Raw genomic sequence first — 122176 nt, 5'->3', positions numbered from 1 at the left:
ATTTAAAGTAGGTGACTTTTTCTAATACTTCACTTCTAGCTGTAAAACATAATTTCTGAAATAATCAACTGCGTTCCCCACTATTTTCTGACATTTTATAGAAAAACTATTAAGAAAATAAAAGTTTCTTGCAGCCCTGATTTAACATATACATTTTTGTGTGTAAGTCAACACTTATGCTCAGAAAAGAAGGGAGGGGAGCTGTACAATGAGAGAAATTTTAATATGCTTAATACCTGCACAAGTACAGGCGCTCAATCGCGTGTAGAATGCAGAAAAAAACGCTGAGATCAGCAACTACTCTGGATTGCGACACGTTTCAAGCTTGCTGCTTTTCCTCGAGCAGTTTGCAACATGCTAAATGTGTTTTTTTTTTGTTGTTGTTTTTATTTTTAAATCTGCAGTAACTCACAAGAAAGTATAGTGGTCTCATTTTCATGCAAGTGACCTTGGCAGAACTTCAATTAGTACAAAGACTCACTCTCTCTTATCAAGGAGCCGGAGAGATTAATACATTAATTCATATCTAGCTACATATCTGTGCAGACTGTGGGAAGTTATGGTTATATTGTGGGACGATCATTAACTCCTCAATGAAAGCATTCATCTTTGTGAGAGCATCAGTCCCTAAGGAAATGCACATGAGAAGAACAATTAAGAGCAGGAGCAATTACTTTTCAAATCCTTACCTTTCCAATCAATAATATAGCTTCACTTAATAAATGAAAGGGTACTTTGCTGCAAGAAAAACAAAACAACTTTAATGAAATTATTGCATAAGTACAGTGTAAATTTAAATGGAAATAATGATTGATTGTGAATATCAGTGTCTGAACAGCAGCTGTAGCAGAGTAGTTTCTCCATTCCCATATTACCTCTGTAAACCACCGTTTTATACTCAGATTTAGTTCCATGTAAGGGCATCCTGTCAAAGAGAACTGCAGTCTTTCCTCCTCTGTTTACTATACAGCAGCTTTATAATGTGTAATATAACCTGAATAATATTAACCCGATTTCGTAGCCCAGTTTGACAGCAATGAGCAAATTTTTATTAATATAAATTGTAACTGCTGCATTTCAAATCACTCTAAAAATATCTCCAAAGTTTTGTAAGGCCAAGTTCACAAGGGTCAACGTGCTGCGGCTGCATGATGCTAACTGAGCTGTGTCTGAAGATTGTTGGGGGTAGGAACACCTTTTCCTCGCTCTCTTTAAATACAGTAGCATACATGAATGAGCAAGGCTACACAATGAGCAAGTTGGTAGGTAACCTGAACCCATAACAAGTGCTCAAATTCTCTTTTTCCATTATCATGCACTGAAATCATCAGGATGTCTACAATACTGGATCGACTGGCAAGGAGTTTATTGGACAAACTTTTTGTCTTTTACAGTTGCTTCTGCGATGAATACTGTAAGTAGTGGATGATGTTTGGCAAGCAATTACTTGCTTCCTTAATCCTCCTTCAACTTTTTAATAGTGGCTTTCCTGTACCATTTTATATCAGTGAAAGTAAGCCATATCTTTGTTTCATTCACCCTGTTGTGAATTTAATTTGGTCGGATTTTCTCAAAGTCTGCCTGCTATTGTCTTTTATGGACACCTGCGTGTATATAGATAAAGGAATGGGCTAAATATAGTATCATATCAGTAAGTCTTTGGGTGTTTTATTCTTTATATTGAGATTCTATGGTTCTCCTATACAATAAACTATTAAATCACAGCCACATTTCTCTAATGGCTGCTGCACAATATAATTATAGTATAACTATAATTTAGTAAAGAAAATATCTGTTTTTGTATACTTGATTGCAACATCTATCTGGGCTACTGGTCTCCCCCTGAACATTTGGTGATTTTTGTTTGTATTTCTGGAGGCTGTTTAAAAGATGTGCATATTTCTCATTAGTGGTTGAAGTAAGACAGTCTAATTACATAATAACATGGAAACATCTAATCCGCTGGAGCTCAGTCCTCGCGTGGGTCATCCCCGAGACCAAGAGTTCACCCGTTTGTCAAGGATGCTGACTCCCTGTTTCCATGGCAATGGGTCAACATACTGAAGTTACTGCCATACTAGGAAACAGAAACTCCTGCAAGGCTTGATGATGGTTGAGGGTTAAAACGAAGTGGAACCAAGCGTGAAGAAAAGCGTGGGCATGGGACAAAGTGTCCAAGAGTCTGCACATTTTAGTAACCCTGCAGCTGCATTTATCATAGGACCTTTGTATTGTAGTATAGTAAAAATGGAACAAGATTCACGTAATCTAATGCAATTTGTCTAAGGCAACAACCTTCCAACCATCAATTCAGTAATGTTGATCCACATAACGCCACGCTTCATGCTGCAAATTAAATATGAAATGTGTGCATGAAACTTGTGTGTGCAATGATGGATGGTACTGCCATTCATTGCAGTTTTTGTGTTATTGGTGAATACTTTTTTTCGTTAACACTGATGTTTTATTCTTTTAATGGAGTTGAATAGCAGCATCAAATATCCTACTGTCAGCATTGGATGAAGTAAGTAAAAGACTGTTATTGCAGTGCAGTTGAGTGAAGTTAAGAGTGAAGTAGAAAATTTAAAACGCTACATGAGTAGAAGTATGCAGGTATAATCACGAAAATGTACTTAAAGTATTAAAAGTAAAAGAACGGTGACTGCAATTTATTATCATATCATTAAGTAAAAGCATTTTATTATTATATGACGGCTGAGGTGGAGTTAATTTTGGTAACACTTTCAATGAAGGTCATATAATGACTTATGCATACATTTATAACACGATATAATGCGTCCATAAGACATTATAACAATTTCTATAATCACTTACAAACATGCATTAGGCGCTATAGCAAAGTTCATAACTTATTATGACCTTTTGATTTAATGTTTTATAACTAATAGTAATACCAGTTTATATCAATGTGCGCCAAGTATCCCCGACCATGTTCCATAGTACGTTATAACCACCGACTCTGCAACGTTCAATACACTTTAGTCAAAATTTAGAATTAGTGATATAAAATGGAATAATAGCTTATAGTAATGTTTAATGTTATATAGCATGTCTTTGTTTGTAAAGTTTTAAAATGTCCATCCCTGTATAATATTTTACAGGTGGACATATAATTGTTTGCTTTAAGTAAAGTGACACACATTTTGCACAGGAAAACAACTTTTATTTACGTTTCTTCACTTTATGAACAATCTCTATGAATTTTGAACATTTTGCAGTTTAGCTCAAAAACACGTCATAATTACATCAAGGACACTCATTGTCAGGGTGGTGAAAGATCGCTCAAGAGAAGACCTGTTGCCGACCATATAACATCATGTAAGAAGAGGCTCAGATGTTGTCAGAGATGAATGGCGAGCCTATGGACAGGCCCTAACAGATGCAGTGGACATTGGAGACAACCGCTTCACAAAATGTATTAAAGGACATTTTAAAGTAATTTAATGGGAATACTGTTTGGGCAGTAGGGGTGGGAATCTCTAGGCACCTCACGATTCAATTTGATTACAATTCAGAGGGCGGTGATCCATCTTGATGCATCTTTTTTCCCTGTGATTTCTGGATGATTACTAAGAATTTAATTTGCACATTAAAATCCCAAAGAAACTTCTCAATTGCTTAAAAGGACTAGTTTACATCCCTGGTTTACTTTACCAGCCTCAGCTCCTCCTGCTCACCAGCGTCCTTCCTTTAACAACCAGTTGTCAGACTCCTCTGGAAACTTAAATATAATTTAACTTAACTAACGTTATCAGGATGGAAGTTACAGTATGTGAACAGGACACTAGTTTAGCTTGAACCTGGTGTTCTCATTCCTCGACAAGTTAGGTAGTAATGACACGCAATTAATTAACATTACTCTGTTACTAATTTAGTTAATGTTACATTGCAGCCAAAGACGTGCTTTACAGGGGACATGTTAGCTAACGCCTTCACTTTTTCAGCAGTTGTGGAAACAACAGACTTAAGACAGACTGTGAACTACACTGTACATGTTCTGCCAGACGGACAACTTACTAAGTAACTACCTCACCGTCACGTTCTGCCGCTCACTATCTGTCATTCATAATCAATTCAGAATCTTCCACGTCTGCATCGAAATGCATCTAAGAACGATCTACAGTATACTGACTGATAACGTAATGTTCACGGAACGCAAATAGCGGAACTTTCGGGACTGCGGAAGTGCAGCGCCCGGACAGTCGGAGGTACACATAACAGAGACCCATGGATGGGGTGTTTCTCAAAACCAAGACTGCAAAGAATAGACTTGTGTTCTTGGGGAGAACGTTCTTGCTAGTCGTTCTTGCAAGAATGAAATTGCAACGTCACCAGCACACAAAACGCTGCTGACGGTTTGAGACGATGCGTTCTTGCTGGTATTGCGCAATACCCCCAGCACAGAGGCCGCCTGCATTGCTCTAATTATTATTTAATTATTAACAGCCAGGCTTTATCCCCCAAAACTAAAAGCTCAGAATCGGGTTTATTGTAGGTTTTAACTTACCAAGATATATTTGCACATAAAAATAATAAAAATGTCTAATATAATAATAATAAAGAAAAGACAGTTCCCTTTCATACTATTTCTCATATTTTTTCCCGAAGTTTTACAAGACCAGACTTTTTTGTACTTCACCATTTTTCTGTAACGTTACATCATCAAGATGTCTCTTGATTTAAGTTAAAATCTTACAAAATTATTCAGAATGTAATGACACAATAACAGCGGTACGAACGTTAAACAATCATACAGCTGTGGGTCTTTACTTTGCCGTTGTTTCTGGACTCTGCTGTGTTGGCTGCACTGGTCTGCCTGTCTGAGGGCTCTGTGAGCTGATCTGACCGGCCGGCTCGTTGGCTTCCCCCGCAGACGGTTGCGGAGCGTCACAACTCCGAAAATATTTGAGCACATTTTAGATTCACCATAATTTTTGGTAAAACTACCAATATTCAACATCTACACAGTTGATTTCCCGCCTCAAATCTTCTCAGAAGTGGATTTAGTGATGAAATAACGTACGAAAATAGTAATAAACGTTCTGTTATTGGCCTCTCTCTCAGCTTCTTTCAGCCCCTTCCTTGAATACCGAAATGAATGCTGGTATGTCTCTGCCGTCAAGTTCACACAAGTTACCAACCGACGCATCCTCGGTAAAATGGGCGTGTCAAGAACACTTCAAGAACACTTCAGTGAACACTTCATTTTGCCAAAATGCAAACTTGTATATTGGGACAGTACTTGGGCCACAAAAGATGACGTTTCACAAGAACACAAGTACAGACAAGAACACAGATTGAGAAAGGCCCATGATCTCTGTTACTGGTCTGAGACCAGTGTTGCCCCTGTATTCGAGGCATTTCACCACTGCTGAATGAATGACCACGCTACTACAATTTCACACGCTCATCAATATGACCGCAACACTATTGATTTTCACCGGCACACTGTGCAAAAACTCTCATCGCTGTTTTGACTCCCTGTGTGTCCTGTGTGTGCAAAGCGAGTGTGTGTGCCAGCAAAAGAGAGAGAGCGTCAGAACTGGGAGAACGTGACGGTGAAAGTTAGCCGAAGAAAATATTTAGGTTACTTAATAAGTTGTCTGTCTGGCAGAACATGTGCCGTGTAGTTCACAGTCTGTCCGTTAAGTCTGTTTTTTCCGCAACTGATGAAAAAGTGAAGGCGGTTAGCGTTAGCTAACATGTCCCCTGTAAAGCATGTTTTTGGCTGCAATGTAACATTAGCTAAATTAGTAATAGAGTAATGTTAATTAGTTGCATGTCATTACTATCTAACTTGTCGAGGAATGAGAACACCAGGTTCAGGCTAAACTGGTGTCCTGTTCACATACTGTACATCCCGATAGTTAAGTTATATTTCAGTTACCAGAGGAGTCTGACTACTTTCAAAATTTTAGACCCATTTCAAAACTACCTTTTTATAGCAAAAATTTTAGAAAGAATTGTGTCCAAACAGCTGCTCTCTGTACTGGAAAATAACAAAATATTTGAAAAGTTTCTATCTGGTTTTAGGAAGTACCAGAGCACTGAGATTGCCCTGCTTAAAGTCACCAATGACCTTTTAATGTCTGCTGATGAAGGTATGTGCTCAGTCCTAGTACTCCTGGACCTTAGCGCTGCTTTTGACACCATTGATCACAACATCATGTTAGACAGACTGAGGTACTGGTACTGCCCTAGAATGGTTTTCATCCTACCTGTCAAATAGGAAGTTCTGTGTGTCTGTGAACCACCATGTCTCTTCATTCTGTCCAGTTAAATATGGTGTGCCTCAGGGGTCGGTCTTAGGACCCATTTTATTTTCTTTGTATCTGCTTCCCCTTGGACACATTATTCAGAGACATGGTGTTTCTTTTCATATTTACGCTGATGACACACAGATGTATTTGCCGGTCAGATCCATAGACCCTGGCATGCTGAGTTCTTACCGACTGCCTCTGTGAAGTCAAAACTTGGATGTCAAATAATTTCCTCCATCTCAACTCAGACAAAACTGAGATCCTAGTAATTGGGTCCCAGCAGATGGCAAAACAAATACTGCCATCTGCTAGTTCCCTAGTGAATCATGTTAAGCCTGTTGCAAAGAATCTTGGTGTCTGGTTTGATAGTTATTTAAATTTTGAGCAGCACACCACAAAGCTTGTGCAATCATCTTTTTACCAGCTTAGAAATCTATCTATCTAAAATACGATCTGTGTTAACTTTTAAGGACACCATTTTACACGCCTTCATCTCATCACGCTTGGATTACTGCAACAGCCTTTTCACTCGTTTAACCCAAAAATCTATTGATCGACTCCAGATTGTCCAGAACTCAGCTGCCAGGCTTTTAACCAGAACTAAGAAATATGACCACATTACCCCTGTTTTAGCTTCATTACACTGGCTCCCAGTATGTTTTAGAATTGACTTTAAAATTTTATTGATCACTTTTAAAGCTCTTCATGGCCTCTCACCTTGTTATATTTCTGACCTTTTAGTCCCATACATACCAGCACGTACCTTGAGGTCCTCGGGCAGAGGTCTGCTGTCTGTTCCAGAGTCTCGACTGAAAACTTAAGGGGACAGAGCGTTTGCTGTCAGGGCCCCGAGGCTCTGGAACAGCCTGCCTGAGGAAATCAGGTCGGCTGAGTCGGTGAACTCTTTTAAATCCCTTCTTAAAACATACTTTTATAGGAGAGCCTTTCCCGATTTATTTATAATTTTATTTTATTTATTTATTTTTTAATATATTTTATATTTATTTTAAACGTGTATTCTAGACAAGTGTTTTCTTGTTTTTAGCATGTAATTGTTTTTATGTGTTTTATTGTTTTTACACTTGTGAGAGCACTTTGTAACTGTTTTTTGAAAAGTGCTCTATAAATAAAGATTATTATTATTATTATTATTATTATTATTATTATTATTACTGGTTGTTAAAGGAAGGAAGCTAGTGAGCAGGAGGAGCTGAGGCTAGTAAAGTAAATCAGGGATGTGAACTAGTCCTTTTAAGCAATTGAGGAGACGTTTCTTTTGTATTTTAATGTGCAAATTAAATGCTTAGTAATTAACCAGAAATCACATAGAAAAAAAAGATGCATCAAGATGGATCACCGCCCTCTGAATTGTAATCAAACAGAATCGTGAGGTGCCAAGAGATTCCCACCCCTACTGCCCAAACAGTATTCCCATTCAGTTACTTTAAAATGTCCTTTGATACATTTTGTGAAGCGGTTGTCTCCAATTGTTAGGGCCTGTCCATAGGCTCGCCATTCATCTGTGACAACATCTGAGCCTCTTCTTAAATGTATGCATAAGTCATTATAGCGATGACCTTCATAGAAAGTGTTACCTTCATTTTTTTACTTGCAACTAAAAATTATTTTCATTATGCATTAATTGGCTGATTATTTTCTCAATTAATGAATTGAACGATTGTTTGGTTTTTAAAAAACATGAGAATAGTGAGAAATTCTTTCACAATTACCCAGAGCCCAACTGCACAACGCTTGTTTTCTCCAACCAACAGTACATAATTCCAAATTATTAAAAATAAATAATATGGATGTTATGTAATGACAATTCTTAACTTATAAAGTAACTGAAGCTGTAAAGCTGTAAATAATTGTAGTGGAGTAAAAAATACAGTAAGTAATAAGTTATCCTTAGTGTGAATTAGTCATAAACTCAATCTGTTTGGCATTACAATTTAAATGTTTTCATTTGCAAATTGGCCTCATGAAAACAATAGCGTTCCTCTGTCCACTTATGCTGCAAATTTATATTTTTCATTCCTACATAAGACAGAGCTAGTGTGATCAATCAGTGAAGCTTTCATATGATTAAAAATCATAACGATCAAACTTTTGTACAAATTATGAGGGCCATGCAAGCTATTCAAATGACGTGTTAACTTTCAACATAGGTATGTTTTCCATCAGAGAACTTAGTATTCATCTGAGTGTGTAAACCCACATAAATGGGTAAACAGGACCTATTTGAACTGGACCAAATTTGTAAAACACAGATGTACACAGGTGTGAAATAACGTAAATTAATGCTTCCACAAGTAGTTGTGGACTAAGGATCCAACATTTTGTTCCAGAAAACTGCTGTTCAGATTGTTGTGACATTTACTTGGATATTCATTGATCCACAATAGGTAATGTTTTTGATGATCCCCTAACCTTTATTCTAGTGCTACCATGAAAAATCAACTCATAATCTTAGAGTAGATTGACTGATGATATTTTCTGTCCACATACAGGCTCCCATCGGGAGAAAAATAATAAAAAATAATTTCTGGCACCACCCTCAGAACAAATCTTCAACCTCCTAACCCTGCTATTTTTAAGGATCTAATAATAGCAAAGTCATGTTTGGTTCTGTCCAGGACTTGGTGTTTTGTGACTTTTAAACAAGTAAAGGCTGCTTACACGGCTTCAGACTTTGAGTGCTATAGATTCAATTCTATTCTTTTCTGGTATGAATTTCGGCACATTTTCTCTGAGTGCCTTTAATTAAATGATATTATAAGTAAATACACTGATGGTGTGCATAGCATGTTTGTTCTGTATTTCAATCACCAAATCAGCTCATTGAATCATTTGGTTGGGTGTGTGTTTTTACAAGGATGAAGAAAAAAGTCTGAAGGTGGAGTGAAGGTGGAGTGAACTGTAGAAGGAATCTATTGAAGGAAGGAAGTTAAGTGCTTCACAACAACATGCAGCAAACAGGGTTAATCTAAAATATATATATATATACACTTTGACCCTCAGCAGCTTTTAAGCTGTGATCAAGCAGAGATGAGATGAACTGATGCACTTGTGAATTATAGCCTCTGACCTTTATGCCTTACACTTATAATCTGTTCATTTTTACAGCATGAAATTGAAGAGTATTATGTACTATGAAGTACTAAGATAAATTACAGCTCATGACATCTTTAAAAAAAAACAATATCTGATGAACAATCATTGGTGAATTTATTTAAGTGCACTCATGTTGGTCTACAGAGTTATGACACCACCTCCTGGTGAATGTCAGAAAATGTTGTGTTTGAGAGTAACAGACTTGTGTCTTACTCTGTGTTCAGTTAGATCTGCATGATTTGGATTCCCTGCTGTTTTCCAAACAGTAGAAGAATCCTGTTCTGAACCTGGTCTTGTATTCCCTGGCTTTTAACCCAGCATGAGAGCTGTGTGGTCTTCTGTTGTTTTTATATGTTCTATGTGTTTTATGTTTTATTTCTTGTGCAGCACTTTGTAAAACTTTGTTTTTTGTGCTATATAAATACAATGGATTGGATTGGATTGGTCTATAAATTAACACTGTGTAGGCACTAACATCAACAATTTCAATAGGATGTCGATATTGAATGCTATAGTTTCATGTTAGGTTATGAAAGCACCATTTTTTGTTCATACACTAACCTGAAAAGGTGTAAGCAGCAAAACTGCTTAATATAAGTTCAGTTATGTGCCAAAATAAGTGATTATATAAACACTTATATAATTATATAACACTTTGCATTGGATAATTTAATATGGAGAATAATTTTATATCAGTGACTTTGATACAATTATTGATTACCAAAATCATTCCAGAGAATAATTTGATGACCTTTTTGATAGATAAGCTGTAACTATGATTTAACTACAGTAACAAAACAAACAACTGGCGTTGAGTGAGGTAGAAGGTGGCCTAGTATTTGTACTATGTATAAAACAAATAGTCTCTCAGATTTAGTTCTTAAATGGAAATGCTGACAGCCTTTGCAGTGCTGATATTTGTTGCAATGATAAACGAGAACAGTGGAGGGAAAGAAACCTCACTATGTAAACAGGAGGAAAACAGCCACCCAATTGTTTTGCTTATGCTCTTGGATGTGAATGCTGTTACCCCCTTGATATTACATACCATTCCATTTAGAGCAATGGCGGCCCTGATGCAACTGCCAAAGCAAACCTGCACTTCCTATTGGGGATAGGAATGACTTAGAGAATTACATGGTAATATTGCAAAGTGGACTAATGCTGAAATCTCTGGATCTGAACAATAAACAATTAAGTGATAATTGTTAGAATTTAAATATTTCTATCATTGTCGTGTTGTTTACTTTGGCAAATCATTAAACCTAGTGTAAATAAAGATTGTTTTCAGATTTATTTAATATAAATAACATGTAATATGGAACACTAAAATGTTGTTTCATTTTATAATCCACCCTTAAAGGGAAATGGCTCTTAGACCTTAAGCTCTTTGTCTTTGTCTTGATGAAGGTATTATTGGTGGAACCCAGGACATTGTGAAACAGCAATAGGGATGGAGCCAGAAGCTGAAGACCTAGACACAAATGATAACTTGGTCCCTTGGTCTGGTTCAGATGGTTCCCAGGAACTTTGTGCCTCTGAGTCTTACTATGAAGATGATGCCAGTGATGCAGAGTACCCTTTAGACCCCCAACCTGCTCATATCCAGAAGTCTGACCTTGAGTCCCCAGAATGCCTCCAATCACAAGACTGGGAATCTGCAGGTGAGCAACAGTTCCTGCCTGAACTTAGTGGAAGTGAAGAGGATGTTTCATACCAAGAAGAGGATGACATCTACTATAGTGAATCAAGAGAGTCCATTCCAGAGTCTCCTCACATCCAGACCTCACCAACATCACTGTCTCCACACCCAGAGCATGCTGACTCTGAGCCTCACGCGGGCCAGATATCCCGGCCGCATTCCAGGTCCTCTTCCTCCTCTCTAGGCTGTGCTGCTGATATGACCCTGGCCTTGACCCTGACCACAGAACAGCCCCTGGGAGCCAATAATAGGCAGGACTCAGGGACTGGGAACAGGAGGATTGAATCCTCAGAGGAAGGAGGGAGTAGTGAAGCACCTCCTGCTTCTCTCTTCTTTGGAATTTCAAGCGAGGCTGCTGAGCAGGCAGAGAAGTGGAACTCAGAGTCTGACACAGATCTGTGCAGACCAGACAGCCACGAAGCAAGGTACACACGTAAGTATCTATCTTCTACCCTCACTTGTTATATTTCGGAGGACATATGAAGTGAGTGCAAACTGTACAGCATGCAGGAAATGTCTTTTTTCTAAATTTAAATTATGTATAATTTTTTAATAGATTAGATGCAATTTTGTATTTGCTTCAAATGCAGTCCGAGGCATGAATTAACTTTTGATAATAACCTTATATTAAACGTTCTGCCTGTAATTATTATAGGTGTTGTATGAAGCAAGAGACATAATTTAATCGATAAATAGCTTGTGCAAAGCACTATGGGTGCTGGTTATTTTCATGCTGTAATGTGAAGTCTATTTGAGGTGGACTTACAGGGAGAATTCCCATGGCTTTAACAGTCAGAGCAGGATAAGAATAAAATATGACCATATGATGAGGCAGGCAGAAACACATTTGACAGACACCAGCATGTGTCACCCTGGCCTGTCACCTGATCCCTTTTCCAATCGTAAGACTTGACTGCAATGGAAAGTGAACTCCTCACTTGCCTCACGGTCCCCCCAGAGTTAGATGTAAGTAAATATGATGCTTTTATTAGTGTGCTTGCGTCAGCAGGGGCAACTTCAAATTTTTTCTTACTCGTTATTATTGTGCTTGCTTTAAATAGTTATTGTAATTGTTGGTTTCATCTGCAAACTGATAAAATAACTGATCAAATAATACCAAAGGTATCAGATAAAACCCCCTAAATGTTTAGAAAATGTCTCATAGTAAGCCGACTTTACTGAGCATTGATCAGTTAAATGCCATAGCTTCTTAAATTTCCACTGACTGACAAAATATCAAAATAAAATGTTTGCTTACTGTTTAATTACAGATTTGTATTTTTTCATCTTCCTCACCTCCCTCCCTCCCTTCTCTCTGTCACTGTCCCTCTCTCTATCTGTTCTCTTCTTCGTCTCAGGACTTGTTCGCAACGAGAGCCAATCAGAAAAACAGGTCAAGGAGACCAAGTCTAAATGTAAGAGAATTGCTCGGCTTCTAACCGATGCACCCAACCCTCAAAATAAGGGAGCCTTGCTGTTTAAAAAACGACGCCAGAGGGTCGAGAAGTATACACTTGTAAGTTACGGGACTGGTGAGAATAAGTTTGACAGCGAAGACCAAATAGAAGAGGGATCTGAAGAAGTCCGATCCTCTGGGTACAACTTTGTTGCAACAAGTGAATCTGAGTTTGAGGAGGAGTACTCTGTTTATCACCAGCAGCAGAATTTAAATCTGAATTGGGGAAGTGTTCGAGAAATGGAAGCATTACCAGAAACAAAAGGGAAGGGTGTTATGATGTTTGCCCAACGCCGCAAACGGATGGATGAAATTGTGTCAGAGCATGAAGAAATGAGGAGTAAAGGATTACCTGTGGAGGCATTAACAGAACCTGAGTGTACAGAAAAACAGAATGTTTATGACACTGAGGACATGTACATACATACTGATCAGGCCAACTACATGGATGCAAATCTCAAGCAGCATGTAGAATACCAAGAAAATATTCAACAGATGAACAACCTATCCAATGTGCCAAAACCCTTGGTGCCAAACAGAACTGCAAAGCCTTTCCTAGGATTTCAAGTGAGCACAACTGCTCCTGTCATGCCTGGTGGCGTTGTTCCAGTGACAAAGAAGCATGAACCGAGATTCAGAGTACCTGTGCCTATTAACACTAACCCACAGGTTTGGTCCCCAACTGGAGACATCATAGCCTCAAGAGATGAGCGAATATCTGTGCCAGCAATCAAGACCGGCATCCTACCAGAGTCAAAACGGAAAACCACTAATAAACAGGCATCAGTGCTGGCACGAGGATCAGATCTTCACCCTCAAAACAAAGTGGAAAGGAGGTCTTATGTTGAGTCAGAGGAAGACTGTTTTAGTCTAGGTGCTGAAGCTTGTAACTTCATGCAACCCAGATCAATAAAACTCAAGAATCCCCCTCCAGTTGCCCCAAAACCTACCATCAACCCAACCTGTCCACCTTGGATGAGGAGGAGTCCCTCTGGTGAGCCCTGTATTCCACCAAGAAGTCCGGTATCACATCCTTCTCACAGTTCTGGAGGGCCTTATACTCAGAATTACTTACAGCAGCAAGATTGGGCTCAGCCTCAACAGATGGCCAACCATTGGGCACCAGATCAAAGTCAGGCAACACTTCAAACACCTGCCAGTGCTTGGGCTCCGGTCAACTCCTCTTCTCAGCTTCATCTTCAGCCAACCACAAATAGCTGGAGTCACCAGCTGCCACGATCCCCTGTGAGTATGCATGCCTGCAGTCCTACTTACAGCCCATATCACCCACCTTCACCCTCAAGAAATAAGTCAGACAGTGCTCCGCACTCAGTTGCCTCTTGCCCACCACAAGCAGGGAAATCATTCGTCCATGCATCAAAAGCAGCACAGGCTTCTCCAAAGGGTCGAGTCTCAGACAAAGGTATCAATCGAGCTGGTGATGGTCCAACTATGGCGGGAAAAGGAGCAGAGTTGTTTGCCAAAAGACAGTCCCGTATGGAGAAGTTTGTTGTTGACGCTGAAACAGTGCAAGCTAACAAAACAAGATCCCCCTCTCCAACCTCCTCCCTCCCTAACTACTGGAGGTATTCTTCCAATGTTCGTGCCCCACCCCCTTTATCATACAATCCCATTCTTGCTCCTTTCTACCCTCCATCAGCAGCCAAGCAACTCCCCTCCACAAGCCCCAAAATCAAGCCTAAAGCCAAAGAGAAACCTAAAACGCCCAAAAAGCACCTTAACACCTTAGATATTATGAAACATCAGCCTTATCAGTTGGACTCGTCACTGTTCAAGTATGATGCAGTCCCTGAGGCCAAAAGCCCCAGCCCCAAACCAACTCCAGCATCAAAGTTTGAGGTTATCAAAAGCCTTAAACATAGATCTGCCTCTTCTCATTCTCCTTATAATGCCCCTGAGCTTGCTGTTCAAAGCAAGGCAGAAGTCCCTACTAAGTCTCCTGTATCGGTAAGTTCCCAAAGTTCTTCTGCCGGCCAAAACACAAGATCAGCTGAGCCTCTTGCAAATAATAAGCGCTTGGATGAAAAGCACACTGTCACACCTGCAGCCCATCACATAACCAACAAGCAAGCACCAAGCGCCCGACCTGCAAGCACATCCTCCCAGCAGTCATCTATTGGTGACAGCATAGCTTCAGCTTTTTCTCCTGCATCTCTTATTGCTCGAGGCGCACGTCAAATGGCACCTCGGCCAAAGTTTTCTGCTAAGAAGCCAGTGGTGACAGGCATACACTGGAGGCCTGTTGCTATACTTCATTAGCTCTAATGCGGTATATGCTCATGTTTTGGTGTAGTCAACAACTAGAATACAATTACATCTGCAACTTGGTAGCATCAAAAATGTCCTGTTCAACAAAATGTATAGAATTTTGCACTGTCTCCATGTAGACCACACCCAAAATCATTTACAGTTATAAGGTTATATTTGGCTGAGAATGTAAGGGAAGCATGAGAAAGCAGTTGAATGTATAGCAAAGCTATAGCTTAAAATTGTAAATCAATGGAATATAAACTAGAATTATTTAATTAGCACATTATCTTCCTCAAACATGGGAGGTGCATGTGTGTTTGCAAAAGGAAATGTGAGACTAAATAATGTTGATTGATTCTCAGGAAGTGCTATTATATGTGCAATAATGTGTTCAGAGAACCATGTTCAACTAAGGTCTCTAGTTTGAGTTTTTTTCTTTATTTAGTTGTTTTTATTTTGTAAGAAACAAGATTACATGCATGACATGCATTTTGTTCTTGTAGTAGTCACCCAAAAACTACACATACCAATAACAGGTATTAATACATTTATTTATTCAATTAAAATTTAAGGGAAAATATACTGGGACAAGAGTTACTCACTTTACAAAACATATTTAATTATTTGGTGTGTATGGGGAGAAACTGTCTATGCACTTCTTTTTTTGGATGCATTAAATTTGCAATTCCTTCAGTCTCATTCCAAACTTTAAATGATATCATAATGATAGTTGTGATTATTAACCCTGATGACTTTCAATGATTGTTTCTGACACTGTAGTGTCAGCAATGGCCAGTTATTTAGAAGAGATTTGACTATTCTACTATTGATTCACATTACCAGTAGCGACTCAACGTGAAAATAGGAAGCAATTATCTTGTTTGTTTTCATGTCTCTGTCTTTCAAACATATCACTGTTTATTGCACTTCTTGTACTCAACACACTCATGCAATTAAATGTCTCTTTCCTTCTACTTGTGCACTTTTTTATGTGTGTCATGAGCTTCTATTCTCTTTGCCTGAACTACAGTATTACTATTTTTTCTGAGTCACCCATAATTCGTCCTTCATCTTTGTCACTGCCTCACGCTTTCACACAGAATGTATTCATATTTACTGCACCTTCAGCAATATCAATTTTCTAAGATTCACTACATTATTGGCTATTTTCAACAACTTATTGCTTAAATTAATATAAAGTGGTAAATTGCTGAAGGTTAACACTGTCACAGACCAGTTTGACTATGTGTCAGCGCGACTGGTGTGTTTGTTTTCACAGCATTTCCATCAGTCCACCTTTAGCTCTGTTTGGAACTATGATCTTTGCTCGCAGAAGATTTTCTGCACACATTTGTAGGACTAAGATAGTTTTTTTTTAATCCTAAAACAGAATTTAAATTTTGCTATTCTAATGATCAACACAGTAAAAACGTAACTGTAAAAACGTAACTGTAGGCCTATTTATAGAAGTATTCTATTCTTTTACAATTACATCTAAAGACGGGACAGATTCTGCTCAAGGTTTGAATATATTTAATATCCGCTAGTACCCATTAGTTACTCACTAACCCCACCTCCGTACACACACACACACACACCTCAAGATGTCACACAGCTACACCCACAGCTAGCACAACCGTGGCTGAATGACTAATATATTAGTATGGTAACATTTTGTGTTGAAGTTTCTCTGCTTACGTGAGAATTACCAACCATATTGAACTCAAAATCCTCAACAATCAAAAAAAAAATTAGCGGAGAAAGAAAAGTCAAACACATATTATCTCTGACTGGCTAACATTATGCTACTCATGTTTAGACTATGTGGTTAAAAAGAAACATAACGTTACATTATGGTAAGACCTACTCAGTGGTGAACTGTCCTCCTGTTCCTGTTGAGTTGGGTTTATATTTGTTTTAGCTTTAAAGCAATTTTCAAGCCTCCTGTTGTTTACACAGTCACACATCCTAGGAAGTTGTTCTGATTTAAACCAAAAGAAGCAACTAATACAAACCGGACTGCAACAGTTTCCTGTGGCGATATGGTTGATAAATGTTTGTATCATACCTTAGATGCTAAAGGTAGAAAAGAAAGTTGTCACATATCCCTATCATAATTCCCATGTTGATAATTCAAACAGTGGTGTACAAGATTTTAGAAAGTATTGTTTGCAGTTCAGGTCAGAAACAACTTAAAAGACAACAGCAATGGTAGACATATTTAAGGCCCTATACACACATGGTAAACCCACACATGTGATTTCTCTTTTGGCTGGTTAGTGGTTTTGAGTTGTGTGGGCATGTAAAGACTGTATTCAATTTCATCTGTCAGTGTGGGACGATTGAAACCTATATCATTCATATTGGTACAGGGAGTTCTGTGACACATAATTTTTCTTCTCTGTCTTCAACCTGAGCAGAGACCTTTAATTTGGCACAGATGTAGTTCCAAGCAAAGCTTCATAATCTTTTAAATGTCTATGATGTAGTAACGTTATCAGTGTACTTATTTTAAGTTTCTCCATCCAACAGCAGGTAAGTTCTTAAAACTTTTGTTTTGACCTTCACAAGATCTTCACTCAAGATATCACCCCAGCATTTTTATGGGATTTGTAGGAAAACTCAGTCCTCTAGTTGGTCTACAAATCTGAAGTTATTTTAGACAAAGAATCATGAAAGGGTTTGAGAATCCAAGCTTTTCAAAAGATTGTGTCAGGTGTGTGCAGCCAAAATCAAAAGTCCCATTTCATATTGCATAGCACAATTGAAAAGTTGCATGCACACTGACAAAACAGGTAGAAGAGTTTCTTAAGATGCCAAATAATAAATTTGTCCCATGTGTTTGCACCCCTTTGTTCACTTAAAACTTGTCATTTAATTTCAAATAAAACACTAACAAACTATAGAACATTATTAGTTGTCTAGGCTTCCAAGAAGCCAGAGGGTGGCAGCAAAGACTGCAACACTGCTGTTGCACCAGTCAACTAATTTGTGCTTTTCTTTCAGGGTTTTGGTAGAAGCCGCTCCCTGAGCCTGCCAAGGCAACTGAATTCTGTGCCTTCCCCCGGACTTCTGTCACCTGTGAGCACTCCTGGAATGCAGTCGTCATTTTTACCTGCACAGAGGCAAACATCCTTACAAGAAAAAGTCTACAAGCCACTTTCTCCGTGGGAGGCGGCATCCAGAAGCCCCATTGGTTCAGTGGATCAAGCCTTTGTGTTTCAGAGCCTCCCGTCATCTATTGCTGCTAATGTCAAAGCTGCAGGGCAACGCAGATCTCTGCCAGAGCCTCCAGATGAATGGAAGCGCAGGGTGTCTCTTGATCCTGCAGCTGTCAGTAAGGGTCATTATCATGCGGCCCCAGCTTTTCAGGCACCTTCCATGAGCAGGACATTTTCACCTGAGAAACCAGCCTTCTATGGGCCTCCCTTCAGACCTGCCCAGCCCGTAAGGCCTGCCAGTAGGGCCAGCACTGGATACATGGGACAAGGCTCCAGTCCAACAAGCTACTATCCCTTCTGTGGCGCAGTCCAGAGAAGTTAATACCGCTGAGATGAGGTCAGACATATATCAGAAAATTAGAAATTTACTTCTACGTATGGTGTAGAAGATCATGCAAAGTATATTGAATGTGAAAGTCCAAAAAGTAAATTTGGCCCAAAGACACGAAATATGTTCACTCAGTTGTGATGAAAAATGAGGTTGTTGTTGACATTATTATGTTTGTTTTAAAGTGTTGATGGGTCTCGCACCAGAAGAGTCACTATCTTCATGGTAGGAGCAGTCACTTGGTTTGAAGGGCACAACGATTTACTGTAGCTACTATGCTGTGTTGCTGATGAGATATCACCCTGCTAAGCATTGATGGGAGAGTTTTTTGCAAACTGATTTAGGACAGAAGTGGACAAGAAAATTGTTAAGTGTTAGCAAAGTGTTATGAGAGGTAAACTGAACGTATAGTTAATGAAAGAAATGTTTGGTAGATTGCTTTGTTGTGCAATGTGTTTGATGGAGCGGTGTTTCTCACTGAAAATGCTGGTAATGTTGACACTGTTGGTTATGAATTTTTGGTGAGAAATCTTATGTGTGTCTTTTCAGTCATGTAGATTTGAAACTCACTGTGGCTTTGTGATCACATTTCCAGGTTGATGTTATGCAAATTCTTTCACATCTGAATATTTCAAACAGCAATTACAGATGTCACTCAAATTGTTTTAATCTGTGTCTTTTCTCTCACTACTATTGCAGTGGCGATGGGAAGTATATTAAAAGAGAACATTTCTATTAATCTTTAGCACTTTCTAGTAACTGGCAATTGCATACATATTGTCTCTATGTGCTCTAAGGAAGCTACAGTGCATTTTTAGGAAAGCAGCAAACTTACACCTTAACATTGACCTAAATCAAGAGATTACAAAATGGATATAAGCTATTTTTGCAATTATTACGTATATTTTTAAGTCAAGAGCAATACATGCATGCATACATTCATAAGTATCCCACCTTTGATCGTGCACTGTGTGGTGTTGAAGAGTACACAGAACCACATATTCTGCCATTTAGTGTCAGGATTTCAAAATGATTGATAAAGCCATGTTTTCTTGCCTATAAAGCTAAATTTGTTGGGCTTTTACCCTGTGTTTGATAATTGAAATGTTATTTCTTGCACCTTTTAAACACAAACTGAAAAATTAAAAGACATAAAAAAATGTTATTTTTTTGGCTTTCATTCTTGAAACATTTTAGTGCAGAACATTGGTTTCGGTTCATTCTGTGCATTAACCTTTATACCTTATGTGTTTTTATTCAAACACAATGTATATTAATGTTATCTAAAAATAACATGCCGTTAATACTAGCTAACAAACTGGCAGATTATCTAGTATCAACTGTATATTTTCTTTAGCAGGAGATTAAATGTTTAGAATATCTGAAATATGACAACAGCTTTAACTGCCAGGGTAATGACCTTGATGCTGCTTTGGTCTTTGACTGACCACCGTCTCAGGGATGAGTCCACACTTCCCTTTAACCCCCATAGCTGATCTGTATGTCATTATCCAAAGTCAGTAATCAGTCACACATAATAACAGAAACACAACTCAGTTTGAAGAGGGAAATAACAGCTGTACCCAGTTTTAATGACCTCCCTAACTTGAAGCCTCGGAGGTTACGTCAACCCACAGAGACATGCTGACTTAGAAGACTCAAGACAAAGAAGGGGATACATCTCTGGATGGGACGCCTTGCCTTAAAGAACATCAGTGGGCATGTGTGTGCTGTAGACCCCCCTCTCTGGTAACTATCCTTGCCCCATGGTGTTTGAGAGTGGTTTTGAGTGTTTGGCAGGTTAAATTTAGCCTATTGATGTAAGCTGCATTCCATTCACAACAGACACAGAGACACACTCACAGTTTGGCTTTAGTGTCCGAGAGTGTGAAGATCAGGGAAGATCAAACTACCTACCGTAGGTTGACCCCTGAGCCTCCGTGTCTCCCCGTCAAGGATCCAGGTTGCACACAAGGGATACCATCACAGGTATGGACAAGCCTTATCAGAGTGTGTTTTGTGAATATGTGGTATATTTAAATTATATTGAATTTATGTCAATAAATTTGGCTGCATCTAACTAACATTTAAAATCACTTTCTTATGACCTTATGGAATTGCAACATTTGTCAGATCAGTTAGTCAGATATGTTTTCCATCTTTAGAATTATATTGCTTTGCTTTCTCTTTAAATTGCATGGAAATAATTTTAAAAATTTAACAAACACAATGTCAGCAGATAGGTAAAGTTGAGTTATTGAACATTTAAGATGTATATTTAGAGTCTTACCACCATTGCATCATGTTCTGCATTTGACAACAAAGCAAAACTAAAAATAAGACCACTGCAAATGCACCGCTGGACATTTATTGTGTATAGCTGAATGCACATATTTAGGACCCAATATCCACCCTTGACCTTTACACAGGCAATTTAACATTAAAGGGAGATGCCACTAACCTATTACCTCACATACTCAAAAATTGATCCAGTAACAAGGCCAGATTTAAGAACTACACGTGTGTTAACTATGCAATTACAATGGGGCTTTGGGATTATGCAATACATGTAATCTGTTAAATGTAACTCTCTCTATCTCTACAGAGATTATTTTATGAAAAACACTGACATGGCAGATTTATTTGATAGGACACCTTACATATCATCTTGAAATTCCAATAGGTGCTCACAACAATTGTGAGAAAGACTTTATAGACTGAAAAAACAATGTATGTTGTACTAGTATATTATGTAACAGAAAAGAACAGGGCAATTAGTCTGTCATTATAACAATATTCTCTCTCTCATTCTGTCCTTCTGTCTGTTTCATATTGACAATAATACAACAGATTCAGCGTTCTTTGACACTTATGTGGGCACAAATGGGCAAGCACTGATGTTCTATGGGGTCAAAGTATTAGAAATAAAACTCCTCCTTTATGACTTGGGCAGAACAACTACATCCTGTGTCCTGTATGTGTTTCCAGTACTTCTGCGTTCTGCCAACCTTGCCAAAGCCACAATGTCACAATTCTGTACAATGCCAGCTGGAGAGAGGAAGAAGCGTGCAGCAGCTATTTGCCAAGAGGTCCATGGTACCAATGGTATGATGTTAGAGTTGAGGCTCAGCGGACAAACACACTGTTGCAAGAGAATAACTATTCTGATCTGGGTTCAAAATGTCAGGGCTACAATCCAGCACTTGCCATAAATAAGCTAATGGGATGATTTAATACCTATGGTGGCTAATCCTTTGCCGTTGTCCTTTTCGAACATCTATTTCTGGAGAGGGGAGGGAAGTTGTAAGGGCCAACTGTGTAGCTGTTTGGATAACGTGAAGGTCTGTGACAGCTGGGGTACATTCTGTCTGCAGTGGTGGATGAGGAAGCATCATGCACATCCAAAACTAATTCTCAAGTACAATGATAACTCATTTTCCATGACAGGGCTTGTAATATGTAATTTTTTGACACCTTTGATGTCGTTTGTGGAACCTCCCTTAAACCTAATCACTTGACAAAATTATATCAGGGGACATTTATGTGCGTATATTTATATTCGGTATCCAGAACTTTCCAGTTCTGTAACCAGGGCTGGATTAATCCACTGCGGGGGTGGGGGACGCTGGAAAAAACAAACTGTCTGCCACTTTGCCCAAGTTAATTTGTGATTATTTGATTATATGCAATTTATTTCAGAATATGACGATGTAAACATAATATCAACTGATGCATTAAATGTATTCAAATGAGATTTTGTGACACAGATTAATTAAATTACCATGACTTTGTGACCCCCAAGGCAGGTTGGCAACTCAATAACATTTAGTATTTTGCTTGGTTATCCTTTTTAGAAAATGTGCCTCAACTGAATGATAAATGTTAACATAAGTACTGGTTTCAGAACGTTGAAATATATTTAGCTCACCATTATGTAATTTGCTGAAATTAATACTAACATGTGTCTACTAAAGCCGCATCGTATACTCTATATCTTTATTTTTCTCCACTTTGTTGCCTGACAGGTGACGTAATGGATCTCGGAAAGAAGCTCAGCACTCCTAAAGACATTATGTTGGAGGAGTTATCGTTGCTTTCCAACAGAGGGTCCCGGCTTTTCAAAATGCGCCAGAGGAGATCTGAAAAATATACATTTGAAAGTATCCAAAATGAGGCAAACGCACAGCTAAATGTAAGTCAACTTGTATGTATCAATCAATTACTTCATATGTTTGCATATAGTTGAGTTATAGTGTTTCAATGTCATCCTCTTCCACAATATTGAATTGTACTATCTAGAGTTATGGCATTAACGCTGTGTACATGAAATTTTGTTAAACGGTTTGCCTATTATTCATCAAGCTAATTTATCAGGAAATGTGCTCTTGAAAAAAAGTGGTACAACACATGGATGATAACAGAGACATGTGCCTCATGCCTTTTGCATCCTCCAGCCAAATCTTCTGAGTGGCTTCTCAGGCACTTTGCTGAGGAGCTGCTCCCTTCTTTATCAGTGCCTGTTGATGTGTTTCTGTGTGTGTGTGTGCCTGAGTGCAAGACAAGGCCAGCTATTGATGTGCCATCTTTACTTTTTGTCGCTCAGTTGATAACCAAAACAATACCAATACATGTACTGGACTTTATTCTGTTTTGCAGAATGATATTTTAACTGGGAACACACACACTGTGGAAATTAAAGTAGATGCACCAACCAATGGAAATACTGCTAATCCAGGAAGCACTGTTTCAGGTAATTATGCTGTTCAATTAGTGAATTTAAATCCTAATGAAGCATTAGGGTTTGCAACGTTACTCAGCATTAAAAGATCAATCATAATCATAAGTCACTGTAAATGTGCTAACATTAGCACTGTGAAGATTTGGTCATTGAAAAGCATGTCTACATCTACCATTTCTTCCACTGTTAAACTGTAAAAGCCGTTGTGCTTCACAGTCTAATAACAGCAGCTGATTATGTAATGCTGTCATAATAATGACAACTGGTCTCATAACAGCTGTTCTTGTTCTTATGGCAACTAATTTGAGTTGCTTGGCATCATGTATGTAACTAAGAGTAATTATACAACCTGAGCAGCTTTAAATGCTTTATTTTATTTTATTTTATCTTATTTCAATAGACAGCAGAGCCCTGTGCTCATTCTAAAGTGCTCCAGTAGGGTGTCATCCCATGTTGACATGTTATATGATGAGTGCATACTTCAACTATGTGCTATTTTAAGGCCTCAGATCACAGTGATGGACAACTCAGTCTGCCTGTGTAAGTGATAAGCGCAGTCTCTAGTCATAATCCTATCCACTCAAGAAAAATTTAGCCTCCATTAAAAAAAAGTCCTAAAAAGCATTCAGCGTTAACCTGTAAATGCAAACCAAACTGTCAGATCATGCTGCTGCAATGTTGGTTCAATTCTCCACAGTATGATCTCATGCAAATGATTTTTCTTCCGGTGTGCCTCTTTGTTTTCTTTTGCTCCTTGACAGACACGACTGCAGAGAAGTTAAATGTCACAGCTATGCACAAGTCCTACCACTCCCCGTGGGAGCAGGCGATCCTCAATGATCCCGACCTTGCTGAAACTCTCAAACTTTCAATGCCAGCGCCAGACCCACGACCAGAGCTGCCTGGGTACAAATGCTTCAACCGGTGAGACCACTATGACAACATTTTGGTAAATTAGTACAGAGTACAACAAAGAGTACCGTTCAAACTTTATGTCAATTACAGGGTTGCCACTCCATTTGGTGGCTTTGACAAATCTCCCAGAGGAATCACATTCAAGCTTCCTGAGGTGGACCTGAACCCGCCCAGTTATTCAGAGCTGCAGGAGCCAGGGATGAAGAGGCCCACCTTCAATAGGACAGCCCAGGGATGGATATCTGAGGGCACCCATCTTATCCTACCCACTGTTACCCTGGAGCCAATCAAAGTCCCAGAGTCTGATGACCTGTAGATGCTCTTACTGTATGTAATCTGGCAACACGGTGTTGACTGTAGTGTTTTGGCCCTGCCTGCGATCACAGCAAAACAGTCACTTATTAGCACAGTCACAATCCCCTACCATTATTTTCGATTTCTCCCACACAAAATGTGTCATGCATTTGTTGACTAGTGTGTTTGGTGTAAACTGTATTCAAAGAAAATGATGTAAATAGCAAAAACAATGTGCTATAAACAACCCAAGAAGAGTTTCCAGTGATACTGAAAAGCAAAACTGTAAATTTTATAAATGTTCAAATGAATTGATGAATATGTAATGTAAATAAAGAATGCAATTTATTTATTGATGGCACACAACTGAAACGAAAGCAAGTTCTACTTGGTTATTATTGGTAAGCAGTATTTCAATTATATCTACTGTAAAGAATTATGTTACAGAAAAATACACAAATAAACTGGTGACATTCATTGCTATTTATTTATTATCACATTTAAAGGTCTGATTTAAATAAAAACATCATAGAGTAAGAAGTGCTGAATATACAAATAAAAAATAATTAAACTATGAATTAATTTAAAATTCAACACTAAAAACAGCTTCAAATGAATTAAAACATTAATACACCTGTAACAAGAAAATGACAGTGAGAGCCCTGTTTTCTGACCAGGTTCTGCATCCTTCATAGAGGATTAATTGTTGACTGTTGAAACAAAGAAACATCTTGGCGTGGATAAGACAAATGCCTTTGGTGTGGTAGAACAAGGTTCAATTCCCACTGTGACACATCCACCAATGTGTCCCTGAGCAAGACACTTAACCCCTAGTTGCTCCAGAGACCTCTGACATACATAGCAAGTGTAATTCTTTTTGGATAAATGTAGGTCACAGCAACCTGGGAGGAACCTGGACTTTGACCTGTGATGACATGGAACTGGCTCTTAATCAAAAACAAAGCACATTCATGGACTCTTTGACTTTATATACAAATATATTTCATAACTGTACAAGCAATAACCCCCACCGCCCCACATGAGCCAAACAAAATGGAAATAATCATGCCTGCCTTGCAATTACACTGAAGAGAAAATGTAAATGTTTGTCCTGGATTGTTTCACAGAGGGACTAAAAACCTACAACCTTACAGTATCACAATCTGCAGTAGTAATACTGTGTGAGTGCAAAATACACTGACTGTCTGTAACCGATATTTTGTATTTTTTTGTATAGTTTATTCCCTTCTTATACACACATACAATATACATACTGTATATTGCATGTTTAATAACTAACGTGATGCACATTGTGTTTATGCTTTGGGATGTAACTGCTCTGGATGAGGGAACAATTTACAAACTCTTGCCTTTCAGACAGCTGGAGAACAGAGAGGGGAAGATAAAGGCTTTGAGTTAGGGAGGTCTGGCATGATTGAACTCAATGCCAGTGGGAACTCATGAGAAAACTTAATAAATGACAATCATTTCTCCAAAACCTCAGTAATCCAAAGAGTATGCATGCTGTTCACAGAGAATGATGTTTCAATTTCATGGCGGAGTATCTGTATAAAGGACAGGATCTGACACTGACTTCAACATGTAAATCCTGTTTTATACAGAGTGTGTACAGTAAGACGGGGCTAGTCTTTCTGTGACAAGCCTAAAAATGTGACAATAATAGAACTAACTGAACTAAAACTTTTGTATAAACTCTAACTGCCCTTATAGCCACTGATGTTGGCGGTAACGCCTGGATATTTATAGTTGCTGGGAGTCTATCAAAGTCCCTTTCTCAGAAAGACACTGGGGGGAAAAAAGAAAGAACAAAACAGATACAAAAAAATGACTAAAAATAACCTAAAGAGCGGTTGAGTTTGACAGCTCATCTGAACAGAGCTCAACTACGCAACATTCAGAAGGAGAAATGTGAAGCCTTATGTTTTTCAGGCTTTTTTAAAAATAAATAATACCAAAAATTTTTCATGTGTCTCAAGGGAGGTTTTTGTGCTATTGCTGGAGCCGAGATGGCATCAGAGAAATGCAATACTGTATTTATACACACATGTCCATCCCACAGAATGCACATGGTCCATAGGGTCCATTCCATATTAGCTAAGTGCGCTGAATATAGAATGTGTATGAAAATAATGGTATGGCCTTATTTGAATTTCCTGCAGTTAACAGTGAATCAGCAAAATGTTTTGCTCTATAAGAAGAGTTGTCTGTTTAATATTCACAAACAGATTTCATTCTTGGTTCTCAACATCAGTGAAGACTTCTCAGTTTATGAGGAGTGAATTTTGTACTATTTTACACAGGCTGCCAGCATGCTGTAGACACCGACCCATAGACCCATACACAAACTCACAGTCTTGTTTCCATCACTTCAGACATACTATATTCATGTCCTGGACCTTAACCCTAACCCTAACCATTACTCGCCGCAGGCTAACCTTAAACCAAGTCTAAAATGTCATAGCATGTGCCTAAAAGGAAGGAAAATTCCCACAATGTGACTGTGTTTAAGAGAATTTTGTCCCCACAGCATAAACATGCCCACACATATTGTGTACTGTAAATACTCTAATAGGATCCACTGGACACACTGTATTTGTTAGGTTCCTTGCGTAGTCAAATCCCTAATTCTTATCATGTATTTGTAAAATAAATCAGAAATTCTAACTCAGATTTATTGTTATGTTGCTGTTTCATGACGCTATGAACCTAAACCTCACAACAACACTTTGTTCTATTTTGGACAGATCCACTAAAAACTTATGTGGGAGAAAAAAAATACTGCAAGAGAGACACACCATTCGCTGAGTGTCATTTTTGCTGACTCTGGCTTGTGCGCCCCATCAGCCTCTTTTAGTCGTCCTGTCTCCACTTAAAACCTGCTCAGCTCTGCAGGCTTTTCCCCTTCCAGGCCCTCCATCTGCCACCATTTTTTGTGATTCCTTGTCCTGCTTATTGCAGCACAAGCGTCACAGAGATAGAAATAATAGAGTTACAATACTGTTAGTGCTATTTGATTAAACATGAATGCTTAATACTTTGTGTTGTTTTCACCAGCTTAACAAATGATAAGAAAGAGGATGAAAGCATGGCGACTTTTCTTGTCAAGTGTGGTTTGTTGTGGCTATTGTGGCATATTTACCAGATCCGTACTATTTCACTTGGACTCAGAATTTTAAACTGTGTTCTGTTCTTTGTTTGACATTTAAGTGAGAACTTATATACACACACACACACACAGAAAACAGGCAGGGTTTAGTCCCCACAGTGCTGCATGATTATGAAACCAGTGCAGTCATGTGATGTCTTCTCGCATCAGCATCATGACAAGTTGGAAGTCTGACCTTCCTCCAGCACACAGTTTGCCATGCAGGGATTGAAGATTGCAGTACAGCAGCAGTGCACTTGAGGCTACACTAGGGGCGGAGTTTGACCTCTCAAGTCTCAAAACATCACTAATCCGCGTCGGACATTCTGGCACAGGCCATCGCTGGCCCCGTTTGTGCAGAAAAGGAACACATTTTCACCGAAATAACACTGTCCCGAGCGGGTCTGTGCGGCAACAAACCGAGGCTCGGGCTGCCGTCTTTGTGCGTGTCGGAGGTATTGGGAATGCTGCACTATGGCAGATAGTGCGTTACATGCGTCTGGACATATCTGCAGACATTTCTAGGCAGTTGTTATTTGCGGGATTCTGGCGAGAAGTCTTGGGATTTGCGCGTGGACAGCTGGACCGCCCTGCGCCTTTATTGGATGCGAGCAGTCAAGTATCCGCTTCCCTTTAAGGTGAGTCGGTAGAGCACTTGTTTTGTCAGTGCCTGAATACAAGTTGCGATATATTTACATGCTACAGTTGCTGACCGGTCGCTCTTTCCATGTCCAGTTTACCGTGAGGCTGGTGCAACACCGGCAGCATGTCTTCTGTTGTGGAAGCGGCTACTCAAAGCTTATCGGGGGGGTTAAACGCAAGGAAAGCGCAGGATAGTCATTAAATTCTGCTCACTGAAGGATTTATGTCCTCTTCATGAACCTCTACTGCAAAGATGGGGGCTCATGTCAGATTGTATAGGCCTATAGGCTACAGGCATCACATGGTGTCAAAGAGGTTGGTGCAAAAACACATGCGGGCACTGACAACAAATGTAGGCTTCTGTGTTTAAATTTGTTGGTTTAGAGGTGAGCCTCTTGTTCACATTTGTATTAAACATTGTAGCTTACAGTTTAATATCATTGAGTTTTGTGAATAAGACAAGCTCCTGTTTACTTTGATTATGAGCCCCTTAATGCAGCTATCTATGATGATGAAGAAAATTATGTTTTCCAGAGTAAAACCAAACTACACGCTATCCTTGCACCATCTGAGGTTTTATTAGAAAATAGTAATGATATAAAAGAGTATGATGTCTTAGAATCTATTGTAATTTTGCCCATTTTTATTATTATTCTGTTATTCTTCCTCTGTATTTTTAATTACTTTTCCTGCTAACTGTACATCAGTGATGAGGCGATGGTAGGGTCCAGTACAAATAAAAATAAAGGTATCTGAACATGAGTTTAATTATTATTTTCAGACCAGTTGTCTTTTCTCTATAAGCAGGTGTAAAGTGTGTTAAAGTATTCAAAACAGTTAAAATGTTGTTGTGTTCTTGCATCAGCTGGTGTGCAGATCATAGAGGTGGCACACATCCCAAAGTTGAGTATTAACAGTATTTAAGATAATGAACTTAAGTGAATTTTAATTTCTACTTTAGTGTTTGTCTGCTATAATAAGGAGTTCATTTCAGAAGCTCTTAATTTAAAGCGGGCACCCTTTGAACTGGACTTGTGTTTGTATGCCTTTCTGTTTATGGTAAAGTAGGAAATGGTTACTGCACTACTTTTTAAGCATTAGTTGACTATTCTGCCTTCTTCTTGTATCAGTACATTTATGGCTTACTCATTCCTTTCCATCTGTCCTCAGATATTGTCCAGTTGCCATTCAATGTCCAGTAGCACATGGCTGAGGCTGCTCTGTGGCTGATCCTGACAATGCTTTCAACTAACCGCTCCGGAGGTGCGTGGGGATGAAATGGATGGAGCCCATGGCCAGACCAACGCACCAGCTCCCACCTCACAGCATGTCCAGCCGCAGCAAGTCTCCCCCCAACTCTGGAGAAGGTAGATGACGTGATTCATCTGGCGTCCAAACAAATCAGTCATTTGGATTAGTGATGTAATGATAACAGTGTCCAAGATGAACAGAATTTTCATCCAGCATTGCATATTATGCCGCCATAATGCCATGCAATAATAATCACATTTTCAATCATTAGTATACAACTGTAGACTTTAAATGAAAATGAACTGAAACTTACACGATTTAATACCTTTGAATATTCAGCATATTTTGAGTAATAAAATTTATTTGAAGATACATTTTTTGATACTTTTTAGATCACTGGAGATTTTAATTAAACATAGTTTACTTGGGACTATAAAACAACCAGAACCTATAATATAACATAACATACAGTAATATAATGTTTTAACTTTGAAAGACGTAAAGACACAGACAAGGACCATCTTAGTGAAACACCACAAAGAATGTGTCAAAGGCAGATTTTTTTTTTATCAGTTGCAGGCTCTAACTCCATGTCATGGGTGAAGATGTTCAAAAAACCCAGAGGAGGCCTGAAGAAATCCTACCAGCCTGGGAGCATGCTGTCTCTCGCGCTCACCAAAGGCCTGCTGAATGAACCCGGGCAAAATAGCTGCTTCCTAAACAGCGCCGTTCAGGTGAGAAACATTTCCTACCAGTTAAAATAACTGGGGCATAAAAATTATTAAGTTACTTCACTCCATTGTAACAATTACAAAACTCTCTCAGTGCTTAATCAACCAAACAGAAATCCATTCTCCTTGTGGCATTTCCACACTCTTGTCATGTGAACTTATGTTTAAAACACTACACTGTAACACTGCGTAAAGCAAATTTTGACCGCTACAGAGCAGAAGTAGACCCCAGCAAGCTGTAATGTCTACTGCAACCTATTTCGTTCTTTTGGCGAATATTTTAGGAAACATTATCCTAACATTACTTAGAGTCAGTAGAAACAGTCATGTGAGTAGAATCCGTTTTTGCCACCTGCCAACATTTGCATTTTTAAAATAATTTTGTCTGTAAACACCTGAATAAAAAATCTGTCTCTAGCTGGTCAGCTCAAAAACAAAAATTTGTTGACACAGTTTCAATGATGTGTGTGAACAGTACAGTTTTTTTTATGTGTGGGTTAGTGAGAGATGCTGGGACACAGCCACATGGACCAGCAAACCTAAATAATGAGCTGAAAATGACTAAAAGCTGTGAAGAGATGCAGAGTTGAGTGTTAATTTTTAGTGTGTATGGTAGTACTAGCAATAAAGGCATTTGAATGAATGGCTATATCAAAACTATTGTTTATAAGATATTTCTCTCCAGTTTGAGTTTCTGAAGTCCTTGAATTTAAAATTGGATTCAGTTTGGTTCAATATTTTGATAAGTGTGCTGTTCTTAAACCTTCGCAGGTGCTTTGGCAGCTGGACATTTTCAGGAGAAGTTTAAGGCAGCTCCCAGGTCACTTCTGTCTCGGTGATGCCTGCATTTTCTGTGCTTTAAAGGTTTGTATGTTTCTGCTCTTTGAGCTAAACCTGCCATTATTTGTAGTATTGCTGAATATTTATAATTTCACAAGTCATTTCTCTATGATGCTGCTGATAATAAAAAATCACATACATTTTGGTGCTACAGTAGCTGTCTACTGAAAGTAGAAATTGGTCATGAATTGTAATTTGGTGAAGGAACATCACCGCTATTTTCAGGATAGTAACTAATCATTGTCTTTCTTTCTCAGAGTATATTCAGCCAGTTTCAGCAGAGTAGGGAGCGTGTGCTCCCCTCCGACAGCCTGCGTAACGCCCTGGCTGAAACCTTTAAGGATGAGCAACGCTTCCAACTTGGCTTGATGGATGATGCTGCTGAGTGCTTTGTACGTTGACACAGTTTGCCTTTGATCAAAGTAATATTCAGAGGAAGACCTTTCCACAGTAACTGTGTATTAAATAATGTTATGGTGCTTCCTCCTCGGAGACACTGAAGGTAAAAAGATGCAGAGGCCTCTGACAAAATGCCTTGGCTCTGTGTAATCACCAGTTTTGGATGTAGTTGATTAGGTCGGCTTTCTGGCTGAGTTTTGTGCACTTATCTGTGTAGTCTAAAATTCCCTTATTTGGATAGTTATTAATGCTGTGTATATTTAACTCATGGGGAAAAAAGATGGAGACCTCAGTTAAGTCTGACTTCACATCACAAGCTCAGAAATCTTTAAAAAGGGATACCATTTTATATTCTACAACCTTTTACAACCAAAGTCCAAAACTAATATTGTTAGATGTTTGAATGCAAGTGTTGTTCAGTGACAGCATTACTGTTATAGAATTACACAAAGATGTAGATATTTTAAGTGTTTCACATACATGTTTGAGTGGGTATGACAGATTAATCCACTGTTTTTAATGTTTAGACTGATAGAATCTTTAAAAAGTTGTGGTTCCAGCTGTGCAGCATGTGTGTTTGCATGTATTCAATGTTGCCACTCTGACAGTCTTCTATTTATGTCATATATATTAGGAGAACATCCTGGAGCGAATTCATTTACACATAGTTTCAGACACTGCGACTGATGCTTGTTCATCCAAATCCTGCATCACGCATCAGAAGTTTGCAATGATGCTTTATGAGCAGGTAACTACGTTCTTTTCAATACAGCTGAAAATCAGTGCAGTACTGTACTATCATGTGTGTTAATGAGAGGTTCATGGGGACACTAATAAGATGTAATTTTTTCATATTAGAAAGAATAATTACTGTTGCAATAAGCCTCCTAACTAAATTCTAGAGTTGTTAGCTGGTCACAGGAATACACACGTCATTTACTAATAAAATGTAATCTGTAAAATAATGTGCAACTTTTCTTTTGCAGTTTGTTTGTCGCTGCTGTGGTGCATCTTCAGACCCACACCCATTCACAGAATTTGTACATTATGTCTCAACCACTGCTTTATGGTGAGTACTTGATTTACTTTGATTTTAATAGAAAATGATTCCCCTGACAGCCACAGCTTGAGTCTCTTAATTAATGTTGGAGTGTTTTTCAATGTTATTGTTGTGCTACACACAATATGAACATTATCCTAAACTTGGCTTTGACAAGGGTAACATATCTTTTTCTCTGATCAATAGAGTAGCACTTTTTACATTTTATTGTATTACTTTGAGCTGCACGTAACACCAAAACACCCAGCTTTGATTACCATCATTATATACCCTTTAAATTCCCCAAAGGCTGCTAATGCCAAATTGTAGTTTTATCACATTTTTTTCATAAATGCATGTTCAAATATGAAGCTAGTTTTCTCTTTTCTGTCAATGCCTGCATGCTCGCTGTAAAAGCAAGTAGTAAAGAAATGAGAAAAATCTGCACATTGGAAAAAGTAATTGTGTGTTTGGATTCGCTGGTATTAAAGGTCATTGTGAGGAGTGTTGACAGAAACGAACACCTTTATTAATGTTTAATGTATTCTTCCTTTTATACAGCTGTCAAACTAATTCAGTTGAATCTTAAAGATATCGTAAAATATAAAATTTACTCTATTCCTAATGTGAAAAAAAGATTACTAAATAGGTTTTCTAACCGCTAACTATGACATCAATAATCAATAAATATATAAACTAAACTATTATATATAAACTAAAATATTTGATTGCATTCAACTGTATATGTGTACCTAATAAAGTGGTCAGGTGGTGTATATCCCAATTTAGACTAGAACACAGTTTCTGTCTGTTACGGCGTGTTGTACTTTAAATACACAAAGGTTGTGGTGATGGAATTTGTCCAATGAGAGAAAAATCTAATATTGGGTACTTCAAAAATCCAAGCATCTACTATCAACTATCTGTTTTGATGCACAGCCAACAGGTTGATCGCATGTTGGGGAAGAACGAGCGGCTCAGGTCAGACATGTTTGGAGAATTGCTGCAGGCAGCAAACAACACAGGTGACCTCCGAAGCTGCCCGGTATGTGATTGATTTATTGTCAGTGTTCATCTGAATATGATGTTTTTCATTACAAGTTAGATATCTTTACAAAGCCCCCCCCGCTGTTCTGTCAAAACATCTGTCTGAATTCAACCATTAGTAAATTCTGATTCTTCACAGGCAGCTATTAATGACTCATTTAGCCATCCAGCTGAACAGTTACCATGTTACTGTAAAATGGACACAAAAATTATTCGTGCAGCAATGCAGAGTACACTCTGTGCTTTGTGCTGTGACACTGAAGCGGCCGGAAGGAGACGGTGCCAGACTAGTGTTAGGATATAAATAGCAGTAAGGGCATATCCACTGTTTTTCTCTCATCTGTATTTGCTACCACTGTCTTGCTCTTCAGTGTGCATCAGTGTGGTGAAGCTGAGTGCTCTGTTCCCTTAACTCATTATTCTCTTAGAAACTGCGAGCTCCAGTTTTGACTTAATGAGACTGATGTGCAGATAATAGGGGCTGTCTGGCACTGTTCCATCTTTGCAGTCGTCCTTATTATGACATTTTGAAGTGATTAGACACAAGAGTTTTATTTCCGTTTTGTCTAGGTGTGTGTGCAAAAGAGAGAGAGACAGAGTGAGACAGCGAGGCAGAGATAAAGCCACAACTTACTACTCTGACATTTGGGGAAATTTTCTCATTTATTTTTTACAGAGACTTAAAAGAAAAGATTGTATCTCAGTGTGTTCAGCAGTGAGACTGGTGTTTAGCCTACATTAGCACAAGTACTGGAGGCAGGGGAACAGTTAGCCACTTCCAACAGTGAATAACAAAATACACCTTCCAGCAACACCATAACCATGTTATTTACAAACTAGCATCTTATTATGTTTTATAAGCTGCACATTTTAGATCTTTATCTTATGCCTGGTTCACTGGTTTCAGTCTTGATTTTATTCCTGTATTCCTTTGTTTTTATTGCTTGAGTTACAAAAGTTGCCAGGTTTAACTGAATGAATTTCTATAACAGAAATAGGACTAGACATGCTGAAGTTAGCAGCTAATTCAAATGTCTCATTTTCGATTATTCCACATCTTAAATACAGATATACAATCTGGGCAGGGTGGAGGGAACAGAGGCTGAAGTCAGGGGCCAGTTTGGGATGGTTCCAGTCAGAATGCTTTCTATTGCTTCTTTGTAAACTTCACAAGAGAGTTCTCTCCATGTCGGGGGTTACAGTCATGGGTGAACAGCGTGAACATGGAGCACACAGCCCTGGGGGGCACTAGAGTGGAGGAAGTGTGACCACCAATCCGAACTGTCTAGGGTCTGTTTGTTTCCAAAAATGTATAGACAGCCCCTTTAACAGAAACTGCTTGGAGAAAGTTCTTGTAATATCAAATTGGACATTTTATAGTACTTAATGTTTTTCTTGTACGGTGATAATATTATGAACCTTTTGTTTTTCTTCATATTTTACAGAGCGACTGTGGTCAAAGCATCAAGATCCGCCGTGTGCTCATGAACTGTCCAGAGATTGTCACTATTGGATTTGTATGGGATGCTGAGCAGTCTGATCTTACGGATGATGTCATTCGGTCACTTGGTCCACGTTTGAACCTGTGTGGGGTAACAGCTGAAGCAAACCTCACCATGTATTATCTGCATATTGCCAGTTGGGATGTTAGATTTGATTTAAAATGATATCAATCTATCTGGTGATTGAATGATTCATGGACAAAATTTCACTGATCACAGTTGTCAGCTATGTTATGACTTGTTACCACATACTAGTAATGATAAAGGTCATTGTGTTGTAATCCTTCAAAAAAGACTTAGACGGGGTATCAAAAACACTCATCGATTTTATTCTCATAGGATTTGGCATCTGGCAAAGAGCAATACGTGGAGATCAAACTTAATACTTAAAATACTCAATTTGCTCTCTTTCAGCTTTTCAACCGTGTCACTGATGAAAATGCCAAACGGAGTGAGCTACATCTGGTGGGGATGATCTGTTTTTCGAGTAAACATTACTCAGCCTTTGCCTATCACACCAAATCTTCAAAGTGGATATTTTTCGATGATGCTACTGTAAAGGAGGTTAGGAACTCTGTTAGTAATCTGCCCAGTTCAAACAGCTAGTACCTGTTGCTGTGTTTCACATGTTCTTATATCACACTTTCCTTTTACTCAGATTGGATCCAAATGGAAAGATGTTGCCTCTAAATGTGTCAGGGGACATTTTCAGCCACTTCTTTTATTTTACACGAATCCGGAGGGATCTCCAGTGTCTAATGAAGATGCACCAAGACAAACCACGATGTGTCCTCGATACAAAGCCCAAGTAAATGGTGACGTGACAGGTAAGACAAACCCCAAGTTATCAGCAGACTTCTCACAGAGATTCAAGATGTGTGGATTTTTTTATTTTTGAAAAATGAATACAGTATGCACATCATTATTTAGACATGCTTCACAAACCCTTTACTACAAACAATGTTACAAATAAATGCACATGTTCTCTTTTACTACTAGCTTTAAATATATATATATATATATATATATATTAGTGCTGGGCAACAATTAAAATTTTATAAATCACTCTCTGCCATTTGTTGAAAGCTTTGGACTGCATGCATGACATGACAACACTGAGTTTTTCTGGGAATTAATTCATTTAGTATATGACTGAATCAAGATAGGCATAATCTGTGCAGTCATGAAAAAAAATCTCTGCGAGGTTTGTTATTTTCCATAAACACGTGTACAAGTGGATTAACATGTTCATCCCATGGCTATTTGGCCGCAATTAAAATTGTATGTTTATTTATTTTATAGGCAGAGCCCTTTTTGATTAAAACTTTCTCTCAGATGCACAGTTATCTAACACTTTTGAATAAATATTACTTCTCTATCCCAACAAGAAGTAAACCTGCAGTCTCGAAACAACTGAAACCAGTAGCCTTCCAGCTGTGCATTATCATTAAGAACAATGATGAGGCCTTTACAACAGCACCAGTAACATTTATATAAACATTTTTTCACGTGAACTTTGCCACCAACCAGAAACATCTACCATAACAAAATTATAATAATGGCCAGGTCTAGATTACCCCAAGATGATCACCTAAATAATTAAAATACAGCTTCTATTTGATGTGCACCAGAAAATGAAGTTTGAGAGTCTCACTATAAAACAAATGATGGTGTCAAAAGAGTGAGGTAACATATGCAGCTAATATCCTTCTCAAAGATGCACATGCAGTTTATACTATACCTTATATTCATGTAAAAATGGAAGTACTATGTTCTTTTATCACTGTAAACATATAGCTTATATGGGTTTGCTAGCTGAATTTTCCACTAATATGTATACAGTGAGTTTTTTTCTATTAACAGAGGTTAGTTGCTAGCAAGCAGCAACCACAGAAACTAAGATTATCCTTCGTGATGTGTCAGGGAACTTGAATTAACAACTGACCATGACAGGTCATGATAGGGATGAAAATGTTGAACAATTTCAATTTGTCTAATAATTTCCATAAATCCCAATCCATTATAGCATCTGAACATTTTTTATGAAAGTATCACTAAGTCAAATTAAACATCAAACAATGTCAGTACCTGTGACTAACCATTTCCCTCCGCAAATTACAATTATGGTTTGCTTTGGGATTGCCAGAGTGCCCTTAAACCACAGGCAGAAAGATTGTCCTTCCCTGTGGGCTGGTTTGAACTTGACATGAGGATGATGCCTCTGTTGCACGCAGATTACCACCCACGCCTCCCTCCCTAATCCCTGCTCCTGTGGCCAAGCGCACTCGTGCTCCTGCTCCTGCTCCATGGCGCTCACTCCTCCCCCTAGACATTTCTGATGTTTGCCTCCATTAATTTATTTGCTTGTTTGTTTGTTTTTATGCCATGGTGGCTTGGCCGTTTTAGATTGTTTTGCTTTAGTGTGGTGCCCAGACACTGGCATGGGACCGGATTCTTGTTTTTATGAAAATAAGCGTAAGTGATTGTTTTTTGTTTTATTTTTTTAGCGTGAGATACGGCTCAGTTTTTAGAACTATTATATGTATTGTATGAATTATCTACTGTTATTTTGTCAAAGTAGTTTACATTTGGGGTTACTGAAGTACTGTGAATTTGCTCTGCAGTACACAGTATTATGTAATATCCACTCTTATAGCTACAGCTAACAAAGACAAATGACCTGCAGTGTTATACTGTACTGTACTTAGCCTGGAGCCTCAGTATAACTTCAGGCAACATGAAAATCCATAATACTACAGCTTACTCACTGCTGTTGAAACATCCAGTTGCCACACATGTTCACACAACATTATGCATTCTTTTTACCTCATGTTTCAGAGAGGCTATTTATTATACTCTTACATTATGTTTTACTCTACATCTTAACAGGGAGTAGAGTATCTTCCTGAAGTACAGTACTAATTGAATAAAACACTAATATAAAGAAGGAAACAATGCTGCAAACATGCAGATATTGGGAATTGGGCGAGCAGACGTTGGGTGAGTGCGTTGATTTAGAAGCAGCATCTTTGTTTTCTCACAGCGATCTCCTTGCAACAGAGGCACATCATAGGGTTGGCAAATGTGGCAGCAGTAGTGTAGTTTAACATTGCTAATGATTCACTGGCATCTGTTCTTTGGTAAGATTTTTTTCTTTAGCTGTACTGAAACTTGTATTGAATGACAGAGGACAAATAAAAAATTACATGACAGGCTAGCATTCATGGTCAGAGAGATGACACTGTTTCCTCAAGCTAAACACCTCCAGTGCATAACACAATGTGAATTTGTTTGAGCCCAGCACAAGACGCAGGGCTATCATGTAAGGGACTAACACCTCTGGTAAACCTCATATGTGGAAGAATAGCATGCTTTACCTGTACAATTTACTCACATAAACAGTCACACACCAACTGGTTGTTTGTGCCCCATGATGCTTTCTGCAGGTAAAGGGAATTTAGGGCCAAAGAACAATTATTTACTATTTGCTTCATTGATGTCAGCAGTCAGAAAAGGTTATAATGTTACTTGAGAGACAAAAACAAATCACAAGTTAAGAAGAAATCAAGTGCAATTTTCCACATTGTAGAGCAACCAGTCATCTGCCATTTCAATATATTTTTTCTTCAGTGAAACACCCCCTTGGCAGTCCTAGCAAATTCCAGGAGCCATTCATGGAGAATTTACAGAGGCCAAGTGAATCATCAAAAAAGGAGAGAGGGCATCGGAAAATGGATCAATCACAACACAAAGGTAGAGCATTGTGTCTGCATCATAGGCATAAGGAAACCACTGAGAATAATTAGGCAAAGCCATTGTAGGTAACTACTGTACTTCAGAGCATGTGTGAAATTATCGTTCTACAAATGATCCATGTCGACTCTCCCTAGAAATGGCACATGCGAGATCTTCGTCTCCTCCAGAGAATGGACAGGGGCCTCCTGTGGACCAAAAGTTAAAAACCTATCCACGCACTGAGAAGTCATCAAACCATTGGAGCAGAGGATCTCAGGAGCCACGCGGACAGTCTTTCGGTACACAGGGTGGTGGGCATAGCCGGAGGAACAACACCTCCCCAAGTCACTGTGATCAGGAGAGCTGCCAGGAGCAATGGGAAAGAGGTGGAAGTGATGGAAGCCGCAATAAATCTAGATCCACTTGGAGACCCATTCGGGAGGTGTTAAATGTGGACACTGTGCTGAATGAACTGGAGCAGCGCCGTCAACAGCAACACGACAGCCCGCGGCACAGTAAGCCTTCGTCCCAGGAACGAGTGCACACCGAACAAGGCCGAGACCGTGAGCGGGAATATGTACGAACCAGAGAGGATCGGAAGCAGAAGTGTTTAATGACGATTTACGAAGATGAGCAGCGGCATGAGACAGAGAGCCACAGCTCTGTAGAGTCAGAGAGCAGGGCCAACCAACAGAGGGGCAACAGACTTAAGGGTGGCCCAAAGACCCTGCTACGCAGTGATACCTGGACCATTCAAAGGACAGAGTCCGGCTATGAGAGCAGTGATAGACTTAGCAGTGGCTCTACAAATCCTGACTCACCTGGAGTTGATGGCTTCATTATTAAAGACCAGAGATCAACACCAGAGGCACACTTACAGAGGTAAGAAACAATTGTGTATGGTTACATTTTTTACAAGGACAAATGGAGGTTTCACATTCAAGAAGTGGGCATAATGCAAGTTGTTCCACAATAGAGACATTTATTTTTGGTGGCTGTAGTGGAGGAGCTGCTGTTTTAGTTGTTTTTTTTTTACTGTCAATAAAGATAACAAACATCTGTAGGAGAGAATTTTATTAAACATGGCATGTTCACAAAATTGTGTACTTAGATCGTCTTTTTAAAGTAGGTTAGACAGGGTAACATGTTATTACAAATTTATTCCTGAGTCTGTGAGGGCATATATAAAAGTATCTATGGTATAAGTTTCCTTTAAATTCACATAAAAGGAAATATCCAAGGATATAGTAATCATCAATTGATGATTAATGTCAGAGGTGTTATTGGTAATTAAGTTGCGATTCATAAGTAGTTACTTAATTAGCAGCTGTAAACCCTCGGTAATGTTCTTCACTAATCTGCATTCATCTGGTGAAAATGCACTTAAGGGTACCAGGTAACCAGGTTATTTTAGGGTTCCCATCTTATTATAAACATTCTTGTCGTATCCTCTTAAAGTGCACATGGGGCACAATTAAAGTCTAAATTAAAGTTCATGGAAACATGATTGATTGATTGAATATGATGGAATAATTCTAGTATTTTTATTTTTAGTCAGCTGCACCAAAAAGGAGGCGATGCCAAGTCAAGTATAACATCCTCCCCTTCACACAATGGTAGGTTCAAAGATTTTCTTCCTTAGGTTTTCCTGGAACAGTATATATTTTCGCTTGTAATAAATATGTGGAATAACCACAACCTGTTGGGTGGCTAGTTGTAACCTGCTATAATAAGTTTAGTAAATGTAGGGTTTAAATTATAGCTACTGTGACACAGTGTATGTAATAATCAAGTCCACTTTAAAAACATATAGCCAGTGTCTTGAAACAATAGATGAGATAGAAAGAGACACCGCCCACCAAATTAACATGATGTGAAAATGAAAGCATGATGGAAAAAAAATAAGACTTACAGTGGATCAGATTTGTAAATACAAGATATATACACTGTGGTGTTGTACCAGTTCAGTCCAAAATGTGTTGAGTATTTATGCACACGGTACATAATAGTAAGAAAGATTATTGCTTCTTAGATTTATGTAAGTAGGTACCAGCTACAAGAGAGCAGATATTTCCAAAGGAGGAGTTTTCTTTCTTTTTCTTTATTTCTGTTAGTATAACAGATTAGTTAAAAGTGTGAGCGGTCTCTGATACTGATAATGTGAGAGTAATTGAAGATTGATTAATGTCTGGGTTGATTTCTGAGCATGGACTAGCTTCTTTAACCTCCTCACCCTGTCGGCCCTGCACAGGCATTAATCTGACGATAATCCCACTAAGCTCATTCAGATAGCACAGCTGGACATGGCTGCTGGCATTGTCATAAATATATTCTGTTTCATGCTGTACTTTGAGTGTTCCACACTCTATGCTTTATCGAGGCAATGTGCACCCACAGCCAGTGTTTCTAACCAACAGCCAAAGCTTTTATCCTTGCGTGGACCTCTCCAGGGCAACAGCAAAAGAAAAAAATGACACATCTATTTTTAAAGGAAAGGAATTCAGCACCATGCTGCCTCTCGCTGAGTGTGCTTCATCCAGCTGTGAGAAAGTCTAGTGAGATTAACACTCTGCTGCTGCTGCCACCTTGTGTCCTGAAAGGATATCAGTTTCATAGGCAGACGTGTAGATGATTTTGTCTCTGCTTGGTCTCTACTTTTAATTTATTAATTTTACTCATACTTTTCCCTTCATTGTGATAATCTGCGTTTGTGTTAGGGGTAAATTAAAACAGTGTTTGAGCCCTGATATTAATCTCTGAATTCGGAGAAAAATACATCTGAATTATGAGATTAAAGTTTCAAATCTGGGATTTAGCAGAATTCTGACTTTATTCTCAGCATTTTGAATTAAATCTCAAAATTCGGAGAAAACATTAATCTCAGCACTCATATTTTTTTTCAAGGCTCTGATCATCTGCCCCGTAGTGGGTTTTTTAATGCTGAATGTCAATTGTATTCTTGAGAATTTTATTTCTGACATAGTTTAGAACATTTCTATGTTCTAATTATGTTGTGATACATTTTCCTGTCCACTCTATAGAGCAGAAAGGTCAGAAAAAAAAACTTTTGCACTAAATACAGTATGTAAATAGTTACTTGCCACAATAGAGCCACCCTTTCAAAAGAAAGACTAGCTAAACAGCTATATTTATATTATATAAATTTTTTATTGTCTATTGTCCCATTTTCATCACTATGTTTTGATCACCTTTGTTTTATATTTTATAGGTAAAAACCAACCCAAACCTCAGGGAAAGAACCATGACCAAGTTTCACATTCACATCTAAAGTGCAGTCCAAGTTCGAGGTAGTGCCCATGATTATAAATTATATACTGTATAACGTATTTAACTAATATGTACATGTAAGGTCTCATAAATTAAATTTCCATTATATTTAAATATCATTATGATTTCCATTATTCTCCAACACTTATCTCTTGTAGACGGAAATCAAAGTACACTTCTAGTACCTCCAGAAAAGCAGTGTCTTCAGAGAGGGACTCCACTGGTTCAGATAACAGGCAGACTGAGCAGCAGGAGCTGACAAACTGTAGAGGGCACACTGGAGAAAGTACAGTCCTGAGGCACATTACAAAAACCAGCAGCTCCGAATGGAACAGCTCCGATGATCTCGCTCTCTCTGAGACCGAGGACAGAGGAAGTGCTTACCGCTCCAGCAACAGCGAGGCTGTCACCTCTGAATCCCAGTGTCCTCACATAACCCTGCAATACCACCCTCTCAGCAGTGTGTCTGCAGAACCTCTCCAGCTGAACAATCAGCGTCAGCTCGGCACGACAGGGTCACCTCACCTTCGACCGACCCAGCGGATCTCTCTTCACCAGGGTGAAACAAGCCACGCAGTGTTTCGTCCGAGGATGCTTCAAGAACCCTTTCCATCAAGTCCTCGTCTATCATCCACATCCTACGTCAGTCCTCACAGGAAACCTGACATATCAGGCCTCAGAACCTTCTCAGATGCAAGCTCCAAGTCGGGCTCTGACCCAGAGAGGAGTACACCATCATCATGTGAAAGTGAGGAAAGACTAACTGGATGTAGAGTGGAACAGGCAGTGCCAGCTCAAGAGGTTTCTCTGACAACATACTTCTCTGTGGATAACTGTATGACGGAAACATACCGTCTCAAGTACCACAACCAGAGGCCTCTTGTCCTCTCTGCCACAGTGCCACGGACAGTGGTTGTGACTGAGCGCAGAGATACCAGCCACACACTCCCCACTGACACATACTCACAAGATGTGCCAAAAGCCAGACCTGAAACAAGTAAGCCGATCTGAAAGCGCTTGCAAACCTGAATGCAGGGCTACCCATTATGACAATATACTCTGTATTGTGCAACAATATAATGAAGTACCTTGATTTGTCAGGTATTGAATGTTCTGCTAAAAATCTAAAAAGACATCTCATTGTTTTTAATTCCCTTAACAGTTTCTCAATTTACTATTTCACCATATAAATAATATATAAATATCACAATATAAAATTACATATTGGACAAGACAAAATGATAGGATTCAGTTGGTTTTTTTTTTTGTTGTGTAAATGTTCACACAGGGTGACTCATAAAACATAGTTTAAACAAGATTTTTGTTTTGTTTCTTTACAGGCCATAATAGCAATAAACCCACTGCAAAATGGAACCCAGTGACAGCCAAAGGACTGGATGAACGTGGTTTTTTATGAGTGTTACTCGGTAAGGTTTGTTTACATGGACAGTGGTCAGTAAGAGTACTTACTGGATTCCAAAGAGTTTATAGAATGGAAATGTGTTTTCGAAGCCCAACATCTTATGCAAGCTTGTCACATAGGTAAAACCTATTTCTAAATGCTGTTGCATACCGTTTGATGGATCATCAACAATCGCGTATACTGTAACGTCTTCCATTGTCCCGCAGAATTGCTGCAAGATTTTGTTTTAACCTAAATCAGGACTTGCACAAAGGATTTTTGAGTCTTTATTATTATTATTTGTATCACCTTTTTAATTTGTGAAGTGAAGAAATGAAGGTACAGCAATATATTGCAAGTAAGGCATGAGAGATTAATATGAGCCACTGTTTGATTGATTATACTGTGGTCTGTACAGTAATTATACAAAGATGAAAGAAGAAAGTGTGGTGAGAAATCGCAGTATGCTGACATGAAGATATGTTAAAGATGCTTTATCAGAATATGATTCTTAATTCATTCTGTAAAATGGAATGGAAACCTAAAGGCCGAAGGTTTGCATCAGCAGCAGCAGTTTTAAAGATATTTTTGAGGGCTTTTTTTTAGCCTTTATTCGTGACAGGACAGGAAATATGGGAGAGAGAGACAGAGAAGGGACGACATGCAGGAAAGGACCGTGGGTCAGACTCGAACCCAGGTCTCTGTGGCAAGGTCTAAGGCTTTGTACATGGGATGCGTGCACTAGTGATGAGCTAGCCGGAGCCCCAGCAGCAGCAGTTTTAAAGTAGTTCATTTATTTACACCTTTCAAAGGAGTAATATCTGGGCAACTTACTTTATGCAGATTGAGGTCCCCAGAGAACAGACATTGCACCATTTATTGATATTCAGTTACTGATTTGTGTCGTTATCATTTATCAGTTATTTCACAACATTTATGTGTTAATGAATGACTGAGGGCTGCTCCGTACCAGTCAGCCTGCTTGGCTGTGAAAATCTGCTGACAAACATTCTTGTTAATTCATTATTTCAAATGATTTGTTAATTTTACTGGAAAATTTAAAGCAGATTCTGTGCCATCATTTGTATGTATGTCAGCAAGTCCTAGAATTTGTTGAATATGACATATAGTTGGGGCAGCCCTCAGGTTACTCAGTAGGTTACTAGAAACTGTATGACCATGTCACCTTGTGTACTCTACCTTCAATTGTGCTGGATTCTTGTAATCTTTTTTTGTAATTCACAGTGATGTCAAAATGTATTTTTTCAGTCTTCCTTTTAAAGTAGACAGATTTAAATAAGTCTGTATTTGCAGGTATTTTCATAATGTTGCCAATTTAATTAATATGCCTAATCTAATACAACACAACAATTATTCTTGTTCAAGACTCAAGACTAATGTTCTGAAACCTGCATGTGGCCTTTACAAAGTCTTACTAGCTGTGTGTACAGCATAAGCCTGAGCATGATAATACTGGACTTTAAGTCCAACAAATATACATTTTATTGGATTTTACTTAAGTGTAATAAAATTAATTAATTAAATAGCAATTTATAACTACAGTTGATTTGGAAACTTTTAACACTTGAATGATCTCTTGCTTACGCAGGGACACTTTTGGTTATGCATCCATTGTAAATATAAACATGTGATGCAAACATACGCTAGAAAACAACTGACTGTCCAAGACATACTATGCATTCACTAACAATTACTTTAATATTATTTTAAAAGCAAATTTTGGTATTTTTAAGGCTTTGTATTCTGTACATCTAACATTCCTGAAAACATAAAAATCTTAGTGTTGTTCAAATTTCAAATATTGATATAAATTTTCTTTTGTGCTCACCAGATTGCCAAGTCTTTTCCTAAACATCCTGCCACTTATACATTTTCATGTACTTCGCACTTTTGTCTATCCACAATAACCTTTGTCCAGGTATTTCTCAACTATACTAACCACACACATTTAGTCACTAAATTTGCTGTATTTGTGTGTGTTGTGTTTGTGCTGTCTAACACCAAAGGACAATGTTTAGAGATTTATGTGTGTGTGCGCGTGTATGTGTGTGTAATCACACATAAACTTTATTGACACTGTTAAAATTTAAGAAAAAAAAAGACATCCAATGTAACTGAGTTATTAAGAATTTCTTTAACCTAACAATCTAATGTTTCAAATAACAAAAGGATGCCTTTACTCAATTTATTTATTAACTAGATTATCTTAATGTTGTCTCACCTGCAAAGTGTTTTTGTGGTTTCTTATGTCTAATGGTTATTTCATTTATTTACAGTATTTATCCGGTTATTTGTTTTCTTCATCTGTAAGGGTAAGGGTTAAATAAGGAACTCTATTGTTTTTAACTCTATTTATTTTAAGTTCTATTTTAAGATTCTGAACTTTGTGTCTTCAGTTGTATCAAGAGTGCCTTGACATTTTCAGTGGGACATTTTTTTGTGAGTGAAACCACAGTTAGGGAATGAAGGCGGTGAATGAAAAGGATGGAGGATGCCAGGCAAAACTTTCGAATATGCAATGCTAATAGAGACATATCTGATGACACGCCTCCGTGTGCCCCATTGATACTGCATGTGTGTGTGTGTGTGTGGGAGTGGCAGAGGGAGGCATTTGTGTAAGGTAAAGCTCTTTCAGACTAAGAAGCTGCAACCACAGCGACAAGCTTGTAAGTGGCAAGTGCATCACACCTCTTGGGAGAGCCTTGATGTATAATAACTGAAAGATTTCTTTTCAGTGCAAAACTTAAACATTATAATAGTAATTAAATGTGCACGCACGCCTGTGTGTCTGCTGGTGAGCAAGCTTGGTAAAAAGAAAACTGATAATTGGTTTTCCTCTTGCACCCATGATCTGCAGTCTTCAGTCACAGTAAGGCTTTGGACCTATTTGACAAAAGGTCATTTTGTCCTGTGTCACATAATGTCACAGTTGGCATTGCATCAATCCATATGTTTAATCTTGTGCTAATATACGGGGACAGAACCTAACTAGACTGTATTGCATCAACACTGAAGAACAACGGAGAAACATAATGTCACTGATTTGATCTGATTAGTTTCTGGCTGATGTGGCCTGATGTGTTGGAACTGTATGCCTCTCTAAATCCTATAGTCATACCTCGGTGTGTAGTTAGGATTTGGCCTGACATTACTATTGAACTGAGTTGTTGGTGCTTCAGTGAATGCTTCATGACTTGTACAGATCAATTTAAGGAAACATATATAATCTGTCTACACTTTCTATTTTTGTAGATAATATATATTTATTTTTATTCATTGTTGAATAAAGTTTAAATTATTGTATCACTCTTGAAATTAGTAACATCACTGTGTATGTTTTTTAAACTTCACACCAACTACCACAGATTCTCACAGAAACTTTTGATAGATTACAGAAAAAAACAAAACAGAAAACAGGCAGTCACAGTATGGCTTTATTAGTGCAAGTATCAAAATCCCGTGCAATTTAAAACTGATTCATACACTGTACAGGCAAGTTGCGCACTTTTCAAAGGCTGTATTGGTATAATTAGTTGGTAATTCAACACACTACTGTAAGTAATCCTGAAGTCAAACATGTCACATTAAAGTTCTGGTGATCAGTTGGATCTAACCCCTCTTGAAAATCCTCTTTGCGTCCACACCTTCATAGTTGTAGCTCTGTTGGTAAAAAATGATGTCCAACATTATATATTATTTTTATTATTATATAACTTCAAAGTTTCTGCATCTGGCTGAATTATCAAGAGGGTTTACTCCAGTTAATAATGAAATTCTGCGGGGTCCTTATCCATAAAGGCCCTTTCAGACACAACGCGCAGCTTTCCGCTGCGTCAAACAAAGCGTTTGACCCAGGGTGCCGCTCAACATCCTGTTTGACCTTTATCTCTGTTTACAAAAGGTGTTGGTCGTAGCTTGACCATACTAACATTTACCAGTGCAGAACTGCAGGCAGCCTAGTTCAACTTTGGACTTCTGGGTGCAGAGTGTACTGAACACAGCGGCAAGCGCAGCTAAAATCGCGTTGTGTCTGAAAGGGCATCTACGTATGTATTCACATACGTAGATGGATATCAGAGTTCGACCGGTGTAGGTGTACTTAAATCATAATACAGTATCTCATAGCTCAGACGTTACAAGGACAGCTGGAATGTTAAATCAACAATACAGAATTATCTGTATCCCAGCTAAACCGATTCTCTGCACCCTTTATAAGGTTTCTCAAATGTTTGATATTAAAATGGAATTTTTTGTTGGCCTAATTTGCATAAATATAAATCCACCCTACCTGTATAAGTTCATCTCCTTGGACAGTTCTGGTTGTTGTCAGTACTTTTCCATTGTCCTTTCTGTTGAAAACCCCCTTCAACATGTCTCCCTCCATGTCCCAGGAGCCCTGCGGGGTGAAACAGGAAAATGACTGATTACATGAACACTAGATGGAAAAGGTTTTGCAGGCTGTGCAGGTTGACAGTTTTATGGCTATGACTGTTGGGGTTGGTGAGTTGAAATTAACTGAACCCAAGAGTTACCACAATAAAAGTCAAGCCTTGATGTATGGATTGTATCTTTAGCTAACATATGAACTTTTCTTGCAGCTCAAAGGTTCAAAGTCTACAGTGATGGGAATGCCCAGCTCATCTCAAAGTATTTAGAACTAATTAATTATTAATAGCTAATTAAACAAAATGACAGACATTTTGATAACTGGGGACAAGCTTAAAAACTTGTAATGGCCAGTTTCTGAGTAATTATAAAGTGTAGTGCTGGACAATGGTGTCACTTTAACTTACTTTTAGTTCTGTTCCATCTGCAAGGCTGTACTCAAAGATGACCCCCAGGGTGAAATCTATTTCCAGGTTGCGGAAATTACTGCTCTCCTTGACGTGAAACTTGTCTCCAGTCTGTTCGATGGTTATCTTGAGGTTGTCGTGAGCAGCCAGCTTCCTCTTCACCATGTTAATTCCTATCAACAGACACATGGAATATGTGCAATAGGTGACGAACAATCAAAGGAAGTTTGTCAGGGTTTAATCACTTCATGTACAGGTAGTTCCTTTGTTTGTGTACATGTAGAGGTTAAGTAGGTACACAAGCCAAATCACAAGCATGTGCAGTAGGTCATTGTGTCAAGTGTTTTCAAGTGGGACTTTAGCTCCAGTATTTGGTTCAGTCTTCTATGTAAGTATGGAAGGACATAAGCTATTAACTTATAACTTATATTATGATTGCACGCATTTAAAAAATTAAAATCTCATAGATTTGATCAAATAAACATTTGCATGATTATCAGTTTGCAGCATAAGTGAGATTTTGATTTTAAAACAATTTGTGTCATTAAATGTGCCATATTACTGCCTAGCTGCATTTTATTAGTGCTTTATCAACTGCCTTATCAGTTCTTCATTATAGTACGGTCATCTCGATACACAGAGATTCTACACACCATAATGACACACACACACACACTGATTTTTCTACCAATGCATCAACTCATCAAAGAAGTGTGCTACACAGTCTTCAGTATTTTATCAGCAGTTTGACATAACTCACCCATTTGTTCCATGAATTTCTCATAGTTATCATTGCGATCAATTTTCCAGGTGCCGTTGAAGGTCATGGTGGGAGTGAGGGTAAACTGGACGACTCTGCAGCAGAGGAGTGTCTAACTCAAAGTCTGCCGTTCCTTTTAAACCGCCCTCTTATCTCGTCATCTATTTCAATGCTGATGTGGCCGTTTAAAGCTCATATCTCCTCAAGGTAATATCCACAGCTACAGCTGATTGGGCAATGCCATGGTTCTGAACAGAAGTGTGCCAGCCATAAACCATAACATATGAAACCGTATACTTTTGAATGGCTGAACCCTGTATCTCAGTTTACAAAGGGTGTTGGCCATAGCTTAACAGTTATCAGTGCTTAGAACTGCAGTAATTGAACATGCATACAAAAATAAATAAAAGTAAGATATATTTAAACAAAACCATGTTTTTAGTGTCTATTTTAGGTGCCTTTACCTCAAGCTAATAACACCTTGCTACACCTCTTGTCACTCAGCCAAGATTTTACCGCACTAGATGTAATTGCTTTGTACAAATACAGTGATACTTCTGACCTTAATCTGGCCATTGTTGATAAATGAGACCTTTGATATTTGAAGTTAATATTAAACAAACATTAGTGTATACTGTCATTATTTGGCAGTTGTTGTGTGTCATTAAGATAACTCAACTGATTATGTGATTATGCTTATACAGTATCTTTTATAGTCTCTCTGGGTAAATGTTTATGCAGATGAGAAAATGTTTTTGGTAAGAAAAAGCTGCAGGAAATCTACAGGAAAATGTATTTCTTAAATGTTCCATGCCAATGACAAAGGGATGAACATGTCAATTATCTTTCTTATCTCTCATCTTACTGGGTTGCACAAGATATCTTTGCCTGACCTTCACTTCCTCTACTATGACTGCAGTGATGCAATTGACAGGTGAGCTTCAGACATATTTGATCAAGCCCCACTGAAGCTAATCTTTAACACAATTATACCCTACAATGTTATCCACTAGTTGTAGTATCTGTTGTAACAGTGCATGCAAAATAATGACATAGTGTATAAAAGGAGCGGTATAGCCTATCACTGCAGTGACCCAAACTGTTTTACCATGGATGTATTACTCACCAACCTGTGCATACCCTGAGGTCCTCAGACCAAACGCTGCAAAGTTTGAACTGTCTGAGTGTGAAAAGCACCTTCCTGAAAAGTAGAGCATATTACATTAAACAAGCAATTTTACAAGCTTTTGCGGCATTGTTTTCTGGGCACAAGGGGGGAGAAAACATCATAACAGGCTGACAAATACATACTTTAGCTACCACTAGGGCTGCAACTAACGATTATTTTCCTTGTCATTATTCTGTCCATATTTTCTCCAAAAAATGTCAGAAATTGGTTCCCAAAGCCTAATATGACATCCCCAAATGTCTTCTTTTTTGTGCACAACCCAAATATATTCAGTTTACTGTCATAGAGGAGTAAAGAAACTAGAAAATATTCACATTTATCATGGCTTAATCATCCAGCAGGGAAAATTTATGGTAAGAAGACCCTTTGGGAATTCTGAAAATGGTTTGTTTAAACCACGGCCTTCTGGGCTTTTCAAACATCACAGATTAGCTTAATTATCTTTCATAGAAACTGGTGGTTACCTCTGTGGCCGGGAATCTAAGCTCATAAATGAGAGATACAGCTAGCAGCTAGATAGTTCACAGTTGGCTTATCAGACCTTTTCTCCTTTAAACTGCAGTCGATGGAGCAGCTGAGAAGGTAATAGTGTGAGAGAAGCTAAAACATTAGCTCATTCTACTAGAGTTTAGCACCCTTCTTTTATAAAGTCTATGTTAGCACCACAAGTGAACCATGTAATAGGATATTTCAATCTTTGGGCACTCATTCACTTTTTACAAGAGCCTTCATTGGTTTTATGGCTGATTTATAAGACAAGAATAGAATCTGTTTTAATTGCAGGTCTTCATTAGGTTCAAAGCAGGAAAAAAAAAACCTCAGCTTGATTTTTTTATAGAGTAATGAAACAGCCAGATGACCACAGACAAGTGAATAGGTAACTTAGGCCTACTTCCACGTCAATTAAAGGACTTATAGAAAGCAAGAAACAAAACAAAACAAAAACAAAATACTGAAAATCATCCATTTACTCATAAAAAGTTTTTTTTCTAGAAAGTGTCTAGTTTCATGTTTACTTTTAACATATGAGACAATGTGGTAGGCTATATTTTGTGGTAGGCTATATTTTGGAATGAACTAATAGTAGGACTCACTTAAGTTTGCACTTTGCGGTAACCCCACTATAAATTATAACAGTCTATGCTATGATTAAGTGAAAATTCTGTTTTAGTGACAATAACAGCAGCAGGTGTGCAGTTGTGAAAAGTAAAGTACAAATAATTAGTTACTGTACTTAAGTAGTTTCTGTATCTGTACTTTACTTGAGTATTTTTAGTTGTTGCAACTTTTAACTTTCACTTCACTACATTTCAAAGCCAAATATCGACTTTTAACCTCGTTATATTCTGTATGAGACCTCGTTACATTGGTATTAGTAGCACGCAGCGCACCTGAGTTGAGCAGCACTGAAAAACAAATGTAAAACTGATAAAGCCGACTCGGCGCTGAATCAACTTCAGCCAGCTGATGCGACACCGGCAAACGCAGCGATAGTCCAGCGCAGAGCTGTCAAAGGAGAACGCGAATGTATCGGCTACAATTTTGATGAGAGGATAAGGACGGACTTCTTCTAGGCACGAAAAGAGAAAAAAAAACTCAATGAGAGGGAAGTGCGGGAACAGCAGTCAGGTAAACATGTGTTCTCTCCTCTCCAAGTCTGATGTCAGCAGATCATAGGCTAGCCTATATAGTCTAATGTGCAGCTGCCGTGCATCTCTTGTCTGTCCCAGTCTTGGTTGCTTGCCAGACTGTGACTGAACAATGTCGAGTGAAAAACAACTATTTTTTACACTTGATAAACGCAAACGGGCCGCGGCGTTTTTCAACTGTAGCACGGAAAGATGGCCTCATTGCGCGTGAATATATGCGCGTGCACAAAATTAAACTGGCGCATTCCAGCAAGAAACATCTGTGGGACCAGTCCAGACAGGACGTCAGGGCACTCCTCATAGCCTACATCATTTAAAAACAAGATCAAGAACAAGAACAAGTGAAGTTTAATTACAACTCTTGACTAATGCAAGATGGGAAGCAGTGGATTCACAATGACTATTGATATGCTGATTAGCTGCACAGACTGGGCATTATGGATGCACATCTCACTAAATAGGCTAATAAGCATCACATATTCAGCCAAGTCATTTTACAAATAGTATTTTATATTATGAAAATGTATTGAAGGAAATCCTGGAGGAGCCAGTTAGAATGTGCCTGATGCAGCTGATAGCATTAATATATAGAAAATATCTATAATTTGCAGGGGCTATGCTGACGTTTGTCAGTACAGTAGATGCTGGATCATCAGCCAGGACAAGAACAGACTCCTGCCAGTCAGCCAGTACAAGCACAGCTGATCCACATCCAGCCGCAGCCTGTAAGAGCAACAAACCCAGTTGCTGCTCCACCAAATGACCCAGCAGATTGGCCCCCAGCCCCATCAGACTTCAAGAGGAGTGAGTTAGTGTGCAGAGGTCCATTAAAACCAGCACCGGGTTTTTCTAGAGGAGGTTTCTATTCAGACTTCTTAAAGAGGGAGGATTGTAGTGAGAGCATTGTGGTGTCAGGTGTGACCCACCCCCACACACACAAATAGGAAATATCCACTTGTTCTCCTAGGACGTTGCGTTTTCCTTATTGTGATTCATTATAATTTATAGATGTTTTGTTTCCAGGATTGTAATCTTCTGACTGGCCACTAGAGAGAGCGCTTTACAAAATAATCGACTATATGAAATCAGCCTTACACTAATGTCTGTGATGGATTAAAACCGATTAAAACAGTGCCTTCAGTGAACAAAAAGACCATCCATCACTTTTTCTGTTCACCTGTAAAGTTGAGTCTTTATAAAAGCCACAGTGAGAAGGTTGATGACAACACCGGTGCTGTAGAAAGGAAATATCATACAGCCAAAACTTCTCAAGACTATTTTTATTAGTCCCCTCACGACAGAAACATTGGTAAAATAAAACAATCATGTCTTACAAGCACAGAAATGCACTCCTACAGTACAAGAGGCACCTGTTTGTTTCTTACACAGAAAGCTGCATTGTTGGGGAGGATTCCTTGCAAGGACATTATGTGAGGTTTAATAATAATGACATTGGAAAAATAGGGTGAATAAAACGTGGTACGTTTACTCATGTGAAATTAATCCAACATATATAGCACATAGTGATGTCATCATCTATAACAAAGTTTACATATTTTTTTCCCTTGCTTTTGTCAGTGTATAATCTGTTTTTTAAAGGTCATAATTACACTTTCTAATGAAAAAATAATATAATGTTTACAACAAATATGTAATGTAACATTTAGTAAAACTGAAAATAGTACTCAATATAATTTCACAGAAGCAGACAAAAAGTGAAAGTGTAATAAGTAAGAGAGGTGCAATAAATATATTAAATAAAGTAGTGTGTAGTGCTCATTTTAAATATTTTAATAATTCAGTCACAGATAAATAATACAGTTTACCGGTGGCTCAACGTGTATGATTTTTGACTTGAAACTAAATTCTATTTCAACTAAACATGAAATACATCTTATTGTAATAAATGAGTGGCTTTTGTGTCAAAGAACTGGTGAACATGGTGATATAAATCTATATAAATACCACAGCTATAATATCTAAATTTGAATTTTTGTTCTTTCTGCCAGTGTAACATATTCAGTGTAAAACTTCATAACTCATATCCAATGAGAAAAAAATGGGTCCCTCAAATAGTGACACGAATTTAATGACCCAAACATGACATCAAGCTAATATACTCTCACAAGTCATTTCTGTCACTTTAATTGAAGTTGTTGTCATTGTCACCCTTAAAAGTGAAAATGACAATGGTTAAAACATATTTTATTAATTTAAGTATAATTAGTATTTTAGACTGATGGTGTAACGACTTTAAATTCTCGGTATCTTTGGCAGACTTGAGAACAAATACAGTATTTAACCAAATTAGCACCTAAAACATTTAAGATAGATGGAAAAATGTTTTGCATATCAAAACCTTTAGTGATGTTATGTACAATAACAATGTGAGAATATTCTGTGTGTGAAACACTTTACTATTATGTCTACGCTAAAAAAAACAGTGATGTCAGGGCAGATCATGGTCAAGCAGAAACAAGCAGGGAGAGCAATGGTACAACTTCACTTTGAAACAGCTGTGATTCATCATATAAAAAATATCTGCATGTCTGTAGATAGATAGACCATTTTTTATTTCACCTGATCTACTCGTGGGGGTTTTGGTGTTGATTTGTTAAACTTTATCTGTGGTGCACTCTGGGTCAGTGGGATTCCTGGACAGAAACCACACCTTCATCGGTTCCTTCTTTCCTTTCATGGTGATGGGGCCCCGATACTCCAAATGAAACTGAGGGTCGGCATTCTCAGTAGACTGCAAACACCTGCGATACAATGTCAACGCAATCACAAATCTTCACTCACGCTGCACAGCCACAGGGGATTTTGTGACTTATTGTATTTTCACTATAACTCTTATAACATTTTTGTATCAACATCAACACCTCATGGTTTATGTTTAAAATGGATTCCAACCATGATGTTTAACCAAGCTGCACAGCTCCTTCAAAGCCACCTACTTTCTCAAACAAACAAAAAAACAGGTGACAATGTGCTACTGATATGAAATAAGGAGGTACTTCTACCTACCGGCAAGTATATTCAGAGACATTTATTTTCCCCTTTTCACCAGTAGTTTCTGTACGACTTGTGAGGTTGACTGTATTTCCAAAAAGGCAATATCTGGGCATCCTCTGGCCAATCACCCCAGTCACCACTTCACCTGTATGGATCCCAATAGTAATCTGCAAAAAAAAGGGGAATGAAAAAGGAGACTCTTCCTCCATATGTCAGTTTTAAAATTAAAGTTCAATAAATATGCCAAAGATATCACTATTTCTTTTAAAATACTGGTAAAACCCAGCTTAAATATTTATTATCTGCTGATATAGTGCTGATCAATTAGTCTGTGGTAAACTCATTGCTTAAAGGAGGACCCCATTTATCTTCTTCAAAATGCAATGCTTATGTGTGAGAAAAATTATCATAGCACTCGGATAAACCTGTGTAAATGCTACATCAAGGACTAATGACTTGTGCTCCAGAGAGAGAGAGAGAGACGGGGGGAAATATTGCAAGCAGCTACCCAGCTGAATGCTTCTCTTGGTACATATTCTTAAAGCTATCGACTGAAAAGGTGCAACATTTGGTGGGTGGATAAAAGGTTAAGTTTGCCAGATATCACTCCATGTACAAAATTAGATTATTTTTTTTTAGGTTTGCAATAAAGCTATTCCAAAGCAAGCCCTAGGCAATCTGCAGACTAATATTTACACTTGAACTTGTAGGCACTTCAGTGCTTGTTGTCTTCAGGGCATGAACACGTTGTGAGTGTCTGGGACAAATGAAAATTTATTCTTAGACACAGGATCGTGAGATGATTTGAGTTTGTTTCTGCTGCTAAAACGGACTCCTCTTCAGCCAGTGCCATGTCTCAAAATAAACAGCCTTTTGTTAACCAGACATCATTTTCCGAAGTTAAGTCTCAACAGTCATTGATATAATAACAATCTCCAGCAGTCAGTTAAACAAAAGTCTGCTGTTTTTTATCCAACTTTTCACAACATATTACTTCAGCATAGAAATATGTCCAGATGCACAGAAACATTATTCTAAAATTAATCAGCAAAACATGTCATATTAGGCTAAATGCCAATTAGCAATATTTGTCAGCTGCAAACGAGTTCTGGCACTCAGTAATTTAACATATGAAGCAATATAAGAAAGCTGACAGAGCTCCAATGTGCATAAATTATCTGTCCCAAAATAACAGACGCATCGCTAAAAGAAAAGAAAAAAAATGTCAAGGAAAACTGAAAATCATGACAACATATGGGGGGTCAGAAATATCAAGAAATACTGCTAATTGGCACACAAACCTGCCACTATAAAAATGTCATAGTGAGATTTTTCATCAGTCTATGATGTCATTTGGACAGTTACTCAAATAAAATGTTTTTATGCTTAAACATGTTATGATCATAAAAGTGTGTTTTATCAGTATGAGTCCAGCACGGAGCACTGCCGAAGGTGCCCTTGAGCAAGGCCCTGAACCCAGCTACACAAAGGCTGCCCACTGCTCCTTAATTAGGATTGGTTAAATTCAGAGAACATATTCCGCATGTGTTGTTCTGTGTATAAATTGTATGTTTTTTCATATTTCTCCCAATTTGCCAAAGTACCTATGGACGCCAGTCTTTTTCACTGCAGAGTCTACAGTTACACTGGGGACGGCTGCAGACACCCGCCATGTGTTACATCTATAATAAGGTTCACCTGGAGGAGGGAGTGCTCAGGCCTTTCTACCCAATCAAACAATAAGTGCTGCGGCACCGTCAGTGCCTTCTTTGAAACCGAAGCATAAACAAACTTTGATTCACTAAAATTAATTTCAAAAGGGATCAAAAGTACAGTTTTGGTACATGATACCTGCACTCATTTGTAAATGAGTGTGAAGCATAAGACGGGTCGTCCTTACATTTAGTAGATATTGCCAAAAAATGAAAGAATATAATATGCTATATATTACCTTCTTTTGGTGTGTGCTCAGTGTAGCTTAGCATGTGTACAATACATACAAATAACAGTATTTAGTATTAGACAGTTTTGACTTTCATCACTCAGAATTTTAACATATAGCTAGAAAGCACCACAGAAAGCATTTCTGAAGACGAAGAAACTAATCAAACCTGTACTGGTTCATCATCCACTTTGACTTGTCCGGCAATCTCCAGCATATCAAGAGCGAGGTGGCAGATTGACTTGGCGTGGTGTGTGCACGGCTCTGGTAGGCCGCTCACTGTCATATACTTATCACCCACTGTTTCCACCTGTGTGTGTGCACATCAAAAAAACAAATTTTGTCATTCTTCACATGAATTACAACCTATTTTGCTTTTGGAAAATGGAAAATGGTCTGTTCCTGCTGTGCTACAAAGGCTTTTTTTTGAATGCACCATGAAGCTAGAAATAAACTGAAACACCCCGAAATAAACACTTAAACACTTACATCAGCTTTAAGACATGCAGGGCCTCTTTGAGCCCCGCTAAAACCTAGGACCACCTAGCCATTCAGCTTGTAGAGTAAATATTACTTCTTTTGGTGACCCAGTGCCTGAGGCATATCCCCTGGAAGTGTCTGGGTCTGTTTGACTTCTTAAAGTGCATTCTTGTCTGAAAGCCTGGAGTGTAAATCTGCTGCACGAGGCCTATAAAGTGGTGCAGTCCCTCTGTAAAACTACACTGTGTTAGTACAACTCTTTTAAAAACTCCAGTTAATTGATATAAATACTCTCTTACTGACTTGTATGTGCATATTGCACAACATTATTCACCAAGAGAGTTGGTGTGCTTCACTGGTGCATTCAAGCTGAAGAACCAGCAAAGAACATACTGAAGATTTTAGATTGCAGACTTTGCTGCATAGATCTTTCTGTTTTTATTCCTTTACTGAGAGAAATGTACACAAATGCGTGATATACTGTCATCGTAAAATTCTTGCTTCCGACCTTGTATACATAAGGGTTATTCCGAGAGTCTGTCAAGATGTCAAAACGTGTGTAAACATCGTTGAGCAAGTTGACTATCTTGATGGCTCCCTCGGCCGAGGCGTGCTTGCTGCAGAAGGCATTGAATCCTACGATGCCACTGAAGAGGATGGTCACGTTGTCATAGCGTTTCGCCGGGACAGGCCGTTTGTGCCGCAGCTCGTTGGCAACAGATGGCGGCAGAACGGAATAGAGCAATCTAAAAGGAAGAAGAGAAATGAAACGAACATTTTGAGCAAAAGAGTAGTTATGGTGTACTTAAGCGGCAGAGTAATGGGCTGGTGCTGCCAGACTGGAGTCCATCCTTTGGATCAGAATTTTATTTGCTCACCCACCACCTTTTGGTCATTTCGCTATGCAAGCTGCTCTCAGATGGGAGTGTGTTGTTTCTATGGTAACTGGTTAGATCATGGCTGCCCGTTAAAAGCAAAATACCTTCCATGCTGCATCATAATTTGAGGACACATGATACATACAGAACAGATAACAGTCACCACACAAAAATCTATACACGCAAATAGAGTATATTTACCTAGGGGATGAGACTACGCATGTTTATCTGTAACATCTTTAACGGTCCACATATGAGGTGTAGTGTTTTTCTCTTAGTAAGGCACACGCCTGAACAGCAGCAAAAAAAGCATAAATGTGTGTTTTCATTATCAGAAAACAGTGTTGTAAAGCTCTTAGACGGCAACGAGAGTGCAGCAGCAGTTCTCTTAAATATTTAGAGAGGAAGCATGATGTCTAATCAATGTTCGGAGCCCAAGGCAGTCTGAGACTGGAGAATAGCGAGAATGGTAATATAGTGATCCACCAGCAGAGTGAAAGTCTTTTCCTATGAGAAGATTGGGCTGCAACAGCAGTCTTAATAAAGACCACGCTCCACCTCCATGCTCCTCTGCAGCTGTCACCCACTGCTGTGCCAAATTACTATGACAAGCCCTTTTCTAAAAGCCAGAGTTAAAACCAACTGAGTGTCTTCACCATAACAGGGACTGAAGAGTAGCTTGGGCAAATACCAGCTTGGATACAACAACAGATTCTGACCCTAGGTGGTCCTACTCTCTTGTATCCTCAACATAACTGTATGGGTCTAAGACCTGTTGTGTCCTGCTGTATCTGAGTTTCTTGTATCAAGTCCGTCCTTAAAAGGGAATACTTGAACAGACTACTCTTTTTATCTCCCGAAAAAGCAGACTGATGAACAATCTTTGCCAATCATTTTTACAACAAAGGAGATTAAACAAAAATAACAGCAATGGTATGATACATTAATTGTAGTGATTTTGAGGTTGACTCACAACTTGCAGATATTAACATAATACAGCTGTGGTATATAATTATATACAATTAAGTCATTAATAATAATTAACTGTAATACACAATCTTTTAATCAATCAATCACTAGAGGGAGACGTTTGTAAACACTGCAAAATTTGTGTGAAAGAAAAAACAAGTTATTGCTTAAAGCAGTGGTTCGCAACCTGGGGGTTGGGACCCCTCCAAGGGGTCACAAGATACTGTACAATGCAAATTTATATTTCTGGTACGTAACACTATGACATTTATCTGATCTTTGCTTTTTACTAGGTACCTCAAAATTATTCAGATTAAACTGTTTTAGAAGGTAAAAAAAAATCCTTGCTTGAACTGCTCACAGATCATACTATAGAAATTTTGCAAGCTGACATTGCTTTGTTTTAAAGGGTCACAAGCTTAAAGGTTTGGGAACCACTGGTACAGGGTAGTTAAAGTATATCCTTAAGTGTATTTGCAATTTTTACATTGCTGAGGTTGGATCAAATAAGTATCTAGCAGGTCTGAGGATCATTTCTTAAGCTACATTTAAACTACATTTTCATGATACATTAATGTGTGTTATAATTCCTCTACTGTTTCTGCGAGATGTTTAGTGTTAGGAACTCATTAACTGAAAGATGAAGCTATGGTTTACACCGGATATTTAGGCCAACTGATTAAACTAATCTAGAAAAACAGTCAAACCTGTCTGTCTTTTTCTTCTCATCCTCCAGGGCCCGGAGTGTGTGCTGCAGACGATCTGTCAAGATTTCCAGCTCTTGGGTCAGCTTGTACTCCTCACGAAACTGCTCGCCCAGTAGCACCAGGTCACGCGTGGCATCATGTAGCGGGATGTCACTCAGGTATAGCCCCCTTCGTGTGAGATCATCCAGGTTCATAACACTAGAAAAACAGTGACACAGCGAAAATAGCTGATTTGTGCCTAAGGAAAACTGCATCCTTGTTTTTTCTTGGTCAGAAATCATCGTAAATTAAACAGAACATAAAGGATGAACAACCAACAATGAGATCATCATTGTCCTTTCCGGGCTGAGTCTACTGTGTCCAGATACATGTGCCTCTTGCACTGTGAGGTCAGACGCTCACACACAAGCTTTGCTTTTCTGATTCAGCCCGTTATTTCCTGTCAGACAGCGACCTTTGAGTCTTCGATCTGTGAGAACAAGATCTTTTGAACCCTGCTCGCCTGGGTCTGATGTTTCAATGGAAATGTCTGAATGGTTATATAAGGGCCACGTAGGCTAATGGAGGTCACAACAGAAGAACCAGTGTAATTACCAGCCCTGAGGTTTTTCTCTGACCATGTACCTCTACATTTTTTGTTTATGTTAATATAAAAGCTAAATATATTTGAGCTTACTAGTTAATGGTTGATTATTTGACTGTGTAACTGCATGGAAAACATTTATTACCCTTGAATTTATTGCTAAAAATATATGCTGTTAAAGGATAAGTATATATTCTACATTGTTCTTAATGTCAACAAATCCCTTTTAAAATATGAAAACCAGCAATGAATTTATCCTATATATATTATTTGTGAAGCCAAAGCCTGATACATCATATTTCTCTGTGCCTTAGTGTCCACTGCTGTCAGAAAAACTTTTAAAGGGGTAGTCCACCAATTTTAGAGATAAAGATCATGGCCCGTATTCATAAAAAATCTTAATGCAAAGAGTAGCTAGAAAATTCTTAGAAATGTGGGCGTTTACTCTTACAATTGAAGAAAAAATCCTAGTAAAGAAAAAAGTAATTCAGAAAGCATCTTAACCCTTAAAAGAGGTCTTAAGGTCAAAATTGTTAGGAGCAAAGACGCGCTAACAACTCCGACACAGCACAGGAATGCCATAGCGCCAGAAATGAAAGTAATCACTACATTACGATATTTGGCAACTGGGAAAATGCAACAATGCAGCAGTGATGATTTGGGTCTGTCACAACCTTCTGTAAGCAGGGTGATCACACAAACAATTACAGCACTTTCAGAACCTCTTATTGTGTCGCAGTTCATTTCGTTTCCACTGGACATTCCCACCTTGCAAAAAACTGCATTTATGAATATAGCAGGCTTCCCTGGTGCGCACAAGCAGGGGGAATGAACCGGTAATAGTTTGTGTTATATGCTCCCACGTCTGCTTCTTGCCCCGTGCTGTGACAGCCGGCCGAATTTTCCTTTTAGAATAGCCTTGTGTTCATCCGCTAACTGGGCTAACAGCAAACACTGTTCCTCTGTCCAGTTGGGCTGTCTCGCCCTTCTTGGCTTTGATTCCATGTTTGATACATTCAAACATTCAAACCACCACTTAAATAGACATGCCAGCAATCAGTGTAATTGGAAAGAGTGGAACAATTTTTATCATTCTAAGCCAATCAAATACCTTATAGGAAATTAACAGCATGGTAAATAAAAAACAGGATCTATATACACATATATAATGTGTGTGTGTGAGAACGGTCAAATAGGAAATATTACGCATGTAATTTCCAAAGTGAAGGCTTAGAATAGAACCTATACTTAAAACCACTCTTTTTGTTCCTTCTTGGACAACCAACCAATCACAATCTTCAAAAGATTGTGTCATACATAGCAATGGGGTCAACCCCGCCTCCTCACTAGCTAAGACTCCTATGTAAAGGTTTTAAAGCTAAATTAAGAGTTTCCTAAGAGAATTCTTAGAATCTTTATGAATACGGGCCCAGTTTACATGTGACTCTGGAGGAGCTTTCTAACATCTTAGATATAAATTACCCTGATGACATAATCATGGCTATATTGGATTATAGTTGAAACATAAAATGTATAACAGAAGGGTTTTACAAATTGGGGATGTGGAGTTTGATAGGAATGGACATTTGATGGACAGGGAAGGTCTATTATGAAGTTGAATTATGGAAACTTTGGGATTAGTACCAGTGTTTTTGAAACCATACTAACCTGTTTCTCAAAGTCCCCCACCTTTATGAAAGTGCCTAAATTTGCTACAATGCCCTTTTTAAAGCCTCATAAATGAGGCACACCATTACGCTGGGTGACACATTCCTTTTATTATGGTGAACATGGGCACTGTTTACACTGTTTATTTTGAGTCCAATCCCAAATAAACTGCCCTGCTGCCATAAATACTTGGTGTCACATCCGCATCTAGAAATAGTCCCCAACAAATTTACTATTCGCTCCTGCTTGTGTACCATTTTATATAATCTACTGTACCCACATGTTTTAATTACTAAATCCATAAAAAAAAATGAAAGAACACATTTGTGACACATTTTTTAAGAGTTAGGTCTTCATTAAGAACAAATCGCTTTTGGGCTGACATCACAGAGTAAGGAATGAAAAGCACTGAGAGAAGGACACATACATAGTTAACCATCCTGCTTGTAACCTCCCTGCATATTATCAATATAGTGGTACAGACAAAACACTAAACAAACACAAACACTGTTGAGACGTTATGAGCAACTGTAGGAAATTGAAGCAACTTAACAATTTTAGTTAAACTTGTGGTTTATGTATGTAGTATGTTTTTATTTCTATATAGATAGAAGAGCAGTGGTATTCGCCAAAATAGGCTAAACCTTGGAAGTTCGAATTTAATTCACCATTCAGTGCAGGGCTAAAAGAGAATCTATGTGTATTGGTGTGTATATTCAGTCTGTACTTCTGTCAGGGCAGACTGCACTGTGGGTTTACCTGGGTGAGCAAAGAAAAAGGATGTTCTCCGCCTCTGGCAAGTAAATCATCTGTCCTTTCAATCTCAGACAGCTGATCTCAACCCCCGTCAGCTCGTCCTCGTTCTCTACGGTCTCCACATTCAGCAGGCCCTCCTGTCAGGATTGCACGACACTTATGAATATTTCATTATATGGTTTTCTTTAAATCTGCTTAAGCTCAATTCACTCTTTAGTTTTAAATCTGTATGTTATCTTCTTTTTTGCCTTAAGTGTCACATGCCCATCCACCATTAGAGAGAATTAGTTCATATTTTAAGTGTGTAAAGTACAACGATCAATTTTTTTTTTCTTGCATCGTGTATTGTTAGTCTCTCCACAATAAGTACAATCTACTTTTTCAATCTGGATTTTTTCAAGGCCCTGCAGCTATTATTTTAACACCGAAGCATTTTTTGTCTCATGAGTACACGCAGGTGTGCGCATGTAACTGATTTCTATTCTTATTGTACTTTTCCCTCCTGAGTTTTCATTTGATTTTACACTGACATCTTTGTTTCTCAATACTTTTTACTTCTCAATACCTTCATCTTTCTACTCTGTCCTTTGTACGTTTCTCAGTTCTCCCAGAACTATCTATCTTGCATGTCAAGTATAAAGTTGAGTTCTTTATTCAGGACATTTGCACTCTTGTATCCACGTATACAATGAAATATAAAATGCTACATATGAGTTTGTTTAATTGATTCATTGTTTACATGCTCAGTAATCTCTGCATGTAAACAAGTTCATCCTCATTAACAGTGTTGATGAGTCAAAATACACTATCACGCAGCTGCTAAAAATTTCAGTGGGACATCAATATTAATATATAAGACTATAAACACTCGTCTTCTTCACATTGTTTTATGTACAATCAAACCATGTTTTGATAATTTAGACCAGGGTGTGATCTGCCTCCTGGGGAAAAAATGTTCATTTAAGAAAAGTCATCCGTGTACTGTGACAAAAATTAAATAATATATCATATTTACCTTGCTTCGCAGAACGAAGACGGTGTTGATGTGGGAGAGGATCCCATGAAAACTGAAGTCAATGTGAGGACGGACCAAAGAAAAAACTGAAGGGAGGATACAGGTACCAGGTTGGAGCTGGGAATAAAATAAGATATGTATATTTCAGTTTCATGAGATTAGAAAAAATTGCCTGGTTGTCTACGCATATAATAAATTTCTGCTGCATTCTGGGCATCCAGACCAAGTTTGAGACAAATGCAAGTCCTACTAAAATATAATAAAGTGCTCACTTGATGAAACTGTGTTTGTGGCATGTAAAACGGACTTTTGCACAATTAAATGTGAATCCACACCTGAGGCAGGACTCGATAAATGGCATTCCCGCACTGTGTGAGCATCAGGTCTTTGTCAAACATGAGGTGGAACGGGAAGGCCTTGCAAAACGTGTATGGGCTGATCCGAGTCTCCTGTGTGCCGTTCTCTTCGAAGCCATCCAGGTCCTCGTAGAACGCCTCTTCCTCCGAGTCCTTCTCCTCAATCAGAAACTTGATGTGGTCGCACTCCTCACTTTTTGGTTGGATCATCTGCATCAGATGAAGTTACATAATCGATCGAATATTGATGTTATTGTGGCAAAACTGACATAATTAAGCTGAAATTAAGTTAAACGGGCCTATTGTGTGTCACAGTTACAGATATAAAATGTTTTTATTAAATATTTCATCATTACAATATACGTGTCATTAATATTATCCCATTAATTATATTAACGACCTAAAGTCTATTATTATAGAATTAAGACAGTGTAAAATGACATTCAGTGGGTTTATGGGCATAAGGCATGCTGACGTCAAGCTGCTGTCTCTGCACCCTGTTGCCACAGCAACAGAGGCTAATATTTCCAGAAATTGGGTGTCACATTTGGAGCGTCTGCCATTTTCTGTTCTTTCATTACACACACAATTGCTGAAAAATATTACCCTGTCTGTACAATATGATTAAGTTCCTGAGAACGCCTATGAAACGAAGAGGAAACTCTGGCCAAAGTGCAGGAGATGTCTTCGGAGAATAACATGCCACAGTTATTGGTGCAGATTACAGGGTGTGGTTTGTGGGCTGCACATTAACATACAGATACAAATATGCTGATAGTTTATGACTTATTCATACTAGTTTAGACAAAACCTGATTAGTGTGGTCGCGTAAATGTGCAAAGGTAAAAAAAATTGTGAATTATCTAATAAATGTGCAGCCAATGACCAATTTAAATTCATCTACAGTTTGACAAAGTTCAAATAAAACCATGGAAGGAAAAAACTCCCTGAAAGACTCCCAAGCTAGAGACACTATAACTTAGATCTAAAAATATCCTCTGACTCACAAAATTCACTGCTGAACTGCTGTTGTCAAAGCGCAGCACTGTTCCTGTTTGGGTATTTTCGAACTTTGTGTTTAATCTTCTCATAATCTTCACAACCTCTTCAATGTATATTTTGAGACGCACAATCTGACACAAAACATTACAGGGACTAAAAGGCTCAATTAAATGGTGAATTTAACAAATTAGAGAGGAACAGGGGAAAATGTAAAGCCATCTTCATTCATTATCAGTAGCAGAGTGTGAGCCATCAGAGATGTGGGTTCACGGTGCACAAGACAAAAGAACAAAAACAGCAAAGCAGACCTTCATCTCTATCTCTGTTCCATGGATTTGTTGAGCGACAGTTTTAATGATGCCAATCACAATGTCTTGCAGGCCTTCTCTCTCCGAGTAGTAGTGAAGAATCAGATTGTTCCCCTTCTCTGCATCGGTGCAGCGAAACGAGGGAGCCCTCATCCCGGGATAAATGGTACCTAGGTGGTCATGTAGAGCATCCAAATTCTGAAAAGTAAGATTAAAGATGAAATATGCAAAATTCAATTACAGCACAGTTAATTAAAGGCTGGCTGAGGTATAATACTTTGGATGATGATGCTGTACATTATACATGAAACCTGCTCCAGCTATTTAGTATTGCACATCCCTAAAGATAGGGGACTTGTGAGAGGCAGAAAATCAGTGTTCAAAATTGAAGCAGCAGTGGCTGAGATACGTTGACTTTTAGCAGGCACAGCGCTGTTACACTAAATTACATGTATTTTCTTAACTTATCTTTAAAATTAATAAAATGAATATTTAAATACACAAAAAATGTTGGCAATGTGAGCAAGATGGATGTAGAGCTAAAAATTTCTGCCTAACTGGATTGTCTCTATATTGCCTTGAAAGCATAGAGCATTTCTGTTGAAAAGTGAACCGAGCTCACTCATCAGTCGATCTCTCTTTCCCTGCAATCAACTTAAATAAATAATAATCCAGCCAGATCAACCAAACAAGATGGTATTTCTTTAAACAGAATTAAAATGGCAGTGTTCAAAATTAATGGATGTATTGGTCTAAACCAGTGGTTATTAAACAGGGGGGTCGTAGAGCCACTTCAGGGGAGGTGCTCGGATGCTAGCAAGGCTATTTTGCTAACCTCAATCTTGTCCCATTTTCCTGGGGTGGGAGGGGATGTACTTTTTTTTGCCGCTTGTACAAACTCTTGTGGGTAAATAATAAGCTACCTCTGGATTGAAAAATGTTTTAGAATCAGATTTTGAAAGTATCATAATCAAGCAGACGTGCTAGTCGCCTTCCCCAGCATAATATCAGTCCTGTTTTATCAGGACTAGCATTTGGAAACCGTCAACGAAAGGGAAACAGTACAAACTTCTGTTATTAAAAAGGCTCAGCCAAAATTTAATTGGCACCATGTCTTGTCCCAAGTATGGGTCAAGTTCCAAAAATGCTGGATCCTACAGTTCCCATATGCTAATAATAGTTAATATAAAATGCTCACATCTTTCAAACTCCCCCAGTTATTAATACAGGCTTTCTGTGAATAATTCAAAGTCTGAACCACAAACTGAGATGACCCTGATGGCATCATCAGGGGTTATTTTCTTAGACTTGACAGAAGACATTATACAACTGTTTTCACTGGCTGAGCAGTACTCCAGTACCCCTTTAAATGTTACATTTTAACAAACTATTTTAGTTAGTATTACCGTTTAGCTGTCCATGCATATAGGAGAGAGCCTACCTGCAGGAATTCACGAACATTTGATCCTAACACTCGCAAGATAGTGTCATATCCCGACTCTTGGCAAAATTCAAAGAACATCTTCCCAAACATCTGCAAGATGTCTCCCGCATCGATCTCTGAAATACAGAAAGGATTCTCATCTGTACCTCAGTTTGTGATACCAATTGTTATTATGCTATAAAGCTCTATTCGTATCATGCACCACAAAATGTGGCAATTTTTTTTCCAGTAATTGTTTTTTAAAAAGCATGCTGTCACTTACTGAGAACTTTACTTGCAGCAGCGACAAGATCGTATGTCTTGCCATCTTCATATATGATTCTAACCAGGAACTGACCCTCAATATCAAGCTGCGCCTCTCTCCTGAAAACAAAGTGAAGTCATCACTCATGAAATGTCACAGCAGAGGTAAACAGTCAATATAGGCAACTTGTTCAAGCAACCAGTGGCTTTTCTATTGTTGCTTAAATCACAGACAGACTTCTGTTTACAGGAATGATTCGATAACAACGGCCTTATTTGTGGCCAGTCAGAATGAGCCGTCTTGATTTACATTACAGTGGCTTAAAAAAGGTTAAAATATTGTTTTGAAGCGGTCATGTGGTTTAATAACTACACTGAACAACATACTTAAACAAGTGCAGGTTTAGATCTACAGCAGGTCCTTTGGTAAAAAGCACAGCTCCAAGCTCAGAGTGCCCTTTGCTATTTATACATTTGACAATCGAATAAAATTGTCAGAAAACTTAATGAGGTTCTGATTACTTCTGTTTCACTGAGAAAACAGAAATGATTTACAGGCCTGACCAGAAGCTGCCATTTTATCTAAACCTATAACAGCTGAAAAAACATACCAAGCCTTGAAAACTTTTGTAAAGAAAACAAGAATTCATATTGAAATTGTTCACCTCATCAAAATCTGAAAACAGACCAAAAATGATAAATTGTGCAATAAATAACAATGAATTACATTTGCAGAGATAACAAAAGATGCCGCAGAGAGCTCCAGTTTGAGAACATTCACACAAGACAGCTGCTGCTGGTTTTTTTATTTTTTCTAATTCTTTTTTTGGCAGGTTCAAGTCTAGGGCAGTTAAGACATTTCAACATGCTGATAAAATGTTAACATTATAGTGGAATTACATGCATCGTGTGTGTGTGTGTGTGTGTGTGTGTGTGTGTTGGAATGGGGTGTACCACATTCTCCCTCTATTAAGATACAGTCTGACAATGGTGGCATGTAATTAAATTAGTAAAATGACTTATGTACTTTACTTAAGTTTAAGTTAAGCAGGGTGTAGCTACCATTGTGCACATCGAGGTCATGTCCTCTGTATTTTTAGGGGGGGAATTAGCATTTACATTCTGCTTTGATGGACATAGTATACATACTTTAAGTTAAAAAAATAAAGAATAATCATTATTTCCCAACCAGAATTGTAGCCTACTCTTAGCAATCCAGTGAAAATCACACCTAATTTGGTGAGTTTCAATTGTTTCAGATAAAGTTAAAAATTAAGTGTTACTTAATGGGTTGATAAAATCCTCCGACTTCTTATGCTAAATAAACAAATTTAAAAACCACAATTTAAATTGGATTATCTATAAATGCAGTGCCACAAAGCTGAAAACAGAACAGTTACTAAGCTACTGAAAAGTTGATATTTTAGACTCATGACATACTACTACTCATGAAGTACTATTCAAGTGCTATAATTTTTTATTTAATTTTTCACTTTCTACTGCACATTTCAAAGGGAACAGTTGTACTAACAGTTGCACTACATTAATTTTACAGCTAGTAGTAGTTACTTTTTTACATAAAAAATACATACAAATACACAAATTATTACCATATTATAAAATATGTGTACATTGTTGATTACTACCCTAAAAATGTATAAAGCTGTAGAGATTACTTCCACCTCAACCTGCTGCTACATAAAAAATATTACATATACATTAATGCATCACTAATAACAATCAAATAATGTAATATACCAGTAACACATAAGGAGTTCTTTGACTTTGTAATTTGCTGATCATACCTGCACATTTTTACATTGTTGTAATACTACTTTAATACAAGGGATCTGAATAGTTATTTCACAAATGCATCCTAATTATGAGCATTAAACAAATGTTTTCTCAGCTGTATTTCACCCTACAATTATTGGAGCTACTAACTAAAAAAAAGTGAAGTTGCTGTGGGACAGACCTCAAATTGTGATATCTTTTTTTTCACCATCTGAATCTGAGTTTCAGAGGATTAGGGTTAATCATTAGAGTAAAAGCAAATGTCTATCCCTGCTGGCACAGAGCTTGGCTATCCAGTAGCCCTGTCTCGTATCCCTGTTGTGGTCTGGTTGACCACAGAGGAACCTATAATACCAAATGGGCCGAATAGTAAACATATGATACAGAAACTCACTTGATATCTTCCCACACTTCCGGGCCGTAGTTCCTTAAAACGAGGAGCTCCAAGGCGTGATTCACAAAACCATACTGTAAATTTGAGGAAAAACACGAGCAACGTTAATTTTATTTCATGGAAATGTTCCTCAAACATACCTGGTGCCTTGCCATATGTGTGTTTTTATACGAGATATGATATGCTCAAAACATAGGCCTATTATAAGCCTAAAAATACATGCGCATACACATTCTGTTCACCTGTTAATATGCACAGTTCACTAAAAACAGGGAAATTATTGTATAACAGCTACACATCGGGCTCCTAACAGGAAATGTCAAACGCAAATACGCAATGTCGCACGACAAACAGCCTATTTTACCAGCATTACAACAAAATACAAAATCCTCATATACATACCATGATGTCAGCCGCTATTCTTTTTCGTTATTTTTAAGGAAAAACCGTTGAATCTGACACAACCTTCATCCTTTGCTACAGATGCTGTATCTCTGCGTCCATTCCCCCTTTTTCCCCTCAGCTAATCACTGACAGCGAGTCTGTCCAATAGCAGATCAGAGATGTTCTTACGTAAGCCATCCCAGACCAATGAGAACGCAGCTGCGTCGTCCAACTGATACTGGTGAACCTGAAATCACCGCAGGCAGCTACATAGTTTCTGATATTCATCACAATGTTTTACGCTTGCAACTAATATATTCACAGCGACATAGAACGAAGATATGCTCAAAAACTTCTCCAATGCAAAAAGTAGTTTGTATGGCAAAAATACAGTTATAATGTGACAAACAAACTTGAACTTGAACATTCTTTCAAAAATATATGATTCATCATATTTTATCTTCATTATGAAGAACTCTGGTCCTTTAGTAAAAGCAATGATACCACAATGTAAAACTACTTTTAAATCCTGCATTAAAATTTTTATTTAGTAAAAGTACTTAGATATTATCAGAAAAATAAACTTTTAACTAGTAAAAGAAAAAGTTCACATTATGCATAATGACTCCTTTCAGAATGGGATATTAATATACATAGGCCTATTTTATTATTGCATCACTATTATTGATGCTTTAACATCTAAATAGCATTTTAATTTTGTAGACCTGCTTCAACATTAAAATGCTATTTGTTAATGTCTAATGGAGCATATCTTTATCTCCAAAGCAAATAATTGTAGTCAGTAGCTTATTTTACTTTTAGAGCATTTTGCTCTGAGATGTAGTGAAGTATTAGATTATAGTACCTCAAAAGTACATAACTTGAGTAAATATACTTAGTTACTTTCTACCATTGCATATCATAAATTTTAATAGTTTGTGTCAAGACCCTAATTTAACATTGCAAATCTTTTATATGACAGAATACAAAATTCTATACACTGCAGTCACTTAAATCTATTAATGTCAATATTTATTGCGCTGTGATTACATTACAGTAATGATTAAAGCACATCGTTAAGAGTGACAGTAGAACATTCATTGTGTTGTTGTTGTGTCATATTCCTGCTTTATAGGAAAGGAGTGCAATGAAACCAATGTAATAAATATAGTATAAACATGTGTACAGTTTTTTAAAAAACACACGTAAATGACTTATATATTAGGAAAATGCCTAAGTCTAAGGTACATGTATATTACAAATATAGTATATTGAGTTGGAACAACAAACCTCTTGAAGACATGTAAATTCTTATTGACCTATATAAAGCTGGTAAAAATAAATGCAAATAATGTGTTTAAAACTTTAACATCTTGTCCTGCCTGTATAGTTCCCATAAGGCACCTGAATCTGCTCTGCATCACTTCATTCAATTAGAAGAGTGAATCTCAGCTGAAGAATGTGGGATGTTTTGGGGTGGTGATGGAGCAGTGGATAAAACATGCCTTTGGTGTGAGAGACCCTGGTTCAAATCCACTGTGAGACACCAATGTGTCCCTGAGCAAGACACTTAACCCCTTGTTGCTCCAGAAGCATGCAACCTCTGACATATATAGCAATTGTAGGTCGCTTTGGATAAAAGCGTCAGCTAAATGAATAATTGTAATGTTTTCTAAATATTTGAATAACTTTATCATTTGCTTCAGCTTTTTAATAATTGTTTGCCATGAAACACAGAAAGCCAATTCAGTTTTAATCTTGAGCTCTTCTGCCGTACCAACAGGCCAAGGTGCTTCAGCAGGTACCTCATCTGGATAGATGTGAACCGACCAGTCAGATATTTACAGAAAACAATAAAAAAAGACAAAAGAAATAAAGGAACCACTCTGTTTAGCAACATCACAAAATGTATCATATGCAAGATGATATAAAGCAGCTACTGACTTGTTTTGAAAAGTTGCCACATTTACTGTAAATTTTCTTAAATGTTAAAATGATAGATATGATGATATATGATGAGAACTTGGGAAGAAAGACACATTTTATTTCATATCAATTGGCAGAGATGACTCATTCTGGAAGAAAACAGTGAAGGAAGCAAGTGTTTTTCTCCGCTACAGCTGTACAAATGGATAATTGTACAGAGACAAGACTCATGTGTGACAGCAAACTGACATCTCTGTAATTAAGCAGCTGCAGCAGTTTGACTGACATATTGACATATCATCATACTATCAATATCTAAACAACCCAAACCAAAATACACAAGGTGTTCACACTGCGTTCACTGGATACATTTATGTGTCGTCATAGCTAACGTTCTTTGGGCTCTGCAACTTGACTTCATTTCAGAGGCAGTGTTGAAGTTTTGAAGGACGCCTCCAAAAAGTAACAAACACCAGGGATGTCCTCGGGGAAGTTGGCCGGAAGCTCCTGTCTGCTCCTGGGAACAAAGACAAACTCTGGCCGATCCTTTAGCAATCTGGGTCAAAGAGCACAAGAGCACACAAATAAACCATGAATCTAAAAACAATGTGGCAATTTATTTGACACAAGAGGAAACACAGTGCTCTTCTAAAAGTTGGGTTTCCTGTCAAGAGCACTTTGGGTTTTTTTCTACAACCATACAGAATTGTTTCAATAATATCTGGAAACTGTATATTTAAGAAGGTTGACATTTACTTGTTTTTGTGTCTTTCAAATAAACCATTTGAGAGTTTTGAAGTATTGTACTTTTAATGGAAAATGCAAGAATTATTTGCAACCTGGATCGGCTGTGTTACTTCACCTGTGTGTCGTAGGGCTGATGTTGATTTTTCTTGGTTGGCTGCAGGATTCAAACTTGTTGGCCAATGTGACATTATTTCCGAAAAGGCAGTAGCGTGGCATCTTCACCCCAACTACACCAGCCAGTACTGAACCAGTGTGGAGGCCTATACGCATCTGGAGAAAAATACAGCATTCAACATTACTCGGGCTCTTGCTTGTCTTTAATTCATCAATAGTACTCTTTGTAGAAAAAATACAGCTATTGTATTTACTCAGGCATCTGCAAATCATTTATGTTTCATATCGTAACACAAAATAAAACAAATACTTTTAAAAGATAACTTACTGTCAATAAATCCCATAACTTGATTCTTCAAACAATACCACATAATCACCATCCTGCTGCTGTAAGTACTCATTAGCAAACAAATTATGCGGCTAAAAAATAGTCCCTACATGATTTACTCCTGTTTAAAGGCACACTGGGGAGCTTTTTGACCACTAGTAGTGCTATGGAGTAATGTTTTTATGATTTGTTCGTATGCAAGCATATGACGTCGCACATAAAGATGCACAAGTTGGCGGTACATATTCCTGGATTCGTTTTTTACACTATTATGCTTTTCAATAGTAGGTGGGGTTAATGTGCAAACAAACGTAGCAATGCACCAACAAAGGCAGTGAAGAAGACCATTAGCAAGTAATCATGGATGTACAGAAAGCAATGCACAATGTAAAATAATACAAATCAATTTTACATTAACAGTTTTTATGCACAGACAAATCACATATATAACCATGATCTAGCATGCAGAAATTATTACATATCGTGAAATTTAGTCAAATATCTCAATCCAAGACACTGCTACTACTTTTCATGACTGCACATTTGCTGCAAATGGAAAATTCATGATCTCAATTGCATACCTAAAATGTCCTTGTAATTTGCAACATTTTCATGGTTGTTTAGTTTGGATAAAATAGCTTTGTTGCCGCTCTAGGTTTGCTGTGGGGCAAAAAAATCTCTGATTTCTAAATATTAAACATATCTTAATACTTAGCATAATGTAGAGATTTATTCTCTGGTTAACGATTTGCTAAGTCCTCTAAAGTCATGACTTGAAATTATTCAATCAATATTTTAAAATGAAGAATTATACTCAATAACTGATTTTAGGCAAAGACCTTTGGATGTTATGATGATGATATAAACTTATAATGCACTTCACTTTTGTGACAGCAACTATTCTGTTAGAGTAGCATTTCTATTCAAATGAAAAATCTTTGTATGAAAACTCTTTTGCGTTGTTGGAAGTCACATCACCAAGATGAGAAAGACTTCACCCTCACCTGTATAGGTTCTCCAGTTGGCGTCATAACATCGTCTGAAAGCTCCATCATCTTCAAGGCCATGAGTGCAATTCGGACGGCGTGAGTTTCGCTCTCTCTGTGTAAGCCACCAGCTACACAATACGCATCACCAATGGTCTCCACCTGAATACAGTGGATGATCATTAAAATGATTTCTAACTTTGCAACTGAGACAGAAGAAAGTCAAGGGCTTCCTTATCAGGGAATCTACACAGTGCTCTACTCATTTAACCTGAAAGTGTAAACTTAATAAAAATGTCAAGACAATAAACCTTGAGCAAAATGACAAATATGAAGTGGATATTTATCAAAATCTCTTCACAATCTGACTTGATCTCCATCTTGCAGTAGAAGACAAAGGGCAAATGGGTAATAAAACTTCAGCTGTAATAGTACTTGATCCCTGGTCATATTAAAAAGTCCACAAGGGTTTTTTTCCTTCTTCTTCTTTGTGTAAATCTGGACCGGAGAGCACTCAGCAGCTATGTGGCAGAGACAAAGTGAAACTATTTTTAGGCTCATACATGTGGAGTGGAAACAGGGTCCTAAAGGAACCTGACTTCCTATCGTTTTACGAGATATTTGTCAAACATACTGCTCTCTCTGTTATACTTCCATGACACTTTGATTATATTATCCAATCTCCCTGTAGATTAGCAGTGTTTGGCAGACACTAGGGTAGTTGGTTGAGCTATTGTCTCCATCTGTCTTTTGAGGAAGAGTGTATTATTAAAAAATGTAAATATGTAAAGGCATATGATGCAAATGATATGACTTCATACACCCTGTGCTTATAGCTGGTGTGCTAAACTATTTGTTAGAAGACAGAAAAGTGCATCTGTATTTGAATCTGTGAGCTACTGTAGTTACATATTTTTAATTCTTTATGTTTTGATATAGTTTTAGTTTTTTATGTGTTTTCAGCAGCTATAGTTACCAATTGAAAAATGATGATTGAAAAAAAAAAGGTAGTTGTTTTTAGTGAGCTAAAGACATGGCCATAGCTACTGTACCACTGAGGACACTCAGGGTCATGTCCTTTATCGTGCTTCTGGGAATCTGAGGAGTTTTGAGGCTGATTCTGATATTTTTTAGGCAAAATATCATACTATTTGACCGTTTTTAGGCAAAATGAAATGAATAAAAGAGATTTATTTTGTGTTCATTACATACTTGGCAGTTTTGGGACATTCTTTTGGGAGATCAAATTTACAGGAAATATAAATGAATCATTAAATGTATGAATAAAATTTGAAATGTTGTGATGTCTTTAAATACTTTGGCTACATATTTGTTCAAACAAAAAAATATAATAATAAAATTTCATTTTAGTTTAGTTATTTAATTTACTAGTATATTAAATGTACATGTACTTCACACTTTTGCCATAAGAAACGTAATAGTTTAACATAATGCCAAGATTGTTCACCTACTGACGTGCTAATTTCTTGACGCTTGATACTGAAACATAATGTTTTGTTCACATTTTAACATTTTGTGACAATACTGTGTGAAGTGTCTAATGTCAGCTACTTCTGAAATGTTCTCAAATCAGCAGTTTCTTCCGGTTAAAAAGAGATTAATTTAGTGGCTAAACAATGGAAACAATGATCAGCAGTATGCCTACCTTATATATATCAAGCTCTCCACAGTGATGATCAAACCTGGTGTACAACTCATTGAGCATGGTGATCACTTGCATTGGGGTACAGCGTGAGCAAACAGCTGTGAAGCCCACAATATCAGAGAAGAGCATTGTAACGCGTTCAAACTTCTTGGCCCGGACTGTCTGGCCCTGCCACAGCTGCTGTGCCACAGTGCCAGGGAAGATGGAGAAGAGGAGGTCCACTGTCTTCTTTTTCTCTTCCTCCAGTGCTTGGTGAGCATGCTCCAGTGCTGCCTTGGCCTTCCCCAGCCGCTTCTTCAAACCATCCTGGGCTTTGGCCTGTTCACCAACCAGCACTACGTCACGCAATGCGTTATGAATAGGGATGTCTGACAGGTAGAGGCCGCGGCCCGTTAGCTCCTCCAGCTTGTCCACACATGGTGAGCCCAAGAACAAGATGGCGTTGGACTCTGAAACGTATATCATCTGACCTTTAAGGTCCATGAGCTGAAAGAAAAAATCAGATGAGTTCAAAAGTTATTTTTTGTAGAATTTGGTAAACCTTGATGGAATCATGTAGCTGAATGGCCTAAATGTCCTTGGCTACAGGCTACATCCTGGAGAAAAGTACAAAATTCGCACAGCCAAACAAGGGAAAAAAAATCATCTCAGTGGTATCTGTGCATATGTAAATATACACTTTCTGCATACATAAACTCCCTCAGGACATGTATAGACATTTAAGCACTTGACATAAGGAAAAGCAAACTTGTCATTTGCATGGTATTTATGAAAGGGCAGATGTGTGCAGCTGTGTGCAGCTGCAACAGTAAACAAAGCCAAAAGGCTTATTTAAGTTCCAATGGAACAAAAATTCCAAAAAACGAAAGAAATCCCATCTAACACAAAGACATTTTTTACTAGCTACGAGTGAAATATCTCAACAGCTTCTGAAAGGATTGCTGTGAAATGTACAAACATTCATGGTTTCCAAGTCATGAATCCTACAGTCTTTGGGGATCCTCTGACTATTTATCTAGCGCCACCATGAGATCAAAATATTAATTTGTCCCGTACTTTGATCTGTGACATTCCAATTAGCCTTAACTGTACTTTGTGTTGACAGCCAATTTGGAAATGTTAGCATGCTAATACCTGTTATATATATACCTCAACATGATAAAACATTATACCTTCTCAACATCATCATTAGTGTTTTTACAAATGACTACACACTAACTACATACTACATACACATACACTAACCTAAAATACTGACTTTAATAATAAATAATACATAACCAAAAGTATATCTATTTGCAGAAGTTTCTTATTACAGCCTACCAGAAGCTACAAGCATGGCTGTAAACAATTAGTCTTCTAAACTGTTATAACAACAATAGCCATAGGTCACAAATACTGCTACAGGAGTATTTTTTTAATTTGTGACATGATTAATGTTGAACGTGCCACTACTGTTGACATTTCAGTCATGTTTGTGCATAGTGGACTGTCAGCTAAATAATAGATCATAAACACAAGGACAAAGACTGAGACACTTGCTTCATGCTCATCTGGTTGCTGATTTTTACCTATTTTAATTGGACTCCACTAACAGTAAAACTACCCCTGGAAGACTAGTGTTATAGTAAGTGGGAGCATTTTTTGTCATTGGTGACCTATTGCTGTGCACCCTCACATAAATAGCACAAGCATGGCTGCCCCTTTGATGGATAAAATGGTTTGACATTTGCTTCTGATCTCCGGTGGGGATATAATGTTGATCTCTACCTCAGGCCAAGTGCGCCCAAGTCCACCACTAATAAGCTCAACGGCTTATAAACAACCAGCATTTTTCTCTCTCTCTCTCTTAGTCATAACCAGAAGAACTTTTCTGCCTCATTAGTCAGTGATATCACTTTTCATGTTACATCTCCCAGATATGTCGACATACCTTCCCTGTATTATCTGTGGTGGAGACTCCGTGCTTGATCCGAATGATAAACTGTGTGTTTAGCATGGTCAGAATACCTTGAAAGGTACATTTGATCTGGGGAGAGACAATAGAGAAGTGTTCTTGGAAGGTTGCAGACCGCCTCAGTCCATCCTTCCTGGTCAGTCTCTTTCTGAGCCCGTGTCCTATTTGTACCAGAACCAAGTCCTGGTCCAGGATCAGATGGAAAGGGAAGATGGTGGAGAACAGAGACGTAGGAAGGGTCCCAGCTGAGGTAGCCCGGAGCGGACTGGGGCTCAGAGTTTTAGCATCCTTAACTACCACTGTGTACAGGAGACTGGGCTGCGGGCTGGACTGCAAGATGCTGTCTCTAGCACCAGGGGGGTCCATCAACACATCCACAGTGGTTTGATACAGAAGGCGGGCAGCAGCTTTGACGACGCCAGGGAAGAAGAGCTCAGTGGTCGGGCGGGGGTTGAAGAAATAGACAGTAAGCAGACCCAGATCCTTGTCTAAGCACAGCACAGAAGGTTCGTTTACACAATCCCCTCTGTCCGGGTTGGGCAACGTGCTGCTCTGTTTTAGCAAGACATTGAAGCTGTTGAGGAAGTCGTGGAGAGCTCCCCCCACCACCCTCAAAATGTGTCCGTCCTCCTCGTAACACATGTTGAAGAGCTCCTCGCCAAGAGCAACTCTCAAAGCTTCCATCTGGATTCCTGTCGGATACATGAAAGGAAAAAGGGTGAAGATGTGAAGCTCACAGTGCCCAGAAATAGCTAGAAATGACATATTTTATAATTTGAGCTTTAGAAATTACCTGTTTTGGTTGAGTAAATGTTCATCATTTCCACTAAATGCCCTGGATCCTCATTACAACTCTGATAGTCTGTACAGCAAATTACTGGACTGGAAAGACAACAAATATCAAAATCAGACACATAGAGCAGTGCTCAGTGGACCATATTTTTTGCTTGGTCACTGAAATACTTCAAAGTAGATAACTATTATTTTCATTCTCAGTTAATCCGACAAATATTTTCTAAATTAATTGATTTGTTTTGCCTAGAAAAAAAGGAAGACGTGCCTGTTATAATTTCCCAAAGAACAAGTTTTCCAATTTTTTTTTTTGTCTGACCAACAGTCCAAAACCCAACCCCCTGCCAATTACTTTGATCTCTAAATCAGACTGAATACTGAGAAAATAATAGAGGATGTTTCACTGTCTGCTTGACATTTTCTACAGAATAGTGTTTTCCAGTGATTTCTCTCTATCTCCGGGTATCCATAGCAGCCTGAGTCTGCATCACACCTTGCTGTTGTTATCCTCATTAGTATCAGTCCAGCAAGAGGAATTTGCAAGGGATATTGTATCTAAACAGTGTCAGATGAAGCCGAAACATCTTAGCATCATTATTGTTATAAGGAATACATGCTGTGGTAGTACAGGCCTCCAATTTACAGCAGCAGTAGTAGTAAGTGTAGCAGTCTGGGAGGTGGAGTGTTGTTACTGATGTCTTAGTGGCAGCTGTTTTGTTTTTTGTTTTTTTTTTAAACTCACGTGTTACCTTTCAGAGTCCCTGGTGTGATCTGATAGTCTCATCATTCGTTGGAGGGCAGTATGCAGCCTTTGAAACTGCATGACAAAGTGTTCAGCTAGTTAAAGGTCATCGTCTGGCAAGACTTGAAACAGCAGCTTTAATTGCAGAAGCGCCCAGAGATAAAAATAAATAAATAAATAAAATAACAAAGCAGAGAAAGATTACCATATCTTGATCTCAAGTGGATAAATGGGCATGGTGTCTGTGCCTTAAGGCAGACATGCGACAAAACCCAATTGCACTCAAGATGTATTTTCTTGCCATAAATCTATGTAAAACATACTGCACTAGTTGCATGAGGTGAAAACCAATAGGCCAACATGTATTTTTTAACTCACCTCGGGACATGCCAATTTTCGGATGCTCTCCCCAAGTGTATGCAGGTTAACTTTGGCTCTGCTTGTCTTCTGTTGAGGTACATCCTCACCTGTTTTTCCATGCACGTCCTTAGAAATAGGCAATAAATCCGCGGCGTCAGTTGAGCGCTCCTCAAAGTATTCGAGCTCATTATTTTTGGCGCTGCTGGAGAATGGACACTCTCCTGATATATTAAGCTCTTTCAGCTTTGCGCAGAACATCTTCCCCCCCGCTTTAATATCCCGGCTTTCCTCTCTTATCTAATTTCTGGGGGAGACAGTGCTGGTCGAGCCGCTGCGGTCTCTGGGAGAAATTCCATCATCTGGTGTGCTCATCCAGGACACCTTCCTCCTCGCGACGCGCTGATTCAAATGCTCAGTACCAAAGCCAGAGGCAACATACAATATTCATTGAAAGCTGCACGCGCAAATGATGGCAGGGAACTATCGTTACCAAAAACCAATGAGAAACTAGAGAAAAAAAGAGAAGCAGGCCAATCCACGCGCAAGTGGGGCTGGTGTAGCCGAACAACCTATCAGCAAGGAGAAATTTTTTCCAGGCGACTCCTCGCATGCACAGCCCCCCTAAACGAACAATCATATTTCTATTACATTCACAGAGTACTTCAAGTGTAGGCCTACGTGCCTGTGGACCATCTCCTGAAGGCATTGTCACTTCTCTGTTCAAGAGCTTCACAAACGTGGTCTGGCTTCTGAAAAGTCAGACATCTAAACACTAAATCTATTTGCTATTTATCATAATTAGTAATATTGGTATTTTGTAGGGCTGCAACTAGCATGGTTTTCATAGTCACTTAATTTGCAGAATACTGTCAATGAATCGATTAATTAGTTGGTACATAGAATGTCAGAGAATTGAATCACAAGCAGAGTCCAATTAGTGATGTCGTCATATTTCTTGTTTGGTCTCAAAGATTTCAAGTTTACTATTGAAAGCATTTTTTTTTTTTTTGCTTTTGAAAATTACTTAAAGGGAAACTCAACTGATTTTACAACTCAACTTTTGCACACTGGCTGCAAACTTGTCCCAGTTTGTGCCAGCAGTTGTCGGGTGGCCTCCTTTGAGTGCTTGGTTATGGACAGGTACATTTACTAATACACTACCACTAAACAATGTGGTTTTATTCTTACAGTGCTGTCTCATAACTCTGCGCCATTGCTTATGTGTTTTTAATCTATGATGCTATTATTTTAGTCACTTTCAAACTACTTCTGTTAGAATTGTATTCTGATTAATATTAAGATTGTTAAAATTGTACCATAGTCTGCACATGCAAAATGTGGTAATTAACATAATCCTTGCTTCATATTGCCTAAGTGGACTTTATTTTATTTATTTTACATTACATCAATTTTTGCTTTGGCATCTTTCTCTATGATTGTATTTCTTAACCCACTATGGATTTAGAACATCCTGCAAAAACATAAGTTATAAAATAGCTGGTCTATAACTGGCATGTTTACAGAGACCTTAATTAATGTGCTTTATCTTAATCATAAATACATGAAATAACTATGTCAATCACTATAATGTTTGAATATTTTCCACACTAACATGTCTGTTGAGTTCATATAGGTCACAGAAAACACTGCACTGTATGAGTTTAAGCGCAACATGAAGTGAATCAGATATGTTTTATTTAAGACTGTTCAGGAAATGGTTCAGTTATGATTACACATGTTGGGCAATCATTTATAAAACTCATGTCAAAAATAGATTTTATTGGCCATGATGAGGCCAAAGCACTGCTTGTTGGCCTTGTTTGGTCTGAAGAGAGCATTTTCACTGTCTAACACAATAAATCCATTTCGGAGCTTGAATAATGAACAACTTTGTCATTTGGGAATTTTCTAATTTCTTGCAGGATAACTGGACGTAAGCACACTGCTTACATTGGCTTTCTTTCAAGACCAGGGCCCAGGGTGTTGCTACCACATCACAACAAAAAGTTTATAGGTTAGATATTATCTTAGCTCCAGAGAGACAACCCTCAAAGGCAATTCATTAAACTGTTTACTTTGTAAGATGAAAACCTTGAAAATGTTTACGGTGTGTTATGTTAAATGATCAGTGTATGGTCATTAAAGTCTGAATAAGAAAGGTTTAGGTCAGTGGGAAATAGCCGAAATCTGCAACAAATATATTTGGCCCCACAACATTTTTTTGAACATAATATTTCACACATATGTTCATTATTATTATTAATCCCACTGTTTGTTGTGTGCTGATAACCTTTCAATTACATCTCTGTTGTCGTAGTGCAACACAAAACATACATTCACATATATGAGTCATTTTTTGCCGGGCACACAATCACACAATCCTAAAAAATGTTATCCAAATCAATTTACTCTTAAATGAATTACAAAACATATTGAAACCAACAATACAGACCTGTGTCATGTATGTACTGTCCTGAGCCAAAGCTCTGGAACTCTTATTGGATATGAGGGAAGTTCATTGTGACTGAGCTGTTGCTTTAAGATCTTATGGTACTTCAACCTGTTTTGATCTCGTCGTCAGTAGATGAGAGGACTAACTTTAAACCTGCTGTATCCAAATGTAAGGGTCTTGTCAAACAATCATATATTTAAAGGCCAACTCGCCACGCAGACAAGGGTTGATAAACATCTCACATGCTTAATTAAACAGGATATATCCTTTTTACAAGTACATTTGCTTTAAAGTTTTGTTTTTAAGGTGGGGGCTGAGTTAAAACACCAACAAATTCAACTTAATGTGGAAATTAAACAAAAAAGAACTTCTAACGCATACTGAAGTAGCCGCTATTAGGACAGAAGTAAAATGTCCTCTTTCTGTACTTTTCCAATCAAGAGGCAAGTGAAAATGAACCCTGTGTAATGTCTTGAAGCAGATCTTGCAAGCTATCCCCGGGTCTTTGTGACCAATCTGGCACCACAGAGGTGACAGCTGTCGATGCTGGCTTTCACCAGCACCCAGAGGAGATAGCACCACCTGCACTGGCATGAACAAGCCTCGTTGTCATGATTATATACAACATGGACCTTTTGATCTCTGCCAAGGTGGGACACTAAATTAAATTTCAATACAGAAAGGTCCTTTTGGCTTTGTGTTGCTTTGTGTCTTAATGTTGAATTGAAGACCTGCACCAACAGAAAGAAGAGGTAGAGGTGAAGACAACATCTTTATCAGCTTACTGATCGCGGAACTGAGACTGAAATTGATCACTGGACTCGTCATTCAGTCAGCTGTTGCTGGTAGAGTTTGCTTTCAGTGTGGGGAAGGAGGAGGCAGCTCTCATCCAGGATAACAAGGAAACATAGAAAAGGTCCTGGATTAGGAAGTGTGTATATGAAGAAGGAAAAGAAGCGAGAAAGTCTGACAGCTTCTCTGTTCGTGGAAGAAGCAGTATAAGAAGTATAGATCCTTTAGTTAAGTAAAAGCATAAATACTACAATCTAACAAGGCTCTGCTACTTAATCTTAAGTCAAAGTAAACAAGTATGATCAACAATGTGCAGGAATATTAAAAATAAAAGCTTAATAATGTATCATTCTTGTGGGTGGCGTGGTGGTTCAGTGGTTAGCACTGTTGTCTCACACCAAGAAGGTCATGGGTTCAAACCCTGGTTGCCCCGGCCTTTCTGTGTGGAGATTAGTGTGTGGAGAGACAGGCTAGGTGAATTGGTGTCTCCAAAACTGTCCTTAGGTGTGAATGTGAGTGGTCTGTCTATGTGTGGCCCTGCGATGGACTGGCCCCATGTAAGCTGGGACTGGCTCCAGCCCCCTGCGACCCTGTATGCAGGATAAGCAGTTGACGATGGATGGTATCATTCTTGTATTATTGCTACTGTGTGGCTGGTGGAGGCCAGTGAAGCAACTTAACATTATAAACTGTTGGAAGGTTCAATCTGTAAGAGTGTATATTTTATGAAGTGATTACAATGGATCTAAATTCTGACTTAGTTTAGTTTAGTTTAGTTTAGTTTATTTGTTTAGCACGTTTGGTACAAGTCCAGAACAATGCAAGGAGGGAACGAAGCCAGACTAGGCTTGTACAGAGTTCCACTCCTTTTCCCATATTAAGTCACGAGATATGCAGACTAAGCATCAAAGTAGAAGAAAAAAAGAACAACAACAAAAAACAGAACACACAAGAAAAAAAGAAAAAAATGAAAATAAAATAAACAACACTTTTCGTCACAACTAAACCTGTCCAATATTGCCCTCTGAAATGTAGTGGAGTGAAATTACTTTATAAAGTAAGTAGTAAGTACAGTTCTTCCCAACAGTTCGATTGGGCATAATGATTTTTTTCTCTTATTCTTTCATCTATTTGTTTCTTAGACAACAACAGAAAGTAGCATTGTTACTATTGTTAATGCCCATGTTTTTTGTTAATTTGTTGCTCTGTCTCTTCCCCTTACACACAACTCACATGCATATACAACAAGAAAATCTAAATGTATCTTTACAGTTTTTTTGATGGCAACTTTCAGGAGCTTTGAAAAAAGCTGACAGTAGGCCTATGTATTTTTGCTTTGAAAAGTTTCTCAGGTAACATAACTTTATCTCACGGAGGAACCTGCAATCCTTCCACTGCTACAAAAACATAAAGAACAACAACACTGGGTAGACATGTTGCCCATAGCGTATATACAGTATATTTTCGTATATTGTCTAATATAGACAAATAATTAGATTTTCATGAACTAGATTTGTCTTTAAGATGTAAAGCGGTACACATACTCATGGGGACTAGCAGAAGCTTGTTCTCAAGCGTATCCTATGAGCACAACATGATCCCAAATGTTTCACTGCTCTAAAGAAACAACAACCACCACTGTTGAGGTCATGAATGAGAATAAAAACAGTATAACAATTTTGTCTTTCCTTATTACATTTCCTGAAAAACTGTGTGGTAGCTTCACAATTTTTCAGATCTGTCCTAAAATAATAGTCAGGTGCACATATAAACACTGACATAGGATTTTCTTGCTGTTCTTCCTGCTCATACTGGCCATCACTTACAAGTGATGGCGGACAAAATCCACAAAAATGTATTTCAAAATTTATCTATAGCCAATGTGGGTCATTTTATCATGAACCAAATGAATTCTAATCTCCATACAAAACTTTTCTTATGTCCGTATGATGAATGTGCATTCGTAATGTGAGTTCCCACAGTGCCTTCCATATATTCAGTCTCTGCACAAAAGATCCTGATACTCTATTTATGATACGCAGAGCGATAGCTAGTCTCATCACAAATCAAGTCCTGGAACCTAACAGCCATGACATCAGACAGTTACAATGTATATACTCGAGCTGCACTTAGTTTAAGTGGAAGAAACTTGCTTTCAGGCAGATCCCAACATTCAGGCACATAAAGCCCTTTAATAGATACTGACAGTAAATCTTTGGTAATGTTGCATTTGTGCGCTCTAGTGGATTTAGCAGTGGATCTTTTGAGCACCGTGGGACAAAACAGATCCATGAAACTAATGAGCACTTCAGGCAAACCCATGTTTTCTTTTCTACATTTTCAAAAATAACAGTTATTGCCAAATATCTTATTCAAGTGACAATACAATCCCAGCATTTTCGTTCATAAGTGCACTACAAGCACTGGGCCTGATAGGTGTGTTTATAGGTGTGTTTTTTATTTTAACTGACAATCTACTCAGATAATTGAATTTGAATGTATGACAGGAACCGTTTCAGCTCCTTTCCCCTGTAATCCTAACAAACCCTTGCTGATTTTATCCAGAAGCAATGTTACTACAAAATATGCCTGACCTAAAACTGACCTCCTTTTCAACACTGCTTTGGGGCATGTGCTTTATTTGTCTTTGCAATAATGAAGAGAAATAGTTAATAAGTTTGAAGCAAGTATTGAAAGTGTAACAGGGCTGGAATGTAAATTCAATTCAGAAGGTCCTTTCATTTACAAATAGTCATATAGTTTAGCCATAAAATCCTTTGCTTGGCTAAAAGCAGTTAAGTATGAACTGGTATCTAAATTTGCCTCCAAATACAGGTTTTGATGATAATTTCTTTCTATTGTGAAGGTCAAATAGTTGTGATGTTTGCTACAAACAACGACTGTTAGAAAGCTCCCAATTCTACATGCATAGCAACAACATATAGTATCTCTAACCCTGCATCCACTCACCCTGCTTGGCCTAATACGCATGGCTGCCATGTGATAGCCTGAGGTAAACAAGCATTAATGCACCGTGATACAGGTTTCACTGTTATTCTCTATATTAATTGTGGCTCTTTGCACTCTCCTCGCAGTCTTTGTCCTTGTAAAAAAACGAATAAAAAACTCAACAAAGAGGTAAAAATATAACAAAGTTGACACATGATGCTGAAATAATTAGATATAATATGCATCACTCAATAGTAAAGAACCAACATTCGAGATGCACTCAATTCTGTACAAACTGCACCACTGCAGGAAAATTTATAGTACGTCCATGTCTCTCTGTTGTTTGCTCATGTAATGTGTGATGCTTCACACACACAGTTTTTTCACTCTTTTTATAATTCTCTAAGAACATATATGTAGATCTTTCCCAACTGTCACCAGTGTAATTGTGTTGTAAATCTATAGACAGAAAGTTTGAAGATGAACCAACGAATTTTTATTAGTATAATATAAGCTGAATAGGAAACAACAATGCAACTCTACTAAGACAGGTGGGACAAAAGTGAGGCTGTAGCTGCAGCCCAGAGAGAGAAATGAAGAAAAATATTTGCACAAAATAATGTTTATTTTGTCAAAATCATTTTTGCCTTTTCTTGTAAAATATTAGATTATTCAATCTCCTCAGGGCTTTTACAAATCCTTTTTTTCTGAAATATCCTAATCTAATTTGAAACAAACCAGGGGTGGAATAAGTATTCAGATCCTTTACTTAATTAAAAGTTCTCATATCATGCTGAAAATCAAAATACTCCACTACAAGTGCTGCATTTAAAATCTTAAGTAAAAACATTATCATCTAAATTTACTTAAAGTATCATAGTAGAAATACTCATTATGCAGTGAAATGGTCCCTGTAAATGTTGTACTATTGTACATGATATTTTTGGATTAAAATCACTAGTGTATTTATGTGTATGTGACACGTCCACCAAGGCATCCCTTAGCAAGACACTTAACCCCTCCTTGCTCCAGAGGCAATTGTAAGTCTCTTTGGATAAAAGCGTCAGCTAAATGTAATGTAAAAGGTATTTTCTATTAGATTATCAAATGTTTGGAATGTCTCTGTCCTGTGAGAACCAGCTAGGCCTCCTGTATCTAAAGTCAACCTTTCATGAGCTCAGAAAAACAGCAATGTATTTTCCAGCTAATACAAGTTTTTTTCTCTCAAGAAGTAGGAAAATCTTTCACCCGATGTCAGCTGGGATTGGCTCCAGCCCCCCGCGACCCTGTACGCAGGATAAGCGGTTGATGATGGATGGATGGACGGAACACAAAATCCTTCAAATCAAACCCCCCAGATTTGGAGATTCATAAGTATTCACCTGGCAGGAAGTGTTTGAAAAAGTGTAATCTGAAAAGTAACTAGTAACTAAAGCTGTCAAGTATAAATCTAAAGTTGCATAAAATTCAAATACTTCCAAGTACCTCCAATGTGTAGGTCTACTTAAGTATGGGCTACTTGAGTAAAACCACTAAAACGAGCAAAAATAGGTCTGGAACCACTGCTGTTGTCACCGTGTTATCCATTAAAATCTTCCATTTACGAGTCAACTTGAATGCAACATTCATGGGCGGAGCCAGCGTGATCCAATAGAATGCAGCAGCCAGAGACACGTTGGAAATTTCCTACAACAGACATGTCAGCCTCCGGTACATAGAGAACAGCAGAGAGCAAGGTTTTTTACTGGAAGGAACTCCACGATGGTAAGTTTACTGATAAAATAGCTAAACGAAACGTCCATGTGCCCTTCTGTTCAGCTTGATGTTAAACCCAGCTTGCTGTTGCGAGTAGATTACTGGCAATTCGGCTCCTATACATAGACTATGTAGCCAGACACACTAACAGTGAGACTACAAACATGCTCTACTTTAACGTTATAAACTGGTTTTCTTTCAGGCTACTTATTACTTACTTCTCTTGCGTTATCTCAGGTTGTTGCTGACTCACAGTCCCCCGACACAGGGACCATCCTGCGTGTCAGAGGGTCACTGGAGTTCAAATGTCAGCTGGACAGCACAGATGGTATGTAGACGATATATTTTTATGTAGTGGTTGGATACCATAAGGTTTAACATTAACGGTGCCCCAGCAACCGTTTAATTGTAGGGGAGAGCAGGTAACTTAAGTTGTCACACTGTTCGTAACACTAGAGGCCCTATCTCAAAAGTCTAATAGCCACTTTGTGTGACTTGTTCTATGGTCAACTTCCTGTTCACATGTGTTATCCAATCAGCTGGGACAAGTTTGTAAACACAGTGGTGTTAAAAGGGCAGATGTGTACACAAGCCCTGATGTGTTTCTTCAGCCACAGGGAATAGTACACCACCCTATTTTATTTTTCACCGTGTCAACTTCCGCAATCATTTCCACAAATGAGGGGCAAATCCCTCTAAATGGATGAAAGATACGCACTTTGTTAACTTCCTGAAACATTTCAATGAACATGCCAAGTGCTCAAAAGAGATGCCCTGTTTCCTCCTTTTGGACAACCACAAGTCTCGTCTGTCCATTGATGGACTCAATTATGCCAAAGAAAATGGAATAAATATGCTGTCATTCCCACCCCGCTAATCACATCTGCTCCAACCATTAGACAGCAGTAGTAATTGTGCCGGTGTGACAGCTTCCCTGATGCAGTGTGCCAATGGGGCAAATTGTCACAAGTGTACACACCCTATTCAACAGTCTACAACTCCTTAATGAGAAAAGATATGAACATGTAATGCATACAAAATATGTGCTCAAGACTTGCTTCTTTGATTTCCTTCTTTGATTTGATTGATGGTAGCCAGCAAATGCTAGACAGTGTTAAAAGTGTGACAACATACCCTACTTTCCCTGCTAGTATGATTTCGGTGCCTATTTTGATCAGAGTTCGCTTTCCTTGCTGCTGTGTCCTTCTCAGATGCAGTAACATTTACCCGATTACTATCAGAGGAAAACCTCCTTAACCCAAAATCTCCAGTGCAAACCCATCCATACAAAGCAATTTTTTATTGGTCACCAAAAGTTTGTTTAAAAAAAATTATAATAATTCCCACACTTTCTATATAAATAAATACTTTTGGCAAACATTATTTCCCTAAACTGCCTTAAAGCTTTCCCAAAAATGCCAGGAATATGATTTTTGTGGAAAAGTAGGAAATCTCATTATTTTAATTTATATGTTTGGCCTTAAACAGTAAACTTTAAGAATTTTAACTCTTAAATAATACCAGAATCCGGCTTATAAACCTTACTATGTGAAATGTATGTGTAATTGTATAATGTAAACGCCTCATGTAAAAGCAAACTGGTGTGTTAAAATTGGCTGATAAATAAAATGCATGAAAAATACCAATAAAATAATACCAGCAGGGTATAAACTATAATGTCATAATGGTGTGTAGCAATGGTAAAGGACTCATATTGTCTGTGTGTGTGTGTGTGTGTGTGTGTGTGCGTGTGTGTGTGTGTGTCTTCTTTCAGCACTGCTAATGTGCAAAGTAATCTCAAGAACATTTGAGACGCTTCGCTCTCGGGTGAAATCAGAATCCTGTGTTCTAACTGTCTGCGACAGTCCTGTTATTATCTGGCCAAACAAAAGTGTTTATGTAACGCCTGAAGAAATAACTCCAAACACACTGTGTGAAGATTTACATCAGTGGATACAGTAAGTTCCATTTTTACGATATTTTCTTTACTTTATTTAATCCTGAGCTGTTTTAATTGTAATTAAGGTGTTTTTTTTTATTTATTTCAGGACAGAAGAACAAGAGAGCGCTGGCAAGAGAGCTGCAAAAAAGAAAAGCAAAAAAAGTCCAGGAGCGGTGTGTACATGTTTTGATTATGGCAATGGTGCTTCTGGCCACATTGTGTACTGATAGATACATCATAACAGGCAAATTCTTGGTTATGAGCCCAGATGTTGATGGACTACACCACTCTGCTGTACACCCCAGTTGGGACTTGAACCCACAATCCCTGGCTTAAGAGGCCAGTGGCTTATCCATTAAGCCACTGGGGCTACTACAGGTGTCTACACTGTGTACAGTGGTAGTAACACTGACATAATAATATTATTATTATTATTATTATTATTATTATTATTATTATTATTAAAGTCCATTTTGTATGGACAGGGATGGCGGCATTTGTGTGAAGTAAAATCAGGGGATCATGAAAGTGTTCATTACCTCCCCAATGTTCGTTGTAGTCTACACTACACATTCATTGTTTAGTCTATACAGTGTCAGACAAATGTGTACAGTATTACAGTTTCTCAAAACTTCACGGTGGCATCTTCAAATGTCTTGTTTTGTCAAAAACCAAAAGATTTTCACTTTACTATCACAGATGTTTAAGAAAAACAGCATATTTCAGAAGCTAGAACCAGTACACGTTTTGCATTTTGGTTAAAAAAAAATAAAATACCAACAACTAATTACTTATGAAAATAGATGCCAATGAATTTTCTATCAACTAAATGTTTCAGCTCTAAACCTTAAAAGATATTTGCATGGTGTCTGTGTGTGCTTGTGCTTGAATATAAATTCCCACTTGTCTTTTAGAGTGTCATTAACCTTCGCCTGATGACAGAGGTGACAAAGACCGGCCCTCTTTCAGCCCCAATCCTCAGCAGAACAGTCCAGAAATCTCACTTCCTGTCTACAACTCTTCCCATGGACTGTGTCGTTCGTATCACCTGCAATGACACAATTAAAGAGTATGTCTCACCTTAAAAACATTTGATTTTATATTACTGACCAAACTCTAGAACTTCACCATATCAGCGAAGAGCTCTGCTTGCTGTGAAAGATTTCTACATTGTCTTTGCAGTGCCTTTGAACGCCTATTGAAGGCGCTAACTCATCAGGTGTGTGAGATGGAGAAAGTGATCCTGCAACACATGAAGGGGACCACGCTTCTGGTACCTGAACCTCTCCACTTCCTCCTTCCAGAGCCGAAAGGACTAGTGACCGTGGTTTACCCAGCAGGAGTGCCTGACAGCCAACTAGAGACACAACGTAAGGTAAAAACCACAGACTGAGAGTCTTTAAAATCCCAAACAAACACACAGGCAACGTGTTGTTCCCCTGACATTAAAGCTATTACTTTGTTATAATCTTAATCGCTCAAATAAAACTAATAAACTCTCAGGTACAGGAAATCCAACTGTTTATCCAACAGGCAGTGGATCCAGATCATTGTACTGGCGTGAAATACTTCCTTAGTTAAAAGCATAGCATTGTCTTTGCTTGATGCCCAATGTATGTTCTTATTTTAACAAAAAAAATCAATTTTATTGAGCACAATCTCTGTCTATGTAGGAATTGCATCAACAGTATGAGTTACCAGATGACTGGCCCTATTTTAGAAGAGCCAATGCTTATCACTTTCTCAATGAGCCCTACAAAGATGGTTACCTCCGAAACCCTCATCTGGTCCTCACACATCCCAGCCTGGACAATGGAAAGGTATGGCTATTCACCAAATTTAAGTCTGTTACCCTCAATCTCCTCTTTTGAAGATGGATACTGAGATATACTCTGTAAGGATTAGTAACCTTGATTTGTCTTTGTGTGTGTGTGTGTGTGTGTGTGTGTGTGTGTGTGTGTGTGTTTTCTCAAGGTGTACCTTGTCCAGGGGATCTACAGTTATCACCACTACATGCAGGACCACGTGGACGACAATGGCTGGGGCTGTGCTTATCGCTCCCTGCAGACCATCTGCTCCTGGTTCCAGCAGCAGGGCTACGTTGAGCGGCCTGTGCCCACTCACAAGGAGATTCAGCAGGTACAGTAGTGGCCCTGTAGATATGACACACTGCATAACTATCACAATACAAAATCTTTTTCCAAATGGATGCTTTTAATGGGCTCTCTACTTTCCAGGCTTTAGTGGATGTCGGAGACAAACAGTCGTCCTTTGTCGGATCACGGCAATGGATCGGATCCATTGAGGTTCAGGCTGTCCTGAACCAGCTGCTTGAGGTCACTTCCAAGATCATGTTTGTGAGGTGTGTTGTGTGACCGTATGTGATGATGTGCACATTAATTTGGGTTTATCTGATTTATAAATGTTGTATACTCTTTAGTCAAGGTTCTGAGTTGGCATCCAAAGGCAGAGAACTGGCCAACCACTTCCTTACTGAAGGGACTCCGATCATGATTGGTAAGGGGCTGGATGTCTGTTTGAGTACTATTCCTAATCAAGTATTTGGGCCTTTAATTAAACTTAAACAGCATACACAAACTTTAAAAACTAACATTTCTTTATATATTTCTATGTAACACAACAATCTTCACCTAAAAAAAATAATAACACCTACTATATTGCAACATGTAAAACACAGTCAGTGAAATGTACTGTAAATGGGTCACATCACAATGAGAATTCAAAGCAGAAGACTTGATTGACAGGGAACTTCACAACATCTTAATGTAATTAAAGGTATTAAAGGGGGACTTCAACTATTTAAAAGCCCATTTTAGTGATGGTTAGCAAAGACATGCAAATTTACCCCTATTCTTATCATACATACAGGCATGGTAACTTTTCCCCTGTGTTGCAGGAGGGGGAGTTTTAGCTCACACTATTCTAGGTGTGGCATGGAGTGAGACCACCGGGCAGATCCGCTATCTCATCCTAGATCCACATTACACAGGGGCGGAGGACCTACAGGTCATCACAGACAAGGTAACTGTTCCAAGCGTGTACACTGGCTGCATCTCATTTATCTCTGTAAAGTATACATTTTTATGTACTGCACAGTGTTGACTGTGGTATGCACATTATGTTTCTCAGGGCTGGTGTGGCTGGAAGGGACCAGATTTTTGGGATCAAACTGCGTATTATAATCTGTGTCTGCCTCAGAGGCCAAAGATCATCTGAGCTGTCCCACCCTTTCACGTGGAGATCATTTGGCATCGGCAAAACATCTGCAAAGCTTTGTGACGCTGTAACCTGTTTGTTTTATAGAAATGTGTTTCTACAAACATGGCAAATTTGAGTAAATTCTGTAATGATGGTATATTTGTGTAATTTACTCTTATGTTTTTGGTTCAACATGAATGCCTGCTGTAGTAGACCTTTTCTACTGGACCATGTGGCTGATTTAGGAAATAACTGAACTATACAGTATATTTTACCGTGCCCTCTTTTTCCTTCGTTCTTTTTTCAAATGTCTTACAGTCACCGATTAGAGCTGAAATAATTAGTTCATTAATAGACAAGTCGATCGACAGAAAACTAATCTGCATCTATTTTGATAATCTAGTAATTGTTTTCAACAATGACAAAAATTCTCAGATTCCAGATTCTCAAATTATGATTATGATAATTATTTTCTTTGTTAAATATAGTAAATTGAATGAATGTATTTTGGTTTCAGACTGTCAGATAAATCATGAAATGTCAAGACATCGCCCTGGGCTTTTGGAAATTACAATGGGCCCTTTTCACAATTTTCTGACATTTTATGGACAATAAAATAACATTAATTGCAGGCCTCTTTCAGACAACTAAATAACACAGGCCCCAAACATCCACTGGACAAATGTCTGGTTTTTCATGGACACCTACATTGAAGGATTATTGTTTTGTATTCATGTGTAAACCTGAATAAGAGAAGTGGGGAGAAATCGGTACTCATTCTGTAATATATACATTTGCTAGTGAATAAATTACAGTGAAGTTACACTAATCCTTATTTTGCTGTGCACCCCCTGGAGACAGTTATTGGACCCCCAGGTGTCCCTTGGCCCCACTCTGAGAACTACTTGTATAGAGAAGAAGTTGCTCCTGAATGCAACCTGTTCTTTACTCATTATTGGAAAAACAGTCACTCCCTGTAGTTGAGTTTTCACAACCAGTCCGCTATCAGGGTCAAATAGGTGTTTTTCTCCTTTCACCAGTAGGCATGATAATAGGTGTACATGAATTTTCCTAAAAATCTCTCGAGCTTATAGACTGATGGGTAATTTTGTAGAAACTTGTTGTCACTCTTTGTGTTTTCTTATCCATAGGCTGATTGTGTGAGTATGGAACCGCCGCAGAAACACCCATTCAATCCATAGTCTCTACCCATCCCGCATTGGAATGTAAATTCTATGACAGTGACCAGACACAGGTTTATAGATAGATAGATTCACCCAAGTCCTTTTGTCCTAGGACATTGGAATTCCATTAGTGTGTGTCACTTCTAGGTCTAACAATGTTATTACAAGAAAACCCATGACAAATTGCAATGTCAGGGGACGCGCCTTCAGATAATCCCCTTTCTTGTTAATGGGTGTGCACTAAGGGGAGCAGTTACTTTGGCACAAAAGATGCCCAAAGAAAAACTACATGACCTCCCGTCTATTCCTCTACCAATTCTGATTCTTGGTATGTTTAAATAGTTTAGCTGTGCTAAGACAAATCACTGCAGCGTAATTCATTTATTTGGTTTCTCTGTAAACTCAAGACAGAAGGTAAGCTAATATGTTGGTGACAAGCTGCCCAGTAGCCAGATTTTGTTAATCTGTTGATACTTGTCACCCAAGAATATAAAAATAAATAAATTAAATTCACTTTTAAAAAATGAATTCAACAGAGAAGCCATTTTGAAAATTGGATGTGAAATTAACTTCTAACATTATACCGGCTTTATCAAGAGTGATATGTACATTAAATATGTAACATTCAAATACCTTTAACCCTATTACAGAAGACTGTCCTTTTCATTTAAATCCCTTCTTTTCAAAACCTATAACATCTAGGGCAAATTATCACAGAAGTGCAAAACTGATTCAGGCTCTCTTTTAAATCCAATGGGGCACGTTTATTTAAAGATTTAAATATTTAAAAAGCATTTTGATTATCTTTTTTTAAACAGGCTACAATATTTAAGCATGAAAGGTTTTTTTGCGCAGCTTTCTGCATTTCTTTTGCAGATGAATGCTAGTGAGTGGATCCTGAGGTAAAAGATTTGTTATTTATTTGCCAATACATAGCTTTATGCGTTTTGTCTATTACTGTCATCCATTTGTAAATTTAAAAAGATGGAAAAGAAAAATAATTTAGGAGACATCACTGAAGCTCTTTATTTGTTTATGACCGCAGTTTGGGTGTAGATTTTCAGTGTGGGTTCTGGTAATGTGACCAAATTGCCAAATATTGTAATCACACCGGGCACTCCTTTACAGTTTTATTGAAGTGTTTATAATTATTTAATTCACTTTTTTTTTTAAAAATCCAATTATTATGAAAGGCATGTGTTTCATAGAGTTTCAGGTTTGCCTTCAGGGCCGTTTGAGAGAAAAGTATTTTTCCTAACTCTAACCAAGCAGTTTTGGTGCCTAAACCTTACCAAGAAGTAAGGCTCTCCGAAGGCAAACCTCTCCCAGGTGCTTATAAACGGAGACTTTGTTATTCGCATTACGAACTAATCTGCAGAGACCTGCAGCAGAGCAGCCGCTGCCAGGAAGTGACGTTAACGGCGCTGGTTACTAGGCACCATGTGACGCTAACTGAGTCAGCTGGAGCTAACGAAGATTTTGTTTTTAACGCAGGTTTGCGTTTCATTCATTCGTCTTCTCAAAGGAATACATCCTCTCTAAGGAAGTAAATGCAACCGTAACGAGAAACACTGTTTACCGTGCGACCTTTCGCCAGGTAAGGTGTCGTTGTCATACAGCTAAAGCTAGCTAACGTCAAAGAATAGTTGGGAATAACGCTAACGTTAAGTTAGTTAGCTAACGTAATGAGTTCTAGGATCAAAACATGCCTTCATTGTGTGTAAAAATGTGTATTACATGGTGGAAAGTGTCTTAATTGACAGTAGCGTTACCATGGCTGGTCAGTCCAATTCAAATCTCATGCTAAATTTGATTGTAACGGTAAGCTAACTGTTACAAGTTACCATGAAATAAAACCTAACTTAGTTATAATTTTGTTATTTGAAACATTTTTATTGAAACACACATTGAATGAATACGCTAATGTCTTTGCAAGCTCATTAACAAAACATATGTTTGCTAAACATTTTCAAATACATCTTGTGAGGAGTTGTGGTATAGTGAGTTTTATGTTCCAACTTCAAAATGTGTTTTATGGTTTGTTAATCAAAGCCTAAATTCTTTGAAATCAGCTTGAGCTGTTTAATCCATCAGAGATATACACGCATATCTGTGGTCTGAAGTGATGTTTGCTAATGTTACATTATTTTGTGTGGAAATGCAGTTTGTAAGTGCAGCTTTAAAAGTCTAATCTGAAAGGCCCAATGTTACCTCACAAAGTCACCAAACGTAATTCTGACTTTTACTGATTTTCATTCAGGATGCACTAAAGTTGCACAACTTAAGCAAATTTCGAGAGTTTGCGAACTTTTTAAACAAAAAGTTGTATGGAACTGAATGAAACCCAATAGATTCAGGTAGAAATAAATGCATTTTCAAGTGGACATCATTTCTAGTAAATGGATTAAAACATTAAAAAAACATGGGCATAGTTATTTAAATTATAAACAAATGTCTCAATCTTAAACCTGCTTACAGGTTTAGCGTGTTGGGAAAGACTGCCATGTTCAACCCCAGTGAACTAGAGGGTGAGGTGGATCATTCATTTTTTGACAGTGACTGTGACGATAGTAACATCAGCAGAGATGGAGGGGAAAAGGTGGAGAAAAGCTTGAAGACTGAAAAGGAGAGCCCGCATAAGGGGCTACATGCAAAACAGACTGAAAATATAAAAGGCGGTCGGTCCCCAAGAACTGATGGGGCAATAAAACACCTGAAGCCCATCGAGAACAACCGCAGCAGCAGAGCAGAAAGGAAAGAGAACGGCTGTCAATCAAAACAAGAAAACAGGATCAGGGCATCCAGTGTATCATCCATTGCCTGTACATCAGATAAGGACATCAATAATAGTAGTGAAAGTGAGGAAGATTCTAATTTGCACTCTAAAAGGCACAATGGGACATTTATGGCTTTGCTGACTGAGTCCAGAGAGGAAGATTATAAGGATGTGTATGACCAGAGTCAAAATGAGACTGAAGAAGAAGCATTACCGTCCAATGCCAAACACAGAAATAAACAATCTCCTAAAAAACGAATGCGGAATCGGCGCATCAGAAGTCCATCCCCCACTTCAACTGAGGCTAGCGTAGACGCAGATTCAGAGAGCTCCTGTAGCAGTAGCAATGGGAGAAGCAGTTTAGAGTCCCCTACCCTTCCCAGGTCCAAAAAGTATTCTTTATCCCCTGGTGTGACAAACATCCAAGTGGGCTCAGCAGGATCTCGGGATGTGCTTTACAGCCGTACAGAGGAGTCGGAGGATACATTGACAGATGTGAGCCCCCTCTGCTCTCCTGGCTCCAGCCCTCTCCAGTTGGACCTGAACCAGAGAGAGGCTAGAGAGGGAAGCCCTACAGAGCAGCAGCAGCAGGTGCAGCAGCAGCAGCAGCAGGAGAGTGTGCCCTCCAGTGGCCTCAGCAACATACATCAAGATGAGGTCTCTTATCAGGATGCAGATGAGTGTGAGTACACTTGAGCCATTCTTGTCTTGTCAGTTTGCTATGTTCTTTGCTTTGTACCACTGGTTCCCAACTGTTTTGGCTTATGAAACCTTAAAATTAAGCAGTATCTCTTTTGTGACCTCATCACAAGTTAGGGCCTTAGTGTGGACATGTGTTTTGAGCACTTTACAGAAAGAGTGAATGTTCTTCCTCAAATTGGTTGGTTTGAATGATTTTTAGCGACTGAGGTAAAGTATTTAGTATTTTACACACAAAATACCCCTAGGTTGAGTGCTCTTCACTGTAACTGCTTGTTTAGATTTGAGTGTAGTTATTGTAGTTTTATGTTATTTATTGTGTTGAGCACATACACATGCCCAGTCCACATGGGCTTTTGTTATGGGACATAACTTCTTAACATAAAACATTACATTGTAAACAAAGAGCCCAACAAATAAAAACTGCCACAAAAAGTTTCCCTCACCACAGCTCAGGTTTGTTTAAACATTTTAATAATAAATAACTTCCATTTTACTAAAAAGTGTTTCCCTTAAATCATCATATAATGAGCAATAAAACAAGAAATGGACTTTATCTTCAGTCTCACCTAAGCTGTGTAACAAAAACAGCCTATGGATAATGGTTATGTCCCTGAACACTGTAAGATACAGTAACAAGTGTCCTTTTCACCACCAGGCTCTCTCAGTTCAGAGAGTCAGCTACGAGGCAAACTGCTCTTCCACTGTCGCGGAGGGAGAAACAGGAAGAACTACTCATTCACCAATGATGAGGTCCGACGCATAGATCGCGAGAACCAGCGACTTCTTCGGGAGCTTTCACGGCTTTCTCCGGGGCCCAGACCAGGAAGTACAGCGGGGAAGAAAACCCACATGGCCAGTAACTCGCCTCACGTTCGTCTCTCTCACAGCGCACTCAACAGGCAGCGGGAACAGCAACGCATCGAGAGGGAGAACCTGGTGAGTTTTTGCCTCCTGTGTGGATTCATACTCATTTTAATGTTTTTGAAATAAACATTAAATCTTGCTATAAATATGGGTATTCCTATCACTCTAATTCTTCTGTTTGTTTGTTTTTACATACTTCAGGGCTCTTTAATATAAAGACATATTGGATATGTCATGGTTTATTAGCTGTGGCTCAGTGGTATTGATGTTTATCTCATGCACACAATGTTACAAACTATGCCTTTTAAATCTGCACCTGAATGGATATTCTTGGATTCTCGGGTACTGGCTAAGTAGTACAAGATCTTGAAGTTATACCTTAATTTTTGTATCCATTGGTGTCAATCCTGGGGCCAGTGTGAAGCAAAGAATTTGTGTTTGAGTGTCTAAGTGACACCCATGCAAGCAGTATACTGACATTTCACTGGGGTGTAAATGGTATATAATGGTATTTGTGTTAACTTAAAAAAGTTAAAGCTTTGCTGCCTGTGATAGAAGTCATTGTAGCATGTATGACATTGTCTAGCCTACAATGCTGTGTGGCTAATATGCAGTTAGTCTACTTATACAAGTCTTGTTGGGTTTAAATACCCATAGAGCAATGCATAGGTAGGCAATACGTGCCTTCTTCCATAGGTTCTTGCTGGACGACCCAAAGACACTTGTTGCTGCGGAGGATACTGACACATCAGTGGGCTGAATGGAGATGATGTGCACACAGCTTCATCTTGTTAGCTGGCTCACCTTTTTCTTTGGGACTAAACCCAAACCACTTACTTACACTTACTGTCGCCGACTACTTGCTCCTTTTTGTGTGCGTAGTGCGTGTGTGGTTGAACCAAAAAGAGGGAGCGGCAGGTGAATTCAGTGAAGTTTAGCAGAAAATGTGCAGTGTAGGCTACAGTTTGTTAGTGCATAAAGGCTGCAAGTAAAGCTCCCATGTATGTTGTTTAACAGCTGCTAGAAAAATGAAGGGGGTTATCGCTGCGTTGTAGATGATGTCAGGCAGTGAAATACAGTCAGCTCAATGCAGCATCTCTGTATCAGTTTAATTGAAAGCGTCTATATTTTTGAAGGAATTGAAAGTCATACCAGCGGGTTTTCAAAATACTCTGGTATAGCATAATTCCGCCAAAGCCTACAGTATACCATCTATTGGTGAAGTCAAACCTCCAGCTGAGACTTTCGTCACATGGCATTTATTCCTGTGTCTGTCTCTATATTGATCTATTAACAAAAGCAAAGTGCCAAGTAATTTTGATTTTCTATTTTGAAAAAAATAGAAAATCAAAATAGCTTTTTGATTGATGAAATTAATAAAAACAGTTACAGTAATTAATTTAGCATCAGATCGTAGGTGAGGTGCTGCTGTGTCTCTAGAAAGAGAGTCCGGATATCTCCTTTGTGTAATTACGACACTGAAATACGTAGCTGCTGTTGACTCTTTGAATATTCTCAATCTCTTGGTTAACCTCTGTCACTGTGAATCTACTGTGCAGTGTGCCAAAAATAGTTTTATGTGTTAATTGTTGTTTCATTTCCATAACAACACACATTCAACTCTATTACAGCATCCTTACTTACTTTTATAAAATTGACTCAACATATGCAGCCACCTTCTTCAACTTATCACAGTTGGTTTTTTTTTATCTGATATCAGTTTTCTCTAAAACATGCCTCCATGTCAGAGTGATGTATATTTAATCAGACACCCTTGTAATTCATTTTAATCAACCAGTGTAGAAGCTGGAAACACAACATTTTCTGGGTGTAATTGTCACAATGATACATTGATAAACATATTTTTGTAACTAAATGTTACAAAAATTTTAATATTTTTGTGATTTTCTGCAGTAATTATTATAAATGTATTATTTTAATAAATATTTGCCTCTTGAAGTGTACATTTATTTAGGGATCCTAGTTTGAAAGGTACTAGTTAGGTGGCTTTAGACTAAGAGTGCCACCCCTGAAAGCGGACACGGATGGACTTGGACAGACGGCAGCAGGTGGCAGGTTTGCAGCAGCACCACAGAGTGACATTATAAGACAGTTCGGCCTCTGCAGCTGTAGCCTCTCACCCCATATATTAACAGCTTGACCACTTTGAGACAAGCAGCCGTGTTTAAAAATGATCCAGGAAATTATAATTGGCGGCCATCAGAGTGTTATTGTCTCCTCTGAAAGTGAACACAACAAAACTTCCAACATTCTTTGCTTCACTGAAATTTTCATGTTTCTCATTATTGCTGATCAGAGATCTTACATTAATCCTGATTGTCGTTTTTCTCAGTGAATGTGTTCCAGTTATTTTCAGGACAGACTGTTCTCCCTCTCAAGTCCGTCTCTCTACGTTGTCAGGAGTTCTTTTTGCCTTCTCTATTCTTAGAGTGAAGTAACCGAATCTGCCTGTGTGATCAGTGTGTGCACCCCACACATCACACATTTGTGTTGCACAAGTAGGACTACTTCTGTGTATTTCAAGATTGGTCAATTACACAATAGTTCTTAATTTTCTGCCAAAGAAGTTTTGTTAATATAGAGGGCTGGATTTTTTAATTTTTATTTTTTTGAGGAGAGTTCAAATAATTCATACACTGGAAAAGCAGCAGGTGACCAGTCTGACTGCAGTTACAAGACTGCAGTTACAAGCCTGCAGTGCCTTTCTGTGACCTGCAGAACTTAAGTGGAGCGGTCTCCTGACTGTTGAGCTTTTTACTAGTTGTGTTGCTTCATGTGGCGTTTTAGCTTACTGAGGGATTTCTGCACAGCATGCATGTGGGAGTGTGACTGCATGTATGACATTCAGCCACTTGCCTACATTGTTTTGCCTCATGCTGTTCGGTTGTGTTTGCTGTGAAGTGCCAGATATGTTTCTATTTTCCTAAGTTAAGTGGAATTTGTAGACTGGGGACTGTGTGTGCACCATTTCTGAGTCAAATACTTATGTGTTACATGAATGATATAAGCACTTCTTGGTGTTATATGTGTTGTCGGTTAAAAGCAGGAGCAAAAGAGATCAACCTACAGTAAATGGCTTGATTTATCAAATGTCAAAACCTTAATAATTCACATAACTCCTGCTAGTGAGCCTTGCTGCATGTTTAGGTTTTATGGCTAAATACTGGCATAACACACACTCAGAAGCACTGAAGACTATAAGAGCATATATTATGAAGCACTTTTATATTTACAATGATGGATACCTCCCCCAAGAAAGCTTTTGACAATGACCTCATGTATATGCTCACGTCCGTCTTCACTGATATGCTGTAAATTCACATGTTAAACCTGATTGCTTTAACAATGTGCCAGGACAATTAGTATTTACAGTATGTTTTTAATAATTTCTTACCAGGTAAAACAAAAAAATATCATTGTGTTTATGTCAGGCTTTCTTGAAGAGGCTGGAGTCTGTCAAGCCTACACCTGGAATTAAGCGCTCAGAACAACTGGAAGACTACCAGCGACAAGTTGGATACCTGGGAACGCCTTCATACCCCATATGTATCCCTACCACAAAGAAGGATAAGTCTGCCAGCAAGACACCAAAAGGTAGGGAACTTGTGACTAGATGAAAGTGTTTTTAAATGATTTATTAACCCTAAACAGTATGACGACATGATGATTCACACAAGGTCCTCAGTCAAATATTTAAGAAGACTGTTTTGATGCAACCATTTACATGTTTCACATGTAAATGAAAGCTAAACCACGGGGGCTTAGAAATGTGGTTTTATCTCTTTGTGACATCTTTTGATGACTGATGTAGCTCCACAGCATTAATGCACGTGTGCACCCAACAACCACAGCAGCAGATTGACACCAGCTGAAGTGTGTGTGCGTAGTTATTCTGTAGCAGCCTGGTGTTTGCATGGAATGACTTAATCAAGGTAAACAAAGACGATCAGCATGTGGCAGTGCGCTGCCCTGTTTCTCTCAAACTGAAGGCTGCAGATTTATCACACGTATGACCTGCTGCTGTCAGATGGCTGCAGAGATTTAGTGAACAGAAGGAGAGTAAAAAGCGGCTGTGGATGACTGACACCGGTAAGAATCATCCATTATTAACATCAGTGGTGACTGATTTACTGATGTTCCTTTTGCCAAACAAAACCATTTAATAATTCTATAAACACCATTGTGCTTGTGTGTGTTTATTAATACTGTACTTGTTTGTTATGGCCTACTCTGGTTAAAACATTCAGGTATTAAATGTAAGGTTTTGGACTAAAAATTCACAAGGTATGTTAGGGTTTTTGATTTGATAATGAATTGGTAAGTCAGTAATCAAATAATAAAATAAAATATCTCTCTATTGTCCACACCAGCAGGTCCCCGGCCGGCCAGTTCTGCCCACCACAGCGCCAGAGCAGTTTCCATCACCACTGACTCAGGCAGCACACCCAGGTCAAAAAAACTAAATGCAGCCAAACCAGCCTGGTGCTGAGAACACTGCTGTCTTCAGATATCTAATCTACGAAGAAGAGCATCGCTGGTTTCCTTTTGCGGTGTCCCTTTGTATCCATTCATGACAAAAGGTTACGTTTGGAAGGTACTAAGCTGAAATGATCTTTTTCTACATTTATAGGTTCACCATTCCTTTAGTTGACGTAATCAACTGTTCAGTGATTTGTGTTGCATGTGACTTTTTTTCCCACTCTTTCATGCTGAAACATATCAAATGATGCTCTGAGTTTACAGCTATTGTGGCTATATCTGGCTTCTGAACACTGCAGTAACGCTCCACAACAGTTAGCTAGCTGTAATCTTGTAGGATGTATTGCCTATACTTCAACCTTATGTATGATTTCAGTGTGACGTTTCCATTACATACGCAATTGCATTGTTTGCCCCCTTTTCTCACATTTGTACAATTTATGATGCACTAGAGAATTGTTTTTGAACAATTAATAAAATATTTTAGATATTATTTTGTCGATATCAGTGTTCTCTTCCTTATAAAATAAATCTACTTCTTCCAGCAGTGCTACACTACAGCTTTAATAGTGTAATGATGGACAGCTAATTGTTGTCTAATCTCTTCTCTCCCAAAACATAATTGTACCAATTGAGCACATAACACAGATGGTACATATAATGGCTTTTTTGTTTGGGGAGTGGTTGTATATGAAACTACTTGATATTTCTGTGGGACTTTTGACTTTTTGTATTTTGTTCAAAGGTTCTTTCAAAAAACTAAAAGAAGTCCATCTGGGTCCAGTTCCTGGATGTCATTTTCCAATTTTAAAGATGAATATTTTGAAGAAATCCTTATCATTGCTGTATTTTAACTGCATTGCGTTCTTAGTAGAGCTTCAAGACAGTTTGACATGTCACAGAAAAACAGTTGTAAATAACACACTTAATGATGGCTGCACTACATCCTTCTGCTTCATTTTAAGGGTCCTGGTGTAGTCATGGCTGAGACACAAATATAACAGCCGTCCTAATGGTTGCTCTGAAGAAAACGCCTATTCAACTGCAGAAGACCAGTTGTCATTAAAAACAGAACATGCATCAAAAAGACTGGGCTTTTAGACTAACAAATCTTTATTCTTAATAAAATAATGTGCGAGGTGGGATACATGGGTCAGAGTGGTCACAACATACCAACACATGGGCCTCAGCAACCGCTTTACAAACTGACTCTAACATGAGGGGCATGTGACGTCATTCTTTGCACCATCACATTTATACCTGAACCACCGGCTTGACTTTGTCACACTGAAAGACTGTGCCTTTTTGGGATATATACAGATTTCTTAGGAGGCATGTTAACCCAGGCCAAGTATACCTTCCTGAGCTTGCAGAAGACTACATGCCCACATTGTAATTCATCACAAGCTGGTATCACCCTTATCACAACAATTAAGACTTATATAAAGTGAAGGGTTTCCTTGGGGACTGGGAGATTAGAACGTTTATTTTGTGAACTTCTTGATCTCGTCGTACAGCACCAACACGAAGGCACCACCCATTCCTCTGATCACGTTGGACCAGGCACCCTTGAAGAAGGCTTTTCCTCCCTCGTCCTTCAGGATCTTCCTCCAGCAGTCGATCGTGCCCTTGTACATGATGTCAGCTGTGGAAATGGAGACATGGAAACTGATGCATAATAGCCAAGAATGCGTGCGTAAAATGCGCGATTGCGCCAAACCAATAAAATCCATCACAATAAAGACACGATCTCACACGTGTGAGTGACGCTCACCTCCTTTGCGTCCAGACTGCATCATCATACGACGTCTGACTGTGTCGAAGGGGTATGAGACAATACCAGCTGCAGCGGTGACAGTCTGCGCGATCATCCAGCTCACGACGATGTGCGTGTTCTTGGGATCTGGCAGCATACCTGTGTGAGGGAGGAGTTAAGTCACCCGCTTGTCACGAGAAAATACACAAACTATGTTAAAAACATGCTAAAGGTCAGGTCGACCAGATGTGCGCACCTTTAGCTGTATCGAAGCATCCAAAGTAGGCCGCTCTGTAGATGATAATACCCTGCACTGATACATTGAATCCGAGGTAAAGACCCCTGAGGCCATCGGTTTTATAGATCTTGGTGAGGCAGTTTCCAAGACCGCTGAACTCTCTCTCCGACGCGCCCTTGCCGATGTCGGCAGCGAGTCTTGTTCTGGCGAAGTCAAGAGGGTAGACGAAGCAGAGCGAAGTCGCCCCAGCGGCACCGCCAGATGCTAGATTACCAGCGAAGTAACGCCAGAATTGTGTTTTTTGATCCACACCACCGAGGAAGATCTTCTTGTACTTGTCTTTGAAGGCGAAGTTGAGGGCTTGGGTGGGGAAGTAACGGATCACGTTGGCCAGGTTGCCTCTCCAGAAGGAAATAAAGCCCTGTTCCTTCGGGATCCTTACCACACAGTCAATTATTCCCTTGTACTGGGTCGCCGCAGTGATTTGTTTGCTGGCATGCTGGACCTACAAGCAAAGACAATAAAAGTTCATTAAAAAGATGCTAACTAGTCCAAAATGTGATTAAGTCTCTAGTGAAGGTTTGTGTAAAGAAATTGTGTCACGCCTTCTTTTCTATTAACATCAAAATAAATTGTTTTCTATTTCAATTTTAATAACTAAGTGTAATTAACATATTTAGTGTTTAATATATTCCGGCCAGCCATTACTGTATAGCTGTAGCCGTCTACATGCACACTCCTGTCATCTGAGAATCAGTTGTGTATTAGATTACATTCTTCAAGTTAAATTTAGCAGTTCAATTTCACTAAATATCACTGCGGCAATCCGTTATAATGGAGTAATAATAAACTTAATAGACGTACGAATAGCTCATAAACTAGTATTGTGGCAATTTTGTGAAACATATATTTGGAGGCCTTGTCATCATCGCCATAACAACTGCAACATTGCAACTGCAGTGCGTAAAACCATCTCCACTCCGACGCAGGACCTCTCACGTGCCCCTTGACATTACGCACCAGATCATATGAACTCACACAGTGTACAGCTGGACTTTTCCTCGTTTAAAAACAATTCCAGTTTTACATTTTAGTGTTTGGTTTATCAGTTATCCAACATTTACGCACACATTACGCACAAAACGATGAACATGCGGCCATGCTTTGGGCAACCAATGGTTCAATTTACCTGCAGCAACAACTTGACTCTCTCAATGGGAGCGACAGCTGTTTTGGAGATGGCAGCGGCAACACCACCAGCCAAAAAGTCCTTAAGGAAACTAATCACCGCGTCCGACATGGTTGGTGTGTTTCTTGTGCAGATTTGAGACCCTTAACTGTTCCAAACTTCACCAAGGTCCTCAAGGAAACCCAACGCCCCTCCAAATGGACGAGGCCCCCCATCTGTCCTAATATATCCGCGGCATTTATCGCGAGAATTTTGAGTGATGGATTTGCATTTTGTCAAATAGACATACGAGGCTGAATAAATATCCGAGGTTGAAGTTCAAGACGTGCGCCATGTTCCTGAACTCAAGAGTCGGCCAAGCCGGGGACGTTTAAAGGACACAATATGTGTAATTAGATTATTATTAAAGCATGGATTTATTTGTAATCTAATCTAATCATAATCATGAAAGAGTATTTTATCTTAAATCCTGCTGGTTAACAGCCTTCTTACCCATAATCCAAACATACACTTATGGGTCAATTGGGTTTCCAGAAGCCTTAAAATGAAGAAAGGAGGTCTGTGTAGTGTATCTTAAATGAGATCAACTGTGGGACACTTTTTACAGTCATCCTACCAAGTATAGAGCATTTTAATATGTCAGAGCACATGTGTAGCTTGGCCCTGACACAAACAGAACCTTACCCACAGTGATTTCCTTCATGTCGTTATTTTCACGCATAAACATGCTTTTAGGCTACTACAGACAGACAATGGACAATTAAAGCTTGTCTTCATTAGACCTGTCACTCCAAGTTGAAATACAACTTGTTACTGATAAATTGGTAAAAGGAAATCAGGGAGAGAAAGCTTTCAGTAAAAACACCACCCACAACTTGGTCCTCTCCTATTTTATTTTATTTTCAGCCTGCCTTTTCCCTCTCCCCGCGACCCTGTACGCAGGATAAGCGGTTGACTATGGATGGAGGGATTTGTCCTCTCAGCTGACAGTTTTGCTGCACATTCATTTTTGGCACCTGTTGGAAACCCGCGTCAAGTGGACTCGAGCTAGGGCGGAGAGAAAGAACGGAAGAGACTATTTATCTTTCAAAATAAGTTGCCACCAGTACCTCACAAATCAGCAACATGGTTTTAGCCAATTGTATTGTGAAAAGGCGTACTGGACATTTAATTCTGGCTGACTTGACAGGTGGGACAAGCGCACCCGTGGACACACATCTGACAGGAAAAAGTAATATGATCCAGTTTGATCCAAAGGCAAGTTGGCTTTGTTTTGTTCCACTTGTTCCACAACTAGACGTTGGACACAACGTACTACATCATCCAGTCCAGCAGTGTGGCTGGATTCCAAAACTACTTCAAATACAATGTTTCCATAGAAATTTTTCCTGGTGGCCAGAAGCGCAACACCGATTTTACAATAACAATAAAATAAAGACAAAATATGTCTCAATGACATCATAGCAGTGCCAAATGTACGATTTATATAAATTTTAGAAAAAAGATTAAGCTTAACGATAAGAATAACATGAAAATACAATAAAATGCCCTCTTGGTCTTGGACTTTAACTACAACCTCATGACCACTCGGTGGCGCTACTGGACCGTGTTGATTCAAAGGCAAGCTTACAAATTTCAAGATGTTAAGTCAAAACAGAATAATATCAAAGAAGTAACTGCAATAAAAAAATAAAAATAATACATGATTTTCATATTGTAACAGAAAAACTACTAGGCCGTACAGCCTGGTGTGTTGCAACTATCCCCTCACTTATTCTTGTGAAATAATAATAGCTTTTTTTGTTTTTATAGATTTTCTGAGAGAGATGTAAAGAGTCCCTGTCGCTGGCGGGATTAAAAAGAAAAATATACTATACTTCATTTTAGTGTCTAGTTTGATCTAGTGTTGTTGAGTGATGTAAACTCTGGGGTAATTGTTTTTCCAAGACTTTGCTTGTGGTTCTACTCTCCCATCTCCATGCTACTGTGTTGTGCTGTCTTGAATAGTCAGTAGGTGGCACTAGAGAGGTGGGTTACATGAAGGGGCATCACTAATGTTCCCAGAGTGCAATTGTGGTACCCAGTGAAACAGGTGCTTTTCCCTCATTTACTCCACACTCCACTTACAACAATACAAATAATGCACCACTTTACTGGTTCCCTACAGGGAAAGATTCTTAAGTAGCCCCCACGAGCCAGGTCAGAGGTCAGGCTCAGCTGCAAGGCAGCAACCTTAGAGCTGGTTAGGGATTCATCATCTTGAACACTTCAGTTAGGCAGATGCTAGCAGACGCAGGGGCCTGCACCTGCTTTATGGCAAGCAAAAGTTGTCGTTTTTGCAGTTTCACAGCACGTAGACTTATTCAACACTTGGGCAAGTCAGCAGTTCCCAGCTCCCAGCGCTTTCTCTTCTCAAGCATCTTCAGTCAGGATTGCCTGATTCTATGCCATTGTTAAGTGAATATTGATACCTCTTTCAATGCTTCTGAAATTCTCTGGATTGCCATCACAGTTTACATGATTATAGTTTGTAATAAACAAACATATTGTTTGCATAGTCGATGTAGACTAAGGGAATTTTGTAACAGCAAATTTGCCTTTTCTGTTATTTCAAAAAAGGATTTTTTTAAAATGTAAAACTCACCAGCAGTCATGCATGTCATTTAAAAATACCCAGTAATCAGTCTCATGGTTGGAAGAGACTTGGCAGAGAATGTTGGCCTTCACAGTATCTGGATCAGAAAATTGGCATCTCGTATTATTTCCACAAAAAGCTTTAATTCCTCGTTTAGTGCTGTTGAAACTCTTTTTGTACTATTATTTAAATCTGATCTAGATTTGCAAAAGTCGTTGCTCAGTAACCTTGGATCACGGAGATTGAGGGAGGGGTCGTGGAGGGGGTGAGGGCTTGGATTTGCATTTTGAGTATGAAGAGCTGCAGGTGTCAGACAGTTAGACACCCCATGCACCCCCACCCCGCCACACACATAAACATGCACACATGCATACACAAAGCCGTTACGCACAGCTCAAACACCACTACAGTCACTGATTTTATCTGTTCAGAAGCAACTGTGACGAGCTTTGTTTTATTCCTCTGGTCTCCTACTGCCTTATACCTTAGGCCAGGAGAGACCCTGTCAGACAGGGTTAAAACCACAGATATTAGGGTCAAAACTCACCAGCATGGGACCACTGGTTGCTTCTGACTTTGGTGCTGGTTAGGATTTCTTGTCTAAACAAATTCAAGCAATGAATTAGAAAACCTGCTATTTTGTTATCTCAGAAATTAGAAATGATAAAACACAGATATTAGTTAAGTTTTGTTGGTTTGCATTGATGCAGCACAGGTTTAGTAAAAACAAATCCCTGTATAATGTTTGCTATTATATTCTTTTTTTAAATTTTGCTCCTGAATAGTGAAGATAATGCACATTATAATGTTTATTTAAAATCCTTTTTGTTTGTTTATTTGGATATCTGTTAGTTGCTGTGTCACAAAAGCTGGTTATTCTATATTTTTCTTATTGTCAACAAATTGCATGAAAAGAGGGGGAAAAGGCAGATTAATTTCCTAAAACAGCTGGGCACTGTAGTTTTTAGCAGATGTTACTCAAGACAGGAGTGCATAGTGTATTTGCTGAGGCACTATTTTCTGCTGCATACTGAAACACATTTGATGCTCTAGCGAGTGTTTACGGCAGCAAGATGGTGAATGTGGGACTGACTCAAAATAGACTACCGTGCCCGTGTTCACTGAATGTTCGCAATGAATGTTCGCCAGTGCAAACGTGTGAATCTCTGTATGGCACAGAGACTACACAAACAATACTTGTGAGAAGGATAATTTCATTACTGGTTTGGGTCTCTTCAGTGGATTTCTTGACAAAACAGAAAATGTATTTTGTAATGCCAGCCTAACCCTTTAAAAGACAAAACACTGCAACCTCAACAGTCACACATGTGTAGAAATGTTTTAAGGTTTTAATTGTATAAGTTACAATGTACTATTTGTACTTTATACAAGGAGCATTATGCAGCAGCTTTACACAGAACAACGGGATTATGCGTCAACAAATGTTCAGTTCCCTCAGATCATATTAGCTGTTTATTCCCTCACAAACCTCAATCTCAGGAGTCATGAGTCTCCTGTGTAAAGTCAGAATGTTAATGCAATCCTCTCGCCTCAAATCCAACAGTCTGGGATGCCCACTGAGTTCTCCTGAGCCTTATTTAGAGACTGAGCTCTCCAGGGCTCAGGGGGGAAGGAGATTATTTAAGTGTTTGCCCTCCTCTCTTCGGTGCAACTATTGGCTGTTTGCCTGGATCGTGCAGCTGATGTTTCTCACCCGCAGTCAGGGCAGTGCCCATGGCAGAGCAGTCAAGGTGGACAGACGCACACACATACATAACAACAACACACTGCTGTGGAGTGCCAGGAGAAATCTCCATGACCAATCAGGAAGACCTGGAGACACACAGTCAGTGGGGGACAAAGGGATGGACATGGTTGGAGTGGGGGTGCAGGGTGAGAGACACAGAGGCTGAGGGAGAGAGGGAGGAAGAAAAGAGATCATGAGAAAGAGGGGTGGGGTGAAAATGAAGACTGGGAGAAAAGGAATATGAGAGCAGCTCTGGATGGAGAGAGAAAGACTGGACGAGCGTGAAGTGAGTAGGAAGTCAGAGGCTGCAGTGGGAGGGAGTTGTGATCATGTCTGAGTGACATGACTCGCCAACAGTTGTTCTTATAATGTTTTTATAATTCTTATAAAGCTCAACACAGTGCAGTATGTTGCTCTAAACATACCAGTAGGCACCCAGTGTGGCTGGAATATCTGAAATCATAGGCAGTTTTGCTGTTGACATTACTTCATATTTCTTAAAAACAGAAATGGCCACATTGGTGCCATGGCTTCAGCACACCAAACAAAGACCAGTTTAGTGGCAAGGTATGGCCAGATTTTACAAAAATGGCTACTGTTTTTTTACCTCTTTTTTTATAAAATGATAGCTGTTTGTGATTGTTGTTTTGTTTATTTAGTTAATCTGCTTTCTGTTTGCTACTTACCAAGCTAGCCATTTTACTTGCTATCTAGGGCTGCTAATACAAACTTCTAGTTAATTTACTCTTGGTTTAACTTTTATGTAAAGTATTTCATTCTTTTGGACTGTATGTAAGCCTTTATTATATTAGTTAGAGTTATACTACCTTTAAGCATTTTCATTGTGATGCTTTGTTTCTTCCTGACATGAGGGACAATGTAACAAATTATACAGCTAATCTATATTTTTGAGAATCTTGTTTCCTTGTTACATTACTAATTCAAACTACAATACAGTACCTTTGGTGGAATTATATTTCTGTAAAGTTTAACTGATGGTGTTTTCCAAAAGTGTCACACTGTTTATTCTTTAGCAGTGTGGAACTGAGAAGCAGCAGTGCAGGCAGCCCCATTCACAGATTAAATTCCCTAAATTGGATAAATTAGACAAAGTAAACTTTGCTCACAGTCCATTTTCAGGGTTAGGATGAGAATAATTAGGATTATTCCAAATAGAGGAGCAAGAGAGTTGATGAATGTGACATTGTATCTCCATTAATTATTTCAACATGTTATTTCACCCCTCCTCTTCACAAACTTTTTGTTGAGTTTTTCGCCTTCAGTTTCAGTTTATTTAAAGTGCGCATCTCCCAGAGAGTGCCAGTGCACTTTACAAGTCAGTAGACAACAACAGAAAACAAAACACACCATATCACAAGTAAAAGTACACACATGCACACGCATTCACACACATACACAGGTAATAATGTTAATATGACAACAGGGTTAAGGTTAGTAATTTTGAAAGCAGAGATCATAAAACCATAACAGGGTTGAGGTAGCTACTGCTCAAGGAGGTGGAAAAAAACAGTCAGGGATTTGGTTTGACCTGGTGAAATTAGGAGAGATCAAGATAGGTTTTCAGACTGGATTTAAATGTATCAGCAGAGCTTGCCTCTGAGATGTGGTAGTTTTTTCCAGAGAAGTGGAGCTTGGTGGGTAAAGGCTTGACCTCCAGAAGAGTGACCTCCAGAAGAGTTATTATTAAATAGAGGAATATTAAGGTAACCGGCATCAAGAGAACGTAAAGGATGTGATGGAGTATATGGAGAAATAGGGCTGGAGATAAATGAGGGAGTTAGTCAACAATCATTGTTCCATAATACATCTTTGTTAAGGGCTTTTACTTGTGTTGTTAAGTTACTTTCTCCGTCGCCTCTTCAAAAGCCTCCCACACAAAGATTTGTGTAAATACAGGTATTATCACTGAAACAGATTAATCAGTGTAATATGCATTATCCAGATCAAGTATAGGGGTTTTAGCAAACAGAACAGTATCAGAGTATCATTCACTTCCACCAATTAAAAAATGTAATTCTTGTGTATCCTAGAAGTGTACATGCTGCCATGGGATTTCGTAACAACCCCCACAACACAATTTGAAGACAGAACCAAAGCTCTATTTGCTGTGTCGTCTCAGTCCTCTTTACCTCCCACTACCTTGTTTTCTTTGCACCGAAGTGTATAGAATTTTAAATAGCAGCACTCATCTCTCGCTCATAATAAAAGAATTCCACTCGGACCAGCGGTCACTCAAGACAAACTCATCATTTCAGAGGAGTAATATATTTGCAGCACCCTCACCCTCTCGCTTAAGTGTGTGAACTTCATTCATCCATTCTTCCTTCTACCCAGAAAGACAACAACCTCTTCAAACCTCAAGGCCATTTAAGATGTATTTCAAACCCTCTTAACAGCCCTTAGTCCCAAATTAGTGGGGTCATTTTAGCTGTGAAATAATCTCATCTGGAATTAGAGTGTGTAATGAGGAAGACTTTGTCACACAGTTTGTCAAGAGTTTAACCTGTAGTGTCTCTATTGTGTAACATTGCTGTTACGTATGTAAATTTGATGGTTTTTATCATGAACATTGTGTTGTTGAGAGGTTGTCCTTGTAGGGAGAACATCTTTTGTGTTCATCTTGTATTCAGAGTAAAAACTTTCAAACAAGAAGAGAAAATGGTGACTTCACCCAATTACACACAGAAAGGCTCTAAAACTTCTTCATGTCTGTTAATCTTAAGGTGTAATTGTACTGCATGACTGCAGCATGAAGTGAGACCAGCCCTATACTTAACGATGTTACAAATACAGAAGGAACAAAATAATAAGAGCATATGACAATTACTACAGCCTCAACATTATTGTAATAGTTGGATCAATCCCTCTCTGACAAAAAATAATATTAAAATGATAAATAATATTTATTACAGTACTATTGTTTTGTCTGACAGTGTCTTGAAATGTGTTTGTGTCAATTTAGTAGATGACGGCTTAAACAACAGCTGCTGTCATGTTGCATTTGCTGTATGAAACAGCACCTCTTCTCTTTTTCCCTGAAGGAAAAAAAGTCTATTGATATGATTTTAGTGGAGGTGCTACAGGCAAGGTGGTCTACCTCTGCTAGAAAACACAAGGGGAAACTCCCAACAACTTTTAATTGTTTAAATCATATATCAAGCCAAAATACCAATAACAATCTCCTGTTCCAGATTCTCAAATGTGAGGGTTTGCCGCTTTTGTTTTATATCATTGTAAGATGTCTATGAAGATTCTCAGTCATCCAGGTCATAGTTATCCAACGAAGGTTAAAATGAAGGGCAACTGGACTTGGTTGAAGCTACTGGAAGACGTTTCGTCCCTTATCCAAAGGACTTCTTCAGTTCTGAACTGAAGAAGTCCACATGTAACACATTTGGGTTTTGGGCTGGACATAACAAGCAATGACGAATGTCAAGGGCATTTTATGAATCTATTTATTTAATAATCAAAAGAAAATAAACCGATTAATAAATAATGAAATTAATTGTAGGTTGCAGCCCCACATTACAATTTCCAAATTACAGGAGTGTGATTTTGTTTTTCAGATGTTTTTCTACACTACAGGTGAGTGAAACCCTAAGTAATACATTTTTTTTCTTTTCTCCTATTCTACATTTACACCATCGGCTAATAAATAATTTCAATACAAAAACATCTTCTAAATGTCACACACGTTTAGCCAGATGTAATGTCTTTATGCTCATTTTGTCTCTGTCAAATGATAGTTTCAGATTATCTGAAAACCTTAAAAGTAGATTAGTCTAAACAACCCTAACGCCTTTGATAAATCAATTTGTTTCGATGTGTGTTTCTGTGTCAGTGTGTGTGTGTGGTGTGCTTGCGTGTTAGTGTGCTCGACAAAGCATCGCTGACCCTTTGATTGAGGGATAATTCGCCGCTTGTGCGTCCATCTTGATTTGATGGCCGGTGAGAGGGCTGATTGACCCTGTGACCTTTCTGTGTGGGGCAATACTCCTCAGTGTCCGGAGCTCCTGTCAGCGGGTTAATGAGCGACGGCTGCTCGGGGCACGCTGGGCCCTGGCTAAGTGACCGGGCCGGATGACCACCCTCTGCTCTGACCCTTATGCCTCTCTCCATCAGTTAAACATCCCCTCCACCACCACCACCACCACTACAGCCCAAACATCCGTGTTTCTCCTGCCTCGTCCTCCCCCTCCTAGAGTGAAGCTGGGATTTAAGCTGAGGTTTGTACAGCTGCTGCACATGTTTGGGATGCAGCAATGCTCCTCCCAACACAGGCACATACAAAAATACGTCATTATTAGTGTTATTTATTTATGCATGTATGTTGATACAAACACTGTTAACAAACTCATCATTATCTAGGTATTTGTAGTACAAAAAGAAATATATAAAATTTGGGGTAATTTTCAAACTTTAATTTTAACCCCCTTTACAAGCAGTATATAAAAACATAATTTGTGGTTTATACCAGACTATAATGTAGCTGTAAGCAGTTGTAAGTGTTTATATGGCATCTTTTATAGGGTTACCCCCAAGGGTTTCTAAGTTGTAACTTATATTAATGATTAATAAATCCTCTATTAATGCTTTGTAGGTACAGAGAGAGAGGAGTAGATTAAAAAGATCAACTTCTGGGTTGCCCGGTTGTGAGAAATGTATTTGGCTGGTGCATGGCCACTCTAAGATAACTTACTTTACAGATACAACTCTGCACTTTATGGCTTATTTGAGAAAATGAACAAAATCTGAAAAAAACATTACTTTTAATTAAAGACTTATTAAAATTTAATTGTTTTTATCTTTTACATATAATAACCATAGATGTCTAAACCTTTTTTTCCTTTTTGTGTAAATTGGTCCTCTCCGGTCGGCAGATTTGGCCCTCGAAGCCACAGCCTTGCTTTTTGGAGCACGTGAAGTCTCGGGGCCGCAGCTGAAAGCCGCCCATCCCAGTGTGGACGTTTGTTAAAGTGAACAGGGTAATGAATTTTAAACCGCTATAGTAACAGCTCTCAGACATGTGGTTTTAGTGTGTGAGCATGGGTGAGTGGGTGGGCGTGTGTGTGTGTGCGGTTGGGATTTACGGTTGTGTCTGTGTCTATGTATTTTCTATGAATGTAGGGGATATGTGCATAAATGGGGCTGGGGGCTGGGAGTCAGCCTCTGTGTACGTGTGAGTGTATGTGCTGAGAATAAAGACCTAGCAAACCAGCCTGGCTTAGTTGACAGGTGACAAGGGTTGTTTTGAATGGGGATTTTGTAATACCAACAGTGGAAAAAGCCGGGGTACCAAGGGACTTCTGAAAAGAGAGAAAGAGGACTTTTCTTCTAGCAGTGACGGAAGAGAGAAAGGGCCATGGAGGCTTCGGGGGACTTAGGGATCCCACTAATCAAACTGCTCCACCGTCTAGCGCACTCATTTTTATTCAAAACGTAGAAATGCTAAATCATTCCAATCGGATTGATCCCTGTGTCAGTGCCTGTGTGGTATTTTCATTCTCTCCTTTCTGCCGTGTCCTCAACTTTGACATATCAGTCAAGCAAGGACAGGGCTGTTTAAAAGAGTACTGCTCCAGAGGCAGCCTAATGGTTAAGAAGTGGCATTTTTAATGTTGTTTGTAAATTTGCATAAATTAAAAGACCCTCTTGAAACAAGTCGCTTCAAATCGCTTCGTCTACAGACAATTTTCTTGATAGTTTTTAAATCTTGGACATAATATGATATGTTTGTGTATTGTTTCTCAAACAGTATTGTTACATCGTGTGTGACATTGTTAAAAGGAGTACGTAAGAGTATGAGGGTGTGTAACAACACATAAATTAAAACATTGTGCATACGTGATAAAATAGTAATATTAAATTATGAACTTCTTAACAAACAAACTAATCTGCAATTTTGCTAACACAGCCAAACATCAAGCAAGTGCAACAACACAAGACATAGCAATAGTACTTACTAGTCCAACAGAAAGAATGTCAGCTCGTTTACTCTTTTTTTCTCTTCTTAGCTTCCTCCGTCAGTGTCCTCTTCAGTCTCTTCGCCTCTATTAGCTAATGCTACATCCATAGAGACTGTTGAGCCCTGTTATGTTGCCTGCTTCCCTGGCGCCGCTCTCCACCTGCAGCAGCATAAAAGTTACTTGAATCTTGGGTGGCAAGCTAGCCAACAAAGCTGGACAACAACCAACTTAAGAGCACTTACAGTAACGTTACAGACATCTAGACACCCTGTTTGCTGACATCAACTTTAGATTTATGGCTAGTGGCTTAACCTCTGGCTGGTTTCAACAGCTCTGTTAACACAGTCAAATATCAAGCAACTGCCACAAGACACAGCAAGCCAGCTAATAAGTTATTGCTAAACTCTTAGCTAATTAACTGATTTCATCTTTTACTGCTTAACTGCAAAGTGTTTCAACTTAAACTGCAATGTTTACACATCTCACATGCAAACAATTCATATTTTAAGACTTTTTAGCCTCTATGCATGTGAAATTTTCAGTGACCACACTTGAATTTTCTTTTGAACATTTTGCCTTTCCTAGTTAGCACATTTTATTAAATAACGCTGAAGGCATGATAATTACCCACACACAAAAACAAACACACACATTAACATACTTCATTCATGACACTTACTGGCAAGTATTTATAGTAGAATTTCTCAATAATACTTTTTCTTTTTTTCTTTTTAACTCAAGCATCAATTAGTGTAGTCTTTGTTTTACTCTGTCCTAAGTCCCAGAACCTTATGAAGTGAAATGTTTTGAATGAATTGTTTGCATTAAACTCCCTGTAAGGTCCGTGTAGGAGTTACTCAACGCTTTCCACCATCAAACATGTAAATATTTACCTTTTAACACATGCTTATTCTTAACACTTTACAAAGAGTACTAATTACTTTAAATAATGTACAAACTTCCCCATACTAACAATACACCTGTTATTAATGAGTTAGCTCTGTGATGGACAGGTGACCTGAGCTCAGTGTTTACCTTATCTCCCCTAATGCATGCTTGGATATTCTCTTAGCGTCTTCTTGGAAAAATAAGGTCAAGACAGTGAATACATGATAAATTTACAGCTTAAAATGTGAATCACATTCTGGGGGCTGCATTGTAAAAGGTACTGACAACACCAATTACACATATAGAGCATATAAAGATCCACTATATTTCTCCACGTTTTACAACTGGGTTCTGCTTTGAGACCCAAAACAGAAGTAATGAATCATTTTCTGTAGCATATTTCTGAAACATGTCGTTGCTCAAAAATCATGTTTATAGGCAATTCTAATAAAATTTGAAAAAGAGTTTGAGCTGATAAAAGTTAGCTAGAACATTATGTAAACTAGTAAACAATTAAGCCTGGGCTATTAACGAACACCAAAACAGGAACTGTTAAGAATTGTAGCAATTTATGCTAAATATCAATGGAAAGCTGGCAAACCTACATAGTTCTCATCTTGACCCTCTTCTTCGGGTCTGGATCAATTTTTTGTTATGATTTAAACTCATTTCAAGTCTGGGGAAATTACGCACCAATCAGAGTCAGCATTTTTATGTGATCACGTAAACATCTCACAAAGTGTTTCACAGTATTTTTAAACCACAAAATACAAAAGCTGAACCATTTTGATACAAAATATGGAGCCATCAAATGAAAATAACAAAATCCTATTTTGTATTTGAAATACTTATTTGAAATACATGTATGATAAATACTGCCCATTCCAGCTTGCGACACTATGCACAGTTGTTACACTCTAAGCTCCCATGAGTGTGTTCACCTCAGTAACTGGACTAACATCAGACTGGATTAGTGGTTGCAGGGAACAGAGAAATTGGTAATTGTATTTAAAAGAGACAAGTTTTTAGGGTTAAACACCCCTGCTGTGACCCAGCCTGTCCGGCGGAGAACATTTACCCAGGCAAACAGTGGCCTCTTCCCCACCCACACCCCCACCTCCACCCCAACACACCCACCACAGTGGCTTGTCGCAGCCCAGGAATGAAAAGAGGAGGACTGACTCAACTCTCATCCTCTCCACCACCGTCCGAGATTAAATCAGGAAATCATTCAGTGTTTGTGTGGTCTTCCCTGGCTATGAGGAGAAAGGATGGACTGGGTAGAGACAGAGAGGAGGGAATCTGCTCGAGTCAGTGTGGGAACCACATAGGGAGAAATCCCTGGCTGATCCAAGACACTTTGTTTTCCCTCCCTCTCTTTCTCTACATCCATTTTTGGGTTTTTATTTTTATTCATAGGGTGATCAGGGTGGAGGGAAGGGTGTCAAGAAAGCAGGGGGCAGTTGTGTGTGTGTGTGTGTGTGTGTGTGTGTGTGTGTGTGTGTGTGTGTGTGTGTGTAGGAGGAGGAAGGGATTGTCAGTCAGTTGATGCCAGTGGATGTAGGTGCAGGCCTCAGACCAGTCCTGCCAACAATAGCCACAGTGTTGTTTGGGTAGTTGCGTCCAGGACTCTTGGACATTCTTCCCATGTCAGTATAATCACTACTGGGAGGTAGCTCCATTACGGATTACCATATCATTAATAGTATCCATGACTTTTGTTCAAAGGCTACTTGTGTAATGTTGCCTTGTGGATGACGGCTAATCCGCTGAGCTGCAGCTGTAGGAAAGAAGAGGGGTAGATCCCACCATCAGTCTCTCGCTCTCTCTCTCTCTCTCTCTCCCTACCTCACACACACACACACACACACACATATATATAGAAAGACTCACTACACCACACATGCAAACACATATAGAGGCATCTTTCTGTCCAGGCCCACGGGGATCAGGCCTCTGAAAGACAGATACAAACAACAGTCAAATACAAAGTTCCCCCCATAGAGAAAAAGAAACATCCATTCTACACTTCCCAACTGATCCCCTCCTTAAAGCTAAAGACCAACCCCCTTTCTCTCCCCTCTCCTCCCCTATCCCTAAGTTGGCTCTCGTCCTCCCATTAAAGCCCCCCACTCTTTAGCGCAGCCCTCCTCTCAGATGGTGGGCCAGATTAGGAGGGGAACAATAACAGTTTTCAATGTAAAATGTGCATCTTGTTAGTCCTTTTTCTCTCCTCTCCTGTCTTATGATGGGGAGAGAAAAGGAGAAGCGAAAGCGGCCATTCAGAAAGTTATCTGTGGTTGTCTTCTCCTCACAAACGGTGGCTTGTTCTGTGGCTGTTTTAATCCTTCTAGTTCTCAGTGTACCGCTGGATTTTAGCAGAAAATACACAACCGAGACCTATAGACCGGGGTTTCCTTTGGCATTTCAGCTCTTCGTTCAGTGGATATAAAGTTATAAATAAACATTGGTCTTTATGTTTTTTACTTGCCGACACAAATCAAAACAGAAACTTCTTGACACTCTTTCGTTTTTGTCTAATTTCAAAGATCTAGATTTAAGCAAAACAATTGATAAACATTCAATTCAAATATAATAAAAGATTTGAAGAAGGTCACCTCATTAATGGTTTTCTTGTCCACTGATAAATGCAGCGGCAGCAGCATCAGTTAGCTGCAATTATATGTTTGTTAAATTAAGCATTTGTCATAATCTACGTTAGACTGATGTAGTGGGATCCTCTTCAACAGACGACAGACAACAGAAAAAGACAAAAAGCAAGACGAAGGACGTGGTGTGACTTACTACTCTTTATTGTCTTTACCAAGCATTTACAGGAATCATATAGTTTTGTTCTCAATAGACAATATGTAGTGACAATGAAGACTTCTACTAGATTGATGTCTGATACCAAACAAGGTACATGCACAATTTCTCCTCAGATGTAGTTTTTTGAACATTTTTTTAATGGATTCCAGACCCATCTTGGAAAGCCTGAGAGTCACACCCGATGTTGGCATGTAAGCAGAGAGAGCTGCCAACTCTGAGTGCAGCAGATACCTCTGAATGATGTACTCTCAAGCCTTTGTTTGTTTTCCTAATGGGGATTGATGTTGGTTATAAAACAAAACTCCCTTGTTTGTGTGTTGGCTCTGTGCTGATGGTTTAGAGGAGGCAGCAGGACCGCAGTAAAGATGTATAAACTGGAAGTGACAGTTTGAAAAATAGTTTGACAAAATAATCTGAACTCTAGGTCCACTTCATAATTTAGTCCAGAGCTTTCAACTGCATCTCACAGTCTCAGTGAATGGAGTTTAAATATATAATATTTAATTTGCTAATGAAGGATGAGATTGGGTAAAACCATATTAAACAGACCTTGAATTAGGATTATTTTTGGCATACTACTGTTCCCAATGTCATGAATTAACTTTCTTTTTTAAAAATATAGTTTGAATGAATTCATACATTTACCTGCAAACACTTTTATGTGGTCACTGGGAAAAATATGGATGTACAGTACGACTCAATCACAGCTTGTGAAATAGTCCGATTTTGAAAACTGAAACCAGAGACTTTAGTTTTGCATTAGTTTTAATTAACAGTTCAGCTATTACAATGTTAGTAAGAGTGTCAGTACTCTCATGATGAAGTTTCAACATCAGCTGCTGGCGAATTGTGGTTTGTAAGGTGTCTAGTTAATAAAATGTAACAAAAAATATGCAGTTTTTTTTATTTTAGGAGTAGGACATTAATTAAATCTACTGTGTAATAGAAATTATAGCTATTCATTCAATGCCAGTCTAAAAGGTGCAGACACTCACAATGTTGCAGACCGATCATTTTAATGAAGGTGTAAGGTGACAAGTAGGCCTAACATGTTTGACCTGGGAAACTGCACCAAGACACTTTAACCTGTCCTGGTAATAGCATGCAACAAAAAGACATCTCTGTGACCCACATACTGTGACCAGGGACAAAGAGTGTAGGTTAAAATGTATATAGCCTCTTTTCATTATAATAGAAATTCTGAATCACGAGTGCACCCTGGTGGCCCTGGGGGTTTGGTGCTTTCACACCTTCCTCATTTAGTTCGGTTGAATCACACGATAGAGTTCGTTTTCCTCCTTGGTGCGGTTTGTTTGGGCAGGTGTGAATGCAGAAATCGCACTCGGGTGCGCACCAAAAGTTTCAAACGAACTCTGGTTTAGTTCGCATGTGGTGTGAAAGCAAACGACCCAACCACAGGATTTTATGATAGCATAGATGTGATCTGAGTTATATCCAAAGCTAAACCACTAATAAATCCATCTGCTGACCGCGAAATGTCTAAAGCGATCTTATAATTGATCTGTATAAGCTGCTATATTATGAAAATCATTTGGTAACGTATATTTGCCAGCGCGGGTATTTTCCCTGAGTTAATGAGTCGAAATCTGTTAAAAAAAGAAGGGCAAGTAGTACTCCATAAAACATTTGTGACAGTGATACCACAGTATACTATAGGCTAATAAGCCCTGAATTATTACTGTAACCTATTACATGTCCTGTTTTTACGTTAGCGTATTATTCATAATAGGCTGTGTGGTCGATCTGCGGTCTAACGTTACTAATCATGTTTATAATATTACTTCGTGAGCTCTTTGCGATACAGATCAGAAGCGTTAAAGTGCTGCATAAACTTCTACGTCAGTCACCGGAGTTTGATTTCCCCACGTGGGTCCTGATGATGCAGGATGACAATCTGACAATCGCCAAAACTATAACTATATATATATATATATATATATATATATACACAATGTCTAAACTGGCAAAAAAACATTCAACAAAAGTGAGTACACCCCTGAAAGTGCCCAAAATTGGGCCCAAAGTGTCAATATTTTGTGTGGCCACCATTATTTTCCAGCATTGCCTTAACCCTCTTGGGCATGGAGCTCACCAGAGTTTCATAGGTTGCCACTGGAGTCCTCTTATGGATCTTAGAGACCTTGCGCTCCTTCACCTTCCATTTGAGGATGCCCCACAAATGCTCAATATGGTCAATCTCCGATTGCAGTACATTTGAATGCCTGGCTTTCTTGTGCATCATCTTTAGAAGAGGCTTCCTTCTGGGATGACAGCCATGCAGACCTGTTTGATGTATTGTACGCCGTATGGTCTGAGCACTGACAGGCTGACCCCCCACCCTCATACGTCTATTTCCCAAAGACAACCTCTGGATATGACGCTGAGCATGTGCACTTAACTTCTTTGGTCAACCATGGTGAG

General features: G+C 38.6%; 9 protein-coding genes across 13 annotated transcripts; 5 read left to right on the top strand and 4 right to left on the bottom strand.

The window, feature by feature from the left end:
• Nucleotides 1-10822: 10822 nt before the first annotated feature.
• synpo2b (synaptopodin 2b) lies at nucleotides 10823-19524 on the top strand. Of its 2 annotated transcripts, XM_038713328.1 has the most exons (3): nucleotides 10823-11530; nucleotides 12456-14521; nucleotides 17831-19524. In XM_038713328.1, the coding sequence occupies exons 1-3, from the start codon at nucleotides 10849-10851 to the stop codon at nucleotides 18365-18367; spliced, it is 3285 nt and encodes a 1094-aa protein (XP_038569256.1). In that variant the 5' UTR covers nucleotides 10823-10848; the 3' UTR covers nucleotides 18368-19524. The 2 variants fall into 2 exon arrangements, with proteins under 2 accessions (XP_038569256.1, XP_038569257.1); XM_038713329.1 differs by lacking the exon at nucleotides 17831-19524 and having other exon boundaries at nucleotides 12456-15796.
• A 709-nt stretch (nucleotides 19525-20233) lies between these two features.
• On the top strand, nucleotides 20234-25535 carry myoz2b (myozenin 2b). 2 transcript variants are annotated; one of them, XM_038713326.1, is made up of 6 exons: nucleotides 20234-20362; nucleotides 21362-21478; nucleotides 22399-22565; nucleotides 23030-23123; nucleotides 23873-24035; nucleotides 24117-25535. In XM_038713326.1, the coding sequence occupies exons 2-6, from the start codon at nucleotides 21397-21399 to the stop codon at nucleotides 24340-24342; spliced, it is 732 nt and encodes a 243-aa protein (XP_038569254.1). In that variant the 5' UTR covers nucleotides 20234-20362; nucleotides 21362-21396; the 3' UTR covers nucleotides 24343-25535. The 2 variants fall into 2 exon arrangements, with proteins under 2 accessions (XP_038569254.1, XP_038569255.1); XM_038713327.1 differs by lacking the exon at nucleotides 21362-21478.
• A 2124-nt stretch (nucleotides 25536-27659) lies between these two features.
• On the top strand, nucleotides 27660-46698 carry usp53b (ubiquitin specific peptidase 53b). Of its 2 annotated transcripts, none has more exons than XM_038713321.1 (17): nucleotides 27660-28124; nucleotides 29299-29495; nucleotides 29953-30113; nucleotides 30882-30974; nucleotides 31208-31342; nucleotides 31984-32097; nucleotides 32336-32418; nucleotides 33328-33433; nucleotides 34881-35027; nucleotides 35352-35501; nucleotides 35596-35764; nucleotides 38568-38690; nucleotides 38828-39554; nucleotides 40227-40288; nucleotides 41902-41980; nucleotides 42119-42957; nucleotides 43301-46698. In XM_038713321.1, exons 2-17 carry the CDS (start codon nucleotides 29402-29404, stop codon nucleotides 43375-43377), a joined length of 3159 nt encoding a protein of 1052 aa, XP_038569249.1. In that variant the 5' UTR covers nucleotides 27660-28124; nucleotides 29299-29401; the 3' UTR covers nucleotides 43378-46698. The 2 variants fall into 2 exon arrangements, with proteins under 2 accessions (XP_038569249.1, XP_038569250.1); XM_038713322.1 differs by having other exon boundaries at nucleotides 28994-29495.
• A 101-nt stretch (nucleotides 46699-46799) lies between these two features.
• Nucleotides 46800-49092, bottom strand: fabp2 (fatty acid binding protein 2, intestinal). Its single transcript, XM_038713325.1, has 4 exons — nucleotides 48937-49092; nucleotides 48177-48349; nucleotides 47672-47779; nucleotides 46800-47043 (listed from the first exon to the last, which is right to left on the bottom strand). Exons 1-4 carry the CDS (start codon nucleotides 49001-49003, stop codon nucleotides 46993-46995), a joined length of 399 nt encoding a protein of 132 aa, XP_038569253.1. The 5' UTR covers nucleotides 49004-49092; the 3' UTR covers nucleotides 46800-46992.
• A 3947-nt stretch (nucleotides 49093-53039) lies between these two features.
• gucy1b1 (guanylate cyclase 1 soluble subunit beta 1) lies at nucleotides 53040-69878 on the bottom strand. The gene is made up of 13 exons (XM_038713324.1): nucleotides 69731-69878; nucleotides 69329-69402; nucleotides 67160-67260; nucleotides 66895-67013; nucleotides 65454-65651; nucleotides 64123-64353; nucleotides 63788-63904; nucleotides 62776-62909; nucleotides 59766-59963; nucleotides 57720-57957; nucleotides 56901-57041; nucleotides 54802-54956; nucleotides 53040-54536 (listed from the first exon to the last, which is right to left on the bottom strand). The coding sequence occupies exons 1-13, from the start codon at nucleotides 69731-69733 to the stop codon at nucleotides 54389-54391; spliced, it is 1857 nt and encodes a 618-aa protein (XP_038569252.1). The 5' UTR covers nucleotides 69734-69878; the 3' UTR covers nucleotides 53040-54388.
• An 840-nt stretch (nucleotides 69879-70718) lies between these two features.
• Nucleotides 70719-79897, bottom strand: gucy1a1 (guanylate cyclase 1 soluble subunit alpha 1). Its single transcript, XM_038713323.1, has 8 exons — nucleotides 79349-79897; nucleotides 78978-79045; nucleotides 78230-78318; nucleotides 77413-78128; nucleotides 75480-75965; nucleotides 73832-73975; nucleotides 72501-72655; nucleotides 70719-72194 (listed from the first exon to the last, which is right to left on the bottom strand). Exons 1-8 carry the CDS (start codon nucleotides 79586-79588, stop codon nucleotides 72056-72058), a joined length of 2037 nt encoding a protein of 678 aa, XP_038569251.1. The 5' UTR covers nucleotides 79589-79897; the 3' UTR covers nucleotides 70719-72055.
• A 7282-nt stretch (nucleotides 79898-87179) lies between these two features.
• Nucleotides 87180-93264, top strand: ufsp2 (ufm1-specific peptidase 2). The gene is made up of 12 exons (XM_038713320.1): nucleotides 87180-87287; nucleotides 87516-87606; nucleotides 89053-89236; nucleotides 89327-89393; nucleotides 90135-90289; nucleotides 90403-90595; nucleotides 90894-91040; nucleotides 91195-91359; nucleotides 91458-91582; nucleotides 91661-91737; nucleotides 92138-92262; nucleotides 92371-93264. Exons 1-12 carry the CDS (start codon nucleotides 87285-87287, stop codon nucleotides 92455-92457), a joined length of 1419 nt encoding a protein of 472 aa, XP_038569248.1. The 5' UTR covers nucleotides 87180-87284; the 3' UTR covers nucleotides 92458-93264.
• Nucleotides 93265-95029: 1765 nt separating this feature from the next.
• cfap97 (cilia and flagella associated protein 97) lies at nucleotides 95030-102958 on the top strand. 2 transcript variants are annotated; one of them, XM_038713318.1, is made up of 5 exons: nucleotides 95030-95220; nucleotides 96102-97081; nucleotides 97757-98037; nucleotides 101418-101580; nucleotides 102360-102958. In XM_038713318.1, the coding sequence occupies exons 2-5, from the start codon at nucleotides 96127-96129 to the stop codon at nucleotides 102473-102475; spliced, it is 1515 nt and encodes a 504-aa protein (XP_038569246.1). In that variant the 5' UTR covers nucleotides 95030-95220; nucleotides 96102-96126; the 3' UTR covers nucleotides 102476-102958. The 2 variants fall into 2 exon arrangements, with proteins under 2 accessions (XP_038569246.1, XP_038569245.1); XM_038713317.1 differs by having other exon boundaries at nucleotides 102357-102958.
• A 972-nt stretch (nucleotides 102959-103930) lies between these two features.
• slc25a4 (solute carrier family 25 member 4) lies at nucleotides 103931-105854 on the bottom strand. Its single transcript, XM_038713319.1, has 4 exons — nucleotides 105649-105854; nucleotides 104478-104964; nucleotides 104240-104380; nucleotides 103931-104110 (listed from the first exon to the last, which is right to left on the bottom strand). The coding sequence occupies exons 1-4, from the start codon at nucleotides 105757-105759 to the stop codon at nucleotides 103950-103952; spliced, it is 900 nt and encodes a 299-aa protein (XP_038569247.1). The 5' UTR covers nucleotides 105760-105854; the 3' UTR covers nucleotides 103931-103949.
• Between the last annotated feature and the right edge of the window lie 16322 nt (nucleotides 105855-122176).

The sequence above is a fragment of the Micropterus salmoides genome, unplaced genomic scaffold, assembly GCF_014851395.1.
Source record: "Micropterus salmoides isolate LMB-PRFRI ecotype aquatic unplaced genomic scaffold, ASM1485139v1 Ms_hic_scaffold_12, whole genome shotgun sequence".
In the NCBI taxonomy this organism is placed as follows: domain Eukaryota; kingdom Metazoa; phylum Chordata; class Actinopteri; order Centrarchiformes; family Centrarchidae; genus Micropterus; species Micropterus salmoides.
This window is presented reverse-complemented; position numbering and strand designations above follow the sequence as displayed.

Coding starts and splice junctions, on each gene's coding strand:
- cfap97 (XM_038713317.1), top strand. CDS start 96,127: ATGTTCAACCCCAGTGAACTAGAGGGTGAGGTGGATCATTCATTTTTT. Junction 97,082..97,756: donor TTATCAGGATGCAGATGAGT/GTGAGTACACTT, acceptor TTTCACCACCAG/GCTCTCTCAGTTCAGAGAGT. Junction 101,581..102,356: donor TGCCAGCAAGACACCAAAAG/GTAGGGAACTTG, acceptor TGTCCACACCAG/CAGGTCCCCGGCCGGCCAGT.
- usp53b (XM_038713321.1), top strand. CDS start 29,402: ATGAAATGGATGGAGCCCATGGCCAGACCAACGCACCAGCTCCCACCT. Junction 30,114..30,881: donor TCCTAAACAGCGCCGTTCAG/GTGAGAAACATT, acceptor AAACCTTCGCAG/GTGCTTTGGCAGCTGGACAT. Junction 40,289..41,901: donor ATCCTCCCCTTCACACAATG/GTAGGTTCAAAG, acceptor TATATTTTATAG/GTAAAAACCAACCCAAACCT.
- fabp2 (XM_038713325.1), bottom strand. CDS start 49,003: ATGACCTTCAACGGCACCTGGAAAATTGATCGCAATGATAACTATGAG. Junction 47,780..48,176: donor CAGATGGAACAGAACTAAAA/GTAAGTTAAAGT, acceptor TTCACCCCGCAG/GGCTCCTGGGACATGGAGGG. Junction 47,044..47,671: donor AAGGAGATGAACTTATACAG/GTAGGGTGGATT, acceptor TTTTACCAACAG/AGCTACAACTATGAAGGTGT.
- myoz2b (XM_038713326.1), top strand. CDS start 21,397: ATGTCACAATTCTGTACAATGCCAGCTGGAGAGAGGAAGAAGCGTGCA. Junction 21,479..22,398: donor AGAGGTCCATGGTACCAATG/GTATGATGTTAG, acceptor GTTGCCTGACAG/GTGACGTAATGGATCTCGGA. Junction 22,566..23,029: donor AGGCAAACGCACAGCTAAAT/GTAAGTCAACTT, acceptor TCTGTTTTGCAG/AATGATATTTTAACTGGGAA.
- gucy1a1 (XM_038713323.1), bottom strand. CDS start 79,588: ATGTTCTGCGCAAAGCTGAAAGAGCTTAATATATCAGGAGAGTGTCCA. Junction 75,966..77,412: donor CCACAGATAATACAGGGAAG/GTATGTCGACAT, acceptor TTTTTCTTTCAG/CTCATGGACCTTAAAGGTCA. Junction 73,976..75,479: donor GAGAGCTTGATATATATAAG/GTAGGCATACTG, acceptor CACTGTATTCAG/GTGGAGACCATTGGTGATGC.
- ufsp2 (XM_038713320.1), top strand. Junction 90,596..90,893: donor AACTAGAGACACAACGTAAG/GTAAAAACCACA, acceptor CTGTCTATGTAG/GAATTGCATCAACAGTATGA. Junction 91,738..92,137: donor AGGGACTCCGATCATGATTG/GTAAGGGGCTGG, acceptor CCTGTGTTGCAG/GAGGGGGAGTTTTAGCTCAC.
- synpo2b (XM_038713328.1), top strand. CDS start 10,849: ATGGAGCCAGAAGCTGAAGACCTAGACACAAATGATAACTTGGTCCCT. Junction 11,531..12,455: donor CCACGAAGCAAGGTACACAC/GTAAGTATCTAT, acceptor TCTTCGTCTCAG/GACTTGTTCGCAACGAGAGC. Junction 14,522..17,830: donor CTACTAAGTCTCCTGTATCG/GTAAGTTCCCAA, acceptor CTTTTCTTTCAG/GGTTTTGGTAGAAGCCGCTC.
- slc25a4 (XM_038713319.1), bottom strand. CDS start 105,759: ATGTCGGACGCGGTGATTAGTTTCCTTAAGGACTTTTTGGCTGGTGGT. Junction 104,965..105,648: donor GAGTCAAGTTGTTGCTGCAG/GTAAATTGAACC, acceptor CTTTGCTTGTAG/GTCCAGCATGCCAGCAAACA. Junction 104,381..104,477: donor ATGCTTCGATACAGCTAAAG/GTGCGCACATCT, acceptor TCCCTCACACAG/GTATGCTGCCAGATCCCAAG.
- gucy1b1 (XM_038713324.1), bottom strand. Junction 63,905..64,122: donor TTTATCGAGTCCTGCCTCAG/GTGTGGATTCAC, acceptor TTTTATTCCCAG/CTCCAACCTGGTACCTGTAT. Junction 62,910..63,787: donor TCTTCGTTCTGCGAAGCAAG/GTAAATATGATA, acceptor CAATCCTGACAG/GAGGGCCTGCTGAATGTGGA.